At 42.7% G+C, this 121,896-nt stretch overlaps 8 protein-coding genes and 1 long non-coding RNA gene across 14 annotated transcripts; 6 read left to right on the plus strand and 3 right to left on the minus strand.

Annotated features, from left to right (window-relative positions):
* Positions 1–4,756: 4,756 nt before the first annotated feature.
* Positions 4,757–9,039, minus strand: LOC123728157 (homeobox protein engrailed-1-B). The gene is made up of 2 exons (XM_045698876.1): positions 8,241–9,039; positions 4,757–5,548 (listed from the first exon to the last, which is right to left on the minus strand). The coding sequence occupies exons 1-2, from the start codon at positions 8,740–8,742 to the stop codon at positions 5,229–5,231; spliced, it is 822 nt and encodes a 273-aa protein (XP_045554832.1). The 5' UTR covers positions 8,743–9,039; the 3' UTR covers positions 4,757–5,228.
* A 28,545-nt stretch (positions 9,040–37,584) lies between these two features.
* On the minus strand, positions 37,585–39,592 carry LOC106575339 (complement C1q-like protein 2). Its single transcript, XM_014151822.3, has 2 exons — positions 38,733–39,592; positions 37,585–38,165 (listed from the first exon to the last, which is right to left on the minus strand). Exons 1-2 carry the CDS (start codon positions 39,321–39,323, stop codon positions 37,977–37,979), a joined length of 780 nt encoding a protein of 259 aa, XP_014007297.2. The 5' UTR covers positions 39,324–39,592; the 3' UTR covers positions 37,585–37,976.
* Positions 39,593–51,535: 11,943 nt separating this feature from the next.
* Positions 51,536–54,333, plus strand: LOC145850439 (uncharacterized). Its single transcript, XM_082964382.1, has 4 exons — positions 51,536–52,090; positions 52,380–53,117; positions 53,533–53,727; positions 54,046–54,333. The coding sequence occupies exons 1-4, from the start codon at positions 51,632–51,634 to the stop codon at positions 54,331–54,333; spliced, it is 1,680 nt and encodes a 559-aa protein (XP_082820508.1). The 5' UTR covers positions 51,536–51,631.
* A 266-nt stretch (positions 54,334–54,599) lies between these two features.
* Positions 54,600–56,743, plus strand: LOC106575330 (uncharacterized). The gene is made up of 5 exons (XM_082963451.1): positions 54,600–54,708; positions 54,892–55,128; positions 55,377–55,712; positions 55,978–56,313; positions 56,424–56,743. The coding sequence occupies exons 1-5, from the start codon at positions 54,613–54,615 to the stop codon at positions 56,685–56,687; spliced, it is 1,269 nt and encodes a 422-aa protein (XP_082819577.1). The 5' UTR covers positions 54,600–54,612; the 3' UTR covers positions 56,688–56,743.
* Positions 56,744–56,745: 2 nt separating this feature from the next.
* LOC145861353 (uncharacterized) lies at positions 56,746–57,431 on the plus strand. The gene is made up of 3 exons (XR_014381086.1): positions 56,746–56,867; positions 57,063–57,162; positions 57,326–57,431. It is a non-coding gene; the product is annotated as an uncharacterized LOC145861353 (long non-coding RNA).
* Positions 57,432–60,703: 3,272 nt separating this feature from the next.
* On the plus strand, positions 60,704–69,110 carry LOC106575265 (metalloreductase STEAP3). Of its 4 annotated transcripts, XM_014151684.3 has the most exons (6): positions 60,704–60,811; positions 61,329–61,823; positions 65,102–65,629; positions 65,841–66,005; positions 67,147–67,197; positions 67,804–68,069. In XM_014151684.3, exons 2-5 carry the CDS (start codon positions 61,335–61,337, stop codon positions 67,150–67,152), a joined length of 1,188 nt encoding a protein of 395 aa, XP_014007159.3. In that variant the 5' UTR covers positions 60,704–60,811; positions 61,329–61,334; the 3' UTR covers positions 67,153–67,197; positions 67,804–68,069. The 4 variants fall into 4 exon arrangements, with proteins under 4 accessions (XP_014007159.3, XP_014007156.3, XP_014007157.3 ...); XM_014151681.3 differs by lacking the exon at positions 67,147–67,197 and having other exon boundaries at positions 67,804–69,110; XM_014151682.3 differs by lacking the exon at positions 67,147–67,197 and having other exon boundaries at positions 60,705–60,811; positions 61,334–61,823; positions 67,804–69,110.
* Positions 69,111–69,508: 398 nt separating this feature from the next.
* Positions 69,509–86,515, plus strand: LOC106575269 (acyl-CoA-binding protein). The gene is made up of 4 exons (XM_014151689.3): positions 69,509–69,580; positions 70,230–70,347; positions 85,749–85,811; positions 85,914–86,515. Exons 1-4 carry the CDS (start codon positions 69,536–69,538, stop codon positions 85,985–85,987), a joined length of 300 nt encoding a protein of 99 aa, XP_014007164.1. The 5' UTR covers positions 69,509–69,535; the 3' UTR covers positions 85,988–86,515.
* Positions 86,400–100,138, minus strand: LOC106575268 (secretin receptor). Of its 3 annotated transcripts, none has more exons than XM_045698889.2 (13): positions 99,849–100,138; positions 98,726–98,825; positions 97,849–97,944; positions 95,733–95,830; positions 95,429–95,538; positions 95,101–95,233; positions 93,655–93,808; positions 93,418–93,478; positions 93,248–93,317; positions 87,603–87,694; positions 87,216–87,354; positions 87,088–87,129; positions 86,400–86,946 (listed from the first exon to the last, which is right to left on the minus strand). In XM_045698889.2, the coding sequence occupies exons 1-13, from the start codon at positions 99,912–99,914 to the stop codon at positions 86,794–86,796; spliced, it is 1,314 nt and encodes a 437-aa protein (XP_045554845.2). In that variant the 5' UTR covers positions 99,915–100,138; the 3' UTR covers positions 86,400–86,793. The 3 variants fall into 3 exon arrangements, with proteins under 3 accessions (XP_045554845.2, XP_045554844.2, XP_045554843.2); XM_045698888.2 differs by having other exon boundaries at positions 87,088–87,171; positions 87,314–87,354; positions 95,429–95,556; XM_045698887.2 differs by having other exon boundaries at positions 95,429–95,556; positions 99,849–100,137.
* A 157-nt stretch (positions 100,139–100,295) lies between these two features.
* Positions 100,296–121,357, plus strand: cfap221 (cilia and flagella associated protein 221). The gene is made up of 25 exons (XM_045698885.2): positions 100,296–100,573; positions 100,982–101,136; positions 101,530–101,630; positions 101,792–101,878; positions 101,989–102,084; positions 102,431–102,531; positions 103,485–103,588; positions 104,372–104,531; positions 106,724–106,856; positions 107,080–107,212; positions 107,489–107,600; positions 109,580–109,667; positions 110,461–110,550; positions 110,699–110,794; positions 111,397–111,484; positions 111,674–111,771; positions 111,929–112,009; positions 112,189–112,296; positions 113,134–113,295; positions 115,481–115,639; positions 115,857–115,957; positions 119,795–119,890; positions 119,980–120,099; positions 120,600–120,659; positions 120,917–121,357. Exons 2-25 carry the CDS (start codon positions 101,004–101,006, stop codon positions 121,050–121,052), a joined length of 2,643 nt encoding a protein of 880 aa, XP_045554841.1. The 5' UTR covers positions 100,296–100,573; positions 100,982–101,003; the 3' UTR covers positions 121,053–121,357.
* Positions 121,358–121,896: the final 539 nt, after the last annotated feature.

The raw sequence follows: 121,896 nt of genomic DNA on the forward strand, positions 1-121,896 counted from the left end.
TGAAATGTCTTCCATTTTTCTGTATTCTGGGAAAAAGAAAACAAGTGGGATACGCAATAACTAATCTACATTAATGAGCTTATTGTGGCTGGAAATGTCCTTTAAAAGTCTGAAATTAATAATTGCTGTACATTTTTAATTAATAGCCAGGCTACTCCACCCATAATTTAAGTCCAATGTTAACAGAAGTTATTCAAATAAATGATGCATGAGTGGTGTGCGTGTGAGTTTATTAAAACTCGTGGAGTTAATTGAACGTCGAAACCCAGAGCAGTTCGAACAACATTGGAAATAATTAAAAACAAAAGCGAGGAGAAGCCCAGGGGCGGTTAAATGGTTGGGCTGCTGTCCTCTCCAGAGAAGTGGGCAACCGTTAATTAAATCCGAACTCATTTCTGGTTACGTAACAACCAGATAGGCTTATATTAGGAGCAAGGAAAGAAAGTAGGTACATGACCATGTATTCCAATTGAATAGGCGTTATTGTGTGAGTTGGACGCAGCCAAATGAAGTTGGAAAATCGGTATTATGAATTAATGATCAAATGAAAGAATACAATTGCACTTTCAGGAGTATGCCCAGTAATCAATAGGCTATAGGCCTATAGAAGATCAATTGGTATGAAAAAAGGCATTCATATCCTAACATTCAAGGTTTGTTTTTGTCAATTGTTCATAGTTTACCATTTCTATTGTGTTGCACTTGTGCCAGGCTTGCTGCAATACGCAGTCATCCTTAATAATTGAGTGAGTAAGCAAGCATCAAAAAGTAAGCTGGAATTTTTTACAAATTGGGACTTATGTATCAATTTAAAAATAGCCCTCAAAAAGGAAGAAGCATTTAATCTTGAACGGAGAGGAAGTTACGAACAAATGATCCATGTCATATTATATTAATGTAAACGTTGTCATTGTTTTTCTCCTACCTGCACTATGCTGCGAACCACGTTAGTTCTCAAGTAGTAAGATAATGTTGTTTTGGGGTAATGCAAAAATATGTGGGTTTTCATATTTAATAGCATATGCCTAGACTTATTTGGAGAAACATTGAGTTATCTAGACAATATAGGTCCCAGTGTAGGCTTGTTGTTGAAGGTACATGTAACTTAGACAAATAGATTTAAATAATTAACCATTTTCATTGGATATAAAGATAAAGGCAATGTAGGCTATAAGCTAGGCTACATATTTGCAGGGAATAGCAATATCCTGGCGTATTTTGTCGCACAGGTGAGATTTTAAAGAAGATAACGCTTCAAGCCTTCCGTGGAAAGCACCTAAATCCTATATACACCTGCAAAGCATAGTGTTCACCAATTGATAACTAAGTTGAAGGTATTTTGGAGAACTAAGCCAATACCCTAATATTCGATCAAAGTGGACATTCGTCCAGCGCAGTCGTATTGCGTAGCCTTTTAGGTGAACAAGTTCAAACGAAGGCTATATAAAAGTGTGTTATATGGGTTTAGCTACTGGGCCTACTTCTTCGGTCCATGAAGTAGGCTGGCCTAGAGTCTATTTCAACGAAAGTTACAAGATGTTATAGGCGTTGTTCGTACTACAACTGTCGTTTAAGAAGCTCATGGCGTTTAGTTTCTTCGACCCTCACTTTCAGAATAACTTATGTTGGTTCCTTTCGGGCAATTCAGATTGTTGGTAGATTGCGGAAGAATTTTTTATGATTGTGTTTTTTATATTTACCTTTGTGTTTCCTATGCTCCTGCCATGAGTGTGTAATTGCTTGGTCTTGGGTTCCCTCGAAAAAGAGACCTTGGTCTCAATGGGACCCCCCTATATCATACTCCGGTCTTGGATTGGACTGCACAAGCTTTTTAGTAAAACTGTTTCTTACCTTGTTCTATTACATTTTTGCTAAATATCTACTATCTACTTTTGTGAAAGTGTGTCCTTTAGTGCTAACCTGGGAAAGTTAACAAAATATTTTTGTTAGGCGTATGTCTGATAAACGCAGTAACCTATTTGAGAATCATTACACCGAGTTAAAATGGCAACATTTTAACATAGAAAGTTAACAAAGAAAAAGTATCGCTGTCTTCGAATTGAAATTGACGTCTGGTAGAACTGATGTAGCCTATAGGTTGTGCTATAAATAGAAACGACTTGTTTTGACTGCCCGGTCTGACCTATGGCTTGCCCATGGGCTTTGAGACGCAGACACAAAGGCCGCTGCTGCCTCGTCGGGACATTTAAGCTATAGGCTGTCCCAATGAGCAATATACTGGCATTGAAAACAACGCGTGTCACGTCGCAGGGTGCACGGGGAGGCTTATCAAACATAAACGGAGGTTACAGGCCGAATGGGAACCTAGTCCGAAAGAATCTTGTAGGCTAGGGTAGGGCAAGAGTAGCCTATATAGCAACTAGATTGAATGGAAATACGTCTCTTTACGAAGAAACACTAATGAATTTGACCTTTGAAACTGATAGTGCACGGAAAATGCGCCAACTATACAGTTGGAATCTGATTTTTCTTTTTTTTATTCCATAAATATGCTCTTTAAAGATCTGCTTTTCCTCTGACTAATAAAATGTCCAGTTCTTAGATCTTCTGCCTATTTTGACGGTCCTCCATACCGCCTGGGTGTTTAATCGAATCTTGTAAATGCCGAGAATAGTTTAATAAGTGAAACGATATCCATTCTGGAAAAATAGCTACCATGTGTTAAGATGTCCGGTGACGGTGGCAGGGAGATAGACATAAGGACAACCTAACTGTTGTTCGAAAAAGTACCCCAGTAACAGGAAATAAGAAAATATACATCAAATCTCTTTATCATAAGGCCAAGTTATGAGACAGTATCCTATACAATCACACAATACAGTGTGTGTGTGTGTGTGTGTGTGTGTGTGTGTGTGTGTGGTGTGTGTGTGTGTGTGTGTGTGTGTGTGTGTGTGTGTGTGTGTGTGTGTGTGTGTGTGTGTGTGTGTGTGTGTGTGTGTGTGTGTGTGTGTGAGAGAGAGAGAGAGTATAAGGGAGGGGGCGCTGACTTAACAAGAGCAGAATTGATGTTGTTTTGGCTGGAACGTCATCTTGATGGTTGCCATAATAAAATGTCTTTACCACAAGGCCAAGTTATGAGACAGTATCCTATACAATGCAATCACACAATACAGTGTGTGTGTGTGTGTGTGTGTGTGTGTGTGTGTGTGTGTGTGTGTGTGTGTGTGTGTGTGTGTGTGTGTGTGTGTGTGTGTGTGTGTGTGTGTGTGTGTGTGTGTGTTCATCCGTTGCGTATAGCTTTAGTTTTTTTTCTTAAGCATTTTAACTCAAATGGTGAATTCTTCAGATCACTATTCACTTCAGTGGAACTTAATCTGCTGTTACATGTATGTTTATCTCTAAAAGCGTTTAATACCTTTGTAGTCATGTAGTCAAGCCTTTAAGTTAAACAACCCTAAGCGTGTCGACTTTATTATCCTTATATATTTCATTAAGGAGACTGAAAGTTCTATTTAAAGCACAACATAGCCTGCACAGAGATGATGACGATCTGAATTGAGACACGCAGTTTCTTGGAGAAGACACCAACCACCATATACCAGTGGCAAAGTACTTAAGTAAAACTACTTTAAAGTACTACTCAAGTAGTTGTTTTTTTGTATCTCTGTACTTTACTTTACTATTTACATTTTTGACTACTTTTACTTTTACTTCACTACATTCCGAAAGAAAATAACGTACTTTTTACCCCATACATTTTCTTTGACACCCAAAAGTACATTTTCAATGCTTAGCAGGACAGGAAAACGGTCAAATTCACTCACTTATCAAGAGAGCATCCCTGGTCATCCCTACTGACTCTGATCTGGAGGACTCACTAAACATAAATGTTTCGTTTGTAAATGTGTTGGAGTGTGGCCCTTGCTATCCGTAAATTAAAGAAAAAAAGGAAAATTGTGCCGTCTGCTTTGCTTAATATAAGGAATTTGAAACGATTTATACTTTTACTTAAGTATATTTTAGCAATTACATGTACTTTTGTATAAAGGCATTTTGTATAAAGGCATCTTTTTTTAAAGCATTACAATTGGGTACTTTTTCCACCACTGCCATTTAGAAACTTCATCACCATGTCTTATACCATTCGGCTAAATGTAGACAAACAGTATATCCCAATGATAATTCCTGAGGTAATGCTTGTACTCATAGTAATACAATATTATTGAAGAAAGAACAACAATAATAGGCCTACTAAGCGTAATACTACTACTACTACTGTGTTCCCCCAATAAACTAATAATAAAAAAGCACTTCCATGAGTACACGGTGACCTTGACGGATATAGGCCTGCCTATAGGTTACATGGTTTCCGTGAGTGTGTAGGCTTTCAGGTAGGCTAGGCTACACATAGAGAGGCACGCCTGGACCTTCTGTCCTATTAACAAGCAGTGTTTGTATAGCAAATGGCATAGCTCGTGGGAAATATATGCATGTCAACATTATCTGAATTTACTCACTAAAAAAGTAGACGTAGTCTGTCACTGGTTCGTTGATGAAGAATGTCTTAGATATCAGAACACAATAAAAAAAAGGTAGGTTTGTTTTGCATTACAGGAAATAATAATGTCACTGAAGTTGTATATTTTTCCCGGAAGCTCAACAAAATACCCCATATTAGGTAATTGTCTCTTAGTACTTTATTTAAACGACATAGTGTTAGTCCTGTGCCTTAGTTTTAAACGATTCACAAACTACGCTTTTATGTATTGAATTTCAATGACGAATGAAGCTGTAGAACATTCTACATTTTTTATTTATTTCAGACTACATATTCTCTGAACATATTAAAATCTTTGGCTTGGCGCGTCGGTTCAAGAAACGCAGTCTGTAGAATTGTGAGAGATTGGGGAGAGAGGCGACAGAAATCACACAAAAATCTATGAGTCAGACACTTATACTAAAACAATGGCCAACAACATCATAAGAAAAAGACACGTTTAAATCTCCAGCAAGTAGGGATTGATACAGACATAACCTTACCTGAAATTAAATATATACAACGTCATATTGTTTTGGCTATATATAAACTTTAATAATGTTCGTATTTTATATAATTATGTCCATATACTGTATCATAAACAGAAATCGGTTTTAAATAGAATCTGTCCCAGTCAAATCGTATTTACCTCTTCCGTTTTCAGTTCACAAAAGAGTTCAAGCACTCTGCTTCAGTTCAGCGTCTATTTTGCCCTGCATGAGGTGGGAAATTACTCGCTATCATCCTTCTCCTCTTGGACCGTGGTTGTGGAATGGTTGTACAGTCCTTGGGCCATGAGTTGGAGAGCCAGGCCGTTCTTGTAGCCATTCCCCTTTTTGATTTTTGCCCTCTTATTCTGAAACCAAATTTTTATTTGGGATTCATTGAGATTCAGTTCTGTGGCCAGTGACTGTCTCCGTTGTTCTGTTATGTAGCGATTTGCCTGAAACTCGGACTTAAGTCTCTGCAGCTGTTCGGCCGTAAACGCGGTTCTGGGTCGCTTGTCTTCTTTCTCATTTTTCTTCTTTTTCAATTTCCGTGTCCTTGGGCCTGATGTAGAAACAACAGTGAAACGAACACGTAAATATCAGTTAGTCCTAGACCCAACAAACATTAATTTACACATTACTAAAACAATGGAGCATTTCAATGTAATAAATATTGTTCATGGCTAAATGTGTGTTTGCAGTCATTGCGACCATTTTAACCCAGGCGCAAGGTGCAAGGCTTAATGACGAACAGTTGTATTTACATCATTTATTCATTTGAATATTCATAATTTAAGAAATGCAGTAACACATATCTTCCAATTACATAATACAGAACCAAAAACATATAATCAACGTCAAAACAATAAAATGTAGGCCTAGCGGCGTGAAAGACCGTTATCCTCGATCGCGTGTCTATTTTACGCATATGTTTAGGCCTAGGCTATATGTGGTGTACGAATTTCATAGTTTCCTAAGACATATTGGGTAATATCAATAATAACAATATAATATCAAACTACATGCCTATACTTGCTAACAGACTATTGTTGATTTGCATGCCTTTTTTTTCTGTAGGCCTACCCTGCAGACCGGTGCAAGCACGAGAACACACAGTATGGTGTTAGTCCTCTTTAGCACAAGTAGACCTATGCCCCAGCTCAGCCACTATTCCTCCATCAGCTAACAAGCTCATTCCATCAGTGTGTGTAATAAAAACTCGGTGCCATAAACTGTAAGAGTAAACAAACTAAGGCAAACATATTTGGTTATTTACTATTTCACTAGGCTATGGTTAGACCTACATTGCAGTAGGTCTATCTAAAACGTCATTGCACTGGAACGTAAAGGCTACTGTTTTGCAAGTTGGTATTGAGATACTTGGCTATTCTATCCACAGCCATGTAGCGTGCACATAACTACATCTGAGAGGTTCATATTGTAGCATATACACGGTGCTAATATTGCGATGAAGTAGATACATGTATATAGCCTAATCGTTTATCTTTTTATGACACACTTTCTGCAAACGTGTTACCTAACAGCTATATAGACCTAGCACATAGCTAATATAGGCCTACTAGTCACCCAAAACGCAGACGACACAACAAAATGTAGGCTGTCATTTCAGAAAAAAAAACTCTCTCTATAGGCTAAAAAACACAACTAGGTCGTATATTGCAAAAACAAGCTGCGGATCCCAATTCAGTCAGTACATTGTAGCATACGGTTTAAATCATTTCGATACTGTATTGTGTGAAACTCAACTATATGCTTCTACTGCTCTCATAAACACAATATATTGTGCATAAACCTAGGCTATATAGACTTATACTTTTAAATTGGCGGGATATTTTTATTGGACATTTTCATCCGCGTTATGGACTGTAGCCCTACGCCATCTTTATTTCATAATTTGGAACAACATGGGTCAAAATAGCTTAACATGTAACGACAGGGGTCACGTTTACCTGCAGATATAGGCTACTTTCTGAATACCAACAGTATTAGGCCTACAATAGCAAGAACATACACAGGCCAGGGCCTACCAGACGAAAATATAATATAGGCTATTTGATTAGCTAAAACAATTATACAGTCTGACGGTTAAATCCATTTTCGTAAGCCTACATTGTTTTACCAGATATAATTCCCGAAAGATATCGAAACTAATAGGAGCCTAGTGTTTTTTTCTTCCGAGTCATATAGCCTAGGCCTAAATCGTACAGCTTAATCAGTCAATAAATCACTTTAGTCAATCGATATATGTTTTCTGAATTCTGAATCCCATGTCAAGTTCAGAAAGATTGTGGATAATAAACCCCCAAACATATTGACAAGGTAGTCTATACAAACCCCTGATTTACACCATAGAAAGTCAGCTATTGTAGTCTAATCGAAGGACATAATGGTTGAATGATGTAGATAATATAGACTAAACTATTTGATTAATCTATCCTTCTTTTTATTTGGTGCATATTTAGCAATTTTGGCGATTTGGAGACGGCCTAATAGTTAACAGTCAGAATAGGCAGGCATATGGTGTGAAGTAAAACAAGATAGTAAAACAAAACGACCACAGGTAAAGTGGACATTTCGGTGACCACTCCTTTCAAGTTTGTCTTGTCCATGCAAAACTTTTCAACGAGTTTTACATAAACAATGTGATAACATGGAGGACCAGTTTTCGGCAGTGCTTTGTTTTGAGGAGAATAATAAAAAATGAGGGAGGAGAATCAAATTGCAGACCAGTTGGTCTTCCTAACATGCTCTGCCAGGTCTTATTAACCGTTTTGCTTGAAATGCTCTCACAAAAAACAAAGTGGCAATTGTGTGTGTGTTTGTGTGTGTTATTGTTAGATTATGGAAAGTACTATAGGCATATGTCTAGTCTAGTCTACTATGATAATCCAGGCCTGTCATCATTTGTTGTTTTGGCTGTTGTTATTATTAGCTTTTGCATGGTATTTTTCTTCTTTTAGCCTATCGTGCGTAACGCTCACGAATTGAATTAATTGTACAAGGGAGCAAAGCGAGAGAGAAAGCGAGAGAAAGAGAGCGAGAGAGAGGGGGCGAGAGAGAGGGGGAGAGAGACAGAGACACACACAGAGAGAGAGAGAGGAGAGAGAGAGAGAGAGATGTTTACGATGTTCACATTGACCTATAGGCTAGGCCTACTCCTAACATAACCAAAATAACGGACTTTCACATTTCAGATGTGCGGGGGTAAAATTATTCGGAAACTAGCGCCATACCAGATGAGGGTCGATCCGAATATCTCGTGCAGTAAACCCACGCAGGCCATAACATCGGCGTAGATTCTTTAGCGGGTGGAGATCCTCCATTACTGGCATTCACAACCACTATTGACGCGGTGTCTCCATATCTCGTTGTGGTAGTCCCATTCCCTTCACCTTGTTTTGTCGAGTTCTGTTTCGAAGACGGCGAGGACGACGAGGAAGAAGTACTGTCACTACTGCAGTTGGAATCCTGGCAAAGGCTGCTCGCGTGAGATGGCCTGATTACCAGCGGGTTCACGTTTTCTCTGCCGGAGGTCTGCGCCCGCTCCCGACTCCCAAGCTCCTTCTTGCAGCCGAAGTCTGGTCGCAGAATATTGTCAATAAAAAAGTTTGTGGTTCTATGTACTTGCTGTGCTGCCTGGTGTGGCAAAATTGGAGGAGATGGTAGATTCGGGGAGAGGGACACGCTCTCTCCCTCAGTCGAATCACGGCTGTTTTGATCAATTCGCTCTTCCATAACTGGAACAATTTTGGCTGGAGCGCAAACTCTCCACGCCAAACTCCACTTGTTGCTCAATGCCGTATCCGAATAATAGCAAACAAAAAAAGACTGACTATATTATGAAGGAAACCTATATAAAATACTTTTGATAAATGTGACAATGTTCTACACTCTCGACATGTTGCCTACTAAAGCGATCCAAGTGTCACAATAGCCCTGCGCTACCACGACTGACTACACATCGCGCGCAGCAGCGTCGTCCCTAGCATTCTCTAATGTATGTCAGCGCGATCTTCCTAAACTCTCCTAAAACCCGTTATCCCTCTCACACACTGTTTTTTCACATCAACCGGAAGCACGTGAGTGCCAACACACGTGCAATAGACCAATCACTTGTGCAGATCCGCGCTGTCAGAAGTGACGACGTCCAATCGAATTTTACGAATCTCAGCAAATAAATAATAGATGGCTTTTAGGCACAAAACAAGGGGTCTCAGCGGTGCGCTCTTCTTTCATACCAAATTACTGTGTTCATCACCGATAGAGGAAAACCTGGTAGGGACATTGGGCTGGTACAGAAATATTATAGGCTTCCTATACATTTAGGCTACCAATGGTTCCCGTTAATTTGTCTATCGATTTGATTGCCATCCACTCTCCTACCACCGAAAGGTGATATGTGTATGCTCTTCTTAAGTCCTCTTCCTCCACATTTGGAAGGAACCGTAGCCTATACAATTGACATGCAGTATGACATTTTTCCCACTGTAGTTTATGTTTTTCCTATTTTATATAAAAAAAAATAATAGGTGTGTCAAATTGGCAACCCATATCTTAAATCACTATCTCATCTAGGCTACAAAATCCCTATGATATTTGTATAATTACGGATGCGTAATTTCTGCTTTCCAAATGGATAACTCACTTGATAAACGCTTGTAATCATCCTCACCTGTGCATAGCCTGACTTTGACGGTTACGTGCTTGTAGGTATAGGCTTTATTTACATTACTATTACTAAAAAGAAACAGGGGGACAAGATAAGTTACGTTAGTTGATGGAGGTGGTAGGAAGTGATGGAGGTGGTCTGTTTGAGCCTTTGTATCAGACCTATAATAAGAAGTATTAGGCCTAATGGGGATGTAGTGATGCAAAATATCTCAAATCAGGCTAATCATTCACGAACCCATTCCAAGGTGGCCTGTATCGTAAAATTGAAAATTGTTTAGGTTCACTCTAATTTTATTAAGTTTAAATAGGGATACAATTTGCATTGCTATAGGCCTATATCTGTGTCACTATTTTCTATAGGCTACACCACAGGTGCAGTTGGGTGAGGGTAGAGAGTCTAATTAAAAATGACTACAAATCCAACATTACAATCCCAGATTTAAATATAAGTATAGCAGCAAACTAAACAAAACGAAACAAATACACTTTGGAGAGGCCATAGGCCTTGTATGTTTGTTAATTGAGAACCTCGTATTTTTTTGCAACAAGGTAGACGCTCGAGCTTCTTTGTTGTGTGACAACTTTTGTCCATGCTTAGGGATACAATTAAAAAAAATGACACATAAATAAGAGTAATTAGTCACGAAATAATACATTCTGCTCGAAACTATAGGACTGATTCACATTCAACATGCTAGTATTGAAATCTTTATCCCAAAAGCTATAGTGTTAGTGTGGGTAGTTAATTAAATTATAATTGGGACACTATCAATATGCTATTTAGCCAAGTAGCCATTGTGGAGACGCAGTCCCTTTTCAGGCGGTAAATGAGGACTCTTATCTTGCCCGCAAAGAGACGCCTTGAGAGGGGCCGCAAAATATAATTTATAGCTTTTAATTACTCTTCATTCCGCCTGATCAGCTTGGCGTTCATCACAGTAGATTGAATAAAAGCCGGTCAAAAGCACTGTCACTATTCCCTGGCAAGGCGCTTAATCAAAGTAAGCAGGGCAATATTATGCGCTCAAGAGGACCGCGCGTAATTTCCAAGGTGCTGATAAAGCCAGTTGAATAATGCGGCGAGTCTTCTGAGACACCATTTACAGAAATGACTTTATTGACGGTTTAACGTTGGTAATTCATTTTGCCTTTCATGTACTGGACCTGGATTTGTTGCAGTAATAGGATGATAAATGCACTGACGGCCTGCAGCTCGTATTATTGAATATAGTGGGCTAGGGTGCCCACACACACACACACACACACACACACACACACACACACACACACACACACACACACACACACACACACACACACACACACACACACACACACACACACACACACACAGACACACACGCACACGCACACATTTATTCCTCTCTCTCACACACACACACACACACACACACACAAACACACTTCTTCCTTCACTAAAGTTAGTTGAAAAGCCTCCAGACAATTTCTAAACCAATGCTCCGACACTTTCTATTTCATTTTTAGGCCGAGATCGAATTGCTTTCATACATTTTCGATAGCTTTACTATTTTGCAAAAAGACAACAGACTGGAAGAATACATTTGCTTTTTTTGGTTGTGAGACTTGTAGGTAGGTGTGTGGTGGACTGAAAACACCTGGCTGGATACGTTCTTGACCACCAGGACAAAGACAGCCCATATGAATAGAAACGTTCAAGGATATGACCTCAATATACATGTGTCTCTTGCATCCCAGTCTGAGATAACTTGTGGTTTCGTACAATTGAATGTAAATGGGGTGGAGTCAGTTACACAATAACAATTAGGCAACAAAAGGTCAACCTGTACCTTGTCCCAAAGCAGTCAGAACTGGAACACGCAGTGCACGCCAGCGCACAGCACTTGTAAAATCCAATGGTCGTTGAGGGGATTGATCAGTGATTTGGGATCGGATGAAGTTGCAAAAACAGTTGAAAAGCATTGGTTTCAATCGGTTATTTGTGGAATCTCAAAGCACTCCCATTTAATGTATATCCCTTAAATTAGTCGAATAAACAAACAAAACATGCTCCCGAAAGCATCGCTACCTTATGATGAAGTACGTCGTCTGATAAATTACATTTGGCCGTATTTTGACATTAATATGTCTACGGAGTAATAATCATAAACCCAGGCTACTGGCAACAGCAATATCAGTTTGTAATATTTCCTAAAACGAAGGTTTATCTGTAGTCAGAAGAAAAGAGAACAATGGAATCAAAAGCATTCTTTCATTTGAACAAAATATCAAACTTTGTAAAAAAAAATATTTGAAATAGGTGTCCTAACTATCATAAAGCGAATGAATAACGGCACTGTCTCTTTGCGTCTTGAATTCTTTTCCTGTGGAAAGGATGACCATGGTTAGCCGCTCAAGCATTTGCAATGCTAATCTTTTTAGTACAGAGAAATATGCAAGACACCATAAAGCAATTGGCCTACTGTGAAATAACTGTAAAATCAATTTTATTTGTTGAGTAACTTTGCATTCAAGGAATATATAATACAAACTAATGTGATATTGTATTATTTTATAGTTTATTATATAACATTATAATATGTTAGTATTACATTTCATCTGATCTAATCCTATGTCATATAATATTATATGATATTGTGTTTTCTTATAATACATTAGCTATAGCTTACATATTTTAGATGAAAAAGTATTGGCTAGATTGATAATCAAAATGTTAAACCTGAAATGCTTATCTCAAAAGCTAGTGTACTTTAATTAAGAAACTAGCCATAATAAATTATCAATATGCTATTGAGCTAAATAGCCATTGTGAATTGTAATTATTCACGACCGTTGTCTCAAAAGACCTAAATTAGCTGTTCAGAACCAGGTCCATTGCAATTGCGTGTTGCCTATATCTAGGATAGCTTTGAACAATATTTACATTCGGCCATATACAACCATTTTGTTACCAAAGAAAGTACATGCATTTTAAATGATTCAGTTGTATACTCCTTGTAATAATGAAATAAAGTCACCTCTTAAGGAAATGCATCATTTGCTAGGCTTACTCATATGCAGTTTATAGGCCCATATAGGCCTAGGCGTATTTCATGTAGACAATTATCAAGTTTCAGATCGGTTACACGTTGTTTCTTCTATTCTAAGAGATTCGAACCGGGTGTTGAAAAGTGTTCTTCCATTTCTCTGATAGGCTACATACAGGGCGTGATACAGTGCGAGACATTTAGATACGACTCCGGAATTGTGCTGTCCTCAAGTGGCCACTTCAAGAAATGGGCTTCCCTCGTTCCCAGTGACACCATTCAAGTCACGTTCAGCTATTCATAGTAATGATGGTGCCAATATAAAACCCATAAACGGTGTCACCGTTTAATAACGTGTAAATCATATACTGTATGTTGAAATATTGTAGACCTAAGCCTACTTTTTCCCTTCAAATAGTGGATGGATTTTTTTTAAGTTTAAGTTATTTTTATTTAGTTAGAATATATGGATGTGAATGTTATACATTTCAAGATCTATATCTTTCCTTGTGAAAACATTTTCTCTTATCAACTGTCAAGTTGGAATTTTGGACTATACTTGGAAATTATTATTATTATTATTATTATTATTATATATGCGTCATCATCGTTGTCTTTATAGTCGTCACTGTTTTTGCCTACACAGCTTCAGGCAAGTCTTCGCAATTTACCAATTACATTAATATAACAAACTTGGGTGACATCTTGTGGTCATTCTTGTCATTGTCTTGTCTTGTGAATAGAAGGAAGGAATGAAGGAGGGATAGAACGGAGGGAGGAAGTAAGGAAGCGAGAAAGCATAGCGCTTCAGAAATTCAAACATGGATATTTAGTTTTTATGTCCAGTAGATGGCAGACAATCGCTAATAAGCACAATCAGTTCTGTAGCATCCTCTCAGTTGAATGTTTTTGCAGTGGTAACAGCCATATACCACAACCAAACGTAAGATGCAAACAAGCATGTAAACTATCAAAAGAGTAAGCATTATTAAGCATAGCTGTAAGTTGCTGTACATAAAATAACATTGATGTACATAAAGTATAATGTTTCAGCGTGAGAGACACACACATTTCATAAAGGCACTAAATACTTCCTATTGATGAGCAAGCATGCCCCATGACAGGCTTTCATTCCCCTCCTATTGTAATTACGAACCTATTAGCCTGCAGAGCAGCATTAATAATTAGGTCATGAATAAAGACATCGCAGCATCCCAAATGGCAAATATTCCCTATGTAGTGCATTACTTTTGACAGGAGCCCATACGGGATAGGGTGCTATTTGGGACACAGCCATAATCTATCATTTACAGAGATATTCCAGAGATAAGATGACATGTGAATGATACCCTCTCACTGCCCCACAACCACTGTCTTCCTCTGTTGCTCTTTTCAAGGTTGACTTTTATTTCTATTTCATGCCATACCAATGTCGAGTTAAATGTACATTGTGTCAATACACAGGATGACTGTAGAGCCTTGATTTGATCATGCAGGGCTACTGGAGAAATGCAATGAACATGCACGCCACAGGAGGCTGTTGAGGGGAGGACAGCTCCTAATAACGGCTGAAAACGAGTGAATGAAATGGAATGGTATCAAACACATGGGAAGTTCAATAACATTCCATCTATTCCGTTCCATCCATTACTATTAGCCCATCCTCCCCAATTAAGGTACCACCAGCCACCTATGATGCACACAATCACCATCATTTCTGTCAGATGGCATTTAAATGATCTGTCTGGATTTTTTTTATGAAGATGTCTATACAAACATACAGAATAAAAAGAAAATCCTATTCAAAACCTCTCTCAGCCAAGGTTGTCTCAGCCAAGGTTGTCTCAGCCAAGGTTGTCTCAGCCAAGGTTTTTGCACATCCCACTATCGTCATCCACCTCTGAAAGTCTCACCACACTCTTGAAATGCAAGAAGTATGCAAACAATCCCACATCTCAGCCCTCAGACATTTATATGCCAGAGAGGTAGAGGAGATGTTTGCATACTAAACGGTAATTATCATTCTGCTCTCTCTCTTGCGCTCTCTCTCTCTCTCCCTCCCTCTCTCTCTCTCTCTCTCTCTCTCTCTCTCTCTCACTCTCTCTTTTTCACACACACAACACACACACACACACACACACACACACACACACACACACACACACACACACACACACACACACACACACACACACACACACACACACACACACACACACACACACACACACACGAAGGAGAGCTTGTGGAGTTTGTCGTAGAGCTTAGGCTGAAGGGTCGGTCTGACAGAGCAATGGAAGGGAGTAGAAAGATGGATGCACACTTAACGTATTGTATTTACTATATTTTATACTTTCATATAATACATAATGAAAAATGTCTTCATCGTTTTTTTTTTATAGTGCTTGTTTTATTGCATACCCTTGCGGTGAAAAAGAAAGGACACTTTCAATCTTCAATCATTTTCAACAGACGTCTCCCAAACTTGAAGTCATTCGGAGGAAGAAAACTGGAGGTCGTAGTGTCTGTGCCTTTCACCACTGAACACAAGGTCACAGTTGTTGTGCTTTTCAGACATCTATCATGGCAGGTTTTGACCTTGTTTACAATAGGCTGCTGTTGTGACTACCACAGCAGTCATCACTGTGACACTCTGCTACGTGACTTGGGTCATGTCTTTCATTTAACACAGTATCTTTCTTATTCTTCAGCCTCTCTGAGTATGTGTAGCATCCAGTTTAGGGTATGAAAAATATCATTAATTTAAAGGCACAGTGCCGTCAAAAACGTGATTTCCCTGTGTTTTATATATATTTCCACACTAAGAGTTTGGAATAATACTGTGAAATTGGGAAAATTATGATAATGCACTTTTAGTGTAAGAACTGTTTGAAAAAAAATTTCAGCCTGTTTTGGTGGGAGGGAGTTTTGGCCTTCCATGGTGACATCACCATGTGGTAAATTATACTGAACAAAAATATAAACGCAATATGCAATGTGTTGGTCCCGTGTTTCATGAGCTGAAATAAAAGATCCCAGAAGTGTTCCATACGCACAAAAAGCAAATATCTCTCAAAAATGTGTTTACATCCTGTTAGTGAGCATTTCTCCTTTGTCACCTTACAGGTGTGGCATATTGTGTTGGGGACAAGAAAAGGCCACTCTAAAATGTGCAATCTACCATAAGCTGCCTCCAAAATTGCTTTAGAGCAGGTATTCCCAAACTTGGGTACGCGTACCCCCAGGGTAACGCGCAATGCCGCCGGGGGTACGCCAAATAAAAATGTGATTCACATTTACAGTTTTTTACAATTGCTAACAAGTGTTTACCTATACTTAAGATACTTTTTCTAAACTCTTAACACAGCAACACACCTACATCACACAATTAGCCAAACAGTACATTTTCTGCTCAAAACCACATTTTGTTCATTAAGTACCAACTCTACATTTCAAAATGATAAAAAACTTTCTCTACATACTCTAACTCTATCAAAACACAGCAAACCTGACTCAATATCTAATCATTCAGTCAAAACACCAACACGTTTTCTATCCAAGAGGAACGTATAGTCAATCATAGCACAACGACTTTCAAAATACTAACGGTTGATGGCCTTACAAAAACTGCCTTACTTTTCATGTTTCAGTTCTACCTGCAGACAATAGACAATATGAAATACATTGTTTTTTATAATTCAGTTTCCTTTTACTGTAAACCACTTTACATTTTTTGGTTGAGTGTTGAATGTGTGCATTTTTGGCAACATAAAAGTGAATGAGTCATCTTTACTTTATAGAATGTACAGTAGAAAAAATAGTAAGTGACAGAATTGCTGCAGTAAAAGCTTTATTAGCAACATGAAATTGCTGCCTTTGATCAACAAAAAATCCAACATACATTGCCCTTGGTTCCAAATGTGTAAAAATTAAACACAATTACAGTAAAAAAACAAAATGCACAGTCCTGTTCTAATCTATACGATTTTCAGCATTTGGCCATATGTTCTCGTCCACATCACATCTTATGTCGTCTCTCGCCATGCACCTTGGATAGAAACGCTTGGCGTGTCTTATCCACCCCTGGCAGTCTTCAGCTGAGATGTCTCTGCATGTACTGTAACCCATGTTAACATGTAGAGTAGCATAGTGTCCTACTGTATGTACTGTAACCCATGTTAACATGTAGAGTAGCATAGTGTCCTACTGTATGTACTGTAACCCATGTTAACATGTAGAGTAGCATAGTGTCCTACTGTATGTACTGTAACCCATGTTTACATGTAGAGTAGCATAGTGTCCTACTGTATGTACTGTAACCCATGTTAACATGTAGAGTAGCATAGTGTCCTACTGTATGTACTGTAACCCATGTTAACATGTAGAGTAGCATAGTGTCCTACTGTAACCCATGTTAACATGTAGAGTAGCATAGTGTCCTACTGTATGTACTGTAACCCATGTTAACATGTAGAGTAGCATAGTGTCCTACTGTATGTACTGTAACCCATGTTAACATGTAGAGTAGCATAGTGTCCTACTGTATGTACTGTAACCCATGTTAACATGTAGAGTAGCATAGTGTCCTACTGTATGTACTGTAACCCATGTTAACATGTAGAGTAGCATAGTGTCCCACTGTATGTACTGTAACCCATGTTAACATGTAGAGTAGCATAGTGTCCTACTGTAACCCATGTTAACATGTAGAGTAGCATAGTGTCCTACTGTATGTACTGTAACCCATGTTAACATGTAGAGTAGCATAGTGTCCTACTGTATGTACTGTAACCCATGTTAACATGTAGAGTAGCATAGTGTCCCACTGTATGTACTGTAACCCATGTTAACATGTAGAGTAGCATAGTGTCCTACTGTAACCCATGTTAACATGTAGAGTAGCATATTGTCCTACTGTATGTACTGTAACCCATGTTAACATGTAGAGTAGCATAGTGTCCTACTGTATGTACTGTAACCCATGTTAACATGTAGAGTAGCATAGTGTCCTACTGTAACCCATGTTAACATGTAGAGTAGCATAGTGTCCTACTGTATGTACTGTAACCCATGTTAACATGTAGAGTAGCATAGTGTCCTACTGTATGTACTGTAACCCATGTTTACATGTAGAGTAGCATAGTGTCCTACTGTATGTACTGTAACCCATGTTTACATGTAGAGTAGCATATTGTCCTACTGTATGTACTGTAACCCATGTTAACATGTAGAGTAGCATAGTGTCCTACTGTATGTACTGTAACCCATGTTAACATGTAGAGTAGCATAGTGTCCCACTGTATGTACTGTAACCCATGTTAACATGTAGAGTAGCATAGTGTCCTACTGTAACCCATGTTAACATGTAGAGTAGCATAGTGTCCTACTGTATGTACTGTAACTCATGTTTACATGTAGAGTAGGATAGTGTCCTACTGTATGTACTGTAACCCATGTTAACATGTAGAGTAGCATAGTGTCCTACTGTATGTACTGTAACCCATGTTAACATGTAGAGTAGCATAGTCTCCTACTGTATGTACTGTAACCCATGTTAACATGTAGAGTAGCATAGTGTCCTACTGTATGTACTGTAACCCATGTTAAAATGTAGAGTAGCATAGTGTCCTACTGTATGTACTGTAACCCATGTTAACATGTAGAGTAGCATAGTGTCCTACTGTATGTACTGTAACCCATGTTTACATGTAGAGTAGAATAGTGTCCTACTGTATGTACTGTAACCCATGTTTACATGTAGAGTAGCATAGTGTCCTACTGTATGTACTGTAACCCATGTTTACATGTAGAGTAGCATAGTGTCCTACTGTATGTACTGTAACCCATGTTAACATGTAGAGTAGCATAGTGTCCTACTGTATGTACTGTAACCCATGTTAACATGTAGAGTAGCATAGTGTCCTACTGTAACCCATGTTAACATGTAGAGTAGCATAGTGTCCTACTGTATGTACTGTAACCCATGTTAACATGTAGAGTAGCATAGTGTCCTACTGTATGTACTGTAACCCATGTTTACATGTAGAGTAGCATAGTGTCCTACTGTATGTACTGTAACCCATGTTTACATGTAGAGTAGCATATTGTCCTACTGTATGTACTGTAACCCATGTTAACATGTAGAGTAGCATAGTGTCCTACTGTATGTACTGTAACCCATGTTAACATGTAGAGTAGCATAGTGTCCCACTGTATGTACTGTAACCCATGTTAACATGTAGAGTAGCATAGTGTCCTACTGTAACCCATGTTAACATGTAGAGTAGCATAGTGTCCTACTGTATGTACTGTAACTCATGTTTACATGTAGAGTAGGATAGTGTCCTACTGTATGTACTGTAACCCATGTTAACATGTAGAGTAGCATAGTGTCCTACTGTATGTACTGTAACCCATGTTAACATGTAGAGTAGCATAGTCTCCTACTGTATGTACTGTAACCCATGTTAACATGTAGAGTAGCATAGTGTCCTACTGTATGTACTGTAACCCATGTTAAAATGTAGAGTAGCATAGTGTCCTACTGTATGTACTGTAACCCATGTTAACATGTAGAGTAGCATAGTGTCCTACTGTATGTACTGTAACCCATGTTTACATGTAGAGTAGAATAGTGTCCTACTGTATGTACTGTAACCCATGTTTACATGTAGAGTAGCATAGTGTCCTACTGTATGTACTGTAACCCATGTTTACATGTAGAGTAGCATAGTGTCCTACTGTATGTACTGTAACCCATGTTAACATGTAGAGTAGCATAGTGTCCTACTGTATGTACTGTAACCCATGTTTACATGTAGAGTAGCATAGTGTCCTACTGTATGTACTGTAACCCATGTTTACATGTAGAGTAGCATATTGTCCTACTGTATGTACTGTAACCCATGTTAACATGTAGAGTAGCATAGTGTCCTACTGTATGTACTGTAACCCATGTTAACATGTAGAGTAGCATAGTGTCCCACTGTATGTACTGTAACCCATGTTAACATGTAGAGTAGCATAGTGTCCTACTGTAACCCATGTTAACATGTAGAGTAGCATAGTGTCCTACTGTATGTACTGTAACTCATGTTTACATGTAGAGTAGGATAGTGTCCTACTGTATGTACTGTAACCCATGTTAACATGTAGAGTAGCATAGTGTCCTACTGTATGTACTGTAACCCATGTTAACATGTAGAGTAGCATAGTCTCCTACTGTATGTACTGTAACCCATGTTAACATGTAGAGTAGCATAGTGTCCTACTGTATGTACTGTAACCCATGTTAAAATGTAGAGTAGCATAGTGTCCTACTGTATGTACTGTAACCCATGTTAACATGTAGAGTAGCATAGTGTCCTACTGTATGTACTGTAACCCATGTTTACATGTAGAGTAGAATAGTGTCCTACTGTATGTACTGTAACCCATGTTTACATGTAGAGTAGCATAGTGTCCTACTGTATGTACTGTAACCCATGTTTACATGTAGAGTAGCATAGTGTCCTACTGTATGTACTGTAACCCATGTTAACATGTAGAGTAGCATAGTGTCCTACTGTATGTACTGTAACCCATGTTTACATGTAGAGTAGCATAGTGTCCTACTGTATGTACTGTAACCCATGTTTACATGTAGAGTAGCATAGTGTCCTACTGTATGTACTGTAACCCATGTTAACATGTAGAGTAGCATAGTGTCCTACTGTATGTACTGTAACCCATGTTAACATGTAGAGTAGCATAGTGTCCTACTGTATGTACTGTAACCCATGTTTACATGTAGAGTAGCATAGTGTCCTACTGTATGTACTGTAACCCATGTTTACATGTAGAGTAGCATAGTGTCCTACTGTATGTACTGTAACCCATGTTAACATGTAGAGTAGCATAGTGTCCTACTGTATGTACTGTAACCCATGTTAACATGTAGAGTAGCATAGTGTCCTACTGTATGTACTGTAACCCATGTTTACATGTAGAGTAGCATAGTGTCCTACTGTATGTACTGTAACCCATGTTTACATGTAGAGTAGCATAGTGTAAAACTCACTGTAGAACAAGATATATTGGATAGACACCATACCTGGACGTATTGGTGCCGGAGTTCCTTTACCCGCTCACTGCCCCTTTCAAAAGGAACTGTGTACAATTGTTTCATTCCAACTCCGTGTTTGGACAGAGTCTGAGCGACTGTAGTCAGGCTGATGCTTTCCACGTTGTGAAACACCAGGTTGTCCTCTACAATTTTGCATGTCAGCAATGTCCAATCTTACAATGGCATGCTCTTGGTCTTCACTGAGCTTTTCTCTTCCCCCAGAGGCAGGAAGACGTTGCGTCCTTTAGAGGAACAAAAATACAACATATGTACAGTATTTGCATTGGGACTGGTGGCCTACAGTTACTGTGGGACAACAGTAATGATAGAAGAAGCCCTTGTGAAATGCATTACTTACCTGTTGGTTTGTGGAAAACTCCGGATAATGGTAGCCACGGTTAACCGTCTGAGATTAGGCTGGACTCTTTCTCAGCGATATTCCATGGTTTATCACATGGTCTATGATGGTGGCTCTTATTTCATCAGTGACAACACCTCTTACTCTCCTTTGAACACCACCACTCATTCTTACTCCCCTCCCCCTACCTCTCCTTCTCCCTTGTCCTGGTCCAACTACTCCTCTCCCTGGTCCAGCTATTCCTCTCCCTGGTCCAACTACTCCTCTCCCTGGTCCAGCTACTCCTCTGCCTGGTCCAACTACTCTACTCCTCTCCCTGGTCCAGCTATTCCTTTCCCTGGTCCAACTACTTCTCTGCCTGGTCCAGCTATTCCTCTCCCTGGTCCAACTACTCCTCTGCCTGGTCCAGCTATTCCTCTCCCTGGTCCAACTACTCCTCTGCCTGGTCCAGCTATTCCTCTCCCTGGTCCAACTACTCCTCTGCCTGTCCAGCTACTCGCTTACTCATTCAAAAATACTTATCAGCTGTTTCAATATAGCTTTTGAGCTGTTGTTGTTGCAAAGGTAGAGGTTTTATACTATATGTAAGGATTTGAACATCAGGTCTTCATTTCTGGCATGCTGTGTGCAAGCATTTGTAAATAAGACAAGAAAGATCTATGATTTTGGTATTGGGTAAGCTTGTATGTAAAGAAAGTTTAAGCATTTTAGAAACGTGTTAATTGACTGCATATTCTGTGAAAACAACATGAATTGTGTTAATGGTATGGTCCACAAGAGACGAATGTTGTACTAATTGTGTTTAGAGTTTTGAAAATGTGACTACAGATTGGACAAAAGGATGTTAGTGTTAGTGATTGTAAAAAACTGTACAAATTAAAATTAAAAAACAAATATTGAAAAAAAAAAATTCTTCACATTTTCAAACAGTCCATTTACTTTTTTCCCTCGCCTGAGTAGCGTCGTTTTACTGCCAAAAATAAAATGTAACCATCTAGTGTTCAGCGAAATAACAACACAATGTCAAATACAGGTAGCCTAGTCAAATAATTAACATCCAATCACATTAACTGTTACTCTCTTGCGGGAATTCCACTAACGGTCCGTATGTAGCCAAATGTAGCTGCTGCTCATGTTGGTATCTGTACTGATGGTGCAAAAGCCATGACAGGGAGACATAGTGGAGTGGTAACACACATGCAAGCAGTTGCTCCCGACGCCACTTGGGTACACTGCAGCATCCACCAAGAGGCTCTTGTTGCCAAGAGAATGCCTGACAGCTTGAAAGACGTTTTGGACACTACAGTGAAAATGGTTAACTTTGTTAAGGCAAGGCCCCTGAACTCTCGCGTATTTTCTGCACTATGCAATAATATGGGCATCCACCATGTAACATGCTGACCAGACCAGACACTTTGCGTGCGCCAGCGTCACAAAATACATTTAAAAATCCATGTTATTCAATTATTGCACCCACACTTCTCGTGCACGTCAACGAGTGTCTGCGATGCCAAGGGCTAAAATAGAACTCCTTTCTATTTCTGACACAGATCACGCTGCAAGTCCTGCCTCTCCCATCTCCTCATTGGTTTATAGAAGCAGGTACCCATCGCCATCTCCTCATTGGTTATACCCACGCGGGTGATTGAAAGACGAACTGTTTTGCCGGTCGTCGTGGTAATACTATGAAAGTTTAGATGCCGATCACCATATAAGTTCAAAGATGAAAATGCCTGGGAGGAGAGATGACTAGAAACGATTCGTTTGGCCGTTTTATGTGTGGATTGTCGGAGTAGAGGACCTTGCGCATTTCAGGTAAAATAACAACTCAATGTTTATATCCCAGGACAAATTATCTAGCAACAGCAAGTGAGCTAAATAGGACAAATTAGCTAGCAAGTGCAAGCTAACTAGCTAAATTGCCATACATGTTTAATGCTTTTCGACCTGTCCCCCAAATTAATGTCATTGGTTCAGAGTTTGTTTTGATATTTTAACCTGCGTGTCGTGATCGCGTTTGGTGTTGAAGGACAAAATCAATTTATGCACGATAGCGCACGATGGTGCACGCGCGCAGCCGGTTTGGGTTCCGTGTAACGCTTTTACAACATACAGAAGTGCGCTGGTTATCGTTTTTTTGAACTGAGAGACGAGCTTAAAGTTTTCTTACTGGCCATAATTTTCACTTGTCTGACCGCTTGCATGATGACAAATTTCTCACACGACTGGCCTATCTGGGTGTTTTTTTCTCGCCTGAATGATCTGAATCTAGGATTACAGGGACTCTCCACAACTATATTCAATGTGCTTGACAAAATTGAGGCTATGACTAAGAAGTTGGAGCTCTTCTCTGTCTGCATTAACTCCTTGTTGTTCGTGCGTCCAGTAAGCTACTCCAAGTGTCGAAAGCGCGTGGACGATGTCGCGACGAAAAGTAAAAAAAAGTTGTATTTACGTTCGTTCAAACATGTCAAACGTTGTAAAACATCAATCTTTAGGGCCTTCAGACCGTGAAGATTTAATAATATTTCAACCGGACGGTTCCTGTGTCTTGAAAAAGGTTTTGGAACGGGAGGGATCCATCCTCATGAACGTGCTCCAAGAAGTGATGTCACCCCCTGCCTCAACAACTTCCCCTCTTTGTCATTCGGGCTCTGTTCATCGTAGAAGCTTCAAACAACTTAGTAAAGACTGTCGACATCTAATGGAAGCCGTAGGAAGTGCACAATTATTACTACGTCACTGTGTATTCAATAGGAAATGACTTGAAGAGAGCCCATGCATCCAGATTTCCACTTCCTGGTAGGATTTCTCTCAGGTTTTTGCTTGCCATATGAGTTCTGTTATACTCACAGACACCATTCAAACGGTTTTAGAAACTTCAGAGTGTTTTCTATCCAAATCTACTAATAATATACATATCCTAGCTTCTGAGTTTGAGTAGGAGGCAGTTTAATATGGGCACATATTTTTCCCGAAATTGTCAATACTGCCCCCTATACTTAAGGAGCTGTAAGAGGTTTTAACAAGGACAACACATATGTCTTTCCATCATTGTATGATTTTTTGTGTGCAAATGAACTCAAGCTTACGGACAATGTCAAATGTGATATAGTGAAGCACCTGAGTGAGTTGGTTACGCAATTACGCAGGTACTTTCCCGAAACGGATGACACAAACGACTGGATTTGTTATCCCTTTCATGCCCTGCCTCCAGTCCACTTACTGTTATCTCAACAAGAGAGCCTCATCGAAATTTCAACAAGCGGTTCTGTGAAAATTGAATTTAATCAGAAGCCACTGCCAGATTTCTGCATTGGGCTGCGCTCAGAGTATCCTGCCTTTGCAAATCGCGCTGTTAAGACACTGATGCCCTTTGCAACCATGTACCGATGTGAGAGTGGATTCTCGGCCCTCACTAGCATGAAAACTAAATACAGACTGTGTGTGGAAAATGATTTAAGACTGAAACTCTCTCCAATACAACCCAACATTGCTGAGTTATGTGCATCCTTTCAAGCACACCCGTCTCATTAACCTGTGGTGAGTTATTCACAATTTTTGATGAACAAATAAGGTTTTATATGTATAGATTATTATTATATTATTATTTGTGCCCTGGTCCTATAAGAGCTCTTTGTCACTTCCCACGAGCCGGGTTGTGACTAAAACTCACACTCATTCTTATGTTTAATAAATGTATCATATAGTGTGTGTAGCAGGTTTACAATGATGGCAAAAAAATTACATTTGAGAGTGCGCTGACCCTGGTGCTAGAGGGGGTACGCAACTGGAGGTTGAATGTTTGAAGGGGTACAGGACTATAAAAAGTTTGGGAACCACTGCTTTAGAGAATTTGGCAGTACGTCCAACCGGCCTCAAAAGTGCAGATCATGTGTAACCACGCCAGCCCAGGACCTCCACATCTGGCTTCTTCTGCTGCAGAATCATCTGAGACCAGCCACCCGGACAGCTGATGAAACTGTGGGTTTGTGAAACCGAAGAATTTCTGCACAAACGGTCAGACACCATCTCAGGGAAGCTGATCTGTGTGCTCATTGTCCTCACCAGGGTCTTGACCTGACTGCAGTTCAGCGTCGTAACCAACTTCAGTGGGCAAATGCTCACCTTTGATGGCCACTGACACACTGGAGAAGTGTGCTCTTCACGGATTAACCTCGATTTCAACTGTACCAGGCAGACGACAGACAGCGGGTATGTTGTCGTGTGGGCGAGTGGTTTTCTGATGTTAACATTGTGAACAGAGAGCTCCATGGTGGTGTTGTTATGGTATGGGCAGGCATAAGCTACGAACAACGAACACACTTGCATTTTGTCGATTGCAATTTGAATGCACAGAGATACTGTGATGAGATCCTGAGGCCCACTGTCGTGCCATTCATCCACCCGCCATCACCTCATGTTTCAGCATGATAATGCACGGCCCACATTAAAAATGTCCCAGTTCTTCAATGGCCTGCATACTCACCAGACATGTTACCAATTGAGCATGTTTGGGATGTTCTGGATCAACGTATATGACAGCTTGTTCCAGTTCCCTCCAATATCCAGAAACTTCACATAGCCATTGAAGAGGAGTGGGACAACGATCCACAGGCCACAATCAACACCCTGATCAAATCTATTTTAGTCAATGCCACTATTTTAGTCAATGCCACTCCGACATTGCCCAATCTAATATGTATATATTTCTTCTTTTACTTTTAGATTTGTGTGTATTGTTGTGAATCGTTTTTAGATACTACTGCACTGTCAGATACTACTGCACTGTTAGAGCTAGGAACACAAGCATTTTGCTACACCTGCAATAACATCTGCTAAATATGTGTATATGACCAATAAAATTTGATTAGATTTTAGGAGATCTGTTGCGCTGCATGAGGAAAATGGTGGTCACACCAGATACTGTCTGGTTTTCTGATCTAGGCCCTACCTTTTTTTAAGGTATCTGTCACGGGTGTCGTAGGGTGTAGACCAAAATGCAGCGGGAAAATGCATACTCATCTTCTTTTTATTTGTGAAGAAGGAAAAACACAACAACGTATACAGAACAAACGAACGAACGAACGAACGAACGAACGAACGAACAACGAACGAACGAACGAACGAACGAACGAACGAACGAACGAACGAACGAACGAACGAACGAACGAACGAACGAACTAGACAGTCTCATCAGGCATACAGAAAAACAAGAAACAATCTCCCACAAATCCCATGACAAACACATTCCTATTTATAGGACCTTCAATCAGAGGCAACGATAGACAGCTGCCTCCAACTGAAGGCCCCAACCCCAATTACCTAAACATAGAAATACAAACGACTAGACTGAACATAGAAATAAACTAACATAGAACAATAACCAAAACCCTGGACTAATAAATCAAATACCCCTCTAAATACACAACCACCCCGAACCATATAAACCAAATACCCCCTCTACATGAACACATACACAAACACACCCTGAACCACATAAAACAAATACCCCCTGCCACGTCCTGACCAAATTATAAGAACAAATAACCCCTTTACTGGTCAGGACGTGACAGTATCTGTGATCAACAGATGAATATCTGTATTCCCGGTCATGTTAAATCCATATATTAGGGATTAATGAATTTATTTCAATTGACTGATTTCCTTATATGAGCTGTACCTCAGTAAAATCTTTGAAATTGATGCATGTTGTGTTCATATTTTTGTTCAGTGTAATTAATAGACCAATAAGAAAGTAAGTTCCAAACCTCTCTGCCAATAACAGATAACTTTCTGCGTTCCCCTCCCCACTCAAATCACTCCCAGACAGTCTTAGCTAAATTCTTGCTTGAGAAATGGCTTTTTGCTAAGAAGCTATTTTTGGTTGTTTTTAATTGAAAACAATCACAGTAAGGTACCCAGTAATTATTTGATATTGAGATAAAAATGTTATTTTGATTAGAATGAGCTGTCAACCCCTTTGACCTGGCCCTGAAACAAACAAACAAACAAACAGAAATAGGGTTTTCTGTAAACCGGAGAATATCAATGGATTTATATAAGGGCTGTCTAGAAAGATGGGGGGATGAGTGGGGGATGAGGGGTGTGAGATGGGGTTGGCAAACGTCTCAGGGCCCAAAGGAGGAGGGGGGAGAGGGGGGCACAGCTGGCAGACCTGTGAAGTAGCGTTAGGAAATGATCCAAGTCTCTACTATACCCTCTTCAACTCCTCTCCTCTTTCTTCATTTCTTCCACGTGTTCTTTATTCTAACAATTTAAACACTTTGCTGACAGTAAGGATTGGTGAACTTTAGAGAGAAGTCATAGATGTGACACTGTGGCCCTCCGTCCCCTCAACCCACAGCAAAACACAAGCAAGAAGTGATTACAGTCGAAAGCCATAATTATGAGTAGTCAAAATGAGGGACAGCACACTGTTTTGACTCGTTTTTGACCACGGAAGAAGAAAATACAGTGTGTGCCTCATCAGCAGTAGTTGCATTAGTTGCCATACTTAGATTGGTTAAGGAACTGTACCCTCTTCAAACACAATGCCCTCAAATAAAGAATGCCCACATCATCATAGTGAGGAGTCCTGCACAGACCAATATTGCAGTAATTTGACCAAACATTGTTCTTTTCTGCGTCCTTTTCTTCATTCATCAACGCTAAAAGCACACGCTGCAATTTCAACATTGAATGTACTGATCGACAGGAAGTATTCCCCTCCAGATAGTCCTTTGTGTTGGTGAAGTCACGATTTGAATGGCAAATCCCCGTTAGGGAGGTTTAATTTGCTCTTACCAATCAAACATATTTTGTTCTTCAGCTGTTGAGGCTCATTAGTAGCCTGTGGATGTGGGACCTCATCTCCCATTCAGCATTGTGGAGCCACTAACCTTTCTCAATGCCCCTCGAGTAGCAACTATCTCATTTGTATACAAGCCACGTCAATTTCAATGTTAAAGGGCGGCTAAATGCAATTTGTGTTGAGGTGAGCTTTAAAACAAAGGAAGTGGAAGTGTCTTTGTCTTAGTTTCCCTGATAAGTGTTTGGGATTTGTTTTACTTGTTTTTCTGATGGGCATATTGTATCCTGATTAGGGTTGCACAATTCTGTTAACTTTCCCAAGATTCCAAGGTTTTCCAGAAATCCGGTTTGGAAGATTACCACAGGAAATCAGGAATCTTCCATCCAGGGTTTTGGGGAAAACAGACATTTTTGCAACCCTAACCCTGATCTGATTGAGTTGATGGTGTTGTAAGAGTTCAGTGTTTGCTTTGGGGTTTTAGCTAATGTCTTCTAGTTTTATCATCCTTTTCTCCTTTTACCAAACGTTTGATGCATTTTTACTCAAACCCCTGTTTGATTATCAGAATAAATTGTTTCACCTTAATCAGGAGTAAAAATGTGAGATACAAATACAATAGAATGACGAATGGGCCACATCTCAAAAGCCGGAAAACTCAACGTCAAAAAGTTGAAGACTCTAGCAGAAGCTCAACGATTGTGTCATACACAAGTGATGATGATCAGAGTGCCTGAGGAGGAAGAGAAAAGGATGAGAGAGGGAGGTGTGTAGAGGTGGTTGAAGGCAATGCAGAAGGCATGATGACAACCACCTGAACTGAGATTCTGAGAGGAGTGAGCGAGAGCCCCCCATTGGTAACCGGGGGGAGGAAAAGAGGGATAGAGGAGGGATGAAGGGGGATAAAGAGAAAGGGATGAGAGAGGGAGGCGTGTAGAGGTGGTGGAAAGTGCAGAATGAGTGATGGGAACTCCCAGTTCTGAGGGGGGGGGGGCTGATGGATGGAGGGGTGAAGGGACGGGAGGGGATGGGGTGTCATGATGGATCACCGCATCCCTCTAAGCTCCTCATCATGCACAGGGTCCAACCTAACAGAGATGTGTTTAAGACATCTATACGCCATGTGGCCCATTCCCTACCCGATGAATCATCCTATCTCTTGCTCCACCTTGCTCCAACAGGCAGCACAATGCAGATTGCGGGACATAATTCAGCCGGAGGCTTTGGATCTCCAGAGTCAGACCCTGTTAGGAGAAAATGAGGTGCCGGGACAAGGTGTGACAGTGGTGGCTGATAAGTGTCCAGAATGCTAAAGGGGGTATGCGATTGTTCTGGATTTACAGAAAGTGAATAGAACTTCATCTGGGGACAGATCATTTGATTCCAAGCTTTAAATGTAACCCTGTAGAGAGAACCGGGAAACTGTGAAAAGTGTTAATTTAACAGTTGCAAGTGAGGACGATATAACCACTGAAAAGTGTTAAATTCAACAAGCTCTCAGCGTTGATAGGCATTTGAAGACTCTGTGATGTCATGGCACATCGTTTTGCCATGTTGAGTCGAAAGGACTGCACAGCAACTTGTTACGGCATCTGTATTGCGTTGTAGCAACGAAACAGGTCTTTCATTAGTGTGCAATGCATGGGATCCCAGGTCTGCCTTCCGAGTCATAATTTGCAACCAGTAGCACTGTCTTTGGGGTCCCGTCCTTTTAAGTCTCTCAAACAGAACACAAGTCCTAGTGAGACTTGGAAACCACAGAGCAATGAGAGTATGCATCGTAATGATTTTGGATTGCAACTACCCTGGCTACTGTTAAGATCTGAGTCCTCCCATTGGAACCAGTAGAGGTCACACTATATTTTTGGATGTACGATTAAACAATTCTAAAATGACAGATTAAGACAGACACTAAACTCCCTAGTGATTGCCTGTCCTTTATTTTTCTATCAAAATTTCCCTCCATTGACTTTGAAAAGGAAATAAAAGTCAGAAGGAGAGACAAACTGATGTCTTGGATTTGTAGAATTTATTGTAGAGATATGTGACAGTGAATCTGAATGATTTCTGCCCAGAGACTAAACAAAACAGACTTTATTTGAATCCCTCAATCAGAAATAATCCCAAGCTTGATCTTGGTGTAGGTGATGCATTTGTTTTCACCTTTCCCCTTAGGTGAAAATTGGAAAAATATTCTCTGCCTCGGTGTGTCTGTGTCCCTTGATTAAATCAACCCTTGCGTTCATGCAGCATAGTTTAATATGAGATGTTCTGTAGAAGGTATAATGATCCGCTTTTAATAAGCCAACACCATATGTCATGGGTATGTCTATAATTTCCACAGGCACCTCATGTGACCCGTCTGGAGGTGACCCGTCTGGATGTCACCCGTCTGGATGTCACCCGTCTGGAGGTCACCCGTCTGGATGTGACCCGTCTGGAGGTGACCCGTCTGGAGGTCACCCGTCTGGATGTGACCCGTCTGGAGGTGACCCGTCTGGAGGTCACCCGTCTGGATGTGACCCGTCTGGATGTCACCCGTCTGGAGGTCACCCGTCTGGATGTGACCCGTCTGGAGGTCACCCGTCTGGAGGTCACCCGTCTGGATGTGACCCGTCTGGATGTCACCCGTCTGGAGGTGACCCTTCTGGATGTCACCCGTCTGGAGGTCACCCGTCTGGAGGTCACCCGTCGGGATGTCACCCGTCTGGAGGTCACCCGTCGGGATGTCACCCGTCTGGAGGTGACCCGTCTGGATGTCACCCATCTGGATGTCACCCATCTGGAGGTCACCCGTCTGGATGTGACCCGTCTGGAGGTCACCCGTCTGGAGGTCACCCGTCTGGATGTGACCCGTCTGGATGTCACCCGTTGGAGGTCACCCGTCTGGAGGTGACCCTTCTGGATGTCACCCGTCTGGAGGTCACCCGCCTGGAGCTCACCCGTCTGGATGTGACCCGTCTGGATGTGACCCGTCTGGATGTCACCCGTTGGAGGTCACCCGTCTGGAGGTCACCCGTCTGGAGGTCACCCGTCTGGAGGTCACCCGTCTGGAGGTCACCCGTCTGGAGGTCACCCGTCGGGAGGTCACCCGTCGGGATGTCACCCGTCTGGAGGTGACCCGTCTGGATGTCACCCATCTGGATGTCACCCGTCTGGAGATCACCCGTCTGGATGTGACCCGTCTGGAGGTCACCCGTCTGGAGGTCACCCGTCTGGAGGTGACCCTTCTGGATGTCACCCGTCTGGAGGTCACCCGCCTGGAGGTCACCCGCCTGGAGGTCACCCGAATGGAGGTCACCCGTCGGGATGTCACCCGTCTGGATGTGACCCGTCTGGAGGTCACCCGTCTGGATGTGACCCGTCTGGATGTCACCCGTTTGGAGGTCACCCGTCTGGAGTTGACCCTTCTGGATGTCACCCTGCCATCCTACTACGCATTGACTCAAACTGAGAGGCGTTCAGTGAAACTGACACTGACACTTATCTGAAAACAATGACAGACTGATAAATGGGAAATTGAGCTTTCCTCTTAGTAGCTTCTTCAAACAGATGTTAGAGGAAAATACCACTCAAAAAATATATTTTAGTATTTGGGACCATACATATACCAAAAACATTTTGGTATATGGTCCCGCAATGTTTTTCATGTCAGCAATCAAGTTTTCAAGATATAGAACTTTCAAAATACATAAAGTGTCACAGTATCATCATCAACATGATCATCGTTCTGTGACACTTTCTGTATTTCGAAAGTTGAACATGTTGAAGTCTTGACTGCTGACATGCAAACAACAGCGGACTAATGAAACAAAAACCAAAAGTTTTTGAGCAGTATTTTCCTTTAAGTACTTTGCTGTATTGTGTGTATGTACGTGATACCTAGTACTGTATTTACATGATTCAAAATGCATTTCTCAATTTTCAAAGCAAGAGAAGACCACTCACGAAGCAGTGCAGTGGGCTAGGGGCAGAAGCGATCATTCCCGGGACAGGACAACACTGCCTGCAAATCAAGCCTGTCAGACCGAATCACATCAGAGCAAAGAGCCAGACTCGTCCTTTCATCTATCAAGGAGCTTTACCAGTCTGCCTGTCACCCTCCAATCTTTCACCCTCATCCAGGAGGGCTCATTCTGGCCCTCCATCTTGTGGCAAGTGACACCTACATGCTGTTGTTGATGTCTCAATTGGAGTGAGGGAGAACATTTCTCCCTAATGTTTTGTTTTTAGTGTGCGACTGCAGTTGAGACGAGGTCATCGCAAGGTTTTATAGAGGGAATGTATATGAGTGTTCACAGCATAGGTGGCTTTTCAGCTGCATTTTCCCCGCGATATCAAGGTGTAGGGTTCTGGCCAAGTCAATTCCCACTGGGCACATACTGGTTGAATCAACGTTGTTTCCATGTCATTTCAACAAAATTATGTTGAACCAACGTGGAATAGACGTTGCATTAACGTCTGTGCCCAGTGGGTTACCTCTCTCTTGGCCAGTTTGTTTGAGTATATGGTAAGTTGATCTAGTGCCTATAGGCTGGGCTTAGGCCTATCGGCTCAGTGAGCTAACGTGGCCTTGAAAAAATGCCTTTGACCTTTGACCCAGTTTAGCATACTTACAACACTTAAGTAATTCATCTGTTACCTGAATCTTTACTGACATCAAACTCTTTTGGTCTGGAGATCTTCCACATTATCATCAAACAACCCCTGAACCTAATATTCTCTCCAGACTTGTTTTTCCCTCAATCTCATGCCTCTAACTGTTTATGCTTTAACAACAGAAGACAGACAGCTCAGTATCACTGATCTCAAATCTGTCAGGCCGTTTGTGTTTTTCCTCTTGAAAACCTTATTGATATGCAAAATGAGGACACCAGCCCTGTGGCAAATTATGAATCAACATCAGCACTTTCTGAAGAGTTCCGAAATAGAACTCCCTGTGGTCACTTGTGTCATTAGCATTTCTTTGTCACCTTGTCAGCTGCCTGCCCCCTGGCTTCCGCCATACTTATGAGTGTTTCTGCAAACCGTCAGGCTCTCAGTGTATCTCTGTCCATGACATTACACCAGGACGTTTACATAGGAATGTCTAGCCCACAGCTCTCCCGGAAGGGGTCTGTATAGCTACATACTACGCACCTATTAGATTCGATTGAGTCTTGAAACGTGCATGGTGATGTCTTCGGGTGAGTCGATGCAGGCAGCTCCACTTCCTCCCTTAATTAAGAAGTGATGAGGCGGGGTGATGAGAGGTATCATCACCACACACCACAACACTCTCCAGGGGATGTTCTGTGTGTAATATGTGTTGGTAGCACTTTGACGCCATTTCTAATGAGTAGGATACATGAAAGGTGGATACATTATAGTCTACATGTAAAAAGGAAATGGGCAAACGTTTTCAATATCGACTATTGAGTGTATTTGATGAAACCATTTCCAGAATGGCTTTTATCAGGGTGGTTATTTTGGGGATAATAGTAGGGTATGAATTTAGTCATCTTGAACACAGAGGAATAAGTCAACAACTTAGCCAGAGCCATGTTGAACCAGACCGGCTAATATTTGCTTTGCATGATTGCTGTTTAATTGATAGACAGCTGTTCAATCTGCCTGCCTCCAGGTGGAAAGCTGGTGAAATCATCACTTAGAGACACAACACAGTCAACCTCTTAGGAATGAAGTATGCTGTTGGCTAGACATGGACTCTTAATGACTTTTCAGTCAATTCCTATGCATGGGTATGTTCAGCTGGAAGAAAATGTTATGGTACCATCTGAACTTGACCAATAAGAAATTCTCCTTTTTGTTTTGCGATGGTGTGCCCTACTGAACACAACCCAGGTCTACACACATCCACCATCATTCAACTCCCATGATAGATTGCATTTGGATGACTGATACAGAGTTATTTGGGTTTTCGGACATTTATTGATTTCTTGTTTGAAGTCTTTTGATTATTTGTGTGCTTGTTTGACATTTTACTGCACTGTTAGGAGCTGGTAAGCATAGTAAGCTAGTAAGCATATCGCTGCACCCGCAATACACACCAGTAGCACACGTTCCAGCAGGTATATCTCACTTGTCACCCGCAAAGCCAATTCCTCCTTTGGACGCCTCTCCTTCCAGTTCTCTGCTGCCAATGACTGGAACGAACTACAAAAATCTCTGAAACTGGAAACACTTATCTCCCTCACTAGCTTTAAGCACCAGCTGTCAGAGCAGCTCACAGATCACTGCACCTGTACATAGCCCATCTATAAATAGCCCAAACAACTACCTCTTCCCCTACTGTATTTATTTATTTTGCTCCTTTGCACCCCAGTATTTCTACTTTGCACACTCATCTACTGTCAAATCTACCATTCCAGTGTTTTAATTGCTATATTGTATTTACTTCGCCACCATGGCCTATTTATTGCCTTTACCTCCCTTATCTCACCTCATTTGCTCACATTGTATACAGACTTATTTTTCTACTGTATTATTGACTGTATGTTTGTTTTACTCCATGTGTAACTCTGTGTTGTTATATGTGTCGAACTGCTTTGCTTTATCTTGGCCAGGTCGCAGTTGTAAATGAGAATTTGTTCTCAACTTGCCTACCTGGTTAAATAAAGGTGAAATAAAAATAAAATAAAAAATAGAAATACCATCTGCTTAACTGTGTATGCGACCAATAAACTTGGTTTGATTTGATGATACGTCACAATGAACTCATCGTATTAAATTTAAAAGACAGACCTTGTTCGGTGCAAATGTACCTTCATTAGTCTCTCTCTCTTTCTTTCTTTCTCTCTCTCTCTCTCTCTCTTTCTCTCTCTCTCTCTCTCTTTCTCTTTCTTTCTTTCTTTCTTTCTTTCTTTCTTTCTTTCTTTCTTTCTTTCTTTCTTTCTCTCTCTCTCTCTCTTTCTCTTTCTCTCTCTCTCTTTCTCTCTTTCTTTCTTTCTCTCTCTCTCTCTCTCTCTTTCTCTCTCTCTCTCTCTCTCTCTCTCTCTTGTTCTCTCTCTCTTTCTCTCTCTCTCGTTCTCTCTCTCTCTCCCCTCTCTCTCTCTTTCTCTCTCTCTCTCTTTCCTCCTCTTTAAACACACATCCATCTATCATCCTCTTTAGCCACTGACAGCCCCTGAGACATATGGGGGCCGTTGTAGAAAGGGAATGAGAGGACAGTACTGCAACAGCGTCTGGGAATATAGATGGACCACAGCAGTCACTTAAAAGTAATAAGCCCCTCAGTAGAGGTCTAATGAGCACCGTAATCTTATTCAGTTCCTACAGATGACAACATATATCTGAGAAGTTAAGAGCTTCAGCTGAAGTGTGTTCATTACTTCCATGTACACGTTTTCACAGCACCAGCAAAACCCTAGTGACAATCTCATGTACACTGAGTGTACAAAACATTAGGAACACCTTCCTAATATTGAGTTGCACACTGTTTTGCCCTCAGAACAACAGCCTCAATTCGTCTGGGCATGGACTCTACAAGGTATTGAAAGCGTTCCACAAGGATTTTTTACATTTGTTTTATTTCACCTTTATTTAACCAGGTAGGCTAGTTGAGAACAAGTTCTCATTTCCAAGATAAAGCAAGGTAAAACATGGGATGATGGCCCTTGTTGACTCCAATGCTTCCTACGCTTCCCCCAGTTGTGTCAACTTGGCTGGATGTCCTTCGAGTGGTGGACCATTGTTGATACACACAGGAAAATGTTGAGCGTGATAAACCCAGCAGCATTGCAGTTCTTGACACACTCAAACCGGTGTGCCTGGCATCTACTACCATACCCAGTTCAAACCACTAAAATCTTTTGTTTTTCCCATTCACCCTCTGAATGGCACACATACACAATCCAAGTTTCAATTGTCTCAAGGCTTTCATCTCCTTCCCTTCATCTACACTGATTGAAGTGAATTTAACAAGTGACATCAATAAAGGATCATAGCTTTCACCTGGATTCAACTAGTCAGTCTATGTCATGGAAATAGCAGGTGTTCTTAATGTTTTGTACACTCAGTGTAGACTGTATCATGTATATTGTACTGTAACTCCCTCACTTGGACCAGTAGGGAGGCCACATCAGAACAGAGAAAAACATCAGATGAGAGAAAACAGGCATATGTGACTCACGGGTTTGTAATGTTTGAATTTATGTGTGAAAAAAGCCCCTATGCCCCCATATAGAGAATATACTACAGTTGTTATGGTATAAATACTATAGTATTCACTTTAGTGTTTTTGCAGACGTTACTGTAGTATTCACTCAAGTCTGTAAAAACATACTGTAGTATTTACTGTAGTACTTACTTTAATATTTACTGTAGTATACGGTAGTATACTGTACTATTTACAGTTAACTAGGTAGGAGTCCCATCATATATGGTCTTTACTTGGCATGTAGGTTTCTTACTTGCACAAATTGAATAATGGGTGAGGGGAATGGGCAGGGTAAATGCTAATTAAATACTGTAGTATTTACTATAGTTTAAAAAACTGTTGTGTTTTTGCGGACTGTAGTGTTTTTGCTGACATCATTACTGTAGTATTTACTACAGCGTTTTTTTTGTGGATAATGCTGTAGTATTTGCTATAGTATTCTACAGTATTCTACAACATTCTGACCCACTGGGAATGTGATGAACGAAATAAAAGCTGAAATAAATCATTCTCTCTACTATTATTCTGACATTTCCCATTCTTAAAATAAAGTGGTGATCCTAATTGACCTAAAACAGGGAATTTTTACTAGGACTAAATGTCAGGAATTGTGAAAAACGGAGTTTAAATGAATGCGGCTAAGGTGTATGTAAACTTCCGACTTCAACAGTATATTAAACAAAGCAGACGACACCATTTTCTGGTTTTTAAAATGTAAGGATAGCCAGGGGCACACCCCAATACTCAGACATAATTTACAAAAGAAGCATTTGTGTTTAGTAAGTCCGCCAGATCAGAGGCAGTAGGGATGACCAGGGATGTTGTCTTGATAAGTGTGTGAGTTGGACAATTTTCCTTTCAAAACGTAATGAGTACTTTTGGATGTCATGGAAAATGTAGGGAGTAAAAACGACCTTATTTTCTTTAGGAATGTAATGAAGTAAAAGTTGGCCAAAATGTAAATAGTAAAGTACAGATACCCCCAAAACTACTTAAGTATTACTTTAAAGTATTTTTACTTAAGTACTTTACACCACTGCCTTCTTTGTCAAATAGCCACTAACCTTGTGGAGATTGAGCAAATAAAGATCCTCACCATAAACTAACCCTAAAGCTGTGCACTTTTGAAATGAAGCATAAGGAAAACATGAAATGTTTGAAGGAAAATCACACATTTCAGTCTTGACTGATGATAGTACGTATAAGTGAGGAGCACCTTCACTAGTGCTAGTATTGGATGGCAGGTTGTCACTTTAACCTGCAGCGTTGCTCCATAAGACTCAGCCATGGTGTGGTCCGGTGTTGTTCAGTAGGTAGAACATAGTGCTTGTAAGGCCATGGTTGTGGGTTCATTTTCCACGGCGGACCAGTATGAAAATGTATGCAGTCCCTACTTACTGTAACTCGCACTGTAATGTAATATTTTTTTTTTAAACATCCAATGAGACATACTGTAAAATAACATTTATTGGTACATCAGGAAAAAATAGAATGCACTGTTGGCCTAGTGACATAAAATAAAACACAACTCTGGACTCTGAATGTACCGAACACAAGGGTTACATGATTCTATCTCTGTGCATTTGACCTTAGCTACATATAGGCTATTTCTCCACATAAGATGTTTCTATTGAGTAAAACAAACTGCTGAATCAAGTAATCTTAACACATTCAATCAAACAACCTCAACTGCTATATAGCCTATTTATCCTATATATTATTGGTAGTTAGAAGACCATTACAAGCACCCTGCTCTTCAAAGGAAATGAGAGAGCGAAATGAAAGATGAAGTTCTGTTTGGACCTCATTCGGAGGTAGAGTCATGGGTAGCCTAAATCTTGTCAGGCTATTTCATCGGGATACAAAATGAATCCAGAGAAGGTGCTGTACTTGTTGTTGTTGCCTCCGTGTGCTTTGCCACCGTCCAGTTTGACATAAATCTCATCTCCGGAGTCCAGGTGTAGTACCACGCTGTTACCTGCGTAATCGTAGTTCTGGTCTGCGTCCTGTGCAATAGCACTTGCCCGAACCTGTGTAATGGGATACACAAAATAAGTATAATCCTCATTAACGTGATATTTTCTGTTTATTTGATTTCGTCTCTTATGGTCAAAAACAAGACAAATTCCTCCACTACCACTTTGTTGATTACATCATATTATGTCACTTTGGACACCACTTTGGACATTTCGTCAGTTATGGTCAGACTAATTCCTCCACTACCACTTTGTAGAATAGGTTATATTATGTCACTTTGGACACCACAGAGGGGGGGACGAGGGCTTAAGCAGCTAAACGTTCAAGCATTTCTTTACTGTGGTAATCTAATGTATAGCCTACCCGATTTAACTGAGTTTACCATTGCTAAGCATATGCCAAGGGACCTAAATGTCCTACTATAAAGCCGAAAAGTGCACTAGCCAAAATTATATAAAGTGAGTGCGTAAAATTTGGGCGTGTAGTATACGTTTTTCTCCATACCCTTTGGGTTTTTGCATGCATTTATAGTATGTTATAGACATGAATTGTTTTCAAATGAATTCGTGAATGAGAATACAATATTTTCGTATCTGCTAATCGAATGAAATAATGTTTACCTGTCCGTTTTTGCACAAGTCTGCCCACATGCTTGTCCCGTCGCCTCCTCGCATTAACACGTGGTATGTGAAAAAATAAATTCCGGACACTTGGCAAGTGAACTTGCCATTGGTTGGGTCGTATTGATTTCCCAAGTTTGTGACAACATCGTCGAATTTAAGCACCTCATATCCTTCGTGTGGGTTCTTCAACCCGACATAGAACGCAATCTTTGTTTCACTGAGTGCAGCGTTAACCTCGTCCGTGTCCGTTTCGGTCTTTGCAGTCCCTGACGTTACCGCGGGGTAAACAGCTTTCCCGGAATCACCCCTGTCTCCGGGTGGTCCTCTTGGGCCGGGAGGTCCTGGTTCTCCCGGTGGACCTCTTGGTCCCGGTTTCCCAGGTCGCCCTAATTCACCTTTGGAGCCTTGCGCCATTGGCGGCGGCGGGATGGCATTCATGTCCTGCATGAGCTCCATGGCCGTGGCGCTGGCGGGTTTGGAACTGTATGGATCACAGATCATTCGGCAGGTGCCCATCATCTCATAGTGAGCCGAAGTCTTGGTACTTTGCACAAGCAGCGGTATTGCTATGATAAGGGCCAACACCATGACGATGCCAATCACAGCGGCCACAAGTCGCTTCCTGTGGAATATCCGAGAAGCAAGCGATAGAAAGTCTGCTGAGCTTGGAGGAGTAATAGTGGAATGTTTGCGTGCGTAATTAGAAGGAAAAAAAACTGACACCAAATATATTTTCTTCCTCAATGCAACTATTCTATTTTGTTTTGTCCATAAGCTTTAGGCAGTCGTGCCAGAGCAGACAGACGAAGGTTATGAATCTTGGCATGGATGGGCGCTCGCTGGTTCTCAGCACTGATTTGGAGCGCTCCTATTCTATTCCAGTCCTACCGGGGTGCTGACGTAACACATGCGGAGTAAAGCCTTTTGCAATTTGGATTAAGATCGAAACAATAATCGGGCAATCTTTATGTATGAATTACAAATCCTCATATTACAGCAATGAGGATATGGAATTAGAAAGCATTAAACACTTTGATCCCACCATTTATATTTTGAAACACGCAAACCATGTGGTTGTACAGAACATGTCCCCATGTAATGAAATAGAACAGAACAGCCAATATTTTGCTGAAACGAAAAGCTCTGTGTGCTGTGCAGGAGCTGTCCTTTCAGAACCACTCCAGATCATTGCGACGCTGAAAATCAACATGAATCAAAATATTTAGCATATGTATCAATGCGCATTTAAAAGAACTTAACAACTTAGTAATTTTGCTGTAGGCCTCTCTAATATTTGTTTTATTAAATATTAGTTCGTCACCTCCCCTTTGTAACAAATGGCATACCCCACACCATCCATGTCAACCTACATTTACATTCACACATTCTTGTATTTCTGTCTTCAATCTCTAACAAAGTGACGGTTTCATGTCTGAAACAAATCTGTTAATCCTTTTGTTCCAGAGCTGGGGTTTAACATCTCACACCCTGTCTCAGCAGCTAAACAGTCAGCTAACAGCAAAGCTAACATTTATTCCCGGTCATTCCTTGTTATTGAGTCTGTCATTATTGGCCACCAATAGATACTGGTAATGCAGACAGACGAAATATTTTCTATGCACGTTCCCATATACATAAATATAACAGAATAGTAAATGAATGTGTTGCTGTGAGTGTTCCCTTGAACCCTTTTTTGTCTTGTTGGCTAGGCCTAGGCTACTAGTGGAACATTTGCGGGAAATATTTAGAAACAATCCATCGAGACAAATGTGAGTGACCAAAACTTTACTATAAAATTGTTTATTGATTTTCAATTATAAACAAAAACAAGGAAGTGGCCAAATATTTGACTCAAATGAACAACCCGTCCCATGTCAATAGTGGTCTGCAGTGTGAATACTTGCATTATGACTCAAAGTTGTGTTACTACATTTACGTAATGAGTTCCAAGAATCTCTGTGAGTTCCAATCTGACGATGAGCATTGTGACGTTTTCTACCCTGTAAATTATCCCGAGCAATCAATGTTCGTTCATTTGTAGCAACGACTTGTTTCTAGAGACTACTACTTGGATCACTCTCTGAAACCGTTAAGGTGTGTTGTTCCGAATGTTGGAGACCTTACCGGAAATTGTACCGGAGATGTTGGCTGGTGCGGTGCTTCTGTGTTGAAGATTGACTAACCATGGATCCAGCAACTATGGATCCATATAACGTGAGTAATCAAACACTTCAGTCTGGATCAGGGCGGTAGCAAGTAGCCTATTAGCTCTAGTCCAGGGCGGTAGTGTGCGTACCTCCACACTATCACCATAGACCAGAGTTAGCAAGTACCCAGTGATTTTTGCTGTTGTTGAGTTCACGTTGAATTCACCTTAGTTGACAACTTAACCAACATTAATTCAAAACTAGATGTTGAAATGATGTCTGTGCCCACTGGGTTACTTATTAAGCAATAAGCCCCGTGGGGGTGTGGTATATTGCCAATATACCACGGCTAAAGGCTGCTCTTAACATGATGCAACATGGAGTGCCTGGATACAGGCCGTGGTATATTGGCCATATAACACAAACCCCTGAGGTGCCTTATTGATATTATAAACTGGTTACCAATGTAATTAGAGCAGTAAAATACACGATTTGTCATACCTGCAGTATATGGTCTGATATACCACGGCTGTCAGCCAATCAGCATTCAGGGCTCTAAAGTTATGGCAACATTCAAAACGTTTCCTTTAGGTCCATGGAATGTCAGTAGTATGATGTTACAGTCAGAACATTCCAGGGACATAGGCCTAGGCCTGGAAATGTTCCAGTTTGGTCCCTGTTTGGTTGTGAGTAACCAAACATTGGGATCAGGAGTTTCTCAAAATATTCTCAACATCAGCTGGTTGGTTCCTTAAAGCTAGAACCCTTAGTTATTGATTAATTCATGATATAAACCCATTTGATTCACATGTATTATAACTTATACATGCCTCATGATCTTAATTCAATTGTCATATATACCCCATCAGAACCCAAAATATAAGTTTGTTTTAATCCAATGTGTGTAAACAATGTAAATGTAATGAAAAAAAACTCTGTATAACCTTAAAACATGGTTAAAACTGTAATTTTGATATCGTGGATGGCCAGCTCTGTCTGAATTTGTGAGTGGTACATTTCTCCAGGCCCATCCCTCAGTTTTTTGCTAAAATAGAGGGCGGCATCTCCACTTTGTTATTGTTTCAATTAAGGATTCTAGCTTTAAAAGGTCTCAGTATAATGTTTTCCCCAATACATTCTGAGAACATTAAAAGGGATTCAATTTAAACTGTACCTTAGAGCTATTTTGCATTGATAACAGGTTTTACTCTTTAAAGTTGTTCTCATTTGACTGTCTCCATGTTGATTATGTTGCTAAGGCGGATGCGGACGGGTTTTACAAGGCCGACGATTATGGATATTTCCACTGGAATGAAAAACATGGCCATTGGGGTAAGCATTTCACACCTCTGTTAGGACTTGGTTGAATCATTTTATTACCATTCCTTTATGGAAATGAGAGGATCAAGCTTCTGCTCTTATTCTTTTTACAGAGAGGTGGTCCCTAAACAACAATGAGTACAAATATGAGTATGCGTACAAGTATGAGAACGGGAAGGACTGTTACAACCACCAGCATCAACCTGGTCAAGGGGCCAACTGGGAAATAGAGGCTGGTTCTTCTCAGATTGTCGATGCTCCTGCCCATCACCCCTTCCCTACTTCCTCTGATCTCCCTCAGCAGATCCAACCAGAGCAGCCTGGAGTCCTCACAGCATTCCCTGGTCCCCTGGCAAAGTAAGTACTTGGTTTATTAGTACAGCAATGGCATCTGCACAGCTACACTGTCAACCAGATACATTCATGTTGGGATTTGGAGTGCTATAATTACAGTGAAGTTGATTGAGATATTGGACCAATGCAATGGAGTTTCAGATTACCTGTATTACCCAGAGTACCTAGATTGAGTTCAGTTCTGAAATCGAAAGACTGTTTCGTATCCACGGTGTGAAGCCTCCTTCCACCCATTCTAAACAACCTGGTGTGTTTCCTCTCCTGTAGCATTGGGACTCTTGAGGAGATGATTGAGGTTGCATGGCAGAAGTGTCAGGAGTACCAATCTATGTTCTTCATGTGGTACTGTGTTACCCTTTTGTGCACACAGAGTAGGGCACAGGTACGTTTCTTCTTTAGATGAGAGAGCATGAGTCAGGATGGATGATGAGGGAGAGGATGATTATTATGGTTTGCATTTTCATAAGTAAGCAAACAGGTATATTTTAGGCCATGCGTCAATTACATTGTAATTGATTTGTGTTGTTTTTTAACTAACCTTCTGTTCTATACCACTATATATAGCCCATCTCTCCACCAGCGAAGCCCATCGTGGTCGAGCTTCCCATCTCTCCACCAGCGAAGCCCATCGTGGTTGAGTCGCCGATCCCTCCACCACTGAAGCCCGTTGTGGTTGAGCTGCCCATCTCTCCACCAGTGAAACCTATCGTGGTTGAGCAGCCCGTCTCTCCACCCGTGAAGCCCATCGTGGTCGAGTTTCCCATCTCTCCACCAGTGAAGCCCATCGTGGTTGAGCCACCGATCTCTCCTCCATTGAAGCCAATCTTGGTTGAGGAGCCCATCTCTCGACCAGTGAAGCCCATCGTGGTGGAGCTGTCCAACTCTCCACCAGTGAAACCCTTCGTGGTTGAGCTGCCCATTTATCCACCAGTGAAGCCCATCATGGTTGAGCTGCCCATCTCTCCACCAGTGAAACCCATCATGGTTGAGCCGCCTACCTCTCCACCAGTGAAGCCTGTCGTGGTTGAACGGCCCTTCTCTCCACCAGTGGAGCCCATCATGGTTGAGCTGCCCATCTCTCCACCAGTGAAGCCTGTTGTGGTTGAGCTGCCCATCTCTCCACCAGTGAAGCCTGTTGTGGTTGAGTCGCCGATCCCTCCACCACTGAAGCCCGTTGTGGTTGAGCTGCCCATTTCTCCACCAGTGAAGCCCATTGTGGTTGAGCTGCCCATCTCTCCACCAGTGAAACCTATCATGGTTGAGCAGCCCGTCTCTCCACCCGTGAAGCCCATCGTGGTCGAGCTTCCCATCTCTCCACCAGTGAAGCCCATCGTTGTTGAGCCAACGATCTCTCCTCTAGTGAAGCCAATCTTGGTTGAGGAGCCCATCTCTCGACCAGTGAAGCCCATCGTGGTGGAGCTGTCCAACTCTCCAGCAGTGAAACCCTTCGTGGTTGAGCTGCCCATTTATCCACCATTGAAGCCCATCATGGTTGAGCTGCCCATCTCTCCACCAGTGAAACCCATCATGGTTGAGCCGCCTACCTCTCCACCAGTGAAGCCTGTCGTGGTTGAACGGCCCTTCTCTCCACCAGTGGAGCCCATCATGGTTAAGCTGCCCATCTCTCCACCAGTGAAGCCTGTTGTGGTTGAGCTGCCCATCTCTCCACCAGTGAAACCCATCATGTTTGAGCTGCCGATCGCTCCAGTGGAAGCTGAGTCTCTTCAGAGATTTGAGGTAGGCGACTCACTCCAAACTGTCCCTTTAAAATGTAAATCATTGTCCTAGTTTAACTACAATCAGCAATTCACACGTTTACATATGCTTCGTAGAAAACTTTAGCTTATTTAGTAAATATTTTCTTGATTCATAATTTCTTAAAACTTCATTGTTGGTTAAGGGCTTGTGAGTATGCATTTCATGGTAAGGTCTACACTTGTATTCGGCGTATGTGACGAATACAATTTGATTTGTTTATGTCCTTTTCCAATTTGACCAACCACTGACAAAACATAAGCCACTGAAGGCTCTGACACAGCGTCATAAAAAAAGAAAGAAAGACATGGAAACTTCAGTTCCACAGGCAAGAACTACTCTTCCTCCTCCCTCCCTATCGGATTATTCCCCACCACCTACAACTCAGAGATGTCAAAGGGCCCAGGATTTCTTCCCTCCACCTCCAGTGGATTCCATCGTGGTTGAGGAGCCCCTCTCTCGACCAGTGAAGCCCATTGTGGTTGAGCTGCCCATCTCTCCACCACCTAATCCCATTGTGGTTGAACGGCCCATCTCTCCACCAGTGAAGCCCATCGTGGTCGACCATCCCATCTCTCCACTAGTGAAGCCCATAATGGTTGAGCTGCCAATCTCTCCACCAGTGAAGCTCACAGTGGTTGAGCTGCCCATCTCTCCACCAGTGAAGCCTGTTGTGGTTGAGCTGCCCATCTCTCCACCAGTGAAGCACGTCATGTTTGAGCTGCCGATCGCTCCAGTGGAAGCTGAGTCGCTTCAGAGATTTAAGGTAGGCTACTCACTAGAAACTGTCCCTTTTAATTTGTAAATCGTGGTCCTAGTTTAACTGCAATCAGAAATTCAAACGTTTACATATGCTTCTTAGAACATTTTAGCTTATTTAGTAAATATTTTCTTGACTCTTAATTTCTTAAAACTTCATTGTTGGCTAAGGGCTTGTGAGTATGCATTTCATGGTAAGGTCTACACTTGTTGTATTCGGTATACAGTATGTGACGAATACAATTTGATTTGTTTATGTCCTTTCCCAATTTGACCAACCACTGACAAAACATAAGCCAATGAAGGGTCTGACACAGCGATATAAAAAAAGAAAGACAGACATGGAAACTTCAGTTCCACAGGCCAGAACTACTCTTCCTCCTCCCTCCCTATCGGATTATTTCACTCCACCTACAACTCAGAGATGTCAAAGGGCCCAGGATTTCTTCCCTCCACCTCCAGTGGAGTCCATCGTGGTTGAGGAGCCCATCTCTCGACCAGTGAAGCCAATCGTGGTGGAGCTGCCCATCTCTCCACCAGTGGAGCCCATTGTGGTTGAGCTGCCCATCTCCCCACCAGTGAAGCCCATTGTGTTTGAGCTGCCCATCTCCCCACCACCTAATCCCATTGTGATTGAACGGCCCATCTCTCCACCAGTGGAGCCCATTGTGGTTGAGCTGCCCATCTCTCCACCAGTGAAACCCATCATGGTTGAGCTGCCCATCTCTCCACCAGTGGAGCCCATCGTGATGGAGCTGCCCAAATCTACACCAGTGAAACCCATCAAGGTTGATCAGCCCATCTCTCCACCAGTGAAACCCATCATGGTTGAGCTGCCCTTCTCTCCACCAGTGAAACCCATCATGGTTGAGCTGCCCATCTCTCCACCAGTGAAACCCATCATGGTTGAGCTGCCCTTCTCTCCACCAGTGAAACCCATCATGGTTGAGCTGCCCATCTCTCCACCAGTGAAACCCATCATGGTTGAGCTGCCCTTCTCTTCACCAGTGAAGCCCATCGTGGTTGAGCTGCCTATCTCTCCACCAGTGGAGCCCATCGCTGTTGAGCTGCCCATCTCTCCACCAGTGAAGCCTGTTGTGGTTGAGCTGCCCATCTCTCCACCAGTGAAGCCTGTTGTGGTTGTGCTGCCCATCTCTCCACCAGTGAAACCCATCATGGTTGAGCTGCCCATTTCTCCACCAGTGAAGCACGTCATGTTTGAATTGTCGATTGCTCCAGTGGAAACTGAGTCGCTTCAGAGTTTTGAGGTAGGCTACTCATTCCAAACTGTCCCTTTTAGTTTGTAAATCGTGGTCCTAGTTTAACTGCAATCAGAAATTCACACGTTTACATATGCTTCTTAGAAAACTTTAGCTTATTTAGTAAATATTTTCTTGACTCTTAATTTCTTAAAACTTCATTGTTGGTTAAGGGCTTGTGAGTATGCATTTCACGGTAAGGTATACACTTGTTGTATTCGGTATACAGTATGTGACGAATACAATTTGATTTGTTTATTTCCTTTCCCAATTTGCCCAACCACCGCCGAAAAATATTCCACTGAAGGGTCTGACACAGCGACATAAAAAAATAAAGAAAGACGTGGAAACTTCAGTTCCACAGACCAGAACTATTCTTCCTCCTCCCTCCCTATTGGATTATTTCGCTCCACCTACAACTCAGAGATGTCAAAGGCCCCAGGATTTCTTCCCTCCACCTCCAGTGGAGCCCATCGTGGTTGAGGAGCCCATCTCTCGACCAGTGAAGCCAATCGTGGTGGAGCTGCCCATCTCTCCACCAGTGGAGCCCATTGTGGTTGAGCTGCCCATCTCCCCACCACCTAATCCCATTGTGATTGAACGGCCCATCTCTCCACCAGTGGAGCCCATTGTGGTTGAGCTGCCCATCTCTCCACCAGTGAAACCCATCATGGTTGAGCTGCCCTTCTCTCCACCAGTGAAGCCCATCGTGGTTGAGCTGCCTATCTCTCCACCAGTGGAGCCCATCGCTGTTGAGCTGCCCATCTCTCCACCAGTGAAGCCTGTTGTGGTTGAGCTGCCCATCTCTCCACCAGTGAAACCCGTCATGGTTGAGCTGCCCATCTCTCCACCAGTGAAGCACGTCATGTTTGAATTGTCGATTGCTCCAGTGGAAACTGAGTCGCTTCAGAGTTTTGAGGTAGGCTACTCATTCCAAACTGTCCCTTTTAGTTTGTAAATCGTGGTCCTAGTTTAACTGCAATCAGAAATTCACACGTTTACATATGCTTTTTAGAAAACTTTAGCTTATTTAGTAAATATTTTCTTGACTCTTAATTTCTTAAAACTTCATTGTTGGTTAAGGGCTTGTGAGTATGCATTTCACGGTAAGGTATACACTTGTTGTATTCGTTATACAGTATGTGACGAATACAATTTGATTTGTTTATTTCCTTTCCCAATTTGCCCAACCACCGCCAAAAAATATTCCACTGAAGGGTCTGACACAGCGACATAAAAAAATAAAGAAAGACGTGGAAACTTCAGTTCCACAGACCAGAACTACTCTTCCTCCTCCCTCCCTATTGGATTATTTCGCTCCACTTACAACTCAGAGATGTCAAAGGGCCCAGGATTTCTTCCCTCCACCTCCAGTGGAGCCCATCGTGGTAGAGGAGCCCATCTCTCCACCAGTGAAGCCCATTGTGGTTGAGCTGCCCATTTCTCCACCAGTGGAGCCCATTGTGGTTGAGCTTCCCATCTCTCCACCAGTGAAACCCATCATGGTTGAGCTGCCCATCTCTCCACCAGTGAAGCACGTCATGTTTGAGCTGCCGATTGCTCCAGTGGAAGCTGAGTTGCTTCAGAGATTTGAGGTAGGCTACACACTCCAAACTGCCCCTTTAAAATGTAAATCATTGGTTTAGTTTAACTGCAATCAGAAATTCACAAGTTTACATGTGCTTTTTAAAAAACTTTAGCTTATTTAGTAAATATTTTGTTGACTCTTAATTCCTTCAAATTTCATTGTTGGTTAAGGGTTTGTGAGTATGCATTTCACGGTAAGGTCTACACTTGTTGTATTCGGCATATGTGACGAATACAATTTGATTTGTTTATGTCCTTTCCCAATTTGACCAACCACTGACAAAACATAAGCCAATGAAGGGTCTGACACAGCGACATAAAAAAAGAAAGACAGACATGGAAACTTCAGTTCCACAGGCCAGAACTACTCTTCCTCCTCCCTCCCTTTTGGATTATTTCGCTCCACCTACAACTCAGAGATGTCAAAGGGCCCAGGATTTCTTCCATCCACCTCCAGTGGAGCCATTCTTGGTTGAGGGGCCCATCTCTCGACCAGTGAAGCTAATCGTGGTGGAGCTGCCCAACTCTCCACAAGTGAAGCCCAATGTGGTTGAGCTGCCCATCTCTCCACCAGTGGAGCCCATCGTTGTTGAACTGCCCACCTCTCCACCATTGAAACCCGTCGTGGTTGAACGGCCCATCTCTAAACCAGTGAAACCCATCATGGTTGAGCTGCCCATCTCTCCACCAGTGAAGCCCATCGTGATGGAGCTGCCCAACTCTACAACAGTGAAACCCATCAAGGTTGATCTGCCCATCTCTCCACCAGTGAAACCCATCATGGTTGAGCTGCCCATCTCTCCACCAGTGAAACCTATCATGGTTGAGCTGCCCTTCTCTCCACCAGTGAAGCCCATCGTGGTTGAGCTGCCTATCTCTCCACCAGTGGAGCCCATCGCTGTTGAGCTGCCTATCTCTCCACCAGTGAAGCCTGTTGTGGTTGAGCTGCCCATCTCTCCACCAGTGAAACCCATCATGGTTGAGCTGCCCATCTCTCCACCAGTGAAGCACGTCATGTTTGAGTTGTCGATTGCTCCAGTGGAAACTGAGTCGCTTCAGAGTTTTGAGGTAGGCTACTCATTCCAAACTGTCCCTTTTAGTTTGTAAATCGTGGTCCTAGTTTAACTGCAATCAGAAATTCACACGTTTACATATGCTTCTTAGAAAACTTTAGCTTATTTAGTAAATATTTTCTTGACTCTTAATTTCTTAAAACTTCATTGTTGGTTAAGGGCTTGTGAGTATGCATTTCATGGAAAGGTCTACACTTGTTATATTCGGCATATAGTATGTCTCGAATGCATTTTGATTTGTTTATGTCCTTTCCCAATTTGTCCAACCACCGCCGAAACTTATTTCACTGAAGGGTCAGACACAGCGACATAAAAAAAGAAAGAAAGACATGGAAACTTCAGTTCCACAGGCCAGAACTACCCTGCCTCCTCCCTCCCTATCGGATTATTTCCCTCCACCTACAACTCAGAGATGTCAAAGGGCCCAGAATGTCTTCCCTACACCTCCAGTGGAGCCCATCGGGGTTGAGGAGCACATCTCTCCACCAGTTAATATCATCGTGATGGAGCTGCCCAACTCTCCACCAGTGAAGTCCATTGTGGTTGAGCTGCCCATCTCTCCACCAGTGAATCCCATTTTTGTTGAGCTGCCCATTTCTCCACTTGTGAAGCCCATTGTGGTTGAGCTGCCCAACTCTCCACCAGTGAAGCCCATTGTGGTTGAGCTGCCCAACTCTCCACCAGTGAAGCCCATTGTGGTTGAGCTGCCCATCTCTCCACCAGTGGAGCCCATTGTGGTTGAGCTGCCCATCTCTCCACCTGTGAATCCCATTTTTGTTGAGCTGCCCATTTCTCCACCTGTGAAGCCCATCATGGTTGAGCTGCCCACCTCTCCACCAGTGAAACCCGTCGTGGTTGAACGGCCCATCTCTCCACCAGTGAAGCCTATCTTGGTCGACCATCCCATCTCTCCACCAGTGAACCAACAGGATCAACCTGGTCAAGGGGCCAACTGGGAAATAGAGGCTGGTTCTTCTCAGATTGTCGATGCTCCTGTCCATCTCCTCTTCCCTGCTTCCTCTGATCTCCCTCAGCAGATCCCACAGGAGCAGCCTGGAGTCCTCACAGCATTCCCTGGTCCTCTTGCAAAGTAAGTACTTTGTTTATTAGTACAGCATTGACATCTGCACAGCTACACTGTCCACCAGATACATTCATGTTGGTATTTGGAGTGCTATAATTACAGTGAAGTTGATTGAGATATTGGACCAATGTAATGGAGTTTCAGATTACCTCTATTACCCAGAGTACCTAGATTGAGTTCAGGTCTGAAATCGAAATACTTTTTCGTATGCACGGTGTGAAGGCTCCTTCCACCCATTCTAAACAACCTGGTGTGTTTCCTCTCCTGTAGCATTGGGACTCTTGAGGAGATGATTGAGGTTGCATGGCAGAAGTGTCAGGAGTACCAATCTAAGTTCTTCATGTGGTACTTTGTTACCCTTTTGTGCACACAGAGTAGGGCACAGGTACGTTTCTTCTTTAGATGAGAGAGCATGAGTCAGGATGGATGATGAGGGAGAGGATGATTATTATGGTTTGCATTTTCATAAGTAAGCAAACAGGTATATTTTAGGCCATGCGTCAATTACATTGTAATTGATTTGTGTTGTTTTTTAACTAACCTTCTGTTCTATACCACTATATATAGCCCATCTCTCCACCAGCGAAGCCCATCATGGTCGAGCTTCCCATCTCTCCACCAGCGAAGCCCATCGTGGTTGAGTCGCCGATCCCTCCACCACTGAAGCCCGTTGTGGTTGAGCTGCCCATTTCTCCACCAGTGAAGCCCATTGTGGTTGAGCTGCCCATCTCTCCACCAGTGAAACCTATCATGGTTGAGCAGCCCGTCTCTCCACCCGTGAAGCCCATCGTGGTCGAGCTTCCCATCTCTCCACCAGTGAAGCCCATCGTTGTTGAGCCAACGATCTCTCCTCCAGTGAAGCCAATCTTGGTTGAGGAGCCCATCTCTCGACCAGTGAAGCCCATCGTGGTGGAGCTGTCCAACTCTCCAGCAGTGAAACCCTTCGTGGTTGAGCTGCCCATTTATCCACCATTGAAGCCCATCATGGTTGAGCTGCCCATCTCTCCACCAGTGAAACCCATCATGGTTGAGCCGCCTACCTCTCCACCAGTGAAGCCTGTCGTGGTTGAACGGCCCTTCTCTCCACCAGTGGAGCCCATCATGGTTGAGCTGCCCATCTCTCCACCAGTGAAGCCTGTTGTGGTTGAGCTGCCCATCTCTCCACCAGTGAAACCCATCATGTTTGAGCTGCCGATCGCTCCAGTGGAAGCTGAGTCTCTTCAGAGATTTGAGGTAGGCGACTCACTCCAAACTGTCCCTTTAAAATGTAAATCATTGTCCTAGTTTAACTACAATCAGCAATTCACACGTTTACATATGCTTCTTAGAAAACTTTAGCTTATTTAGTAAATATTTTCTTGATTCCTAATTTCTTAAAACTTCATTGTTGGTTAAGGGCTTGTGAGTATGCATTTCATGGTAAGGTCTACACTTGTATTCGGCGTATGTGACGAATACAATTTGATTTGTTTATGTCCTTTTCCAATTTGACCAACCACTGACAAAACATAAGCCACTGAAGGCTCTGACACAGCGTCATAAAAAAAGAAAGAAAGACATGGAAACTTCAGTTCCACAGGCCAGAACTACTCTTCCTCCTCCCTCCCTATCGGATTATTCCCCACCACCTACAACTCAGAGATGTCAAAGGGCCCAGGATTTATTCCCTCCACCTCCAGTGGAGTCCATCGTGGTTGAGGAGCCCATCTCTCGACCAGTGAAGCCCATTGTGGTTGAGCTGCCCATCTCTCCACCACCTAATCCCATTGTGGTTGAACGGACCATCTCTCCACCAGTGAAGCCCATCGTGGTCGACCATCCCATATCTCCACTAGTGAAGCCCATAATGGTTGAGCTGCCAATCTCTCCACCAGTGAAGCTCACAGTGGTTGAGCTGCCCATCTTTCCACCAGTGAAGCCTATTGTGGTTGAGCTGCCCATCTCTCCACCAGTGAAGCACGTCATGTTTGAGCTGCCGATCGCTCCAGTGGAAGCTGAGTCGCTTCAGAGATTTAAGGTAGGCTACTCACTACAAACTGTCCCTTTTAATTTGTAAATCGTGGTCCTAGTTTAACTGCAATCAGAAATCCAAACGTTTACATATGCTTCTTAGAACATTTTAGCTTATTTAGTAAATATTTTCTTGACTCTTAATTTCTTAAAACTTCATTGTTGGCCAAGGGCTTGTGAGTATGCATTTCATGGTAAGGTCTACACTTGTTGTATTCGGTATACAGTATGTGACGAATACAATTTGATTTGTTTATGTCCTTTCCCAATTTGACCAACCACTGACAAAACATAAGCCAATGAAGGGTCTGACACAGCGACATAAAAAAAGAAAGAAAGACATGGAAACTTCAGTTCCACAGGCAAGAACTACTCTTCCTCCTCCCTCCCTATTGGATTATTTCACTCCACCTACAACTCAGAGATGTCAAAGGGCCCAGGATTTCTTCCCTCCACCTCCAGTGGAGTCCATCGTGGTTGAGGAGCCCATCTCTCGACCAGTGAAGCCAATCGTGGTGGAGCTGCCCATCTCTCCACCAGTGGAGCCCATTGTGGTTGAGCTGCCCATCTCCCCACCACCTAATCCCATTGTGATTGAACGGCCCATCTCTCCACCAGTGGAGCCCATTGTGGTTGAGCTGCCCATCTCTCCACCAGTGAAGCCCATCGTGATGGAGCTGCCCAACTCTACACCAGTGAAACCCATCAAGGTTGATCTGCCCATCTCTCCACCAGTGAAACCCATCATGGTTGAGCTGCCCATCTCTCCACCAGTGAAACCCATCATGGTTGAGCTGCCCTTCTCTCCACCAGTGAAGCCCATCGTGGTTGAGCTGCCTATCTCTCCACCAGTGGAGCCCATCGCTGTTGAGCTGCCCATCTCTCCACCAGTGAAGCCTGTTGTGGTTGAGCTGCCCATCTCTCCACCAGTGAAACCCATCATGGTTGAGCTGCCCATCTCTCCACCAGTGAAGCACGTCATGTTTGAATTGTCGATTGCTCCAGTGGAAACTGAGTCGCTTCAGAGTTTTGAGGTAAGCTACTCATTCCAAACTGTCCCTTTTAGTTTGTAAATCGTGGTCCTAGTTTAACTGCAATCAGAAATTCACACGTTTACATATGCTTCTTAGAAAACTTTAGCTTATTTAGTAAATATTTTCTTGACTCTTAATTTCTTAAAACTTCATTGTTGGTTAAGGGCTTGTGAGTATGCATTTCATGGAAAGGTCTACACTTGTTATATTCGGCATATAGTATGTCTCGAATGCATTTTGATTTGTTTATGTCCTTTCCCAATTTGCCCAACCACCGCCGAAACTTATTCCACTGAAGGGTCAGACACAGCGACATAAAAAAAGAAAGAAAGACATGGAAACTTCAGTTCCACAGGCCAGAACTACTCTTCCTCCTCCCTCCCTATCAGATTATTCCCCACCACCTACAACTCAGAGATGTCAAAGGGCCCAGAATTTCTTCCCTCCACCTCCAGTGGAGCCCATCGGGGTTGAGGAGCACATCTCTCCACCAGTTAATCTCATCGTGATGGAGCTGCCCAACTCTCCACCAGTGAAGTCCATTGTGGTTGAGCTGCCCAACTCTCCACCAGTGGAGCCCATTGTGGTTGAGCTGCCCATCTCTCCACCAGTGAATCCCATTTTTGTTGAGCTGCCCATTTCTCCACTTGTGAAGCCCATTGTGGTTGAGCTGCCCATCTCTCCACCAGTGGAGCCCATTGTGGTTGAGCTGCCCATCTCTCCACCAGTGAATCCCATTTTTGTTGAGCTGCCCATTTCTCCACCAGTGAAGCCCATTGTGGTTGAGCTGCCCAACTCTCCACCAGTGAAGCCCATTGTGGTTGAGCTGCCCATCTCTCCACCAGTGGAGCCCATTGTGGTTGAGCTGCCCATCTCTCCACCAGTGAATCCCATTTTTGTTGAGCTGCCCATTTCTCCACCTGTGAAGCCCATCATGGTTGAGCTGCCCACCTCTCCACCAGTGAAACCCGTCGTGGTTGAACGGCCCATCTCTCCACCAGTGAAGCCTATCTTGGTCGACCATCCCATCTCTCCACCAGTGAACCAACAGGATCAACCTGGTCAAGGGGCCAACTGGGAAATAGAGGCTGGTTCTTCTCAGATTGTCGATGCTCCTGTCCATCTCCTCTTCCCTGCTTCCTCTGATCTCCCTCAGCAGATCCCACAGGAGCAGCCTGGAGTCCTCACAGCATTCCCTGGTCCTCTTGCAAAGTAAGTACTTTGTTTATTAGTACAGCAATGACATCTGCACAGCTACACTGTCCACCAGATACATTCATGTTGGTATTTGGAGTGCTATAATTACAGTAAAGTTGATTGAGATATTGGACCAATGTAATGGAGTTTCAGATTACCTCTATTACCCAGAGTACCTAGATTGAGTTCAGGTCTGAAATCGAAAGACTTTTTCGTATCCACGGTGTGAAGCCTCCTTCCACCCATTCTAAACAACCTGGTGTGTTTCCTCTCCTGTAGCATTGGGACTCTTGAGGAGATGATTGAGGTTGCATGGCAGAAGTGTCAGGAGTACCAATCTAAGTTCTTCATGTGGTACTTGTTTACCCTTTTGTGCACACAGAGTAGGGCACAGGTACGTTTCTTCTTTAGATGAGAGAGCATGAGTCAGGATGGATGATGAGGGAGAGGATGATTATTATGGTTTGCATTTTCATAAGTAAGCAAACAGGTCTGTTTTAGGCCGTGCGTCAATTACATTGTAATTGATTTGCATTGTTTCTGGACTAACCTTCTGTTTTTATATTGCTATATATAGCCCATCTTTCCTCCAGTGAAACCAATTGTGGTCGAGCGTCCCATCTCTCCACCAGTGGAGCCCATCGTGGTTGAACTCCCCATCTTTCCACCAGTGAAGCATGTTGTCGTTGAGCTGCCCATCTCTCCACCAGTGAAACCCATCATGGTTGAGCTGCCCATCTCTCCACCAGTGAAGCACGTCATGTTTGAGCCGCCGATCGCTCCAGTGGAAGCTGAGTCACTTCAGAGATTTGAGGTAGGCTACTCACTCCAAACTGTCCCTTTTAACTTGTAAATCATGGTCCTAGTTTAACTGCAATCAGCAATTCACACATTTATGTAAGCTTTTTTTTTTTACTTTAGCTTATTTAGTAAATCTTTTCTTAACTCTTATTTTCTTAAAACTTCATTATGAGTAAGCATTTCACGGTAAGGTCTACACTTGTTGTATTCGGTGCATGTGAAAAATACAATTTCATTTGATTTGTTAATGTCCTTTCCCAGTTTGCCCCACCACAGTTGAAAAATAAGCCACGGAACGGTCTGACACAACGACAGAAAAAAAGACAGAAAGACATGGAAACTTCAGTTCTACAGGCCAGAACTACTCTGGCTCCTCCATGCCTATCAGATTATTTCCCTCCACCTACACCACAGAGATGCCAAAGGGCCCAGGATTTCTTCCCTCCACCTCCAGTGGAGTCCATCGTGGTTGAGGAGCCCATCTCTCCACCAGGGAAACCCATCATGGTTGAGCTGCCCATCTCTCCACCAGTGAAGCACGTCATGGTTGAGCTGCCGATCGCTCCAGTGGAAGCTGAGTCGCTTCAGAGATTTGAGGTAGGCTACTCACTCCAAACTCTCCATTTTATTTGTAAATCATAGTCCTAGTTTAACTGCAATCAGAAATTCACACATTTATATAGGCTTTTTTTTAACTTTAACTTATTTAGTAAATATTTTCTTAACTCTTCATTTCTAAAAACGTAATTGTTGGTTAAGGGCTTGTGAGTATGCATTTCCCGATAAGGTCTACACTTGTTGTATTCAGCGCATGTGACGAATACAATTTGATTTATTTTGATTTGTTTATGTCCTTTCCCAGTATGCCCTACAACCGCGGGAAAATAAGCCACGGAAGGGTCTGACACAGCAGCATAAAAAAAGAAAGAAAGACATGGAAACTTCAGTTCCACAGGCCAGAACTACCCTGCCTCCTCCCTCCCTATTGGATTATTTCCCTCCACCTACAACTCAGAGATGTCAAAGGGCCCAGAATTTTTCCCCTCCACCCCCAGTTGGGCCCATCTTGGTAGAGGAGCCCATCTCTCCACCAGCAAATCCCATCGTGATGGAGCTGCCCATCTCTCCACCAGTGAAGCCCATCGTGTTTGATTTGCCCATCTGTTCAGTGGAAGCTGAGTCTCTTCAGAGATTTGAGGTAGGCTACTCACTCCAAACTGTCCCTTTTTAATATGTAAATCAAAGTCCAATTTTAACTGCAATCAGCAATTCTCATGTTTATATTAATTGTTTTCACCACCACCGCAGAAAAAGAAGATGCTGAAGGGTCTGACACAGCGACATAAAAAAATACTAAAAAACATGGAAATGCCAGTTCCAAAGGGCAGAACTACTCCACCTCCTCCCTGCCTTTCCGATTTTTTCCCTCCACCACAGGGATGTCAAGGGGCACAGGATTTCTTCAATTCACCTCCACTACAGGGTTGCCAAAGGGCCCAAAATGGAGTTAACCCATGTTCAATGAGAGCAGGTGATTATGCTTTAGCTAGCTCACATTTCACAGAGAAATAGAGAGAGAGAGATTTCAGCTAGTCATTTACCTTATATAACGCTGATTTCCATTAGTAACAGGTGCTCCAATGAGCAAATATCCAGGTTATCCATGTACAACTACCAAAGCTGGGCCTGGAATATCAGACGCTGCCCTGGCTCACATGCTCAGACCTCTCTCACCGATGTTGGCGCTGGAAGGTAAGTGCCCTTTTGGACAGTAAATATCCACTCTACTCTTGTAACAAGCCTGATTGGGCTGGTGAGCAAAATAATGTTCACCATTGACTATTCTAAATCCTACCTGGGTTCAGGCTTCAATCAAAACATTTTTTGGTAGCACATGGTTTACGTTTAGTTTAACAATTGATTAAGGCTTTCCTGAACTGTGTTCAGATGATGGTGGATGGGATTCTGCTGGGGATCACATGTTCACCCCTGGGACTCCCTTCTACATGGGTTGACTCTTCCGCTGGACCTTTGAAGCCCTTTAAAGGTACTACATGACTTAATCCAGCTCACCTTTTTGACACAACAATCCAAATGAATCTATTTCAGTAAATGTAATTCCAGAGGTTGATATACTGTAAGTGCACCTTTTCAACAGTAAAGTATGTTTGTGGTAAGGGATGTTACAAACTTTCTCTTTCTCCCATAAGCTATTTTGCCCGAAGAAAAGGACACAGTGGAGCATAGCATTTTTCTTTTAAAAATAAACTCAAGCATGGTCTTAAAATACTTATAATAAAATCCAATGAGACCAAGTTTGGTTATTCCTGTTATTTATTCATTGTAACTACAGTAAATTTTAACCTAGCAATCCCACACTATCAGTCCATTGGATACCAAATATACCAAAATGATGTGTGAAACAGTAGCCAGTTTAGATGTATGTATTGCTGTGACATTGGTAGGTTTTTCTAAGAGGAATAAACCCACACAAATAAAGTGATGGACATGTGGGCTATGTAATCAAGATTACATTGCCCACATAGTTGATGTCCTGCTTTTCCCACCATTGCAAGTGAAAAAATTATCTCTATCAGACACGAATAGAATGATTCAACCCAACAATCTCAGAGTCCCATTGCTGATTGACTAACACGTGGAGGACATGAACTGATGCTGGCTGCTGGCACACTGTCAGATCCAGACATATCCCTTAGGATGAGGGTGGACTTGAGCTATAATTTCATCAGCAACAGGCCTGGCTATCTCAAAGACAGATTCAATCTCATGTTATTACTTTAGCTGTTTGATTATCTCTATAATCTCGATAATCCAAAATGATATAGTAGCAAGTCACTGAGAACATACACACAAAGAGATTAGTGGTCATCGAAGTATGTAGGTTTGTATTAGTCATTTCAAGTCAAGATGAAACAGTTCTTCAAAGAGAAGGACAACATGACATGGTTTACCCACATCTGAGTAACTGCATAACTAAGTTTCTGAGTGGCCAAAGAAAAGGCAAGCTGTTGTGTTCGAAAAGGAAACTCCGGTACACTGGTTCTTATATGATCCACAATGTGTATAATGGATCTCAAAACTCCCCTCTGTTTTCTATATCTAGCATCCATTACATTTCAACCAATCAAAGAAATACACCACTCACAAAAGAATACAAGTCAAATCTATGAACTTTTATCTGATTGTGGAGATCTTGAAGAAAAACGAATGTGAGGATCAATTTTATATTAAGTTGGACCTGTTTCATATAGCACAAGTGAAATCGAACTCTCTCTGTGCTCCATCCAGTTCAGTATAAACACATTTGTTTCCATCAACAAAGGATAAATGCTTACTGCCTCATTACTCACATGGCTGCTGATGTGACCTTTCCCAGGGATTTGAACAATACACCTTCAGGAGATAACAAAACAAGGGAAAGAGGGAGGCAGGGCGCACCACTATCCATGCTATGGAGGTCATTGCAATGAACGACCGCTGCCCTGTGGTAGAGTCATAGGGTACAATTTCCCTAATCACACAACTTGTTAGGAGGATGCTATGTTTTCAGAGGCCAATGGAGGAAGAGGACTCAATCAAATGTCCCATAGCCCAGTACAGTATATCCAACCATAGTTAGGAACATGCAGACTGATATAGGGTACAATGCAGTAGATTTTTTTGAAATCATGTGATTCAAATGAGCAATGCCCATTGAAATATCATCAGCAAAATCCCAGCTAAACACAGAATTTGACGTTGATCTGCGCCGCTCTCTGTGTATGTGTCCAATTTTGAAGCACCAAAGTGTTCCATTGTCAATATGTTGACCATGAGTTGCTACTGCTGGCTATACATGTCTGCTCCCAGGCTCCAACTCTAGCCTGACCCAGTTCTCCAGCCAAGTCTGCGTTATCTGATGCAGTGAGACTGACTCACAGGGTCATGGTCCCCTGGGCTGCATTAGTGCCCACTGCCCAGCTCATAATGACAACACGTCCTCAGTTTGGGAGACAGATTTGGGCAGTAGTTGTCATGGTGCCAGTGGATGACTTGGTGCCAGTGGATGACGTGGAGGAAGGTTTTTAGACTTGGCTGGATCTCTGTTAACCTTTGACCCTAAAGGTCACAGAGTGACCGGTAGTCCCTTGTTCTGTTACAAATCAAGTCTTTACATTATAAACTTACAACATGTTGTAGAAGATAAATTATTTATCCCCTCACTGTAAGTATACTGAATGTGGCAATGTTTCTCTGCTGCTGGTAGGTAAATGCATTCTTACAGTTGTTGGCATGAAGGGAAATCTTACATGTTAAAATAGACTGAAACATAGGCTAATGTATATGAAATATGTATACAATCTTCATGAAAAAACATTGGTCCTGTATCAAAGACAGTCATTTATTTCCAATAAATCACATTAAATGCTCTGTGATTTATAGATTACAAGATGGATTAGTGTGATATTACACTCTGAATCAGTCGGATGAGTCAAAGGCTGCCGATGGTCATATATTTGTGTGATTCTGTGATCAAGGCTGAGGCTTTCCACAGAAATCCCAGCTTTACGTGCTCATCTTGACCGATGGAGCCGGGAAGGTTACAGTAATGCGGCAGAGCAGCCAGGGCTTGGGAGCAAGTCAGGCGGGGAAATGGTTCGGACATGCCTGGCATCCAACATGAGCCCAGATAGAGCTGTCGGCTGAGATGAAAGTTAACCACGAACACTGATGCCATAACGGATCTCGGAGTGTAAAGTCAGAGTTTAAAGTGGCCTTAAATGCTGCAGCAATATATGGCGATGGCTGACAGAAATGTCTTCATAACCATCTTATGAAATGGAGCGGACCGCTACAGTCGTTGGTTAATTGCCTTTAGTCTACTTACATTATGTAGGCCTTTGTACTGTAGCCTTTAATCAAGTAGCCTTGAATCTCCTAAATCTGGATAGAGACAAAACCTTGTCATATCTCACTCTCACTAGATTGCTTATCATTTCATAGGAGTGGCATGGCAATGGAGTCACATGACATTTAGATGTAGCCTACTCATGTCAAAACATATTGTAAAATTAATGTCACATGACTTTCCAAAATTAGATTACAATATCTCCATCATAGGTCATAGTCATAGGTCAAATGTGTTCATCAATTATCATCAATAACCATCATTTACAAATGGATAGAAAATGGACAAATGTAGGTTATGTGAGTAGAGAGAGAGACAGATGAACCCATGTAAGCCTGAAAGAAACATTTAACCTTCTACTGCTGGCGAAGTTTACTTTTAGTGGGCCAATGTTTTTAATTTACAGTAAATCCCAGGGCTGACTTTTAACAACAGCGTTTAAGATCCCCACGGAAAATAAACGTGTGATACAGCAAGCCAAACATCCAATGTAAAATGAACGCACCACAGAGAACATCTTGAAAGAAAAATCATAAATACCCATAGACACTGCAATCCATTTACATACGAGTCAGAGCTTTTCGAACCATGTTAATTATGGGTTGACTACTGTCTTCTTGATAGGAATAATGTATACTGTAGCTACTGTTAACTTAATGGCCAGTCCTAGCCTACTGTAGGCCAACTCTCATGTCAGTTTGGGGAAGAACGTATCTTCTTCACACAGAGGAGGCGGGGACGGAAGTTATGAGCACAAGACAAAAATACACAGACGTCAAGAAAGGAGGTGAGCCAAACAACATGAATTCAAAAATTAATTTGTTTCTAGTGTTTTGGTGTAGTTGGTTAGTTAAAGTATACATAAGACATTTTTAAGAAGTTGGGCAATTTTGTCGAAAAGAGTTGGTACTTCCATGTTCTGTATTTTCGGGCAAAAAGTTAGCTAGGCGTTCAAGCAAGCAAGGACAGGTGGGTAGCCTGCTCAGCTAGCTAACTGTTAGCTAGCTAACGTTAACTCTCCTTTGAGTATGAGTAACGTTAGCTAGCCAGAGTATCAATATGCGCAGCCCTGGCTTCAATACCTCAATGTCTAAGTATTAAAGCCAGTACACCTACAAGAGGTGTGCGCAAATGAAGGATGTCTAGCTAGTAACTTTAGTAACATGTAGTAGGTTCGCTAGCAAGTTGAATCAAGTAGTACATCAGTGTCAATAACAAAATCTTCTTTACATTGAATGCTGTACAGACATAATTGTCTATTGATAGACACTTTACAATGTTAGCGACTTTTCGTTTTTTTTCAGAACAGGATGCCCCAGGAGGAGATGGAGAAACCTCTTATACTTGGTGGTGCCAGCCCCAGACACCTCAAAACCTCAATTTCCGATCCAGGTACCCCCTTGGTTGGCATCCTGGGCACAGGTGACTTCTCCCGCTCCTTAGCCACCAGGCTGGTAGCCTCCGGGTACCGGGTGGTGGTGGGCAGCCGCAACCCCAAGCGCTGTGCCTCCCTCTTTCCCGGGGAGGTTGAAGTGACCACCCAGCACCAGGCTGCCACCCAGGCCGACCTGGTATTCGTGGCCCTCTTCCCCGAGCACTACTCCACCCTAGCTGGGCTGAAGGAGCCGCTAATGGGGAAGACTCTGGTGGATGTTAGTTCTGGTACTAAGATCGACAGTGATAAGCAGTCAAAAGCGGAGCAGCTGGCCAATATTTTCCCAGAGAGCAGTGTGGTGAAGGGCTTCAATGTGATCTCGGCCTGGAGCCTGCAGAAGGGGCCAAGGGACGGCAGCAGACAGGTAAAGCCTAGGTCCTCTGCACACACAACAGTGCCAGAGAAGACAGACAGACATTACTACTCTGAATGACATTTTGATATACCGGTATTGATGCAGGGACCGGTTTGGGTTTTTACTTTACCTTCTATACCGGTATTTGAATGTTTGGTTTGTTAAATGTGATCCGCCATGTGTAATGTTAATTTTGATTAGTTTACTATGCTACTTGAGCCATCTCTCTCCATGCCACTTTCCACACAGCGCTAGCCACGCAATACGCGCATTTGATGTTCGTCAACCACGAGACACTTGCGTTCAGTCTGCATGGTCAAATGCAGCACATGCAACAATGTTGATGACTACAATGCTGTTTTCACTTTGTTTCTTAATATAAATCCACTAGTGTAATATCATGACACTATTAGTTTGTTTCTTACATCAGCAAACAGCTAGTTTGTCTTCTTAGGAAGTTGCCCTGAATCTTGTGAGACGCTAATTGTTAGCCGCTAATACATGTACTGAGTAAGAGCAAACGTAGTTAGCTAATACAGCCCGATAATACCAGTGATGGTGTAGACCAACACCAGCATGTTGTTTGTGCAATAGTATCTTCTAAATCAAAGAGGAATATGCAAAGCAAGAATATGTTAGCTACATGAAGTAGCTTAAGAGAGAACATGCAACGTAGCCAAAGCTTATAGGGTCCCCTAGGAAACGCTTAACACTTTTGTTCCTACCCTGTCACAATAACTCCTCCCTGGCATTTTAATTCGTTGTCACCTCAAACAACACTGTATTCAAGTGCCCACTATTATATTCTAACTATAGAATTAGAATAGTCATTCTATTGCCATGATTCCAACAGTTTTGCTCTAATTTGCTTTGGATAAAAATAAGTCCCAAGATGATTTGCCCATATCATGCAGCCCTACATGGCGGTGTGGACATTCTCAATTGAGAAATGGTGTAAAAATAATTCTTAAGTGTTGTTTTGTTGTTGTTGGTATATGTACTTTTATTTTTGACAACTTTTAGTTAGATACATTCCTAAAGAAAATACTTTACTTTTTGCTCCATACATTTTCCCTGACACCCAAAAGTACTTGTTACATTTTGAATGCTTAGCAGGACAGGAAAATGGTCCAATTCACACACTTGTCAAGAGTCATCTACTGCCTCTGATCTGGAGGACTCACTAAACAAATGCTTTGTTGGTAAATTAGGTCTCTTGGAGTGTGCCCCTGGCTATCTGTAAATAAAATTAAAAAAATATTTAAAAGAAATGGTGCCATCTGGTTTGCTTAATATAAGGAATTTGAAATTATTTATACTTTTGATACATACAGTTGGAGTCAGAAGTTTACATACACCTTAGCCAAATACATTTCAACTCAGTTTTTCACAATTCCTGACATTTAATCCGAGTAAAAGTTACCTGTCTTAGGTCAGTTAGATCACCACTTTATTTTAAGGTGAAATGTCAGAATAATAGAGAATTATTTATTTCAGCTTTTATTTATTTCATCACATTCCCAGTGGGTCAGAAGTTTACATACACTCTATTATTTGGTAGCATTGCCTTTAAATTGTTTAACTTGGGTCAAACGTTTCGGGTAACCTTCCACAAGCTTCCCACAATAAATTGGGTGAAATTTGGCCCATTCCTCCTGACAGAGCTGGTGTAACTGAGTCAGGTTTGTAGGTTTCCTTGCTCGCACACGATTTTTCAGTTCTGCCCACAAGTTTTCTATAGGATTGAGGTCAGGGCTTTGTGATGGCCACTCCAATACCTTGACTTTGTTGTCCTTAAGCCATTTTGCCACAACTTTGGAAGTATGCTTGGGGTCATTGTCCATTTGGAAGACCCATTTGTGACCAAGTTTTAATTTCCTGACTGATGTCTTGATGTTGCTTCAATATATCCACGTAATTTTCCTGCCTCATGATGCCATTTTTGTGAAGTGTACCAGACCCTCAAGCAGCAAAGTACCCCCACAACATGATGCTGCCACCCCCGTGCTTCACGGTTTGGATGGTGTTCTTCGGCTTGCAAGCCTCCCCCTTTTTCCTCCGAACATAACAATGGTCATTATGGCCAAACAGTTATATTTTTATTTCATCAGACCAGACTATTGTTTGTACAGGTGAAGAGGGTACCTTAAGGCATTTGGAAATTTCTCCCAAGGATGAACCAGACTTGTGGAGGTCTACAATTGTTTTTCTGATGTCTTGGATGATTTATTTTGATTTTCCCATGATGTCAAGCAAAGAGGCGCAGAGTGTGATGGTAGGCCTTGAAATACATCCACCTGTACACCTCCAATTGACTCAAATGATGTCAATTAGCCTATCAGAAGCTTCTAAAGCCATGATCATTTTCTGGAATTTTCCAAGCTGTTTAAAGGCACAGTCAATTTAGTGTATGTAAACTTCTGACCCAGTAAAATTGTGATACAGTGAATTATAAGTGAAATAATCTGTCTGTAAACAATTGTTGGAAAAATGACTTGTGTCATGCGCAAAGTAGATGTCCTAACCGACTTGCCAAAGCTATAGTTTTTTAACAAGAAATGTGTGGAATGGTTGAAAAACGAGTTTTAATGACTCAAACCTAAGTGTATGTAAACTTCCGACTTCAACAGTAAGTACATTTTTATCAATTACATTTACTTTGATACTTAAATATTTAAAACCAAATACTTTTAGACTTTTACTCAAGTAGTATTTCACAGGGTGACTTTCACTTTTACTTGAGCTATTTTCTATTAACGTATCTTTACTTTTACTCAAGTATGACAATTGGGTACTTTTTCCACCACTGTAATTGAGTGCAGGAAATGCAGAAATGATAAATGCTGAAATGTGTTTTGGTTGAAGTTGACTTGAACAGTATAAAACAATCAGAAGTCACTTAGAATGCATGTTGCCACACTAGGATCACTCACTACTCATAAAGCAAATGTAGAACGTTTATTATTCAAAAACTAAAAATACCGTCATACCGTCAAATTTTTTAAAAATACTGTGATAGAATATTTTGGCCATATCGCCTAGCCCTACTGTTTTATCGTTTTTTGCTCTAAACCGGACAATGTCCGCAGTTTTATGTAATGTTACATGTTTCACACATTCTTGAGTTGCAACCATATTATCACAGGTGTTGGTCATACGGTGTTAATGTAGCTAAACTATGTGATGTAGGCTATTGGTAAAGTATCGTGTCTCTTCAGTTGGGTTCTCCTTGGTGAAGATTCCCTTCCCTGACACTCTTCTGTGACACTCGCCTCTTTACTATCCAGGTGCCGATTTGCAGTGACAGCAGTAGGGCCAAGAGCGCTGTACTCCAGATCTGCCGCAATCTTGGCTTCATCCCTGTTGACATGGGCCGCCTCTCCTCTGCCCAGGAGATAGAGAACACCCCCCTGTACCTCTTCCCCTTGTGGCGCGTCCCATGTCTCTCCACCCTCGGCCTCTTCCTCCTCTTCTACGCCTACAACTTCCTTCGTGACGTCGTCCACCCATATGCCATGGCGGGGAAGAGCACATTCTACAAAATTCCGGTGGAGGTGGTAAACGTGACACTCCCCTCTGTGGCCTTGGTGACCCTGGCTCTGGTCTACCTGCCCGGTCTCGTGGCTGCCTTCCTGCAGCTGTCGTGGGGCACCAAGTACAGGCGTTTCCCCAACTGGTTGGATCGCTGGCTGCAGCAGCGGAAGCAGTTGGGCCTCTGTGCTTTTCTCTGCGCAGCGCTGCACGCCGTCTATAGCCTGTGTTTGCCCATGCGCAGGTCTGCTCGCTACAATCTGCTCAACGCTGCCTTCAAACAGGTGAGAAAAGCATCAGTCAACTATTTATAAATAGTTTAGCCTACATACTATTAATGAATTAGTATTGAATTATAAATGTATAGGTCTAAAGCATTAACATTACAACTCATCAGCATTTAGAACGTTTTCAATATGGTAAAACATTGAATAAGCCATTAATAGTGTAACCACCTGACATCACAGTAAGCAACAATGTGTGTTTACTGTGCAGGTGAAGGTAGGCCAGGAGGACTCGTGGGTAGAGGAGGAGGTGTGGAGGATGGAGCTCTATCTGTCTATAGGCATCCTGGCCCTGGGCCTGCTCTCTCTGCTGGCTATCTCCTCACTGCCCACCGTGGGCAACTCGCTCAACTGGAGGGAGTTCAGCTTCGTACAGGTCAGCACATTTGCACAGACACTTTTTCTGTGTACATGAGCAGTAGTTCAATGAAGCAGTCAAAGACTGGCAAAACACATTAACATTGTAGCCTACTGTAGAAAGACAACCTCTGAGCTGTGTGTGTGTCAACTCTTCTCCTCGCATGCCGCGGAATTCATAAAGGGGGATGGTTCCATTTCCCAGGGATTTGTCCTTCTTTGGAGCGTTTAGAACTTTCCCTTCATATGTATGCTAAGCTGATCCAGTCGGCGCCAGATTAGTCACATGCTGCTAGTCCCTGTGATAAAAGGCCTGGGTTCTGCTTGGCCTGTCTGCCTACAGCCTGGAGCCGCAGTAAAACATTTGAGCATTATTCTCCATCAAGATTACAGTCCTGCAGTCCCTTAAGCTTGCAGCCAGAACTCGCTACATAGTGTAGCGAGTTCAGTCCGGCTGATTCGTAGTGCGGACGACAGACGGACATTGCTTTAAGTGAGTTAGGCTGGTATTAGGAACTGTTAACTCGAACTGACTCTTAACAGAGCCTTGTATCTCATTTTACCAGTAATTATACATTTTAGTATTTTAAGTAATAAACATGTATACTGAACAAAAATATAAACGCAACAATTTCAAAAGATTTTACAGAGTTAGTTCTTATAAGGAAATCAGTCAATTGAAATAAATTCATTAGGCCCTAATCTATGGATTTCATTTGACTGGGCAGCGGTGCAGTCTGGGCCTTTGAGGGCATAGGCCCACCCACTTAGCAGCCAGGCCCACCCACTGGGGAGCCAGGCCCAGCCAATCAGAATGAATCTTTCTCCACAAAAGGGCTTTATTACAGACATGTACACTCCTCAGCACCTCTCTGTGTTGTGTGACAAACCTGCACGTTTTAAAGTGGCCTTTTATTGTTCCCAGCACAAGGTGAACCTGTGTGATGATCATGCTGTTTAATCAGCTTCTTGATTTTCCATACCTGTCAGGTGGATGGATTGTCTTGGCAAAGGAGAAATGCTCACTAACAGGGATGTAAACAAATTTGTGCACAACATTTGAGAGAAATACATTTTTTTTGTGTATGGATTTTTTTATTTCAGCTCAGGACCAACACTTTACATGTTGCGTTTTATATTTTTGTTCTGTGTATATTTAGGGATGAGGATAAAATGGGTGAGTCACGACTGAACCTTCCCACCTGTCAAGGGTAATTATAATTCAGCTGCTCTCTGTAGTGCCCTGCACTGTGCTAATAATTAGAGGTAACACACACACACACACGGACACAGACAAACACACACGCGCTGACTACAGGGGCTCATTAAGGACAAATGTTGAGCTTGTAGGTCATACTGTTCCCTTGGGCCTCTTTACTACACTCGTGCTTCCACGATGAGCTAATATGCTGCACATATAATATACCACTCAAATCACCACTTCCTTTCACCTCACTAAGATGTTGAGTTATTAAAAGGTTATGTAGAAGGTTCAAAGGTCAACAATCAGCTCCCAGGTGTTCTGTACATCTGGGTAGACCAACTTCATTTGCATGTAGTCTTTCATAAAGGGGTTTGATTGGGTATGTATGGAGTATTGGGGTGTTGATAAGAAGTTCAGGAGTTTAAGTGTATTTTTTTTATGTAAAATGGGCCCTCACCACCAGATCTCACAACCTGACATTGTATTGAATAAAAAAAGCTGGATTTCAAACCAAATTAACTTATAGTGAGTACATCTGAAGCCGGCTATCACCCAGATTCAGTTAAATTCCAATAAGTTAATTATCATGGTCCTCTGTCTCTCTCCCCTTCAGTCCAGACTGGGCTACATGGCCCTGTTGATGGCCACCCTCCACACGCTGACCTACGGCTGGGCCCGGGGCTTGGACCTGGAGCAGTATCGCTTCTACCTCCCTCCCACCTTCCTGCTGGTGCTGGTCCTGCCGCTGGCTGTGCTGCTGGGGAGGCTGGCTCTGTCCCTGCCGTGCGTGGCTCTCCGGCTGAGTCGTATCAGGAGGGGTTGGGAGAAGAGCCGAGCCATACGGTTCACACTGCCTGAAGACGAGTGTAACGGGCCATCACAGGAGGACATCAGTAATGTTTGAGAGAGATGTTTGGTTTAGTCTTACATGCAGGATTGAATGAAGGAAGCATGGAAGACACACACACAGGCAAGTAGAGATGGGAGAGAAGTACTGACTGTCATATTAAGGGATGTAATATCACCAACGGTAGCCTTATGCATCAAGCAATATAGGGATTTCAATGGCCTTTGTTTTACTAGTGAACATGCTACTTGTTTGGATGACATGTCATCTATAGCACTACCATTTACTATGGTATATTTATCAAGAGAAATGAACTATGGTTCTATTGCTCACTAAGCCTCCGGCACATGTAGAGTGATGCATTTTGGAGATGACTATTATAGTGCTGCTTTAAATTTGCTGCCACTACTCCCTTTAACTAAATTGAAAACCAGACATTCATTGTCTTCCTATTTGTTTCTTAGCCAGTCAGATACTGGGCCTCCAATGCTATCATGTTTAAAAAAATAAATACAACATTTGTACTGTCAGGCTTTCACTTCAACGTGAGCAAAGCCTGGGCATCCGACACTACTTGTAGTGCTGTTAGATGCCTCAGCTCTGTCTGCCCTGCTCGCGGCTGAATCTGGCTCAGCTGTCTGATTTGCCTGCCCTGACGCTAAGGTCAGTCAGAGCCAAAATGTTGCACCTCACAGCAATGTCATCGGTTGTTTGGGGGTGTCATGCCTGCTTCTGCTGTGTAATCACTTCTTACTACTCGGAGGTGTGTTAAGAAAATAGACCTTTCTATTTTTTGCCTTAGACTATTGTTGCATTGTTTTTATGTGTCTGAATGCACTATAATGTTTAGACTTTACCTGGTCAGAGTCTTTCAAAGATCAAATGTGTGCCAAAGATTGTGAAAATATATTGTCAAAAATTGTAGAAATGTACTATCAAGCCCCATATTGTTACTAGCACCAAACCCAGTCGAGGATGGTTCATGTTGTGTTTGTGTTGAAGTTACACTGTTATGTAGGTATAATTTAAATATGACATTGTTCAATAAAATTAGTACATTTTATACAATCAAACTATCCTGTTGTCATGGTGACTCAACGGTACATGTGAAATTGTAAGAGCTATTTTATATTCTCTGACTTACAAGAAAAAAAATGTATCACTTGTATGGTTCTGTTAAATTCAATAAGTTCCATAGGTTATTCACAAAATGAAATCCAAGACGTGTATTTTGATAGTGCTTATCGGCAGAATAAACATACTATTTTCCACAACTTACTCATTCTGTTATGCAGAATTTCATGAATGTATTTAATTGCCTCTCACTATCCTTACTGACCTGGAGATTGACTGTGGACACATGCTGTCCTCTTGTGGTAGCTATAGGCTATTGCATTTGTCACCTCCAATTTCTTCCGCATTTCCAATGGGATTTGAGACGTCGCAACCTACTCAAAGGTTAAAGGTAAGACGGAATCACGGAAGTGAGCATATCCACATGCAAGGAGTAGTAGGGCTTTTTCTGTGGAACAACATGTCGATGGTAAGCAGAAACGTATTTTATTATTATTATTATGTGCAGTAACTAACCCAAAGTCAAATGTCAAAATGTTTCTGATACCTTCCAGGTGTTAATACCTGAATCTATTATTCAGTTCTTTTTGAAAAATATATATATTTTTTTAGCAGTTTCTGTTATGAAGCCACTGCATGTAGCTTAGTGTAGACGTGAATTTTCACTGATGTGTGTGGCACATAGGATTGACTTTGTCATAGTGAGATTATTTTTGGTGTTAAGGTATTCATCCTATTTTCAGTCAGTTACAAATGTTTTTAATAATACATGGCACAATGTGATGTGGGATGTCTTTTCTTTGGCATCAGCTAAGTTGTCATTGTTATAATATACATATTGTCAGTATATAGGGATATACATCTCTTTTTTTAAACTATCCTTGTGGGTATCAGAAGTCCTCCACAAGGATTGTAAAACAAGAAAAAAATTGAACAAGTGGGGAAATCTTTTCGGTCCCCACAATAACTTTATTTTTTTTAAATGCTATGTTAGGTGTAGTGTTGGGGGTTAAGGGTTAGGTTAATTAAGGTTAGGGAAATACATTTTGGATGGATATCAATTATTTGGTCCCCACAAGGATAGCAATACAATATTTCATTTTTATTTTTTTTCCAAGGCTGAATTTGAAAAGGCTGCGGATGAGGTGAGGAGGCTGACGGTACAACCTAGCTACGCTGAACTAGCAGTAATATATGGTTTGTACAAGCAGGCGACACTTGGCAACGTCAACACGGGTGAGTCATTCTGTTCAACCTGTCCTACAGGCTGCACCTCATTTATAAAGCCAAATCCCTGATTATTGCCTAATCTTTCTGGTACCACTTTAAGCGTCAAGATATAATGACACAGTGCATTCGGAAAGTGTTCAGAGCCCTTGACCTTTTCCACATTTTCTTACTTTACAGCCTTATTCTAAAATGGTTTAAAAGAAAAACATTTTCCTCATCAATCTACACACAATAACACATAATGACAAAGCAAAAACAGGTTTTTAGAAATTGTTGCATGTGTGTGTCTGTATGTGTGTGTGTATATATGTGTGTGTATATTTATATATAAGGAATACCTTATTGACATAAGTATTCAGATCCTTTCATCCTCTGTGGGGACCAACACGAATCAATCGCTCCGCCCTCAACTTCCGGACTTGTCTCCGTGCTGTTTGTTGCTACTTTGCTATCTGCCACACTTGAAGGTTTTAACTTTTAATACATTTACCAATGTCTTTGTTTTTTTTCATTCAACTTTTTCACCCCGGACGCTTTATCTGGACATGGTTCTACAGGACCTCCACCAGCCGAAAATGCTAAGTAGTTACATTAACACTGCCATCTAATTGCAGTCGCTGTACTCATAATATACAGAAGAACTATCGCCTTATGGTGAGGATAACCGTGTTGCAAGTACAGCTTCAGGTGCAACTGTTAGGCAAGGGCAATTTTAGGTGTAGGAAAGGATGAAACAGCATCTGTGCCACCAGTTAAGTACAGATCGTAGTATAAATACCCCCGCACAGTCCCCGTGTAACAGTACTCTTCTTGCGTTGTGTACAATCAATCATCGACACGAACTCCAACTTGTAACACCAGTCATGGAGCTTTATTCTGATAGGAACAGCACACAATTGCACGTCATGCAATGCACGGCTCACCATCCAACTCTGCACTCACGCACTACAAAATATACAACCCCCCCACCAGACACAGTAAGTTACTAGCTAGTATTAGCTGGAATTCTCTACAACAAAATGCACAACAAATATTCACCAAAAACCGCTGCATCTTATGTGTGATGTTCGCATAACATTTACAAACAAATTGATATAAATTGTACGTTTTAAATCATCACTTGGGATTATAAAAATCACTTTTGACGTACAGTGCTTTGCAACCAACAACTTACCGCTGGTTTGGTGCTTGTTCACTGGGACGATTGTAACTGAAACATCCTCCCTCGTAAGCAAGCTACGCAAACCAGCCAATAAGATGCCATGTTGAGTAGGTGAAGGCAAGACAAAATAAAACTATAAACCCATTGGCTTAACAATAAAGTGGCAAGGGGAATCACTGTTACACTCCCCCCTACTGAATTCCACTTGCAAAGAAAAATAATAAAAATACAAACCACACTGTGCAAACATTACCAGGTACAGAGACACTCAACATATGTCTTCCACAGAATCCAAAGGTGGAATATCCTGAGCATCCAAGGATCGCACATCACCCTCCAGGCTGGTGTCACCTGTTCCTTCAGAAAGCAACTCTGACACCCACACTCTTGTTCTGTACTCAGAATCATCATCCACTGCAGTGTCCATGGCAGCTGAGACCACAAGGCTGTCATTCATGTCCTCAGACTCTGTTAATCCAGACATGTCTGTTCCCTCATCAACGGCAGCATGGGGAAGAGGAAGAAAGTTGACTGGCATTATCAGGTTGCGATGTACCGTCTTCTCCTGTCCAGTGGAGCTGTTCTGTATCTTAAAAGTGTGACTGTCAGCATTCAATCCAGTGACAAGGTAGACAGTATCCTCCCAACGGTCTGCGAGCTTCTGCTTTCCTCGGTCCCCCTTGTTAGCCAGCAACACTTGATCCCCAATCTCCACTGGTGCTCCTCTGACTCTTCTGTCATAAAGGTCAGCATGCCTCTTCAACTGCTTCGCTGCAGATGCCTGTGCTGTATTCATGGCTTCTTTCAGATCTCTCCTCAAAGACTGAACAAACTGGTCATAGTCGACAACTTCTGGGTTCTCATTGACAGAGCCAAAGACTATGTCAGACAGTCTTGGCGTCCTCCCAAACATTAGCAGGAAAGGGGCAAAGCCTGTGGTCTCGTGGATGGTACAATTGTACGCAAACGTGAGGGACTTCAGAGCCTGAGGCCATCTGTGCTTTGCTCTCGTCGGCAGGGCCCGGATCATGTTTCCCAACGTCCTATTCATCCTTTCGCAGGACCCGTTCCCCATTGGATGGTACGGCGTGGTGTGAGACTTCTGAACACCTGCAACACTCAACAGTTCGGCTATTAAAGCGCTCTCAAAGTTGGCTCCCTGGTCTGAGTGTATACGGCAAGGCATCCCGTAGACACAGAAATGGTTGTTCCACAACTGATGAGCTACTGACTTAGCAGACTGGTTCAGACACAAGAAGGCATGAGCCAATTTGGTAAAGTGGTCAGTAACAACGAGCACATCCAAGGACTTGTTTGAAGAATCTTCTGCAGACCAAAAGTCTATGCACACTAGTTCAAGAGGCTCAGATGTTATTATGCTCTCAATAGGAGCTCTAGCTTCCAGATCAGGAGCCTTGCTCACGATGCATCTCCTGCAGCACTTCACATATGCTTTAACCTCCCTCTCCAGGCCATACCAGAAGAACCTCTGTCTTGTCAGGTAGACTGTTCTCTGTTGGCCCTGGTGGCCAGCTTCATCATGGACACCATTCAACACCATTGCTTTCATGGAGGCTGGAACCACATACAAATACGTTTTCCTCTTTGTAACCACATTCTTCGAAACACGATACAGTACACCCATCTCCATGGTCAACTTGTCCCAACTTCTGAGAAGACACAAAACCTCAGAACTCTCATGGGCACGCTCTCCGGGATGGTCTTCTCCCCCTCTCCACAAAGAAGATTACGCTGCTTACTCATCAGTAGGTCGTGTGGCAGAACATCGACATCGGTCTGCTCTGATGGCATAACAGCCTGTGGAAGCTGTGGCAACAGCAGTGCATGTGAGCCCACTTCACCCACCCAGCACCTGTTTGAATGAAGAACAGCTGCAACTTCATGTCTCGATAAAGCACCAGATAGGAACAGTAGCCTGACAGCTAATGAACACTTCGTTGGAGTCAGAGGCTTTGTCAAAGGGGTGGCTGGACCAGCGAAACACATCTTGCACTCTGTCCGTGCGTACAGCGTTAGCTTCAGCTAGTAAGGTCTCGTACAGGACCCTTGTCAGGCGATGGAGTGCACTGGATCGTATGAAGGGCTCTCTGCTCAAAGCATCTGCAACAACATTTATTTTTCCAGGGATGTACTTGATGTCAAACTTGTACGGTGCCAGCTTGGCGACCCATCTCTGTTCACAAACATTCTGACCAAAGCAAAGCTTGATGCATGTCAAGGGATTATTATCTGTCCATACCATGAACTGCTGTTCCCATAGCCAGTGGTGGAACTTGTCACAGAGCCCATTTCATGGCAAAGAACTCAAGCCTGTGCGCAGGATACCTCGACTGCGCATAACTGAGGGACTTGCTCGTGAAGGCTATAGGTCTCGCTATAGCTCCCTGTTCCTGCACCTGGGACAGCACAGCACCTAAGCCGTTGCTGGACGCATCCACCGAGAGTAGAAAGGGTTTGTCGAAGTTGGGGTGGGCCAACAAAACCTGGTCCAGTAAGGCTTGCTTTAGCTGGAATAAGGCCTGTCTGCATTCTGTTGTCCAGTCGGCAGCCGCCAACTTCCTGACAGGTGAGCGTCGCTTCTTTTTCCAGCGTGGAGCCTTGTGTCCAGTAGTCAATCCAAAGAGAGGCTTTGCGATGGTCGAGCAACCTTCAATGAACTGTTGATAATACACACCATCCCAAGGAATGACCTCAATTTCTTCTGAGATGGAATGTCAGTGCCATCTTCCATCAGATCAGATTCTGTAACTCCTGTAATGGCCCTCACCTTCTCAGGGTCTGTAGCTACACCATCCGCACTAATTATATGGCCCAGAAACTTCAGACCTCTGCAGAAAGTTACTTTTTTGGCGCCAACTTCAGGTTGTGAGTCTTGAGACGCTCAGAAACCATTTCCAGGCGCTGTATAGCCAGATCTTCAGTGGGCGCATAGACCAAAACATCGTCAAGGTAACACAGCAGGCTAAAAAAGTTCTGATTCCCAAAGATGTTTAGCATCATCCTCATAAAGGTTGCAGGACTATTACATAACCCCTGTGGCATACAATGGTATTCGTACAATCCAAATGGCGACGTAAAAGCTGTGAATCTCCGGTCATCCTCATGCACTTCCACATTGTAGTAGCCAGAGGTAAGGTCCATTGTCGAGAAAAAGGCATTTCCAGCTAAAGCAGCCAGCGCGTCAGCCTGGTGAGGGATTGGGTGTGTGTCTTTGATGGTGCGAGCATTGAGCAAACGAAAATCAGTACATAGTCTCAGGTCTCCTGACTTCTTCCATACAAGGGGAGAGGCGAACTCACTACTAGACTTCCTTATGATTTCACGTTCTTCCATCTCATTCAACGCTTGCTTGAGCTTCTCATAATGATTTGGTGAAAGGCGTCGGTAGGGCATCCGAAAGGGTTTCTCATCACTCAGTTGAATGCGGTGAAGACATCCAGAAGCTTTTCCACAATCCAACTTGTACCTTGAAAAAATGGACTGGTACTCAGCTATGAGCTGGATGAGTTTCTTCTTACCAGCAGGAGACACTTGACAGGAGTCGACATCAATATCAGTCAAACCTAAGTCACATAAAACCTCAGGACTGCTTGAACTGTCAGGTCCGTCAGTATCGTGAAGTTGGCTGGAACCGTCATCAGTCAGTGTCAAGTCATCTTGGCAGTCAGTGAGTATATCAGCCGTTCTCTGCACTTGCTGCTGATGAATCATCATTCACACACGAAGAGTCAAAGTCCTCTAGAGCCATGCAAGGAAAGACATCGGCTAGAGTGGCATTTTGTCTCAATGTCATTGTCTTCTGAGAAGGGTTTATCACTCTAACAGGGAGCCACCCATCCCCCCCGCAATAGAGCTACTGTCCTCCCTACCAGGATTGACTTTGGTGTTGACCTTGAACTGCTGGGCTCAATGAGAACAGCACTGCCCGCTGATAGATTCTGAGTGTTTCGTAGTCTGCCCCAGACTAAGTGCTCCTGCATAGGCTCTAGAGTCACAGCCCCTTTTAGTCTCACAGTTCCAACTTTGTCAGGTACTTCACTCTCTCCATCTCTCCACATTAGCCATCATGTTGATTAGCTTGCTCTCCTCACCCCCGTCACACACATGAGTGTAAACCCTCTTCCAGAGATCTCCATTAGTCTTCAGGTGGCGAATCAAGTGCTTTAGGAGATTTGGCTGCCCAAGATGAGGTCATCACTCTGGCCTTCAACCACCAGTGTCGGCACGGCAACTCTACAGCCGTACACCTCCAGCTCACATACTCCCAAAGGCCTCGTCTTCAACCAACCAAGACTACCTCTGTAGGACTCAATGATGGACTTTTCAACACTCCTGCATGCAACAGTTCAGGTAAGACCCTAGAGCTCAAGGTACAAGCCATGGACCCACGGTCAAGCATAGCTCTCACTTCTACTTCTCCTCCAATTAACACATTGGCATAGAATAAATCATCATATGGGGAAAGTCTCTGTGTGTTCTGCATTATGATACTCTTCTCAGTCTCCATTACGTCACAAACACTTTTATATACAGACTCCAAATCAACAGCTCTCACCGATGGGGACTCTACAAAAGGCCCAACACTCTCCCCTTCTACATGTAGGCCTACTAGTTTCCCGGGAGCTGAGCAGTGATTACTGTAGGGACTCCACCAGCTGTGCTCAGAGCTGCGGCCTTGGGGCACTGAGAGCGTGCGTGGCCAGCTACATGACAAAGAAAGCAGAGGTGATTGGTCCTGCAGTGAAAGTAAGTATCATGTCCAGCATCCCCGCACACGTCACATGGCCCATTAGACTTAAATTTGCTCCTATTCCCTTTTTGGAACTTACGGTCAGACTGTTGTGGCCTCTGCTCCAGCACACGCTCCAGCATTGCAAGGATACGTTCCATCGGCTCAGCTGAGCCCTGAATACTCTGGACTGGGGAAGGCAACAGATTAGGTACTTCCATGTGGGACCTCACAGCAGGCATGGTGATTGGCATGACAGCACCAACTTCCTGCTTCATTGTTGCGATGGCTGGGGTCACCTTAGATCAGTGAGTACCTCTGCTCCCTCCTGTATTCATCCAACCTCTCATGAACATCTGCAGCGGTCCACTGCTGTAATGGCTTGCACTTAAAGATAAGCGACAGTTCAGCGTTAGGGCAATGTCTGATGAACATGACTGTGAGCTCACGAGATGGGTCTTCAACACTTTTTTTTCTGTCTCTTTAGACATTCAGCAACCTCCGTAGCCCTGTTCAGTCTGAGCCAATAGTCGAATGGTTGTTCATCAGCCAGAGGTAATGTGGCATAAAAGTCAGCGAGGGGCATGCTTGAAAAAGCAGTGTCACTAAAATGTTGTTTCAATATGTAAAAGATGGGACTCGGGCCTTTAGATAAATCAACGGAGGGATTGCTGCGTATGCCCACTTTAACATCATCACGGGCCCTTCCCATAAGCCTACCCATAACCTCATCTGCTTGGTCCATCACAGATACGCCCATCTTACGCATGTAAACCATGACCATATCCTCCCACTCATGCACTGTGCACTTTTCAGAGCCATCCCCCCCCGAAAGTACACCGGTTCCCTGATATCACACTTCAATACCAGGTTCAGGCCTGACATATCCATACACCTAGAGCTGCATGCATTCCCCATAACATTGTCCCCAACATGTCCAACAATTGCCTTTGACTACAAACAGGAGGCAATGTTCTCCCCAATGGAATGACCAATCTGCTGTACTATGTCTGCTATGAAATCCATGGAGACCTCCCCACTCCCTGTATTTGGCAAAACTCTTTCATACACATCCTTGGGCATTTCCATGGGTAAACTATCATCAGAACCCTCCAGTTTAGGCATAGGTGTAGAAGCAACTGGAATTTTGGCTGAACCCCTACCAACAGATGGTGACAAATGAAATGTCAGTCAGGAAACCCCTACCTCTCCCAACACCTTCCAGCTTAACAATGTGAAATCAACACACTAATAAAAATGTAAATAACTATATCTATATATATATATATATATATCTTTTTACCTCACGTCAAAATCTCACCTATAGCTAGTACACTGGTAACTCACCCTACTTATATCAGATATGTTAGAATTGCAAATAAACAAGTAACACAAAAGTTATATCGTTTATCCGTGACAAGTCTCACCCAGAGAAATCATCCCTTTTGATAGTAAAACGTTGCAGCAGCGCCCTCTTGTGGCGAAATGCGATATTGCCATAAACTGCACCAGCAACGTCTTAGCTGATTCTTCAACGGCAACCACGGCGATGTTCTGAGATGGAAAACTAAAAACCCATTGGCTTAACAATAAAGTGGCTAGGGGAATCACCAATATAACCCTGTTACACCCGCAGCCAGACAATTTTCTGAAGGCTTCTGGAAAGAAATGCTGTCGGCATGCTCAACCGGTATCGCTCATTCAGCCAACAGAAACTTTCAACCAGTTGTCCCCATTTTTTTAAGCAACGAGTCGGAGTCTGAGGCCGAGCCTTCTCAGGTCTCTCCTCTACCCGTTACGGAGTCTGAGCCGCCGATGCCTCCAAACATTAGCTCTGACAAATTGAAAACCCGGGTCATTGGCGACCACATTACCTGCAATATTAGACTTAAAAAGAATCATCCAGCGATCATACACTGTTTACCAGGGGGCAGGGATACCGACATAAAGGCTAATATGAAGATGGTGCTGGCTAAGGCTAAAACTGGCAAGTGTAGAGATTTTGGGGATATTGTTATCCACGTCGACACCAAAGATGATGAAACAGTCAGAGGTTAGCAACATAGCTTCAGTGTGTAAATCAGCAAGAAAGATGTCAGCATCGAGTAATTATCTCTGGCCCCTTCCCATTTAGCGGGAGTGTTGAGCTCTACAGCAGAGTCTCACAACTCAATCGCTGGTTGAAAACAGTTTTCTGCCCCTCCCAAAATATATAATTTGTAGATAATTGGCCTGCTGAGGAGTGACGGACTCCATCCAAGCTGGAGGGGTGCTCTCATCTTATCCCTCAATTTAGACAGGACTCTAACTCCTCTAGCTCCACAATGAGAGAGCGTGCAGGCCAGGGTGCATGCAGGCCGGCCAGGCAGCTTAGTGGAGTCTGCAACTAGCACAGTCAGTGTAGTCAGCTCAGCTATCCCCACTGAGCCCGTGTCTGTGCCTCGATCTAGGTTGAACAAAACACGGCGGTGTTCGCCTTAACAATCTCACTGGAATAAAGACCTCCTCCATTCCTGTCATTATTGAAAGAGATTGTGATATCTCACATCTCAAAACAGGACTACTTAATGTTAGACACCACACTTCCAAGGCAGTCATAGTCAATGAACTAATCACTGATCATAATCTTGTTGTGATTGGCCTGACTAAAACATGGCTAAAGCCTGATTTTAATTTACTGTGTTAAATGAGGCCTCTCCTCCTGGTTACACTAGTGACCATATTCCCCGCTCATCCCAAAAACATTTGTCACAAGAAATTTGCTCCCTGGTATACAGAAAATACCTGAGCCCTGAAGCAAGCTTCTAGAAAATTGGAACGGAAATGTCACTCCACCAAACTGGAAGTCTTCCAACTAGCTTGGAAAGGCAGTACCGTGCAATATCAAAGAGCCCTCACTGCTGCTCAATCATCCTATTTTGCCAACTTAATTGAGGAGAATAAGAACAATCCCCCCCCAAACCCCCAGAAAAAATGTTATACTGTCGCAAAGCTAAAAAGCAGCATTCAACAAGAGAGGATAGCTTTCACTTTAGCAGTGATAAATTCATGGACTTCGATGAAAAGTTCATGATCATTAGAAAGCATTAGAAAGCAAATTACAGACTCCACTTTGAATCAGAGTATTTCTCCAAAGCTCAGTTGTCCTGAGTCTGCACAGAACTGGCAGGACCTAGGATCAATGGAGACAATAGTTATGGTCTCTAAACTGTCAAGCTGCATTCTGGACCCTATTCCAACTAAACTACTGAAAGAGCTACTTCCTGTGCTTGACCCTCCTATGTTGAACATAAGAAATGGCTCCCTATCCTCTGGATGTGTTCCAAACTCACTAAAAGTGGCAGTAATAAAGCTTCTCTTGAAAAAGCCAAACCTTGACCCAGAAAAAGTAAATGACTATTGGCCTATATCGAATCTCCCATTCCTCTCAATTTTTTTTGAAAAAGCTGTTGCACAGCAACTCACTGCCTTCCTGAAGACAAATAATGTATACGAAATGCTTCAGTCTGGTTTTAGACCCCATCATAGCACTGAGACTGCACTCGTGAAGATGTTTAATTACCTTTTTTAAATGGCATCAGACCAAAGCTCTGCATCGGTCCTTATGCTCCTAAATGTTAGTGCTGCTTTTGACACCATTGATCACCACATTCTTTTGGAGAGATTAGAAACCCTAATTGGTCTACACTGACAAGTTCTTGCCTGGTTTGGATCTTATCTGTTGGAAATATATCAGTTCGTCTCTGTGGATGGTTTGTCCTCTGACAAATCAATTGTATGGTTCTATTTTAGAACCACTATTGTTTTCACTATATATTCTACCCCTTGGTGATGTCTTTCGGAAACACGTTGTCAACTTTCACTACTATGCGGACGACACACAGCTGTACATTTCGATGAAACATGGTGAATCCCCAAAATGTCCTACCCTGGAAGCCTGTTTCAGACATAAGGAAGTGGAGGGCGGGTTCTTTTTTTTACTTTTAAACTCAGATAAAACAGATGCTAGTCCTAGGTTCCAAGAAACGAAGAGATCTGACGATTAATCTTGATGGTTGTACAGTCGTCTCAAATTAAACTGTGAAGGACCTTGGTGTTACTCTGGATCTCTCTTTTGACGAATATATAAAGAATATTTCAAGGACCGCTTTTTTTCCCATCTTTGTAACATTGCAAAAATTTTACTTTTTGTCCAAATTATGCAGAAAAACTAATCCATGCTTTTGTCACTTCTAGGTTAGACTACTGCAATGCTCTACTCTCCGGCTACCTGGATAAAGCACAAAATAAACTTCAGTTAGTGCTAAACACGGCTGCTAGAATCGTGACTAGAAACAAAAAATGTGCTCATATTACTCCAGTGCTAGCCTCTCTACATTGGCTTCCTGTTAAGGTTAGGGCTGATTTCAAGGTTTTGCTGCTAACCTACAAAGCATTACATGGGCTTGCTCCTACCTATCTCTCCGATTTGGTCCGACTGTACATATGTACGGTCACAAGATGCAGGCCTCCTTATTGTCCCTATAATTTCTAAGCAAACAGCTGGAGGCAGGGCTTTCTCCTATAGCGCTCCATTTTTATGGAATGATCTGCTTCTCAACGTGAGATACGCATACTCGGTCTTTAAGTCCTTACTGAAGACTCATCTCTTCAGTAGGTCCTAAGATTGAGTGTAGCTTGGCCCAGGGGTGTGAAGGTGACTGGCAAGGCACTGGATCGACAAACTGCTCTTTCTGTGTCTGCCTGGCCGGCTCCCCTCTCTCCACTGGGATTCTCTGCCTCTGACCCTATTACGGGGGCTGAGTCACTGGCTTACTAGTGCTCTTCCATGCCATCCCTAGGAGGGGTGCGTCACTTGAGTGGGTTGACTCACTGACGTGATCTTCCTGTCTGGTTTTGCGCCCCCTCTGGCTCGTGTGGTGGATGAGATCTTTGTGTGCTATACTCAGCCTTGTCTCAGGGTAATAAGTTGGTCTGTTGATATCCCTCTAGTGGTGTGGGGGCTGTGCTTTGGCAAAGTGAAGGGGGTTATATCCTGCCTTGTTGACCCTGTCCCCCGTGTATCGTCGGACAGGGCAACAGTGTCCCCCGACTCACCCCTGTCTGTCTTCATTATCTATGCTGCAATAGTCTATGTGCCAGAGGGCTAGGGTCAGTCTGTTAAATTCACACAGGTCACCAGATAAGACAGGAGAATTATAAGTATGCTCTCTCTCACCCTCTATCCCCTCCGTGGAGGACCTGAGCCCTAGGGTCATGCCTCAGGACTACCTGGCCTGATGACTCCTGGCTGTTCCCAGTCCACCTGGTCGTGCTGCTGCTCCAGTTTTAACTATTCTGCCCACGGCTAGGGAACCCTGACTTGTTCACCAGACGTGCTACCTTGTCCCGGACCTGCTGTTTTTGACTCTTTCTCTACCGCACCTGCTGTCTCGACCTCTGAATGCTCGGCTATGAAAAGCCAACTGACATTTACTCCTGAGGTACTAACCTGCAACCAATGTGATTATTATTTAACCCTGCTGGTCATCTATGAACGTTTAAACATCTTGAAGAACTAAATGGCCTCTCCACCCGGCACAGCCAGAAGAGGACTGGCCACCCCTCAGAGACTAGGTTTCTTCCTAGGTTACTACTTTCTAGGGAGTTTTTCCTTGCCACTGTGCTTCTGCATTGTTTGGGGTTTTAGGCTGGGGTTCTGTATAGCACTTTGTGACATCTGCTGATGTAAAAAGGGCTTTATAATTACATTTGATTGCTATGAGACTGGAAATTGAGCTCAGGTGTATCCTGTTTCCATTGATCATCCTTGATGATTCTACAACCGGGTTGGGGTCCCACCGGTGGTAAATTCAACATGATTTGGAAAGGCACACAACTGTCTATATAAAGTCCCACAGTTGACAGTGCATGTCAGAGCAAAAACTAAGCCATGAGGTCGAAGGAATTGTCCGTAGCGCTCTGAGACAGGATAGTGACGAAGCACAGGTCTGGGGAAGGGTACCAAAAAAACTATGCAGCATTGAAGGTCCCCAAGAACACAGTGGCCTCCATCATTCTTAAATGGAAGTTGTTTGGAACTACCAAGACTCTTCCTAGTGGCTGCCCAGCCAAACTGATCAATCGGGGGAGAAGGGCCTTGGTCAGGGAGGTGACCAAGAACTCGATGGTCACTGAATGAGCTCTAGAGTTCCTCTGTGACGATTGGATAACCTTCCAGAAGGACAACCATCTCTGCAGCACTCATGGTAGTGGCCAGACTGAAGCCACTCCTCAGTAAAATGCACATGACAGCCCGCTTGGAGTTTGCCAAAGGGCAAAAATATGGGTGTGCCAAGCTTGTAACGTCATACCCAAGAAGACTTGAGGCTGTAATCACTGCCAAAGGTGCTTCAACAAAGTACTGAGTAAAGAGTCTGAATACCTATGTAAATGTTTAATTTCCTTTTTTTTTTTTTTTTTAAACAGTTTTTGCTTCGTCATTATGGGGTACTGTGTGTAGATTGAGGAAAAGCAACAATTGAATCCATTTTAGGATAAGGCTGTAATGTAACAATGTCAAGGGGTCTGAATGCTTTCTGAATGCATTGTACTTACAACTTCTTATGAGTAGGGCCAGGAATCTTGTTGCACTTTGAGGCACTGTGCTTTTACCAATATTTCCAGCATTGTTCACTAGTGCTGCTGCAGGTAGGAAATGTTCTGTAATTGACACAAGCGTTCTCCACTTAATCAATCCATGTCTGGTTGGCGCGGGGATCGCTTAAGCTAGGGGAGGCGTAGCTCTGACTCTTAATCACACAAAGCCTATTATTTGGCAGGGAGTACTATTTGTACACCTCACTTTTCTCAAACTGATCCTCTCCAACGCACTCAGAAGTTGTAGCAAAAAAATAAATTAAGGGCAGTTAAAGGGGACAGTCAATGAAACGAACCATGAAAGTATATTGAAGTGAATTCGGGAAGTAGCCCCGACCAGGACTCGAACCCGGATCCGTCGACTGTCAAGCCAACACCTTAACTGTACACCAAGAGGTTTGGAATTCTTGGCGTAACGGTTCATGTGTTGGCTTGACAATCACAGCTTCAAGTCTTGGTTGGGGCTACCCCTGAAGTTTGCTACAACCTATAGTACTTCCATGGTTGGTTTCATTGACTCTCCCATTAAACTGCCCCTAATTGACAACTTTGGAGTCCGTTGGGGAGGATCAGTTTGAGCAAAGTGAGGTTTAGAATCACTGATCTACAAACAGTATTCCCTGCCAAATAATAGATTGTGTGCGATTTAAGATTGGCAGAGTTACGCATCCCCTGACTTAGGCAATCCCCATGCGAAACACGCACGCACAACTGGATAGGGATAGTTGGAGACAGCTTGTGTCAGTTACAGAACATTTCCTAGGATTTCTTACCTACAGCAGAGCTAGTGGATGATGCAGGAAATAAAAATAAAAGCATCAGTGCCCTAACTTCTGACCCTACTTTTAAGCAGGTTTCAACCTTTAGTGTCTTATTACAAGGCGTATAATTTTGCCTCTATGCATTTCTCAAGAGTTACAAAATGTATTGACTTATCATTTGCTTAGCTGCCTTTTGTCTGTAAGTAAACCGTTTAAAACCATTCAGGGATTGACATTAAGGGTTGCCCTATTGCCTGCGGCAAGTGACCTGAACAGTTGCACCAGTTGAGCATGCTCTGAGGTTGCCCCTTTGGGCAGGTGATTTTTAAAAAGTGAAAACAAACTAATTGCAAATAATTCCAGTAAGCCTGAACCTGATCTTTGTGAAAGATAGACAACGTATGGCAGTCGGGCAAGTTGAGCCTGCTCTGAGAATTTATTTACTGATAACCGAAATACAAAGGATTTCCAGGATTTGTTTTTCAAATTCCTCCCCTGTATGTGAAAGGCAGGCAATATGTGGCACTTCTGCATGTAAATATACAGAACTAAAAGTATAAACACAACATGTAAAGTGTTGGCTTCATGAGCTGAAATAAAAGATCAGAGAAATGTTTCAAATGCACAAACAGTGTATTTCTCCCAAATGTGTTTATATCCCTATTAGTGAGCATTTCTCCTTTGCCAAGATAATCCATCCACCTGACAGGTGTGGCATATCAAGAAGCTGAGCAAACTACATGATCATTACATAGGTGCACCTTGTGCTTGGGGACAAAAGGCCACTAAAATGTGCAGTTTTGTTCCTCCAGGTTTTTACTGAATGTGCAATTGGCATGAGGACTGCAGAAATGTACACCAGAGAATTTAATCTTCATTTCTCTACCATAAGCCGTCTCCAATGTCGTTTTAGGGAATTTAGCAGTACGTCCAACTGGCCTCACAATCCACGTGTAACCACGCCAGCCCAGGAATTCCACATCTGGCTTCTTCACAAGCTGGATGGTCCGAGACGAGCCACCTGGACAGCTGATGAAACTGGGTTTGCACAACCGAAGAATTTCTGCACAAACTGTCAGAAACCTTCCCAGGGAAGCTCATCTGTGTGCCAGTCGTTCTCACCAGGGTCTTGACCTAACTGTAGTTTGGCGCGTAACCGACTTCAGTAGGCAAATGCTCACCTTCGATGGACACTGGAGAAGTGTGCTCTTGCCATATGAATCCTGAGTTTCATCTGTACCGAGCAGAGAGCATGTGTGGGTGAGCAGTTTGCTGATGTCAATGTTGAGTAGAGTGCCCCATTGTGGGATTATGGTATGGGCAGGCATAAGCTATGGACAACGAACACAATTGCATTTTATCTATGGCAATTTCAATGCAGTGATACCGTGACGATATCCTGAGGCCCATTGTCGTGCCATTTGTCCTCCGTCATTACCTCATGTTTCAGCATGATAATGCATGGCCCCATGTTGCAAGGATCTGTACACAATTCCTGGAAGCTGAAAATGTCGCAGTTCTTCCATGGCCTGCATACTCACCAGACATGTCACCCATTGAGCATGTTTGGGATGCTCTGGATCGACATGTACAACGGCGTGTTCCAGTTCCCGCCATAATACAGCAACTTCGCACAGCCATTGAAGACAAGTCGCACAATCAACTGCCTGATCAACTCTATGGGAAGGAGATGTCAGGCTGCATGAGGAAAATGGTCACCCCAGATACTGACTGGTTTTCTGATCCATGCCCCTACTTTTATTTTTTTAAGGTATCTGTAACCAACAGATGTATATCTGTATTCCCAGTCATGTGAAATCCATAGATTAGGGCCGAATGAATTTATTTTCTATTGACTGATTTCCTTTTTTTATATGAACTGAACTGTAGAAATTGTTGCTTTTTACATTTTTATTCAGTGTAGCTTATTTTTACATTAACAGTCAAGTGATCATAATCTTCGGGTAACCAAAAAATACTCCTGACTTGTCCGATGGGCAAGTGTCTTTCAGACTGCCAATACCTGCCAGTTAAAGCAATATTTTTTTGTTGTTGTTGTAAGAGAACTTTTAAGATGTATGCATTGTGTCCACAGAGCGTCCAGGAATATTTGACTTCCAAGGAAAATCTAAATGGGATGGTTGGAAAGCACAGGAAGGTAAGTATTTTTGGACAATGTATTATTCTGCTTTTCCACTCTCTCTGTTTTGAATGTAACACAAATCTTCAATGTGTCCTATTTCTATTTTCAATCCAATAGGAAAGTCCAAAGAAGATGCCATAAAAGAATATATTGCCTTTGTGGAAGAAATGAAAGCAAAGTATCCAATGTAGAGGTTATCTTTATGACATTAGCGCACATTCTTTCTTAGAACCATTTTATAATTAAGCAATAAGGCCCGAGGGGGTGTGGTATTATGGCCTCCGCTTTGCGTCGTGCCTAAGAACAGCTCTTAGCCATGGTATATTGGTCATATACCACAAATCCCAGAGGTGCCTTATTGCTATTATAAACTGGTTACCAATGTAAACATTACAGTAAAAATGTCATATCCGTGGTATAAGATCTGATATACCATGGCTGTCAGCCGATCAGGACTCGAGCCACAGTTTATAATAAGTTACAATGAACAAGAAAAGGGACCAAATCTGAGATTTTGCATGGGTAAAGTGTTTAGAGACAACCAAGATGACTGGTCTAACAAACTCTCAATTTGTTGTTTATACTGTTGAAAATGTGCAGCCCTTGATCTGGGTATTTATTTCAGAAAATGTCAAATTTTTTAGAAAACACAGTACATTGGTGCAAAAGAACATTAAATTATGTTTCTTCAAAGTATAATAAAAAGTGAGAATTTTCAATCATGTCGATAAACATGCCCTCTTTCCAGGATTTCTCTTTCACATGATGATGATGAAGAGCTGAGTCCTACTTCACCTTTTTGAATATGTTTCTTAGGATTTCCACTGACCCCAAGAAATGTTGCTTGAGGGAATGGCAAAAAGCACAGTACAGTGCTGTTTCCCATGCCATGTCCAAGTGATTCTGTGGACCACTCCTCAAGTTCAAGAAAGTTCTAGAACTTAAGTTCCCTTGGCATGTCTAGGAGATCTCCAGTGACTGGGGGGTGGGTCAAAGATCATGCCAGGCTGGCCGGTCCAGAACAGGGAAGCAAGGAGACCTGGGTAAGGGGAGAGATGCTTTGGCTCATGGAACCATGCTGTCTGGGCTCCTTGTGTAGATGCTGCTTCAGCCTCCACCTGCGCCATCTCCTCTGTACCTCGTACTGTACCTGTGTTTGGAGGGGATGAGGATTGAGAGTGTATCATCGAGCACTAGTTAATCAGGGCTGCTGCCTAATATTAGCAATTGCACATTTATACCACTTATTTCAACTTGCATAATAGTTTTGAGAAATGGGCAAAAAACCTACCTCCCCATTTAGAAAACAGTAAAGAACAGCGACTCCAAAGCCCTGGAAAGGAAGAAAGGGGAATTTGGACATCATATAGTATTCCTGCAAAGTAAAAAATAAATAAAATAAAAGTCAGTCAAAATTACCTGTGTTGATGCAAGAGCCAGCTCAGCAAAGGTCCATATTTTGTAAGTTAAACCACTGACTTTGATGGGTAAGAAGGCAAAGAGGATGTAGTACACACCAAAGAGGGTCACCAAAAGAAAAGTTGATTTGGTAAGTCTCCTGAAAATATCCAAAGAAAATATGCAATATACAAAAGACACGAATCAATACTGTACACATGTTTTGAGAGATTCCATTAGTTTGCCGTTGTGCTGGTCTTTCAGGTTTGACTGGGCAACGCTTACAGAAAGTTAGCACAGGTACTGTAACACTGTTGTAAGCAATTAAGTAATATTATTTTAGCCTACAAAATAAACATCCTTGAAATGCTTTGGTAATGGTACAGTATGGTCATGTTGACAACTCACTTGTATTGGCTGAATTCATTTCCATGCATGTCTGGCATCCGCAGTTTCCCCACCAGAATTCTTAAGATGCTCAGAAAAAATACCAAATTAATCTGCAATGAAATGGCAACAAATGATTAACGTAGGGAGTAAAACTAATATTTACATTCCTAGTTATACAATTTGTTTTTTATATGGCACATACGCCAGATACAATGGTGGAGACTAACAGTGAAAATGCTTGCTTACGAGCCCTTTCCAACAATGCAGAAAAAAATACAGGAAGGAAGCTAAAGTGCATTCAGAAAGTATTCAGAACCCTGGACTTTTTCCACATTTTGTTTGTTACAGCCTTACTCAAATTGATTACTTGTATTTCGTTCCCCCTCATTAATCTACACCCCATAATGACAAAGCAAAAACAGGTTTTTAGAAATTATAAAAAAAATACAATATCACATTTACATAAGTATTCAGACCCTTTACTCAGTACTGTGTTGAAGCACCTTTTGGCAGAAATTACATCCTCAAGTCTTCTAAGGTATGACGCTACAAGCTTGGCACATCTATATTTGGGGAGTTTCTCCCATTCTTCTCTGCAGATACCCCTGCGTTGTCTTGGCTGTGTGCTTAGGGTCATTGGCGAAGGTTCACCTTCCAACAGGACAATGTCTGAGGTCCTGAGCTCTCTGGAGCAGGTTGTCATAAAGGATCTCTGTACTTTGCTTCGTTCATCTTTCCCTCGATCCTGACTAGTCTCCCAGTCCCTAACGCTGAAGAACATCCCCACAGCATGATGCTGCCACCACCATGGTTCACCGTAGAGATGTTGCCAGGTTTCCTCCAGACGTGACGATTGGCATTCAGGCCAAGGAGGTCAATCTTGGTTTCATCAGAACAGAGAATCTTGTTTCTCATGGTCTGAGTCCTTTAGGTGCCTTTTGGAAAACTCCAAGTGGGCTGTCATGTGCTTTATACTTAGGAGTGGCTTCCGCCTGGCCACTATACCATAAAGGCCTGATTGGTGGAGTGTTGCAGAGATGGTTGTCCTTCTGGAAGTTTCTCCCATCTCCACAGAGGAACTCTAGAGCTCTGTCAGTGACAATCGGGTTCTTGGTCACCTCCCTGACCAAGGCCCTTCTTCCCAATTGCTCAGTTTGGCCGGGAAGCCAGCTCTAGGAAGAGTCTTGGTGGTTCCAAACTTCTTCCAGTTAAGAATGATGGAGGCCAATGTGTTCTTGGGGACCTTCAATGCTGCAGACATTTTTTGGTGCCCTTCCACAAATCTGTGGCTCGACACAATCCTGACTCTGAGCTTTACGGACAATTCCTTCGACCTCATAGCTTGGTTTTTGCTCTGACATGCACTGTCCATTCTGGGACCTTATATAGACAGGTGTGTGCCTAAGGCTGTAACATAACAATGTGGAAAAAGTCAAGGTGTCTGAATTTCTGAATGCACTGTAGCAGGGAGTACCAGATCAATGTGCAAGGGTATGAGGTACAGTATTTGAGGTAGATATATACATGAAGGCAGGGTAAAGTGATTAGGCATCAGGATAGATAATAATAGAAGTCAAATAAAGCACAGAGTAGCAGCATATGAGTATGTGTTGTTTAGTGTGTGTGGTTTTTCTTGTGTACAACACTTTAAGAACAGCTGCTCTTTCCATGACACAGACTGAAAGCTAGGATCCCTTGTTGATGTCACTTGTTACATCCACTCCAAATCAGTGTAGAGGAAGGGGAGGAGACAATAGATTGTGTATGTGTGTCATTCAGAGGGTGAACGGGAAAGACAAAGGATTTAGGTGCCTTTGAATGGGGAATGGTAGTAGGTGCCAGGTGCACCGGTTTGAGTGTGTCAAGAAATGCAACACTGCTGGGTTTTTCATGCTAAACAGTTTCCTTTCTGTATCAAGAATGCTCCACCACTCAAAGGACATCCAGCCAACTTGACACAACTGTGGGAATCATTGGAGTGAACGTGGGCCAGCATCCTTGTGGAACGCTTTTGATACCTTGTAGAGTCCATGCCCTGACAAATTGAGGCTGTTCTGAGGGCAAAAAAGGAGGTGTAACTCAATATTAGGAAAGTGTTCCTAATGTTTTGTGCACTCGGTATGTGTATATACAGTACCAGTCAAAAGTTTGGACACCTACTCATTCAAGAGTTTTTTATTGAATTTTTTACTGTTTTCTACATTGTAGAATAATAGTGATGACATCAAAACTATGAAATAATACATGGAATCATGTTAAACAAATACAAATGTGAGATTCTTCAAAGTAGCCACCCTTTGCCTTGATGACATCTTTGCACACTCTTGGCATTCTCTCAACCAGCTTCATGAGGTAGTCACCTTGAATGCATTTCAATTAACAGGTGTGCCTTGTTAAAAGTTAATTTGTGGAATTTCTTTACTTAACGTTTGAGCCAATCAGTTGTATTGTGACATGTTAGGGGTGGTATACAGAAGATAGCCCTATTTGGTAAAAGACCAAGTCCATGTTATGGCAAGAGCAGCTCAAATAAGCAAAGACAAACGACATACATCATTACTTTAAGACATGAAGGCCAGTCAATGCAGAACATTTCAAGAACTTTGAATGTTTCTTCAAGTGCAGTCACGAAAACCATCAAGCTCTATGATGAAACTGGCTCTCATGAGGACCGCCACAGGAAAGGAAGCCCCAGAGTTACATCTGCTGCAGAGGATAAATTCAGTAGAGTTATCTTCACCTCAGATTGCAGCCCAAATAAATGCTTCATAGAGTTCAAGTAACAGATACATCTCAACATCAATTGTTCAGACGAGACCGCTTGAATCAGGCCTTCATGGTTGAATTGCTGCAAAGAAACCACTACTAAAGGACACCAATAAGAAGAGACTTGCTTGGGCCAAGAAACACGAGAAATGGACATTAGACCGGTGGAAATATGTCCTTTTATCTGATGAGTCCACATTTGAGATTTTTGGTTCTAACTGTTGTGTCTTTGTGAGATGCACAGTAGGTGAACAGATTATCTCTGCGTGTGTGGTTCCCACCGTGAAGCATGGAGGTGATGGTGCTCTGCTGGTGACACTGTCAGTGATTTATTTAGAATTCAAGGCACACTTAACCAGCATGGCTACCACAGCATTCTGCAGCGATACGCCTCCCATCTTGTTTGCACTTAGTGGGACTGTCATTTGCTTTTCAACAGGACAATAACCCAACACACCTCCAAGCTGTGTAAGGGCTATTTGACCATGAAGGAGAGTGATGGAGTGCTGCATCAGATGACTTGGCCTCCACAATCACCCAACCTCAACCCAATTGAGATGGTTTGGGATGAGTTGGACAACAGAGTAAAGGAAAAGCAGCCAACAAGTGCCCAGCATATGTGCGAACTCCTAGACTGTTGGAAATGCTCAGCATATGTGGGAACTCCTAGACTGTTGGAAAAGCATTCCAGGTGAAGCTGGATGAGAGAATGCCAAGAGTGTGCAAATCTGTCATCAAGGCAAAGGGTGGCTAATTTGAAGAATCTAAAATATATTTTGATTTGTTTAACACTTTTTTGGTTGCTACATGATTCCATGTGTATTTTCATAGTTTGTCTTTTTGTCAACAATACAGGAAATAGTAAAAATAAAACAAAACTGAATGAGTCAGTGAAAGATAGGGTTAATTAATGCATATAGTTAATTAAATGGTTACCCAGACTATTTATGGCTATTTAGCAGTCTTATGGCTTGGGGGTAGAAGCTGTCTCGGAGCCTGTTGGTCCGAGAGCTGATGCTCCAGTACCATTTGCCAGACTGTAGCAGAGTGAACACTGCCTGATATAGAGGTCCTGGGGCCGGATTCACAAAACATTACTTACGAAAAAACGTACGTTTCTTAAGGGTAAAAAACAAGAAGTTCATAAGTGCAATTCCTCAAAATGTTCTTTGGAATTCATAGTTTTCTTAGGAAAGATATTTCTTAGGAAAGAAGTTCCTAAGAACTTCGTAAATATCTTATGTTGCATTGACATTAGTGACAGGCTTATTTACTGGTTTCAAGCACATGTGACAGGGATGATAGGATTTGGCCCACTATAATAGTTTTGATATTTACATTTATTTATCTCTGTTATGTCTTTTTGTTGTCTCGTGATCCCTTTATGCACAAACATTTTTTTTTCACACATTATAGCCATCAGACTAGCTATATCAAAAACAAAAATGGATAACCTCAAGGTTTGGTGGTTCAATAAAAAGCTAAATAAAATCTTAAGCAAAAAAGAGCTTGACGTGATGGAGGAAATAGCAGCCAGGAAAAGGTTGCAGTTGGGTACACTCAAACGGCGGAGTCACTGCAGAGACCAAAAAGAGAGGATGGGTGAGAGTGGCCGAGTCTGTCTATGACGTTGGGGGTATGGAAAGGGTCAGTGACTCCGCCGTAAAAAATAGTGGTCCGACATCAAGTCGTATTTAAGGGAAAAAAATGGCAGAATACATTTCTTCTTAAGGTTTTGTGAATCCGGCCCCTGGATGGCAGGGAGCTCGGTCCCAGTATTATACTGGGCCTTCCGCAACACCCGCTGTAGTGCTTTGCGGTCGAGGGCGTTGCATTTTCCATACCAAGCGGTCATGCACCCAGTCAAAATGCTCTCTGGTGCAGCTGTATAACTTTTTGGACGATCCGAGGGCCCATGCCAAATCTTTTTGGCCCAAGGGGGAAGAGACGTTGTTGTGCCCTCTTCATGACTGTGTGGGTGTGTGTTTACACTATGTTAAGACCTTAGTGATGTGAACGCCAAGGAACTTGAAGCACTCGACCTGCTCCACTACAGCCCTGTCAATGTGGATTGGGATATTCTCTCCCCTCTCTCCTGCAGTCCACGCTCAGCTCCTTGGTCTTACTGACATTGAGGGAGAGGCTGTTGTCCTGGCACCACACTGCCAAGTCTCTTACCTCCTCCTTGTAGGCTGTCTCATCACCATCGGTGTTCAGGCCTACCACTGTTGTCATCAGCAATCTTGATGGTGTTGGAGTTGTGGGTGAACAGAGAGTACAGGAGGGGACTAAGCACACACCCCTGTGGGGCCCCCGTGGTGAGGGTCAGGATGGCGAAGGTGTTGTTGCCTACCCTCACCATCTGGGGCCGGCCTGTCAGGAAGTCCAGGATCCAGATGCAGAGGTTCAGTCCCAGGGTCCCGAGCTTGGAGGGGAATATGGTGTTGAACGCTGAGCTGTAGTTTATGAACAGCAATCTCACATAGTTATTTCCTCTCTTGTCCAGGTGGGAAAGGGCAGTGTGAAATGCAATTGCGATAGCATCATCTGTGGATCTGTTGGGGCAGTATGCTAATTGGAGTAGTTTCAGTGTGTCTGGGATGATGGTGTTGATGTGTGACAAGACCAGCCTTCCAACGCACTTCATAATTACAGATGTGATGTGCTACAGGGTGATAGTCATTTAGGCAGTTTACCTTGGAGTTCCTGTGAACAGGTACAATGGTGGTCAGCTTGAAACATGTTAGGATTACAATCCAGGACAAGGAGAGGTTGAAAATGTCCGTGAAGACACTTGCCAGCTGGTCTGCGCATGCTGTGAGAACACGCCCTGGTATTCCATCTCAAACAATGCATAGGCCTAATCATTAGTTATCACCAGCGATTGTTGCACTTACAATTATGAAGAGTAGGACTGGTAATCGGAGAATCCACCAAACCCAGTCATGTACCCTTGTCTCCCAGCAGCTTGAGGAGAAATGGAAACATATGCATGTATGTGAACTATGATGATACAATTGTCATCTGTTTATAATAATCTATGACATCCCATTCATCTGTATCTTACCCTTCATCCTCATAGAAGTATTTTGCCAAGCCCCAGGATACAATGACAATAATTGGCAAACCTATGTAGAAAAACAAAACAAAAACGGTTTAGTTAAATCCAACCCTCTCATTTCAGTTAATAGTTCACTATCAAGTCTGTCTTTTAACAGATCAAAATGACATGACATTGCTAGATGACAATGACATGGTATCAGTAGTAGTGTTGTTGTAATGTAGAGGGGACAGGTGTCCGTACCCCAACCCATGATGATGTACCACCAAATGTGTTTCTTCTTGGAGAAGAAGGAGATGCTGACCAGGGTGTGGAGGTAGTGTCCCTCCACCAGCAGCCAGCTGTAGTTAGCCATGATGCAGTAGTTGGAGAACGTCACCACTAACTTACACACCACCTACAGGATATGATGAGAAAAGATATATACACTACATGATCAAAAGTATGTGGACAACTGCTAGTCAAACACCTCATTCCAAAATCATGGGCATTCATGTGGAGTTGGTCCCCCCCTATTGCTGCTATAACAGCCTGCACTCTTCTGGGAAGGCTTTCCACTAGATGTTGGAACATTGCTGTGGGGACTTGCTTCCATTCAGCCACAAGCATTAGTGAGGTCGGGCACTGATTTTGGGTGATTAGGCCTGGCTCACAGTCAGCGTTCCAATTCATCCCAAAGGTGTTCGATGGGGTTGAGGTCAGATCTGTGCAGGCCAATCAAGTTCTTCCACACCGATCTCGACAAACCATTTCTGTATGGACCTCGCTTGTGCATGAGGGCATTGTCATGCTGAAACAAGAAAGGGCCTTCCCCAAACTGTTGCCACAAAGTTGGAAGTACAGAATCATCTAGAATGTCATTGTATGCTGTAGCGTTAAGATTTCCCTTCACTGGAACTAAGGGGCCCGAACCATGAAAAACAGCCCCAAACCACTATTCCTCCTCTACCAAACTTTACAGTTGGCACTATGCATTGGGGCAGGTAGCGTTCTCCTGGCATCTGCCAAACCTAGATTAATCCGTCGGACTGCCAGATGGTGAAGTGTGATTCATCACTCCAGAGAACGCATTTCCACTGCTCCAGAGTCTAATGGCGGTGGTCTTTACACCACTCCAGTCAACGCTTGGCATTGCACATGGCAAACCCATTTCATGAAGCTCCCGACAAACAGTTATTGTGCTGATGTTGCTTCCAGAGGCAGTTTGGAACTCAGTAGTGAGTGTTGCAACCGAGGACAGAATTTTTACAGTTGACCGGGGCAGCTCTAGCAGGGCGGAAATTTGACGAACTGACTTGTTGGAAAGGTGGCATCCTATGACGGACAGTGCCTCGTTGAAAGTCACAGAGCTCATCAGTAAGGCCATTCTACTGCCAATGTTGGTCTATGGAGATTCCATGACTGTGTGCTCGATTTAATACACCTATAAGCAACGGGTGTGGCTGAAATAGCCGAATCCACTCATTTGAAGGGTTGTCCACATACTTTTGTGTGTATATAGGAGCGGTATTTTAGTATGTTCATATCATGTTGAAAGATTAATAACTTTTATCAAAACAAGGAATCTTTTCAAGAGTTACAAAAGTGAGTTATTCCACTTTCACATACTAAATGACTAATTTCTCTATCAATGTGTTCATCCATTCACACATGCATTGACAGTCACTACAAAGTACAGTAGATGCGTACTGGGTAGTCGTCACAGTGGTAGAAGTCTTCATCGGTGAAGAGCACAGAGTCTTTGATGAAGATGAAGGTAGCACGCAGGATGAAGGAAACGAAGAGTTGGATGTGGATGTAGTTTCTGGTGCAGTGCAGTTTCCTAGACAACAGGAGAAGTGTAAAAGCAGTTTGAAATGTCCTCCCTGACCAACATGCTTTTGTAATATGTTTAATCCCCCACTGAGACCCAATATGAAGATACGCATGTTGGTTACAGCGTAGTTTATTGGGTACCCAAATGGATTATCACATTTTTATCATAACAGTTTCTTAGACTTGATTCTCTGTTTCTCACCTAAAGAGACAGAGGATGGCGACGGCGATGGTGAGAGAGATTAGAGAGAGAGCGTAGCCTGCAGTGTACATGGTCTTCACGTAGGGGAAGTACATGTGGGAGTCATGTGACTGGGAGGAAAAAGAGACCTGGGGGTAAGAATTGTTTTACATAAATTGTCCGCGTTTTTAAATAATGGCTCATATTGTCCGTATTTTTAAATCAATGCTCAACACCTAAATGGCTTTCTCTTATTTTTAAGTACTTGTCCTGAATCAAATACAAAACCATTGATGTAACATACTAAAAGTACACATGTACCCACCTCTCCAGGTAAGTGTAAGGTTTCGTTGAAACATGCACGCTCGTAAGGAGGGAATGGGTCCGTCCAGCCCGTGTCTGTGCAGTTCCGGTACACTTTACCTGGAAAAATCATACAGCCTCATCAATACTTACTTACTGTACTGTTCAAATAAACTAATTATGGCCATGAAAATAGTCGGCATCAGAGTAAAAAACATTGACCATACAACAGACCTAAGATTTTCTAAGACCTACGCAGTACGCAGGTTCAATCTCTCAGGTATTTTAGTGCAGGCAGTAGTTATTGCAGGCTTCATTTGTGTTACGTAAGGTTGTCATAAAATCACTTCATGATGCCGCTGTTGTTTCCACTTGCAGACCTTTTATGAACTCTATACCACTCCTCTGTCCTTTTAGTCTATTGCCTGTATGAGCATCCATCAACAGTTTATGGTAGAAAGACAAACATTTTTGTATTGAATGGAAACAAATGATCTTGGTGGTGGATCATTAACTAACACACATAACAGCCAGGGGTGGGGGTCTAACACACATAACAGCCAGGGGTGGGAGTCTAACACACATAACAGCCAGGGGTGGGAGTCTAACACACATAACAGCCAGGGGTGGGGGTCTAACACACCTAACAGCCAGGGGTGGGGGTCTAACACACCTAACAGCCAGGGGTGGGGGTCTAACACACATAACAGCCAGGGGTGGGGGTCTAACACACATAACAGCCAGGGGGGTGGTCTAACACATCATAACAGCCAGGGGTGGGGGTCTAACACATAACAGCCAGGGGTGGTGGTCTAACACATAACAGCCAGGGGTGGTGGTCTAACACATAACAGCCAGGGGTGGTGGTCTAACACATAACAGCCAGGGGTGGGGGTCTAACACACATAACAGCCAGGGGTGGGGGTCTAACACACATAACAGCCAGGGGTGGGGGTCTAACACACATAACAGCCAGGGGTGGTGGTCTAACACATCATAACAGCCAGGGGTGGTGGTCTAACACATCATAACAGCCAGGGGTGGGGGTCTAACACATAACAGCCAGGGGTGGTGGTCTAACACATAACAGCCAGGGGTGGTGGTCTAACACATAACAGCCAGGGGTGGGGGTCTAACACACATAACAGCCAGGGGTGGGGGTCTAACACACATAACAGCCAGGGGTGGGGGTCTAACACACATAACAGCCAGGGGTGGGGGTCTAACACACATAACAGCCAGGGGTGGGGGTCTAACACACATAACAGCCAGGGGTGGGGGTCTAACACACATAACAACCAGGGGTGGGGTTCTAACACATAACAGCCAGGGGTGGTGGTCTAACACATAACAGCCAGGGGTGGTGGTCTAACACACATAACAGCCAGGGGTGGTGGTCTAACACATAACAGCCAGGGGTGGTGGTCTAACACATAACAGCCAGGGGTGGTGGTCTAACACACATAACAGCCAGGGGTGGGGGTCTAACACACATAACAGCCAGGGGTGGGGGTCTAACACATAACAGCCAGGGGTGGTGGTCTAACACATAACAGCCAGGGGTGGTGGTCTAACACACATAACAGCCAGGGGTGAGGGTCTAACACATAACAGCCAGGGGTGAGGGTCTAACACACTAACAGCCAGGGGAGAGGGTCTAACACACTAACAGCCAAGGGTGGGGGTCTAACACACTGTAACAGCAAGGGGTGAGGGTCTAACACACTAACAGCCAGGGGTGAGGGTCTAACACACTAACAGCCAGGGGTGGGGGTCTAACACACTAACAGCCAGGGTGTGAGGGTCTAACACACTAACAGCCAGGGGTGGGGGTCTAACACACTAACAGCCAGGGTGTGAGGGTCTAACACACTAACAGCCAGGGGTGAGGGTCTAACACACTAACAGCCAGGGGTGAGGGTCTAACACACTAACAGCCAGGGGTGGTGGTCTAACACATAACAGCCAGGGGTGAGGGTCTAACACACTAACAGCCAGGGGTGGGGGTCTAACACACATAACAGCCAGGGGTGGGGGTCTAACACATAACAGCCAGGGGTGGGGGTCTAACACACTAACAGCCAAGGGTGGGGGTCTAACACACTGTAACAGCCAGGGGTGGGGTGGGGGTCTCTCACCTTCTGATTTGAAGAAATTGGGACAGTTGTGTGATGCCGTTTCCCCTACAAAAGCAGGAGACCAGCAATTCAAGTAGTCCCACATACCCTGGCAGTCTGAATAAGAAAAACAAATCAGGTACTGTTTTCTTTTTTCTCTCAAATTCTAATTATCAAAGTGTGTAAAATGTTGTTTTTTGGGGGGGGGGGGGCTATACATGTGTTTGGTGGTTTGTTGTCATGCATTATAAGGCAAACAGTACAACGGCAGTCCTTGTTTGATCGTTGTGAATAATTTACATTTTAGTCATTTAGCAGATGCTCTTATCCAGAGTGACTTACAAGAGTAATTGGGGTTAAGTGCCTTGCTCAAGGGCACATCAACAGATCTTTCACCTAGTCGGTTCGGGGATTCGAACCAGCGACTTTTCAGTTACTTGCCCAACACTCTTAGGCTACCTGCCGACCATAGTACAGTAATAACAAGAGGAGCAAGACAAACATCTCTGATAATGAGCTGTTTTCGCCAACATGACAGTAACGTTGAACTCAAAGTGGGTAAGTAACTACAACGATAATATTGTATGTTGAGATGTAACCTACTCTACTGCCACTAGAGGGAAACCTAGTCCACTGTCAAACTGGCCTGGTTCCCAGTAATGTGCTGATGATGTGTGGTGCTGTTTCAGATTTTGATACCTGTGGGACCGGAAATGATTTTACTCTTATGTTGTATGCATATCATATAATGCCATAAAAACAAATGTCTAAGAACATTGACTATTATGGAATAGAGAAGGAACATGTTAACCTATATTTGTTTAGCTTAGGAAAACATGACAAACCATGCTGGGTATGAATTTCTAAGGGGAAAAAATACAAAACGGTCTCATCTCACCTGGTTGGGGAGTTTTGGACACATTATGCCGTCGCAACTCATGAAGGCACCTCTCCTCCTCTCTAATAAGAATGATGTACGGCTCACAGTCTGCTTGAACCTTTCATAGTTAAAAAGAAAGTGTGCATGTTTCATCTCCCCATAGCCTACAGTGCCTTCAGAAGGTATTCACACCCCTTGACTTTTTCCACATTTTGTTGTTACACTGAATTTAGAATGGATTAAATTGAGTTTTTTTTTTGTCACTGGAATTATATTTGTTTTTTAAATTTTACTAATTAATAACAAGCTGAAATGTCTTGAGTCAATAAGTATTCAAACCCTTTGTTATGGCAAGCCTAAATAAGTTCAGGAGTAAACATTTGTTAACAAGTCGCATGTTTTTTTAAATGTTTTTTTTTATGACTACCTCATCTCTGTACCCCACACATACAATTATCTGTAAGGTCCCTCAGTCGAGCAGTCAATTTCAAACACAGATTCAACCACAAAACCATGGAGGTTTTCCAATGCCTCGCAAAGAAGGGCACCTATTGGTAGATGGGTAAAAATGTTAAAAAGCAGATATTGAATATCCTTTTGAGCATGGTGAAGTTATTAATTACACTTTGGATTGTGTATCAATACACCCAGTGACTACAAAGATACAGGCGTCCTTCCTAACTCAGTTGCTGGAGAGGAAGGAAACCACTCAATTTAGACATGAATTGTATATGTGTGCCATTCGGAGGATGAATGGGCAAGACAAAAGATGTAAATGCCTTTGAACAGGGTATGGTAGTAGGTGCCAGGTGCACCAGTTTGAGTGTGTCAAGAATTGCAACACTGCTGGGGTTTTCCACGCGCAACAGTTTCCCATATGTATTATTAATGGTCCAGACCAGACATCCAGCTAACTTGACACAACTGTGGGAAGCATTGGATTCAACATGGGCCAGCATCCCTGTGGAACGCTTTCGACATCTTGTAGTCAATGTCCCGACGAACTGAGGCTGTTCTGAGGGCAAAAGGGGGTGCAACTCAGTATTATGAAGGTGTTCCTAATGTTTCGTACACTCAGTGTATAAGTATGTACCTCTGCCAAACATGCCCATCTGTTTCAAACACGCGCGTGTTTTCTTACCTTCTTGTACATGCCCAGTAGGATTCCAATAATTCCAATATGCATTTTGTCAGTCACAAGCATCATTTACCAGAAAACGTAACCTAATTATAGACTTGAATTAACGGTAAGCTAACTTTCGGTACTAAAAAGCAGCAAGCCATCAATCAGCATCCGCTGGCTTTGTCCAAGCCAACTGCATGTGTTTTGTTTGTGCAGTTCTTACACCTGACCTTTTTATAATAGACTAGTACCAAAGACAATATTGTATAAAGATAGGCAGAAACTGCTTCTCCAATAGAAATCCCCGATAACGCTTTTAGGCGAAGTCATGGCGATGTTAGCTCGCTTAAACTCATGCGCAGAAATACGTCATCGGGTCTAATGGTCGTTTTACGCTGAATTGCGCATGTGCATGCCGTCCTATCAAAGGCGCTCCTTCGATATAAAGTTGTTTTCACATTCACGAGGTTGTAGTAATACAATGATCAACTACTTAATAGATTGGTTCACACTAGGTTGTGCTTTTAGATCAATTAATTACTAAAGAATAATTTTTCACTTCTGTCATTGACTTCTCAAACCCCGGTCTTGTCTGCTTTGTCTGTTTTGCTAGCGTTCCCATAGGTCTGGCGATATTGCGCCTCTGGGTTTTGGAAACTCTTTGCGAGTACAAACCGCTTCCCACCGAGGCATTACTATGGTGACGATAGTGTTTGGTGGATGTTCTGTAGTTGAAACAACAGGTACGTGCCGTTTTCAACCTTGAAAAGCACCGACATCATGCAACGAATACAAACTTGTGTTGTTTATGAGCTACCAAATCGAACCTAAAAAAATAGTTTACACACTAATATCTCCTGAAAGTCGCACGGTTGTCATGAAGTTTTACAACAAGCTAGCTAGCTGTTCCTCTTTGCTAGCTGCTCCTCTCTGCTGTGCTAGCTTCCACTGTCTCTTGCTAACCCGTCCATAGGTAGTTTGCTTATTTTCCAGTGTCAACCACTGTAGCTGCACATGCAAAAAGTTGGCTTGCTAGCTTTGTGTCATTTGTTTCTTCTCATTATCATATGGACAACATTGCATCTTTGAAATGCAAGCATTTACGTATCTGATGTGATATGAATCGTGATATTGTTTGCTGTCTTCTTCAGCCCTGTTTTTAATGGAGAAGTGATGGAAGTGGCACACTCTGCATCAGAGACATTCACAGGCAGTCAAAGGAAGAAAACCCCTCTTCCACTGTGCCAACTGGTGGAGGACAGAAAAAGAAGTGCCTCCAATGTCCCTCATCACCTACTAGAGAACCGTAGGACCCTTACACTTCAACGATTTGATACATCTCAGTCATATATTTAACAGGCTATATTCAGTCAAGAAGAATATGTTTAGCGTAGTAGAGCACTTGGGCTAGTCCTATAATATGCATGCTCATGATGCTGTCTGAGTTACCGTAGACTACATTATACAGTGTGTAGCTCCTCAGGTGTTTTGGTTTCTTATATTCACATTTTAGTCATTTAGCAGATGTTCTTATCCAGAGTGACTTACAGTAGTGAGTGCATACATTTTCTTTGTACTGGTCCCCCATGGGAATCATACCCACAACCCTGGCATTGCAAGCGCCATGCTCTACCAATTGAGCCACATGGGACTAAGCAGATGGTGAATACATATATCTCGTTTCTGTTATACCTTCCAGAAACCTATACCAAACTCAAGAGCAACAGTGCAATCCAAGCAGAACCCTCAGCACTTCACTTCAGTGGGTTTAAACTGGGGAAGGATTATCAGAGGAGCTTGGTGAGTGAAGCGATGAGCTTCAGCAGTGTGTTGACTGTTCCAAGAGAACAGAAGACAAAGCACTGACTTCAGATTACATTGTGCAGTTATATGTACTTCATTTACCAGTACATTCTTATGCACGGCGTCATGTAATTCATCTTTGTTTTAATCTTCCTCAGAAATTTATCAACATATCATCTGAAGTGATCAACATTCACATTATCCCCACCCAAACAAAGCATTTCAAAACAAAATATTTAAAAAAGGTATTTGTTTATTACTATTTGATGTCAAGTTGTGCACTCCGTCTATAATCTTTGATTCGTTTGCGTGTCAGTGTTGATGCTTAATTCCTCCCTTTTGATATTCTGTGCAGCATCGTCTTGTCCCTGGACTGTCCTACACAGTGAAAGTACACTTCTGTCCTGACGAATGGCGCTACTTCTACGACTGTATTCGGGTTCATTGCAAGGTTGGAATCCAGTGCTATGTTAGTTTCTAAGCAAGTTCGCTTGCTGTCATATCTGACAGGGATCTCTTCAACTTCTACTTCTAATCTATTCAACTGTCACTTAAATAGGGATTTGCTGAGTTTATTCATCACATGTTGTTTGTTGTCAACATTTCTCTCCATAGTTGCTGCAAGGTAAGTCTGGTCCCAGATCTGTTTGTGCTGTCATGCAAACTTCTAAGGTCATTGTCACTCCGTGGCAAACTGATCTGGGACCAGGGTACTGCTAGAAGGTTCCCTCCTGCTTAGAACTCCAGGAAATGAATGCATCAGGGAGCATTGTTATTCTCTCTCAATCTCTCTCCAGGGGGAAGAGAACTTACTGGTTCCGGTCCATGCCTACCCCATCATCGATGACTTGCACATCCCAACACACATCACCATACCAGCTGTCCCACTGGGCCAAAGGTGAGGTGAGGTGGACATTTGTGTCTCTCTGTGCATCCTTGCCTTTTGAATAGTCTTTCAACCCATCAATTCAACTTTCTAAGGGGATTGTACATGAGTTGCATGGCCACTCATATCCCTTACAGAAAAAACACATAATTTGTGAAATCATGTGTTTTTAGAACAATTCACATATGATCACGTTTCCACATATGTAGTTTCATGTAATCACATGTTGCTCTAAATGTTGTCACATGTTATTACATTAACTTCACATAAGATCACATGAAAACGTGTGTTTTTGGAACACTTCACGTGTTCATGTGAAATTCATGTATTTTTTCTGTAAGGGATAGCAGACTAGGCTGTAGCTGTTGCCTAAGTGTTTGCTAAGTGCACCAGTTTCCGAATTAGCCTGCCAGATAAACATGATGAGTGGCAACAAAGACCTGTTTGAGGAATAAACTCATTGTGTTATTATGGTCATGTAACGCATCACAAACTTTTGTTTTTAATAATCTCTGTTGACACTAATGATGCGGTGAGCAGTCAATATATTAGAGTCCATTTGCACAGGTAGATAGCTAATCGTAGTTCTCTAAGCCGCATGCTGGGGTATATGCTAGGGTCAGTAGTATTTGTCTTGCATATTCAACAATCTGCAGTTAAAACAATACGCTTGGAAAGAGAATACTTCAAATATCAAAATATAAACATTTGTAGGGCCATAGAGATATAATAATTGTTTACATTTTACCGATTGTGACGCAATCTACTTTCCAAGATTTTTTTTAGGAGGGCATTTTTATCTCTTGTTGAAAATGATTGTCTTTTGAACTGAGTGGCATGCTGAATTTGATTTAGCTTTACATTGTAGGTCTCAATGAACATGTAGGCTGTTGTCCTTTCTCTCTGGGACTGTGCGATATCTATGCTTGTTATCTTTGACCTTTGACCTGTCTTTGACCTTCCAGTGTCAGCCATGTGATCCCTCTGAGCTGCAGCTGTCCCATTGACTTTGAGTTCCAGGTGTACATCATCCAGCCCCACAAGGCCTTTTCTGTCCAGCCCCTGTCAGGTAACTCCAATCAACAGACTTTACATTAGGCCACTGAATAAAGTAGTAATAACACCATTATGTTAGAGTTCTGATGACAGATGATCGAACAAGATAGCAACAACATCCTAACAGCTCAGTCAGACAGACAGTGAGGATAACCCCTGTATTATTCTATCTGAAGTTGGAATATATTCTGTAATTAATGTATTAAGCCCATAAGTCTCAATGCCAGATATGTATCAATTTATTTTGTAGTAGTTTGACGGTAGAATAATTTCTGGTTTTATAATAAGGTTCCGGCTATGTTTTTGTGTTAGTTCCTTGAGGTGATTAGTTTAAGCTTTGAACCACGTTAAAAAAAAATTGCTGGCTCCCAGACACCCAGACTCCTCTCTATGAACTCAAGTAATATTATTAGCTCAATACCTAGCCCTGACTTGTGATTCCTTAACACCACCACCATGTCTTGTGTTTGAATTACTGTCATAGTCTACAACAGAGCCACCTTGACACAAAGCAGTCAGGGGGGAACTGTGCTGTGTTGTCTCTGGCATTGATGGTGATGCTTTCCAGACAATGAGTGATGCTGGATTTCCGGGGTTATGCAAATAGCCTAGTACTCAGACTGAGTGGAGAGATCTGAAAAAGTATCTCTCTATGTTTCCCATGGTTTGAGGGTATCAAGTGTTGAGTTTAGGTAGGCTTACGTATTGTTTTCCTTTCAAAAATGCATTATTGGTAACATGCAAAATTCTGAGTTTGTCAAGACCAGTATAATCCTTTGTTTGTGTTTGATTCTAGGAGTGATTCCAGCCAATGGGAAGGTGGAGGTGACCGTCACATTCAGGCCGTTCAAGTACGACACGTCCCAGGTCACTCTACAGGTGGTCATCTCCCAGTTCAACTCCAAACCCTACGTCTGCACCCTCAGCGGGTCGTCCTCGCCCCACCTGGCACTCAGGTATCCCAGAACCATTCTTAAATGTTAAAGGTTAATTCATCAAACACTATATTGAATTATGCCATTTTTACCAGGTCCTAGTTACAATTATATGCATATTTGATATATGGTCCGCAATGTTCCTGTTTTCTTGGTTTGTATTACGTTATTGCTTGTTATTTTCTGTCATTGTGAGTTCCATCAATTGATGCACTGAGCCAAATATATTTCTTTACTGATAAGAATGGAAACCGTGATTGTTAAGTGGTTACAATATCCTTCTGTAAACAATGCTTACGCACATTTCATAGAGCGAGTGCTATTGTGAGAGAGACCCAAGTGCTGCACATGTACTGTATTGAAACTCTCTGTCTGCAAACTTTGAAAATAGAAATTGTACAAACATTTAGAGAGATAAAAAATGAACCCTTGCAGAGAAGAACCATACAAGTGCAAACTGTTCCATTTTCATATACCTGTAATCAAATATTTCTCTGTTTCTAAGTGTGTATATACCACATTAGGAATTTTCCGGTTGATAGATACTTGAATAATCCCCCCCCCCCCCCCCAAAAAAAAATGTATAATGATGTATCATGTTTATCTGCATTTATTGAAAATGCATATATGGTTCTTCTGCACGATTCTAGTTACGATGATGTCCATTTGTTCCATTGATTTCTGTTCATGGCTAAATTATTTGTTTTATGGGCTACAGACTCAAAACCACGCACAGTCACTTATACTGATAAACAGGTTGTTCTTGTTTTCGAGTCTGTATATAAAATATCATTTTTGATTCAGTTCCCATGAGAAAATGAGTGTACTCCATCACTGACAGTGGATGAGTTTTATTCCCCTGTGTTATGACTAAGAGAAGTTAATGATTTATCAAGCAAGGGAACTGCAGTCATATCAAAATGCATTGGTATCCAATCCATTCAGTGTGTGCTTTGGATCAAATATTCCCATGTTTACTTCTCCCTGGACCCGCAATAAAAGATATGAAGATAAGATTTGAATGAGTTAATGGAAGAATCGGCAGATTGTAGATTTAGAAGGAACACCTTCCTAATATTGAGTTGGACCCCCTTTTTCTATCCTCAGAAAGCCTCAATTCGTTGTGGCATGGACTACAAGGTGTCGAAAGCGTTCCACAGGGATGCTGGCCCATGTTGACTCCAATGCTTCCCACAGTTGTGTCAATTTGATTTGATTTTAAGTTGGGTGGTGGACCATTCTTGATATACACGGGAAACTGTTGAGCTTGAAAAACCCAGCATCGTTGTAGTTCTTGACACCCTCAAACTGCACCTGGCACCTCAAACCGCGCCCAGCATCGTTGTAGTTCTTGTCACCCTCAAACTGCGCCTGGCACCTACTACCATACCCCGTTCAAAGGCACTTACATCTTTTGTCTTGCCCATTCATCCTCCGAATGGCACACATACACAATCCATGTCTAAATTGTCTCAAAGCTTCAAAATCCTTCTTTAACCTGTCTCCTCCCCTTCATCTACACTGATACCATGGGAAGAGTATTGTTTATTTTGTTCAGCAAATATTGATAGGATATATCTACTCTTATAATGCCAACAGCCCCAAGTACAGTATCAAAGTCCAATTATTAGCTAAGTACACAATTAAGTTATTAATGGCATATAAAGCCTGGTAAGTTATTAGTCAACTATGGCTATGTTGAGCTCTGGAGGTCTTCCAGCAGGAAGTCCCCAAGGTACAGTACTTAGCCCTCTCTCTTTTACACCATTAGCATTAGGTTTGGGCCCTAGGCCTAGACTGATGGAAACAAACTATTATTGACCTTTTACTGCAGTGGGCTAAATCAGAGTCACACAGAGTGTTTCTTGGTAGTCTTAAACAAATCTACTGTGAAACAAAAGTTTACACCTCACACATGTGGTTATGGGCTTAATAAAAGAAGACACCTGTACCATGTCAGATATAAAGTTGAAATGTATTACATTTTGAGTTTGCATCCCAATATTACAGTTTATATACATCACAGAAGACTGAAATATAACACAACCGTTTGACATAGAAACACCGGATTTTCAACAGGTTTTTAAAAATAATGTTGATTAATTATGAAATTATTAAATAACATTCCACAGATGAGGCCACTAGAGGGCAATTTGGTCATTATACTGCAGGAAACGTGCTACATACATTTATTGGTGTTGTTTCTGACCCAGTCAACAGGAGAAAGACATGGGACACGCAAGAGAAGTTTTGTTTGTTGACAGTCAAGGGCCTCCACCTGTCTCCTTGATACAGCCTCTGACCAAAACCAAGCAGAGGTCAATGCGGACACCTGAAAAGTCAAAGGTACCACATGCATTTAACTCCAGCTGTACCAAGGGTGCGTTTCCAGAAAGCATTCTAGCTGACACCACACCTTATTTATCTTGACAACCCAGCTGGTAGCTCCAGGTCTTTTGAGAAACTCGCTCCAGTTCATTTAGCAGACTATGCTACGATGTAGATAATGAGGTAATCATATGAATATGTACATATCTGGTGTGTGATTGGTATTGTATGATTTCAATAGACTGTAAGGGAGAAAAGAGAGAGTGATATGAAGCTGAGCCTGAAGACTGCAGTTGATGTGTCCGCCCCAGCTGGAGTGGTCAAGATACTGATACAACAGACTGATAAACTGAGCTCTAAAGACCTGAGGGAAGGTACCTGGACAAGTTTTACACCAGTAATCAACTTTCACACCAGTGATCAACATACATTATATTTTCTCTAAGAGATAAGGGAGTGTCATTCAATATTCACTTAACCTATAGAGGGGAGAAACCCGGTTTGTTGGATGGCTTGTTTGCTAGTATGACTGAAAGCTCTCAGATTATTCAAATTTTGGAATGCTTAATTCATTGCCATTTGGGTCTGCTGCAGACTGTATTTGCTGTTACTATGTTACAGATATATATATATATATTTTTACAATTCAGCCATGATGTCCCAACCTAAGCTGGGCCTCCAGACAAGACAGATGAAGGAGGCGTTCTTTGAGACCAGGGTTCGACAGGACATCCAGGAGGAGAGAGCCAATCATCTCAGATGGTGAGGAACCATCATTTATTCACGTTAATGATCATAAACAGTGCATTCGGAAAGTATTCAAACCCCTTGACTTTTTCCACATTTTGTTACATTACAGCCTTATTCTAAAATTGATTAAATTGTTTTTTTTCTTAATCAATCTACACACAATACCCCATAATGACAAAGCAAAAACAGGTTTGATTTTTTTTGTGCAAATGTATTAAAAATATCACATTTACATAAGTATTCAGTACTTTGGCAATGATTACAGCCTCGATTTTTCTCGGGTATGATGCTACAAGCTTGGCACACCTGTATTTGGAGAGGTTCTGTTATGCGTGCTCCCCCTGTCTGGCGCTCGAGGGCGTCAGGTGGCCCATCATTACGCACACCTGTCACCATCATTACGCGCATCAACGCAATATTGGACTCACCTGGACTCCTTCACTTTGTTGATTGCCCCTCTATATCTGTCTGTTCTTCAGTTTGTTCCCCGTGTCAGCATTAATGTTATGTTTTTAATGTCCAGACGCTGTCTTGTCTTGTTTCATGTCTGTTTATTAATTAAATGTTCACTCCCTGTACATGCTTCCCATCTCCAAGCGTCTGACCTCACAGAAGGCTGACACCAAAATTTGAAGCATCAGGGAGTTTTGTTTTTGTTGGTGACGTCAGGTCCGGGTGCCGCTGCTGAAGGAGCCTGGGGTGGCTCAGTTGGCTTGTCGGGCTTCCACGCCTTAGCTGGCTCGAGAGGTTTCCATGCCTTGGTTAGCTCGGCAGGCTCCCATCCCACGTCATGCCTCAGCCGGCTCGCCGGGTGGCGCCGCTGGGGGGGGGGGGGGGGGGGGGGGGTGTACTGTCACACCTGCTCTCACTCCCCCTCTCTGGCGATCGAGGACGCCAGATGGCCCATCATTACGCACACCTGTCACCATCATTACACGCATCAGCGCAATATTGTAAAACATCCCTACAGCATGATGCTGCCACCACTATGTCCCAACGTAGGGATGGTGCCAGATTTCTTCCAGACGTGACGCTTGGTATTCAGGCCGAAGAGTTCAATCTTAGTTTCATCAGACCAGAGAATGTTGTTTCTCATGGTCTAAGTCCTGTAGGTGCCTTTTGGCAAACTCCAAGTGGGCTGTCATGTGCCTTCTACTGAGGAGTGGCTTCAGTCTGGCCACTTTATCATAAAGGCCTGATTGGTGGAGTGCTGCAGGAGATGGTTGTCCTTCTGGAAGGTTCTCCCATCTCCACAGAGGAATTCTGGAGCTCTTTCAGATTGACAATCGGGTTCTTGGTCACCTCCCTGACCAAGACCCTTCTTCCACGATTGCTCAGTTTGGCCGGGAAGCCAGCTCTAGGAAGAGTCTTGGTGGTTCCAACTTCTTCAATTTAAGAATGATGGAGGCCACTGTGTTCTTGGGGACCTTCAATGCTGCAGACATTTTTTGGTACCCTTCTCCAGATCTGTGGCTCGACACAATCCTGTCTCGGAGCTTTACAGACAATTCCTTCGACCTCATAGCTTGGTTTTTGCTCTGACATGCACTGTCAACTGTGGGGCCTTATATAGACAGGTGTGTGCCTTTCCAAATCATGTCCAATCAATTGAATTTGCCACAGGTGGACTCCAGTCCAATCAAGAAACATATCAAGGATGATCAATGGAAACAGGATGCACCTGAGCTCAATTTCGAGTCTCATAGCAAAGGGTCTGAATACTTATGTAAATACGGTATTTTTTAATCATAAATTTGCAAACTTTTCTAAAAACCTGTTTTCGATTTGTCATTATCATGTATTGTGTGTAGATTGATGAGGGAAAATGCATTAATCAATTTTAGAATAAGGCTGTAACGTAACAAAATGTGGAAAAAGTCAAGGGGTCTGAATACTTTCCGAATGCACTTCAGATGACCATATCTATGATTATGTACTAAATGTCATAGGTCACTCAAACTGTACTGTAGATAAATGTATTTTTGATTAAGGCAAGTTCACCTTGGGAAGGACCCTGTCTCGACACAGACCAAAATGCAGGTTTTGGAGGAGAGAGATGTTGCAGATTATCAATATATGGTAAGATTTGTAACTTATCATGATAGTCATAATAATCATAAAACACTGTTGCTATATGTTGTATATCCAACATGTTTCATGTTTTCCTCTGCTCTGGCTATGTTTTCTCATCACTTGTGCAGCTATCTGGGCAACCAGTTTTTCTCTGGTTTGCATACCATATTGTTACTATGTTTTATATACACAACATTACCAAAAGTATGTGGACACAAACTATATTTGAGTTTTATTGAGAACAGCCAGTAAATGTATAAGTAGTAACTTTTCCTTAGATATACAACATGACGCTGTAATGTCAGAGAGAGCTGCTGCTATTGCTGTTTCTTCTAAAGGGGAACAGATGACAGATCTCTCTCAGGACACTTAACAGCACTTCCTCCCCCCTCTCTCTGTTTATTGGCTGTATTTAGTGTGTTCTTTACAGGCCACCATTGTTTTTAGAGAGGCCAACCAATCCACTTGGGAGGATTGGATAAACTCCTTTCATGTGTTTTCTCTGGAATCTGGAGCTCAGGCCAGAAACCAAAATAGCCTTTACACCTCTTCCCTATGCCTTCTGCTGATCTGTGTTTCATACGTTTGTGTAACAGAGGTAGTTTAGTGACCTTTCTAGTGTGATGATCAATAACCTTACCTGAGACTTGAAGAGTTGCATTGGCTCCCAGAGCAAATGTCTAGGCTTTGGCTTAGTGGGCTAATGCATTCTCCCGGGATTGATCCCTGTTAGTCACACTTGCTCGTATTCTAAACATAACGAACCCCCGTCTTAATTGAACGTCCGTCTTAATTCTAGGTTAGAAAAGGAGAGGTGAGGAAGGAGAGGGACTTTGCTAGTGGCCAATCTAAGCTCTCTACCAGACGAGTCCTGCGTAATACAGGCCAGGTAAGCATGTCGAAGTCAAAATGGACCTGTTTGCCTTTAAAATGGCATCAAATGGAATGCATATAGCTTTTTCCCCCCAGGTATGAGAGCTGCTTGTATCCATTTTCTTTTTCACAATCAAAACGTCTGTTCTGTTTGTACCTTCCAGGCACCGGTGGGCACGCCTTCCTTTCGCATGTACTCCAGCAGTCATCTGGCGATCAGGCAGAGAGCTCTGAGGCTCTTCCAGCAGGCAGCCCGCAAGGTACAGTACTTAGCCCTCTCTCTTTCACTCTATTGGCCTTAGGTTAGGCCCTGTAGGCATAGAGTGCCTCATCCCAGCCCACTCAACACAATGGTTTTTCACTCACAAACCACAAGCCAAAACTCTGTGAGACAGTGTGCATACTCTCTATGATAACGATCTTAAGCCATGTCATAAGATGGTGTAGTAGTAGTTCTGTAGTGGGGCACAGTCCAGTCTAATGAAAGTAGTAAGAAGCTAAGAATTGACATTCCCTGTAGTATGTCTGGGATGGGAATTCCTAAGGTCAGTTATATTTAATGATGTAGCGTACATTTGAATAGATTCAACCAAATGCCAAACTGTAAAACCAGTATGTTATACAATACCTCACAGGCAGTTGGAAAGCTGACAATGTCCAAGTCCTGGTTCTCTTTAATATCGTACTTCTCCCAGTGCATACTTGAAAATATTTTTAATTTTTTTGTATTGATATCATTCTCTATTTGAGCAAGAAAGATGTGCTGTAACAGATTTCATACAGCGCGAAGAGGGTTTACTTATAAACATGCGTAACCTTTCGAAACAGCACGACTTCTAAGTGAGTGCACCATGTGTTTCAGGTGGTGATTCAATGTCGTATGAACAACAGACTTGTCTCGTTGAGGCAGCTGACTCAAAGCTTGAAGCGCCTTTCCAAAGGAGTAAGAGGTATTGCACTGTTGAGACCCCAAAGGGCGTGTTCTCTATTTGACACGGGCATATGATGAAAATACATATCTGAACGATGCAGCCCACACATTTGTTGTGCCAAAATAAAAATCTAGCTTAAAGTTATTTTACCCCCAAGTCATTGTGGTGTTGGAAGCAAGCAAGATGCATGCATTTTTCTGTTTTCAGTTGAGGAGGAGACCTTTCATCGCCCGACGATATCACCAGACAACGTGATTCCGTTCACATTCCCTATCTTCTCTCTTCCTAACCAGTCTGATGAACTGGTAAGTGCAGTGTACTTTGATAAAAAGCAATCTTATTCTTGCGTGGACTACTTGCAAAGAAGGAACACTGATTTGATTTGCCCAGTAACTTGTATTCATTGAAATGATTTAGTGAAAATGACCATAACGTAGTGTTGGCCTTGTACTGTATGCCCAGGCTCCCAATGCATTGGGTGCCGTCCCTGTTAGGCCTATTGAGGTCCTGGTCAAACGACACACTCCATTCTTCAATCTGAAGGTACGTTTACATGAGAGGTCTTTGCCTGAATAAAGAATCATTGATGTTGCTTGTACATTGTAGCACTAACAACTAGCTATTTTTGCCTTTCTGTCACTGCTGATGATGACAGGGATTCTGCTTGGAAATTGTACAGTAACATGCTCACTTCTGTCCCATTACTTGTGTTGTTTTTCAAGGTTCCCCAGCACTACAAGTTAATGGGGTACCAGCCTGTTTCGGCCTTTGAGGCTGCAGCTAGCTACATTCCCCCAACCCAGCCCAGGAAGCTATTGACTGGGGCACAGGTGAGCCAAGAGACAACTCACCAGCAACACTGTGGGACACTTACATAGGTGGTGTGTAATACACAGATCCATTTATACAAAAGCAAATAAATCAAAGTCAATCTTTTAAGCCTTTTATGAGATGATATACAAGTGATATAACATAAACAATGTAATAGAACAGCAATAACCCTGAGAATTCTGAATGGTTTGATTGATTACTTAATGGTGTCACTGTCAGAGACTAGGATCTACTCTGCTTCTCTGACATCCAATAGCGTGTTTGTATTTGCTCAAACTGATACAGCAATAACCTCATTGTTTATGTAATCAAACCATTCTTTTTTTAAATGTTCCTATAGTTTCCCATGGTTGACAAGACTGTGACAGGACGAACATTGACCACCCTTCTCCAGAGCTCATGTTCCCCACTTAGCTCCCATCATACAAGCACTTAGTCATTTATGGGCAGCTCTCCATAACAAACTCTTTACCACAACATTACTTATTATAGAAACATCCTACAACTGTCAGATCTGATTTTTAGGATTGATCAAGTAGGATTTTTGCAATTGCATAACTAGAGCTTCTAACTGATTGGCCCCATCTCATTGATATGATTTTGATAGTATATCTCTGCTCTTGCCAGCATGGCTGTTATGCAAGACTGATACATCCTTTTTTGTAATTCTCTGCTGGGTCATATTCATTAGGAAACACTGTAGGAAAACATTTTGTAACGGAAAACAAAAATGTGTGTTTGGTATTGAACAAGTTCAGGTCGTCTCTCCTGGTTCAGTCTTTCGTTTGGTTTCCTAATGCACTGGTTGCTTGTATGGTTGTGTCCCTGTCTTTCAGGATGAATTGTTGCCCAGAGTGATCGGTTCTCCCTCGGGGTGTGCAGTGGCCAAGCCAGAGGGCGAGGAGGATGTGGAGCAGGAGGACGTGTGTCCCAGTCTGAGCTTCACGGCCCCCACCGCCCTGCTGAAGCCTCCCTACGCACACCCCCTCAGAATCTTTGTAAGGCAATATCACCGAATATGATAGAACACATTTATTTATTTATTTATTTACAGTATATCAGTGGAGGCTGGTGGGAGGCACTATAGGAGGACAGGCTCATTGTAATGCCTGGAATGGAATACAGTGGGGGGAAAAAGTATTTGATCCCCTGCTGATTTTGTACGTTTGCCCACTTACAAAGAAATGATCAGTTTTAATGGTAGGTTTATTTGAACAGTGAGAGACAGAATAACAACAACAACAAATCCAGAAAAACGCATGTCAAAAATGTTATAAAATGATTTGCATTTTAATGAGGGAAATAAGTATTTGACCCCTCTGCAAAACATGACTTAGTACTTGGTGGCAAAACCCTTGTTGGCAATCACAGAGGTCAGACGTTTCTTGTAGTTGGCACACATTTCAGGAGGGATTTGTACACATCTCAGGAGGGATTTTGTCCCACTCTTTGCAGATCTTCTCCAAGTCATTAAGGTTTTGAGGCTGACGTTTGGCAACTCGAACCTTCAGCTCCCTCCACAGATTTTGTATGGGATTAAGGTCTGGAGACTGGCTAGGCCACTCCAGGACCTTAATGTGCTTCTTCTTGAGCCACTCCTTTGTTGCCTTGGCCGTGTGTTTTGGGTCATTGTCATGCTGGAATACCCATCCACGACCCATTTTCAATGCCCTGGCTGAGGGAAGGAGGTTTTCACCCAAGATTTGACGGTACATGGCCCCGTCCATCGTCCCTTTGATGCGGTGAAGTTGTCCTGTCCCCTTAGCAGAAAAACACCCCCAAAACCTAATGTTTCCACCTCCATGTTTGACGGTGGAGATGGTGTTCTTGGGGTCATAGGCAGCATTCCTCCTCCTCCAAACACGGCGAGTTGAGTTGATGCCAAATAGCTCCATTTTGGTCTCATCTGACCACAACACTTTCACCAGTTGTCCTCTGAATCATTCAGATGTTCATTGGCAAACTTCAGATGGGCATGTATATGTACTTTTGAGCAGGGGGACCTTGCGGGCGCTGCAGGATTTCAGTCCTTCACGGCATAGTGTGTTACCAATTGTTTTCTTGGTGACTATGGTCCCAGCTGCCTTGAGATCATTGACAAGATCCTCACGTGTAGTTCTGGGCTGATTCCTCACCGTTCTCATGATCATTGCAACTCCACGAGGTGAGATCTTGCATGGAGCCCCAGGCCGAGGGATATTGACAGTTCTTTTGTGTTTCTTCCATTTGCGAATAATCGCACCAAATGTTGTCACCTTCTCACCAAGCTGCTTGGCGATGGTCTTGTAGCCCATTCCAGCCTTGTGTAGGTCTACAATCTTGTCCCTGGCATCCTTGGAGAGCTCTTTGGTCTTGGCCATGGTGGAGAGTTTGGAATCTGATTGATTGCTTCTGTGGACAGGTGTCTTTTATACAGGTAACAAGCTGTAGTTAGGAGCACTCCCTTTAAGAGTGTGCTCCTAATCTCAGCTCGTTACCCATATAAAAGACACCTGGGAGCCAGAAATCTTTCTGATTGAGAGGGGGTCAAATACTTATTTCCCTCATTAAAATGCAAATCAATTTATAACATTTTTGACATGTGTTTTTCTGGATATTTTTGTTGTTATTCTGTCTCTCACTGTTCAAATAAACCTACCATTAAAATTATAGACTGATCATTTCTTTGTCAGTGGGCAAACGTACAAAATCAGCAGGGGATCAAATACTCCCCCCCCCCCCCCCCCCCCACTGTATATGGAATGGTATGAAACACATCAAACATATGGAAACCACATGTTTGAGTCCGTTCCAATTATTTTATTCCATTCCAGCCATTACAACAAACCAGTTCTCCTATAGCTCCTCCCACCAGCCTCCACTGCTTAATATATATATATATATATATATAAAGGTCTTCTATTTTACATATCTACAGTATGGACCACATCTATGTCATGTCTCTAGTAAATATCTCCAGGCTGTCCATTATAAGGCTGTATACAGTAGATGTAGTGGTAATGATTGGTGTTACTATTATGCATAGTGTTGGAAATGTTTTGTTGGAATCTCTGTCCTGATGATTCCCACAACAGCTGTTCCTCTTCTCAATAGTGGAATCATTCACTGGGCCTGAGAATATCGATAATTGTGAATCATTTTACACTGTTCATGTTCCATGTTGGACTTTGTTCTGCTCTGTAGAACCCAGCCCCCGGTCTCCATGCCTTCAAAGCAGACCCCCTCTACCTAGAGTGTGACCTGGAGTTCCACCTGTGTCCACTGCCCCGGTACACCATCCCAAAGCCCTCTGTGTTTGGAATGCACACCCCCAGCACTCAGAAGAAATTTTTGGACCGAACGGTAAGTCTCTTTCATATCAACAGGAGTTATTAATAAAAAAAATCATACATTTTTGTGTACTAGCATTGCATTTTCATATAATTTAAATATAATAAAAATTAATAGAATAGAATACCTTGAATGTTCCCACAATATGGACATTTGTAGTGATTGAAACTAAAGCCAAAGCCGTTTTTACGACAATTACACTGTGTTCTTTATCCTGATCAAATTGCAGGATGTGATCCGAGGTGTGATGACCTGGAAGAAGTTCCCATCGGCTGCCCTGGCCGCTCTGTCCAACACTCCCACACTCACCAGTAGCTGGGCCCCGCGCATGTAAGGATCCAGTAACACAGCTTTACAGGGCTGTCTACCATTCACACCACACATACAGCTGTGTAGAGCGACCGCTAAAGTGACTTAACGGAGCATGATGTACTAACTCATCTATACTCTGTGTTCTTGAGCAAACAGTACACAGTACAGGCTGTTGTTCTTCACACACAACTGAACACTTTTCTTATTAGCTTATCTTGTTTGATCATCTTGTTTGACCAGCTCACAGCCGAGGTGTCATGGTACTGGGATGCTACGGTTAGGTAGATAGCACAGGAGGTTGGTGGCACCTTAATTGGGGAGAACGGGCTCGTGGTAATGACTGGAGCAGAGTAAGTGGAATGGTATCAAATACATCAAACAAATGGTTTCCAGGCGTTTGATGCCATTTCATTTGCTCCGTTCCTGCCATTATTATGAGCCGTTCTCCCCTCAGCAGCCTTCTGGGGGAGATAGTTAGTTAGGATTGTTTTGCTATTGTATTCAGATTGACCATTGATTGCAGATAACTTCAATGAAGGCGCCGCACGCAACCAGTAAGTTCTTGTAGCAACATAGCACTTAAAAAACCTCTTACCCTTCCTCAGAGCATTTGACTTGACAAACATGGAAAACGCTTTTGCTCCTTAGGAAGTACACTGTAGGTTATAAACTCAGCAAAAAAAGAAACGTCCTCTCACTGTCAACTGTGTTTATTTTAAGCAAACTTGACATGTGTAAATATTTGTATGAAAATAACAAGATTCAACAACTGAGACATAAACTGAACAAGTTCCACAGACATGTGACTAACAGAAATGGAATAATGTGTCCCTGAACAAAGGGGGGTCAAAATCAAAAGTAACGGCCACCAGCTGCATTAACTTGTTATGGATAGGGGGCAGTATTTTCACGGCTGGATAAAAAACATACCCGATTTAATCTGATTATTACTCCTGCCCAGAAACTGGAATATGCATATAATTATTAGCTTTGGATAGAAAACACTCCAAAGTTCCTAAAACTGTTTGAATGGTGTCTGTGAGTATAACAGAACTCATTTGGCAGGCCAAAACCTGAGAAGATTCCAAACAGGAAGCGCCCTCTCTGACTATTTCTTCGCCTTCTTGATCATCTCTATCCAAAACAGGGGATCTCTGCTGTAACGTGACATTTTCTAACGCTCCCATAGGCTCTCAGAAGGCGCCAGAACGTTGAATGATGACTTTGCAGGCCATGGCTGAAAAACAGTAGCGCATTTGGATAGTGGTCGATCTGAGAACAATGAGACTGGGGGCGCGTGCATGAGACGACTCCATGTTTTAATTTTTTCGTCTTTGAACGAAAACAGGGTTTCCCGGACGGAATATTATCGCTTTTTTACGAGAAAAATCGCATAAAAATTGATTTTAAACAGCGTTTGACATGCTTCGAAGTACGGTAATGGAATATTTTGACATTTTATGTCACGAAACGCGCCGGGCGTTTCGGACACCGCGATTGCATAAAGGAGTTCTGTATCTATAATTCTTAAAATAATTCTGTTTTTTGTGAACGTTTATCGTGAGTAATTTAGTAAATTCACCGGAAGTGTTCGGTGGGAATGCTAGTTCTGAACGTCACATGCTAATGTAAAAAGCTGGTTTTTGATATAAATATGAACTTGATTGAACAAAACATGCATGTATTGTATAACATAATGTCCTAGGAGTGTCATCTGATGAAGATCATCAAAGGTTAGTGCTGCATTTAGCTGTGGTTTTGTTTTTTGTGACATTATATGCTAGCTTGAAAAATGGGTGTCTGATTATTACTGGCTGGGTACTCTGCTGACATAATCTAATGTTTTGCTTTCGCTGTAAAGCCTTTTTGAAATCGGACAGTGTGGTTAGATAAAGGAGAGTCTTGTCTTTAAAATGGTGTAAAATAGTCATATGTTTGAAAAATGGAAGTTTTTGGATTTTTGAGGAATTTGTAATTCGCGCCACGCCTATCATTGGATATTGGAGCAGGTGTTCCGCTAGCGAAACGTCTAGATGTAAGAGGTTTTAAGTACTGCAGTGCATCTCCTCCTCATGGACTGCACCAGATTTGCCAGTTCTTTCTGTGAGATGTTACCGCACTCTTCCACCAAGGCACCTGCAAGTTCCCTGACATTTCTGGGGTGAATGGCCCTAGCCCTCACCCTCCGATTCAACAGGTCCCAGACATGCTCAATGGGATTGAGATCCGGGCTCTTCGCTGGCCATGGCAGAACACTGACATTCCTGTCTTGCAGGAAATCATGCACAGAACGAGCAGTATGGCTGGTGACATTGTCATGCTGGAGGGTCATGTCAGGATGAGCCTGCAGGAAGGGTACCACATGAGGGAGGAGGATGTCTTCCCTATAATGCACAGCGTTGAGATTGCCTGCAATTACAACAAGCTCAGTCCGATGATGCTGTGACACACCGCCCCAGACCATGACAGACCCTCCACCTCCAAATCGATCCCACTCCAGAGTACCGGCCTCGGTGTAACGCTCATTCCTTTGACGATAAATGCAAATCCAACCATCACCCCTGGTGAGACAAAACCGCGACTCGTCAGTGAAGAGCACTTTTTGCCAGTCCTGTCTGGTCCAGCGACGGTGGGTTTGTGCCCATAGGAACGTTGTTGCCAGTGATGTCTGGTGAGGATCTGCCTTACAGCAGGCCTACAAGCCCTCAGTCCAGCCTCTCTCAGCCTATTGCAGACAGTCTGTGCACTGATGGAGGGATTGTGCATTCCTAGTGTAACTCGGGCTGTTGTTGTTGCCATCCTGTACATTTCCCACAGGTGTGATGTTCGGATGTACCGATTGTGGTTTGCCACTGCGAGGACGATCAGCTGTCTGTCCTCTCCCTGTAGTGCTGTCTTAGGCTTCTCACAGTACAGACATTGCAATTTATTGCCCTGGCCACATCTGCAGTCCTCATGCCTCCTTGCAGCATGCCTAAGGCACGTTCACGCAGATGAGCAGGGACCCTGGGCATCTTTCTTTTGGTGTTTTTCAGAGTCAGTAGAAAGGCCTCTTTAGCGTCCTAAGTTTTCATAACTGTGACCTTAATTGCCTACCGTCTGTAAGCTGTTCGTGTCTTAACGATCGTTCCACAGGTGCATGTTCATTAATTGTATATGGGTCATTGAACAAGCATAGGAAACAGTGTTTAAACCCTTTACAATGAAGATCTGTAAAAAGGGACATTTCTTTTTTTGCTGAGTTAAGGTCATCCACTAACTTCCTCCAGCTGGCTCAGTGTGTTTGTGTGTGTCCACTTCTTCCAATGATGTTCTTGCTGGCTTCATCTCTGCCTCCAGATCATTTGAATGGCTAATCCTAAACTGTAGCAAATTAACTACAGATCCAGACCAGTGCAAGTCTCACAGACAGACTTATGAATGGAAACACAGTGATTTACTTAATATTTACAGGGTGAGGGGGGACCGGTACTCTGTTCCCTTGTGGAAGATCTATGATCATGGTGCAGACTCCTTTCTGGAATTCATTCCAACACCAGGGTTACTAAGAGCCAGCGCTCTATCCTCTGCTTTGTTGAAGTAGTGTCCAAACAAGTCCAAGTGAAATGTTGCCTATACAGTTAAGGTAGTCCTCTACAACAAACCATAGGGCTGCCTCGTCATCTGACGTGAAGATATTGCAAACATCAACAGAATGTTAGCCTGTATGTTTATACTCAGCTGTACAACATGGGCTGAAATTGTGTTACCTGTATACATAAAGTTGAGATAATTGACTGACTCAATGACTCAACTCTGTGTACCAGTCCTTTAATGGTCTCCGAGTCTCTATCACCTGACCGTGTGTTCCACCAGGTCTGACCCCTTCAACAGTGACATTCTGCCCTCCATGGCGCCCACAGCTCTGAATGGCCTTCCAGAAGATATGACAGTGGAGCTACTGGATGGACAGTAAGCACTAACACACGCCGACAGACAGACGGACTGAAAGTAACAGGAATCCATTTCAGAGGGTTTGTGTGACTGATGTGTTTTACCAGATCTGAAAGCACGGGAGTATTTCTCACACCTGAGATTATCCGAGCTGAGTTTCCCCTGCCAGAGAATGTACCTTCCACACCCAGACAGCTGAAAGACGACAGCTTTAAAGATGACAACAGGTATACTGTTCACACACACACACACTGCAGAACTAGGAGCATCATGCATCTGTGTTTCCACTAAATTAACCTCTAATCCCTATGAGGAATACTGGCATTTCAATTAGCCTACAACTCAATTATTGTGTCTTCCCTTGAGTCCTTGCCAATTGTCATCAATCAATAACTTGAATTAGCATTTTTGTCACGCACTCCATTTCCTGTTTCTTCCTTCATGTTTGGTTTGTCATTATCTCTGTACATCTATTGACAGTGTGGCACGCTAATTGTTTGTAATTCGATTTGTCAAAAATCATATATTCAAATGATCTCTTTTTATTTGGCTAAAGTAATGACGTTACATCAGCAGGACGCAGAGATAGTCAAGAGACACAGAATTAGAATGCTGTTGCTGTACTACTGTTCCCTTGTGGCCAGGTTGGGATTGTAAAAGAGGATGTTAGATAAAGGTAAGATAAAGGCGGAGATAACAACAGCTCATTGTGCTTCTCCTCCACTAGTTCCCTGAGTCCCTGTAAAACTCCCCAGATGATGCCTCTCAGTACAGCAAACATCTCCAGGTGAACACAACACTGTTCCTATCCCTTCCACTCAGCATCTGGTGTCAGCATCAACTACTAACACACACACACACACACACACACACACACACACACACACACACACACATTTATTTCTCTCTCTCTCTCTCTCTCTTTCACACTCTTTCTTTCTAATCTAAGACATATCTCTTTTTTATGTAATGGAAGATTTCAAGTACAAGTACAATAGGTATGATTATTCATATTTGTATAACTTTTACTCATAACTTCTACAGGGAATCAAGAGAGCAGCAGCTGGAGATGTTTCTGAAGTCTCAGACCAATAGACTTGGTGCCAAGGTGATGGCGCGACTCAACCACCTGAATAATGTGGGCAAAGCTAATTCACCCTCTACACCAGAGAATAAATAGTGCTATATTTGTTATGAGGCACTAAGGTTGATGCAGGAAATATTAGATTACAGTACCAACATACATTGACTGATATATGTCATATAATACATTTCACTGTAAAATATATAATTACTGTAGTTGCTAAGTGCTATTGTATAGTTACCACACCACTGATGCTGTGCCCATTGTCTTGCATTTACACTGGCCAATTCATCCAAGGACATTTTCATTTAAAACAGTCTTTATGTACTTTAAAGTTTGGCTTCTTGTTTTATTTAATTAATGACAGGCCTTTCTGGCAAATAAAATAATTGATAAAGGAATGATTCCAAATGAATACCTGTATGTCATGGATCCACAGTTAAAGCAATCTCTATTGCACTCCACACTGCTCTTTCTCACCTGGCCAAAAGGAATACCGACGTGAGGATGCTATTCATTGACTACAGCTCAGTGTTCAACACCATAGTGCACTCCCAGCTCATCACTAAGCTAAGGACCCTGTGATTAAACACCTCCCTCTGCAACTGGACCCTGGACTTTCTGATGGGCCGCCCCCAGGTGGTGAGGGTAGGCAACAACACAAACGCCAAGCTGATCCTCAACACGGGCCCATCAGGCGTGCCTGCTGAGTCTCCTGCACTCCCTGTTCACCCAGAACTGCGTGGCCACGCACGACTCAAACATCTTCATTAAGTTAGCCGATGACACAACGGACCGTGGTAGGCCTGATCACTGATGACGATGAGACAGCCTACAGGGAGGAGGTCAGAGACCTGGCAGTGTGGTGCCAGGACCATAACCTCTCCTTCAATGTCAGTAAGACAAAGGAGCTGATCGTGAACTACAGGAAATGGAGGGC

This window comes from Salmo salar, chromosome 17 (genome assembly GCF_965601325.2).
Source record: "Salmo salar chromosome 17, fSalSal1, whole genome shotgun sequence".
Classification (NCBI taxonomy): domain Eukaryota; kingdom Metazoa; phylum Chordata; class Actinopteri; order Salmoniformes; family Salmonidae; genus Salmo; species Salmo salar.

Excerpts from the sequence above, each read along its gene's own strand:
- LOC123728157 (XM_045698876.1), bottom strand. The coding sequence starts at position 8,742 with ATGGAAGAGCGAATTGATCAAAACAGCCGTGATTCGACTGAGGGAGAG. Across the intron at positions 5,549-8,240 it reads TTCGGATCGACCCTCATCTG|GCCCAAGGACACGGAAATTG; the intron begins GTATGGCGCTAG and ends TTTCTACATCAG.
- LOC106575339 (XM_014151822.3), bottom strand. The coding sequence starts at position 39,323 with ATGGTGTTGGCCCTTATCATAGCAATACCGCTGCTTGTGCAAAGTACC. Across the intron at positions 38,166-38,732 it reads ACTTGTGCAAAAACGGACAG|GTTCGGGCAAGTGCTATTGC; the intron begins GTAAACATTATT and ends CCCATTACACAG.
- LOC145850439 (XM_082964382.1), top strand. The coding sequence starts at position 51,632 with ATGGAAACTTCAGTTCCACAGGCCAGAACTACTCTTCCTCCTCCCTCC. Across the intron at positions 52,091-52,379 it reads AGTCGCTTCAGAGATTTAAG|CCAATGAAGGGTCTGACACA; the intron begins GTAGGCTACTCA and ends ACAAAACATAAG. Across the intron at positions 53,728-54,045 it reads AGCTGCCCATCTCTCCACCA|CCCATCATGGTTGAGCTGCC; the intron begins GTGAATCCCATT and ends CCACCTGTGAAG.
- LOC106575330 (XM_082963451.1), top strand. The coding sequence starts at position 54,613 with ATGATTGAGGTTGCATGGCAGAAGTGTCAGGAGTACCAATCTAAGTTC. Across the intron at positions 54,709-54,891 it reads GCACACAGAGTAGGGCACAG|CCCATCTTTCCTCCAGTGAA; the intron begins GTACGTTTCTTC and ends TGCTATATATAG. Across the intron at positions 55,713-55,977 it reads AGTCGCTTCAGAGATTTGAG|TATGCCCTACAACCGCGGGA; the intron begins GTAGGCTACTCA and ends GTCCTTTCCCAG.
- LOC106575265 (XM_014151681.3), top strand. The coding sequence starts at position 61,335 with ATGCCCCAGGAGGAGATGGAGAAACCTCTTATACTTGGTGGTGCCAGC. Across the intron at positions 65,630-65,840 it reads TCAACGCTGCCTTCAAACAG|GTGAAGGTAGGCCAGGAGGA; the intron begins GTGAGAAAAGCA and ends TTTACTGTGCAG. Across the intron at positions 66,006-67,803 it reads GGGAGTTCAGCTTCGTACAG|TCCAGACTGGGCTACATGGC; the intron begins GTCAGCACATTT and ends TCTCCCCTTCAG.
- LOC106575269 (XM_014151689.3), top strand. The coding sequence starts at position 69,536 with ATGCAAGGAGTAGTAGGGCTTTTTCTGTGGAACAACATGTCGATG. Across the intron at positions 70,348-85,748 it reads ACTTGGCAACGTCAACACGG|AGCGTCCAGGAATATTTGAC; the intron begins GTGAGTCATTCT and ends TTGTGTCCACAG. Across the intron at positions 85,812-85,913 it reads TGGTTGGAAAGCACAGGAAG|GAAAGTCCAAAGAAGATGCC; the intron begins GTAAGTATTTTT and ends TCAATCCAATAG.
- LOC106575268 (XM_045698888.2), bottom strand. The coding sequence starts at position 99,914 with ATGATGCTTGTGACTGACAAAATGCATATTGGAATTATTGGAATCCTA. Across the intron at positions 93,479-93,654 it reads GTACATCATCATGGGTTGGG|GTTTGCCAATTATTGTCATT; the intron begins GTACGGACACCT and ends TTTTCTACATAG. Across the intron at positions 93,318-93,417 it reads TACTTCTATGAGGATGAAGG|CTGCTGGGAGACAAGGGTAC; the intron begins GTAAGATACAGA and ends TTTCTCCTCAAG.
- cfap221 (XM_045698885.2), top strand. The coding sequence starts at position 101,004 with ATGGAAGTGGCACACTCTGCATCAGAGACATTCACAGGCAGTCAAAGG. Across the intron at positions 101,631-101,791 it reads AGGATTATCAGAGGAGCTTG|AAATTTATCAACATATCATC; the intron begins GTGAGTGAAGCG and ends AATCTTCCTCAG. Across the intron at positions 101,879-101,988 it reads AAACAAAATATTTAAAAAAG|CATCGTCTTGTCCCTGGACT; the intron begins GTATTTGTTTAT and ends TATTCTGTGCAG.